Source organism: Clarias gariepinus, chromosome 25 (assembly GCF_024256425.1).
Source record: "Clarias gariepinus isolate MV-2021 ecotype Netherlands chromosome 25, CGAR_prim_01v2, whole genome shotgun sequence".
In the NCBI taxonomy this organism is placed as follows: domain Eukaryota; kingdom Metazoa; phylum Chordata; class Actinopteri; order Siluriformes; family Clariidae; genus Clarias; species Clarias gariepinus.
In genome coordinates, this window is record NC_071124.1 from 19,053,409 (window position 1) to 19,197,587 (window position 144,179).

The following is a 144,179-nucleotide window of genomic DNA, read 5'->3' on the forward strand; positions in this document are numbered from 1 at the left end:
ACATTCGGCTAATGGAGCGCCTGATCCTTGAAATGACAGATACCTAATGGACAGATACGCGTCTGTCTGTGGGAACTGTACATGCAATCATTCACCAACACCACTTGCATATTACAGGAACTCGGCTAGGAGTTAGTGCCACATCCCCTGTATAGTCCTGACCTCGGTCCAAGACATTATATATACTTATAGAGAAATAATAGGAGTTTTTAACTCTCATATCTGTGTTCTGTTATTCTGCACAATCAAAATCCTAGTTTGACTTTAACAGCTCTTGTTTTTTTTTTTTTTTTAACAAATTACAAACTGTATAGCCAGTGTTTAGAATTAACAAATGAATATGTCTGTGTGATTGTCTTTTGATTAATCGAATCATGTTAATTCATCTAGACATTACCTGTGGTGTTAATTCATGGATGTTGCTTTGTTCTAATGTAGATAAAGTTTACATCTACAAAGTAAAAACAGCACAAGTTTTCAAACCCAGGTTGGCAGAAAACCATTCAGAATATTATATACTTACACTAAACTTTTTTGACCTTATCATCAGAATGTTGCAACAGAAAGATAGTTATTGTCTGTTTGTTTTAAAATTAAATTTATGGGAATATCTTAGAATTGACTAGTGGTATTTTGGTATGTGGCTAATTTATTTCAGTCCCTAATTTGAAGTTTTGTGATACATACAAATTGGGTGAATTTTTTTTTTTTTTTTTTTTTGGGGTAATAGGTTTGGATTGATAGTATTGATGTATGAAAAGTCAATCTGATTTTTAGTCTTGATTTTGACCCAGGATACCTTTTGGCATGGGTTTCTGCCCTCTCCGACGTGGGCTTCCAGCCTCGTTTTAAAGGAAATTTGGGAAGAGCATGGAGTGTCTTCATTTCTGTGAACATTTTATCTGTTTTTCGTGAGGAGTCACTGACCACAACATCTCATTGGTACTGAGCCCCTGGTACTGAGCCCATTTGGCCCTGCAACAGTAAAAAAAAAAAAAAACCTGTTGTTTATTGGAGCTCTAGTTTTGTATATGTAGATGCCTGCATCAAAAAGGGGAAAGGTCCAAAGCTGTGCAGTAATGCAGCCGCAGTGGCACATTTATATGCACCTCATGGCTGCAGAGGCGCAGTGACAAAACCGCTGCTGCAGAGCACGTCGTCTCCAGGGGGTTCCAACAGACACATGCATGCACACATGCACACAGGGAGAGAAAGAGAGAGAGCAGTAAAGAGTCTGACATTTGAAGAGGGAAAAGCAGTCCATTTTTCTCTCTCTCCAGTGCAAAGGCATGGAGCTATTTGAGGAGCCAATCAGGCGTTTCACGGCTGTCACCTTCAGTATAGATGGGATTCTTTTCCAAATTGTAAAATTTTTCATCATATTCTTTGGCATGGTCAAATTGTATTGCTGCATATCAATAATTAGTTCCCAAAGTCTCCATTAGGAAATAATGAATGAGAGCTTTTTAGCAAATCATTTCTATTTTTAGTCTGTAATTTTTTTATGTCTCATGCATGAAAGGATTTTAATAGCTTTGGGTATTAGAAGGCAAAGGGTATTAATCAGAAAGCTCAACATGGGCCCTTATATCCAACATGTACAGGTATAAACCAGACATGAGTGCTTTGTGCATGAGAGTTATTAAGCATGGTGGAGCAATCAGTGTGACTCATACAGTACACACATGCTTTGCACCAGGTGTTGATTCATGAAGATTATATATTTATATTTATATATTTATATACTAATTCCATCCACTGGCAGCTAAACAGCCCTAAAAGCATAATGCTACCATTGTTACACCTAACAGCTGGTACAATGTACTTGGGGTTGAATGCATCACCTTTACTCCTTCAAACATAGCTTTGGTCAAAACCTTCCTCCAGAAGGCTTTTTCTTGTCAATATGGTCAACTATAAATGTTCTTCTTTCTTGGAAGGCAGGCTTTTGGTTCATGACGATGTTAAACTTGCTTGACTGTAGACAGTGACACTGGTGTTCCAGCAATGACTGTCTAACATTGACTTGGTCCCCTTTATGCAACAAAAACATGTATGCACTATGTGTTGTGACATATTTCTATTGAAACAGCATTAACCTTTCGAGCAATTTGAGCTACAGTAGCTCTTCGTTTGGATCGGACTACTCGGGCCAGCCTTCGCTCCCACATAGATCAATAAGCCTTGGCCGCCATGACCCTGTCACCGGATCACCAGTTTACCTTCCTTGGATCACTTTTGGTAGGTCATGACCAGTGTAAGGTGTAACACTGTGCTGTGGTGGTAAAGTACTTGGATTACTTTTTTGAAATCGAGTAATCTAACGCGTTAGGTCCGCCATTTAAGTACACAGTTATTTAGTTACTTTTTCAAAAATTTAATCCATTATTTAGACAATTTATGTAACCTGTGAGTCAGACAGCAGTGATTCCCAATCTGTTATTGTGTGTGTGAAAGTCGTCCAACAAGTTCTGCCCCCGATAACCCGCCCCCTCTGTTATTCCTGCTGTTATACCCCTTTCTCACCTATGCGGTTTGACTATGTGAGGGACGACCCGCAGGAAGATGGAAACCTAATCACGGCACCAAAATTTGTGATGAATCATGATGAACCGTATTTACCCCGCGTAGGTAAGATAGGGGTATTAGTAGTTAACATATTATGGGCCAAACATCGCGGAGTGATGATGGTAGAATAATTATAAAGGTCTTGACTAAAACAACATGCATGAGGAATCACAAAGGAGTTTTCATTTTTTTGCAAAGGAAAAGTACTCTAACTCGTTACTTTTATCAGAAAGTACTGCTGTAATATAACTGATTACTTTTTAAAAACAGTAATTTTGTAGTGTAATTAGTTACTTTAAAAAGTAAAATCCTCCAACACTGGTAACGACCACTGCAGACCAGAAACATCTCACAAGACCTGCAGTTTTGGACGTGCTCTAATCAAATTGTCTAGCCATCACAGTTTGGCCCTTGTCAAGGTTGATCAAATCCTTATCCTTGCCTATTTGTTCTGCTTCCAACACAACAACGTCAGGGACAAAATGTTCTCATGCTGCTTAATATATTGTATCCACTTCCAGGTGGCATTGTAACGAGATATTACAGATGACTGTACTGTATGTCGGTACTGTAACCAGGCCCAAATTGTGATGCTGCCCTGACACATATAATTATCTTTTACATTCCTATTTTTTCATAAAATATTGTTTATTGTTGGATTGGGAATGGCAGACAAATTATTTTGTGATAGCCATACAGTAGGTGATTTTAAAACCTTTTAGCAGTGTTTAATTAGCACAAAATTTTATATAAGTAGCCCTAGAAACAGGCGGCTCAGTGGTGTAGTGGTTAGCACTGTCCCCTTGCATTTCCAGGGTCCAGGTTCGATTCCGGCCAGGCTCGATTTCCGTCTCTGTGTGCATGGAGTTTGCATGTTCTTCTTGCTTGTGTCATGGCTACGTTGTAGGGAAGGTGGCAGGCTGGTTTGCAAGCTTTTTTTTTCAATACTGTTAACACGTCTAACACGGTCACACCTTTTTGTCTTTACACATGCATCTTAATATAACCTGACCCTAAAATCAATAGCTCATTAACATTACCCATCATCATTTAGTTTGATTCATGAAGAAAGTAATTTTTCAGATTTTTTATTTATTCAGTGACCTTTGCAAACTAAGTAATGGTTTTATATATCAGTATTAAATTATGCGTCTATTCACATAATTAAATAGTTTGTATAGACTGTAAGAGAATATGTGCAGTATTTATTAACAAATCTAAAATGGTCCACAGAGAGTAGAACAAACCTACATACAGTTATGTGCACAGTGGAAAACCTGGTTAAGATCAAGTTGCATGTCTCAGCACTAAGATTGTTGTAACTATTATTATTATTATTATTATTATTATTATTATTATTATACACAGCAGACAATTTCCAGACAGCATATTCTACTTTTCATTTCCTTTAAAAAAACAATTGTGGCATGAAAATTGTGTTAATGTTAATAAAAATAGATTTAAAAGATATTAAAATAATAAAATAATATTATTAATAAGTAGCAATGTATTACTAGCAAGACACTATACATGTTAAATTCTCATTAGGAGCTGAGCCCCCCTGAAGGTCTGATCTTAGAATCGCTCCTGGTAATAACAGTGCATTAAATGGCTTTCCAATAAATGTAGTAGTAAAAGCTTTTTTTCTCTTGAGAGTGTTTTACAGAAAGAAACACAATTTATTTTAATTCCCATAACATCTAAAGACTAGATGTTTCTTTAGATTATGGATAAAAATTTAATATAGATACATAAATAGGTTTAATTTTCTGAAAGCATTCGAATGCAAAGATCTGGCATATGTTGACTGTGAGGTTTATAATAATAAAAATAATAATAATAATAATAATAATAATAATAAAAGCTATTAACCTGCCTTTAAGGATGTTGTTTGTTAACACACATATTAATAATGTTCAATTTAACCAGCACTAATTGCAGTTTAGTCATCCTTCCCATCTTTCATTCGCATGCTCTCAGCGTCTATCTCACTTGAACATCCTTTTCCTTATGAACTCCACGCACGTCCTCTTTCACTACTGATAAGGGCATGTGTGTTAGGGATGGTGTTCATACTCTCTTCCCTCTTTTTTTTTCTCTTTCTCTCTCTTCCTGGTTAATGCTCAACCTAATGAAGCTGTCACACCTGATCTATCGTCCTATGCAACGCTGCCATATAGATTTTGAGCGAAAGAATGTTATTTGTTCAGGCCTGCAAGCAAACACGAGTAGGTAATTGCCCTATGTATCATTGAAGACTGGTCAGTGCTTGTGCAAATGAAGTAATATATCTGAATGTGCATGTATAAATGTGTGTTTCTGTGAAAAAACAGCGAGATTAATATCGCTCTCATTGTCAGGCAATTCGTTATAACCTGCTCAGACTGCACAGTGATTTTTCACAATCTAATATTACCTCATGCGTGCTATGATTAAAAATCAACAAGTTAAGTAAGTAAACAAACACAATCATTGAACACGTGGAAAGTTTTAATTGCATGATTAGCATTAAAGATCTGGGCGTTAATTTCAAGAAACATTACCATATTATTAGATTTCTGGTGCATTGCTAAATCAAGTGAAAACAATGATGGTAAATTTTAACTAGAGAAAGACAAACTTGTGTCGGTGATTGGATCAACCTTTGAGCTGAAGTGCTAATTAGGTTATTTATGTTTTAGGGAGAAAGCCGAAGTCCATAGCTTAATTTAATTGTAGCAAATATATTGGGATTTAAGTTTGAAAAGTGTTTCACCCTGTTTAAAAATTTAATACCTAAGCCAAGTGAACATTGAATTAGCACTGATTTATTACTAGCATAAGTACACGTCGTTGACGTCGGTTAAAAAGTTTATAGAAAATTTTTAAAAATTAAAGCTGATCAGCTTTAATGTAATCAGTGATATTATTATTTCAGGTTAAAGACCACGTACATGTCTGTCAGTCTTTCTGTGTTCTATACCTTCTGCATAACTTAGGCTATTCATACAAAAAAAATCACACTTTGCAAGGTTGAGTATGTTGTACTCTGTTTTTGTGAGCCAAACACACTCCCTGTTTAATAATCAGAGGTGAATCACAGATGAGGAATCGAAAATGTAGATCGGAGAAAGATTATGTTTTGTCCTAAAACAATTCACTTATACCACTTCAGCGCTGTTATTTTAGGGGTAAAATATGAAATATTCAGTTTAGCTTTTCTATTTAATATCTATTGGGGCAGCTGTTTGTTTACATTGAGCAAGTAGCTTAATAGTAACTTATTTTAAAGTAGATAATTAAATTCGGAACAGAACTGTTCATAACATCGCTTTTGATCAGTATGTTGATTTTACTTATTTTGCTGGTTAAACTTCTGGCAGATACCAAAGTACTACAAGAGTTATTATATTCCGTCCAGTGGTCGATTTAAGTCGCACCCACAGATTGACAAACATGCAGTACACTGCAGTTTATAATCTGGCATATAACTGCTTATATATGTTCGCATATAATTTCTTTTAATGCACAGGTTTAACTTCAGGCAAATATCTAAGTACTGCCAAAGATTCATTAAATTCTGCAGACAGACATACAGACAGAAACATTTTTGAGACTGGTTTCAGGTCCTCCAGATATTATGAGATTAAAGATACCATTGAAAGAGTGAGTTCTGACTAATGTACAGACAAAACCTTCCTTTTATTCATATAGATAATATACATAGGGAACTGGTTCTTGAGGATTGAACAACATTCGGTTGTTCTTTTAACTGCCTGGTGTAACATTTTGCATAGTTTACAGTAGTTTGGTTATTTGTTTCATTGTTGGGTTATTGTCCAGCATGTTTTATTTTAGATTTTCTGGTCTCATAACAGCATATTACCTGTCCAGATTTTATAGAACAAATAGAATTTGCTGTTTTAATATCCTTCCTGTTATTTTACAAAAAAAAAAAAAAAAAGACAGGTTAGTAATATGTCTTCCATGCTGTTATCTGTTTTTTAAATAATGAATGTTTGCTTCTTTAATATTCATAAATGAATGAACTCATCCCAGTTGGTTTCATAAAGTTAACAGATGTTATTTATTTATTTATTTATTTATTTGTTAGATCATTAAATCCATTAGTTTTGTGCATATTTAAAAAAAAACTTGCAGGTGTTGCCCATTATGATAAAATATCAAAGGGTGCATTTTATTTTCCCCAATAATACTTTGTCTATTTGCTCAGGTAAATTCAAATGTGACTGTATTAAATGAACTGGGCAAACCCTCCATAACCTCAGCTGTAGGTTTTCTAACGAGCGGTTTTAAACCTCAGCTTAAGCAGGGCTCAATTTGAGAGGAGATGTGGCAGGATGGCCCCCTGTTTAAAAAGTATCCCCTCTGTAAAACCACCATCCCCCTTACCATCCCCTTTAGAATAAAATTGCTGTGTATTTTGTAAAATTTGTAAAGAAAATGAAATATTAAAACTCTCTACGTATGATCATCTCCGGACTAATAACAGCGATTAGCCAATCAGAAATCAATATGGTAACGCGCTGCTCACAAGCTCACGCAAGTTTGCATCATTTGTGCTGTTCTCATTTTCGCAATAGCCAGGAGAACGGCTTTTGACACACTTCAAAAAGAAGAAAACTGATGCGCACAAATCCTCTCACCGGAGACGCAATGATAATGAAGAGTTCAGTTTAATATGGGAATTCTCTAAATGACTGACAAGTTTCATGATTATAAAAGACGAGTTCTTTACCCAATTTATGTAATTTCATTTTCGATTTAAAGAAGAGGTTTTGTTTTTTTCATTAGACTTTGTCGCTACATGCTTGGGTGCAAATAGGTCAAAAATAGATTTTTAAATGCTATAATAGTAATTTAATAATTTGTATGCATGTGTGTGTGTGTGTGTGTGTGTGTGTGTGTGTGAGAGAGAGAGAGAGAGAGAGAGAGAGAGACTGGTGCGTAGTCATACAAAACTACAATACTATAAACTAAATAATTTTATTACTAATGTTTATGTAGATTTTTATTTTATTTTTATAATCCTCCCCAGATGAAAGCAATTTAAAGGAACAAATGAGTTTCGACAATTGCATGTTTAAGTGAATGTGTTTTGTTTTGATAAAATGAATTAAGCTTACATTTTGTTAATAAAACTGTTCTTTAAAATTTGACATATTTTGCAATCATTTTGTATGGTTAGTTGTAGGTTGTTGTCGTCGTCCATCTATCCCCACCCCCAAAAAATAAACAACGCGCCAACTTACCTCAATTACTACAAGCTACCTAGCTTAGCTTTAGCTTTGCTAAATTGCAAAGGTGGGTTTCATTAATTTATATGCTAACTTTACTTTACATTCATTTTCACTTCTTCATTCACATCCTACAATTTCAACTCCACTTCTTTTGGTAGGTTAAATTACACTGATTCCAATTAGCTGGTTAGCTACAGACAGCTAACGATTTAAAACCTGCAATGCAGCTGTCACTCAAATTAGCCACAGCCTCTTTTTATGTATAAGTTCCACTGATGAGTTACATAAAAAAATTACCAAAATCAGTTTTTTGTACCAGGTTGTAAATGTTTATTTTTGTTATAAAGTTTGGCATTTTAACATAAAGGGCCTAAGGTCTGTGGGGATTGACTTACTTTTGGAGGCAGCTCCCAGTGGACATTTAAGGAATTGCACTTCAAGTTGCATGTTGAGTATGACATGGTGTTCATGTTTATGGGTAACATTTTGTGATCTGCAGTTCAATGCATATGCCATAAGTTGGGTTACTTCTTAGGCTATTTTTCAACCAACAATTTTAGTGTTTTCTAACAATGCTTATTAACAACTTTATTAACAACAAAGAATGTGCGTACACAGTCTAACCATCATGCATTTTGCATAACAAAAGTGCAGTACAAATTATAACTTCAAAAAATTGAAAAACAAATCATTTCCAATAAATCTTTCAAATTTTGAAACTATGGACAGTTGCGAAGATCTTGTGTATTATCCTGTTCCCTGGAAGTCTCCTTTCCCCCTTACATGTCTCGGTTGTCTCATTTAAGGTTGAGATTTTATTACTCTGAAATTAAATCTAATAAAAAATCTGTTACTTCGCTAATATTTGACAAGTACACTCAATTAAAAATACTTGACAATATAACTCTAAGAGTTCAGCAAAAAATATTCAAAAATAAATACTACAGAACTTACTTGTCACTGTATTAACAGTGAACTCACACAGATGATTTATTTTGCTCTTTCCTTTTAGCTGCTTTTCTGCAACTTTATTTTAAACTTTGCAGAGACAAACGCCCACTCTGGCCTGTGCCGTTCCACTCTCTCACCCTGCTTACCGCCTTCTGCACTGGGAGCACAAAGAAGCAGACATAAATCAACTTGTTGTAAAAGTCATTATCTTCTACCTACAGCTTCTATCTCATCCTTTCTTTCTACATTTGACACTTAACCACACCCCTGCTTCCATGTCCCGCCTCCAGTTCTGGCCATCCTGGAGATGACTACCACCAAAATCTGTGTCTTGAATCCCCAACGACTTTGAACGTAAAGAGCTAAACCCCCAGATACTAACAAGTGATCTGCACATCTTCCATGTGGTGGAGTAATTGGAGTAGGGTATGTGCAGAACATGGGGTGACAATGGGTGGTATCAGAGGGTGAGAACTGCCATCCTAATGGCTACAATAGTGAGTTTTGGCTCTGGGGGAAGTCACTTCTATATTTTTATCTTACCACATAGTAAACTTCTTCAACTCACCATGTGACCTCATACGGCCCTTGCCACTTATTGAGTAATCTGGAGTTCAAAATGAGCCCTTTATTTCTCAGAACAAATTACCATGGCCGAGGACTGCTGTTATAAAGCTGGGGTTCACATTCTTGCACTCTTGCATTCAGCAAATGTTCCTGTTATAGTCGACCCAATTTATGGAGTTTTGTTCAAAGGTCAAGAATGTTTTAATTTTAGGTTTTACCTTTACTAGTTCCTTTCTCTTATTTATTATTTTTTTATTACTTTTAAGATGCCATGGGGCTTATGCCCATACAATATCTTAATCAGAGATAACCCCGTGGAGACTTATTTGACCTTTTTTACTGCTAATAACAGCCACTTATTGTATGCATGTTGCGCACATCATTGTGAACAAACTCACAAATCTCATTTTAAAGCTCAATTAAGCATTTGAATATATTAATCGACCAGTCTGTGTGAATTGGTGTGAATTAACGGAATCTCTGAATACTGTTCGTATAGTGTTCATGACAGTACTCGCCCTGATCCAGTACTCAGGAAATAACATAAAAGAGAGGCTCTATCACAGTGCATGGTGAGATTTTGTGCAGAGAAACTGCTCCTGGGTATCACTTTGCATAATCCACTAAAGCTACCACCAAGCGACTGCAGTCCAATCTAATAGCCTGATGAGGTCCAGGTCAATACTTTTGAGGGTGATCTTGATTAATGATAATAGCCACAATGGCGTTTTTGGGGTGGCTGGTGAATTCACCAAATGGCATTCATGAAAACCACATTGCCACAAATGCCTAGCCAATAGAAACAGGCGAATTAATGATTTAGTGCTTTTTTTCTTGTCCTAAATGTCCAGCCATATGATTGTAATGAGCTGCATCAAGTAAATGTTCCCTAACAACCTTTAATCTTTACTAATTAAACAATGTGGCTAGGAAAGAAACACATTAGACTGAATTTGCTGACCACTGATCACTCTCACTTGGTTACAGGCATGCCTCAGGGTGTCATTGTGCAGTGTCTCCAAAATGGAAATTCCCACCAAAGCCCTGCCTTGCCAGTCAATGACACAGTTCCAACACCATGTTTCACTATTTTAGTCCCAAAATTTTATGTGAGGGTAATGTGAAGACTTACAGCAGGGTTTGATATCCTGACCTTCTGATCAGTAATGCTGAAGCTTAACCACTAAGCCACCACTACTAAAAAAGAGGCTGCCAACATAGTAGCAAATCTAATTCTTTATGGATACTTTTAGCATTGTGTTTAATTGTCCTTTGCCCACCTGTGCCAGTCAGATATCCTCAAGGTTGTCACAATAGACACTGACTGAGCTACTTTCTTGCATGCATAGTTTCATAGTGTTTCCAACCTACATCTTTAGTTTAATAGAAATGAGCCCCACTAAAATTTCCAATTTCAGTTTCTACTTAAGTGGAAACATACGGTGGAAACAAACATCAACTTTGTGTTGTGATTGAAACTTACAGGCTAAAATGGTATCTTAAGCCTACTACAGCTTCTTCTTAGATAAATCAGCATATGACCCCACAATCAACAGCCATAACATTAACACCACCACACCAGATCAAACAGCATTGATCTCTAACTATACATCAGACAACTTGTGACATGATCATTGGCACAAAAAGCTCACCCATGCCCACTGGCATCCATAATTTTAGCACAGTGAAATTATTTTTTCACATATCCCAGTAAGGAAGCTGGGGTCAGAGCACAGGGTCAGCCAGGATACAGGAGTAGATAGGGTTATGGGCCTTGCTTAATGGGACAATAGTGGCAACTTGGCAGTGCTGGGGCACGAACCCCCAACCTTCTGATCAGTAACCCACAGTCTTTTTTTTCTGGGATTTTCCCCTGTTTTTCACTAACACTTTGATTTTTTTAAAAAGAAAATGCTGGCCATGATAAAAAGCATAAGAACACCCAGTGCATCACAGTCCATTGTGCATGGAGCCAATGCACAGTGCTCAAGAGTGCCAAGAGCCCAAGGCAGCTGACCCGTCCTCCAAATATCCCAGATCTCAGTCTAATTGAGCACCCATGGTACGCACCAAACAATGTCTAAGGCACCCTAAGAACCCTCCTCCAGACACCACAGCCATCAGACCTGCCCCAGTGGCACAAGTGGAACCCAAAACCTAGGTGGCTTTTATGTTTATGATTTTAATTTGTAGTTGATCTGTGTATAACAATGTAGTATTTTTTATAGCGCAAATGTATTTGTTTACATACTGTATATATTTTTAAGGAAATAATTGTTTGATTCTAGTGGGGTGTTATCAGATATGCTGATTTTAGCCAGCTAGCAATGTATTAGGCTAACTAAATAATGCAAAACTTTTATGTTTGACAAAAACTCGAATTTGCACTTAACCCCAAGTAGCCACTGGAGGTAACACTAAATAAACACACCAGTATAATTGATACTGCATAAAAACATTACATAAATGTTTTGTGTTTAATATATTCTATATTTGTTGTGTTCAGTCCACAGTGCATCTTATGACCTTTTGTCTGTTTTTAAATGGCAAACAACGGTTGTAAAAACGTTAGATTATAGAAAAAGAGAAAAGACTGGACATACTGCAATGGCAGACTTCAATTATTCCAAACAAGAAAGAGGATTTAGTTTGTAATGCTTTTTCAAAGGTGGCCACTTCAGATGTGACCTCAATCCGTCAAATTGATGGATATATTTGTGTGGTTGAATCTGTAAGAGTAAGAGTGGTTTTTCACCAGCAACCACTCCCAGAAAATATAATTTCACTCCCTATTTATAATTTCCGTATGGTTATCCAACATCTATCTTCACTAAACAAAAAACACGTTTTTACTATACCTTTCTTGGCACCAAAAACCATTTTTTGAGAATCAAAGCATAGAATCCAAGATGCTTGAGTTCCAGTATGAAGTTTTAACATTTATTGATAATTTGGGGTGCCATGTCATTTGCCATTCGGGTGACCCCGAAGTCTATTTCAGGGACTTACTGTAGGGCATTAAGTGGGGTACACCTTGAGGGGGGCCAATTTATCACAGGGCACACACATAGAAACATACACACACTCACTCACTCACACACCTTTTCACACACTACAGCCAATTTGGGAACACCAAATTAGTCTAATCTGCATGTCTTTTGGACTGAGAGAGGAAATCGGAGCTACCCAGAGGAAATCCACTAAGCACAGGGAGAACATGCAAACTCCATACACACAGACCCCGAGGCGGGAATCGAACTGTGCAAGTCGACAGTAAGCTACAGTGCTGCCTAAGCCGAAATCATTAAAATAAAAAGCTTGAAATATTTCAGTTTATGTGTAATGTGTCTAGAATATATGAGTTATATGTACAGCAGTTACAGCAGCTGCATTATGGCTGTGGCAGTAATAGTGGGCAAAGCAAGGGAATTACATATGGCACATTAACACATTTCATTGATGCAACAGACATTCAAGAAAACTAAATGTGTGATTTAAGTAATGAGGGCCTGTACCCTAGTGCAGCTTGATGTCTTGCAATGCTTCTGCTATATATCTTTTATGACTCATTTTTGGACAGTGTGTGCATAAAACTTCAATCATTAGGATTATTGATTTCACTTAATATTTTGCTTCATTATATTTTATTACATACCAGTGCTAAGATGAAAAACAAGATTTACCAATTGGGATCATGCATTTTGTTTGAATGCTAACTAGATACATTGTGAGCTCAAGGATATCAAAGGACCCTGAAAAATACTGGACTTTTATTGCAGTAATAGAACAAAAATCTATTGCAGGAATAAAACAATATAACAGTTATTTTTATTTGCCTCTGTTTTCGTATGTATCCAAAAGCATTCATCATCTTTTAAATCTGACAAATACAGTGTATTCATATTTGGTTACATCCCTATAGTATATAATATTCTGTATACCATCCATCCATCTAGCAACCTCTGTAATCCAACTAGAGACCGTGGAGTCCAATGCAATACCATTGTATTTATTCCCATTTCACAAAAGTGGTGGGACCTCCGGTCAACATTCACACGCACATTAACACAATACAAGCAATTTGTGAAAACCAATTAGCCTAATATGCATATTCCTGGACTGTGGGAGGAAACTAGAGTACCTGGAGAAAACCCACCTAGCATGGGGAGAACATGCACATAGACCCCGAGGCGGGAATAACCGCTAAACATCCATACTGCCACACTGTATTAACCACACAGAATTTTTTAAAATGTCTTTTTTTTCCAACTGCTGAGTTACACACATAGGGAAAGTTTAGTCATTTGTATTATTAACGGGTTTAGTCTCAGTCTCAATTCTCAGTCCTCAGGTCTCCTTCCTAGAAGCACCACTTTTGGGGTTGGAGGGTATAAGAAAAAAGCGTACCTCTAACTTTGTGCTCGGTAACCAAATATACCACTGTTCATTCATAATACTGCAAATATATTATTTCATATGCATGTTGTGTTACATTGTTAAGAATGAAATCTCCACAGTCTGCAACACCCCCAAGGTAAATTTGTAAAGTGGAAAAGTCCTGATTCTGAGTTGACAGTATTGGCAGGATGGGTGGGTAATGTTTTGATGCTTAAAAAATAAAAAAGAATAAAGAAAAAGGTGTCAAAACTATCAGGTGACCAGTTTAGAAAAAAGATGAGAGAGGAGTATACTGAAGAAGAAGATAAGAAACAGGCAAACGATAAAGGTATGCATGTGGCTTTTTATGAGTATAATATTATGCTAGTATGATATTATAATATAGGCTTGTATTACACTTATAGGGTAGTATAATATTTATAGCATGTACAGTAGCCTGCAGCAAAACCATTACATCCTTACTAGCACATTACTGATTAACGCAACTTTCATTGAGGCGGCATCGTATTTTCTGTGATTTTATTGACTGGGTCCTGAACTCATTCAGGGAAATGATGTTATGGTGATATATTAAGTTCAGCAATGTTAGAGCAGAATCTTACTCCAATCATATACAGTCAGCCTAAAAATCATGTAACCCTAGGCAAAAAAAGAACACAGGGGAAACCCATTAACTAAGGGAGGAACATACAAACTTCATGCATACAGAGTGGAGGCTAGAATCAACCAACAACCCTGCAGGTTCAAGGCTAACCTCTGATCCATCAAGCTCACCAGGTAATTGATTAGAATATTAATTTAATTATTTCTAATCCAACAATTTTTTGTGCTACAAAAAAAATCTTCATTTCTTCTTCTGTTACGCTGTGTATAGGGTCATAGGGGCCTGAAGCCTATCCCAGGAGTCTTTAGGCATAAGGGCGGGTACAACCTGAGCACGCACTCTCATTCACACACTACAGCCAATTAGGGAATGCCATTTAACCTAACCTGCATGTGTTTGGACAGTGGGAAGAAACCGGAGTACACAGACGAACATACAAACTCCACACACAGACTTAAGGGGGGAATCAAACCCAGACCCTGGAGGTGCAAGGCCACAGTGCTAAACACTACACCGCTGTGCTGCCACTACAAAAACAATATAAGATTAAAAAAAAAGATTAATTAGGATGTGAGTCAGTGTAGCAGCACATATACGGTACATGTATAAATCAGTACATTTACATAAGGAATCTTATCCAAAGTGACTTACAAAAGTGCTTTGAAGTTTCCACCATTGGATGGACCCTTACACTGGGTTACAAGGTTATTTACTGTAAGGTAAGTACCAACACAGGGACTATCTGACCATTTTGATTCATATACATTTACATCCTATACAAACTTAAATAATTATTTTGATTGTGTAAAGCTGCTTTGCGACAATGACAATTGTTAAAAGCGTGATACAAATAAAATTGAATTGAATTGAATTGAACTATTAGGAAGCTATACCAACATCTAGAGTTCCTTCCACCACCTACTGTACGTGACCAAACAGAAAAAAAGGCTAGATGCATGTCTTCCTTAATCTCTGACAGATGGTAGAACCATCCAAGCAGTGCTGGAGGACCGGAAGTCTTGAGCCAACGCTTATTTCCAAAGAGCCAAACCTTCTTGTATTTTTGTATTACTCTTGTATTAGTTTTGAGGAATATTTCTCCAGGCTTCCTAAAATACTTTTTCGGCTCTTGTTTTCAGTATAGTCCATGTACCCGAGCAGTTTCAGAGGGATATTTTTTGTTTGTTTAGCCACACAGTGACCTATGAATCATTCAAGCATAAAAAATCTAACTTATACCATAAACCAGTAAAGTTAAAGAGGGCCAGAAAATCAGGCCAGTTTAGGCATTTGGCAGACACTCTTATCCAGAGCGACTTACATTTTAATCTCATTACACATCTGAGCAGTTGAGGGCCTTGCTCATAGGCCCAACAGTGGCAACTTGGTGATTGTGGGGTTTGAATCTGGGATCTTTCGAACCATAGTCCAATGCCTTAACCACTGAGCTACCCCTGGACTGGCCTGATTAGTATACTGATGATGAACAGACGAGAGGGGGCGTGGGTCGTTACATAAACAATCAATTCTTGTATGGTATCTTTAGGCACCTTGCTTCAATTTTTTGTTTTAATTTCTATCCTTTATTCTACATCATTTAATTTAATATGAGTGGTTTTGATCAGGCAGCACAGTGGTGTAGTGGTTAGCACTGTCGCTCTGCACCTCCCGAGTCCGGGTTTGATTCACGGCCAGGCTCGATTCCCGTCTCTGTGTGCATGAAGTTTGTATGTTCTCCCCATACAAGGGGAGGTACATGGGGTTCTCCCCATGGTGGGTTTCCTCTGGCTTCTCCGGTTTCCTCCCACAGTCCAAAGATATTCAGGTTAGGCTAATTGCCGTTCCCAAATTGCCTGTAATGTATGTGTGTGTGCCCTGCGATGGATTGGCACCCTGTTCAGGGTGTCTCGTGCCCTGGGCCTCCTGAGATAGGCTCCAGGTCCCTGTGACCCTGAATACAGGATAAAGTGGTATAGAAGATAAGTGAGTGATTTTAATCAGCACTCTAGGTGTAGCATCATATCTTTTTTCTTTGTTGTTGTTTTTGTTTTGTTTTTTATTCACATGCCCTAAACCAATTTACGCTTTTGAATCCCTGCTGCACTTGTGAGACGCTCCCTTACATGCGAGTCGGCAGAGCGAACAGAGAGAGAGAGAGAGAGAGGGAGAGAGAGACACTCACACAGCGACTCATTTTGTGGGAGGCTGGAAAAACAGAGGGACAGACACATTTCCCACTCCCGTTTTGTCATTTTAAATGTCCTTGCTATTTAATGTTGCGTATTACACATCTCACACACACACACACACACACACACATAGGCGCGCGGATAGACACACTCTCCAAGCTGTAGGAGGAGGGAGAGAGAGTGAGAGAGTGAGAGAGTGATTGGCATGTGGAGAAAACACACTCGCACCTACAGACACCTGGAGAAGACGAGAAACACACACGCCGTCGCCTGACTTATGGAAAGAGGGAAAGAGCTGACCGGGAGCGCGCGACATCACACACACGCACACGCGAATACCTATACATACACACACTTTCATCGGCATACAGATGTGGCGCGAGCAGAGGGGACGCTCCAGCTGTTGGTGAGTAAAGTTCTTCTCTCTCTCTCTCTCTCTCTCTCTCTCTCATCTGAAGATAATTAACAATGCCAAAAAGTTCAGTTAATCCTAAACACATCATTGACTGTAGAATGATTGACAGGTTGGACTTTCTTCCCAGGAATAAATGCTGTTTTTTTTTTTAATCACTTAATCATCTGTCCAGTCGTGCAACATCTGGATGAGCGGTTAAGAATTTTTTTTTTAATCACTTGATAATTTGACGAGTTTTGGAACATCTGGATGAGAAGTTCAGATTGTTTTTGTTGTTGTTGTTGTTTGTTTTGTTTACTTGATCATCTGTTCAGGTGTGCAACACCTGGATGCTGTGCATTGATCGAATGACCTGAGAGGTAGATTTGAATAACATAAGATAGGATAAAACTTTATTAATCCCAGAGGAAATTCTTGTGCCAGACACCGCTCCAAGAGCAAAGAGAGTAAAAAATATATACACACAATGAAGTGAGGCAATACATAAAGTATAATAAAAATAAAGGCAAATCCACAAACCTGAAATACGACAGACATGTCATGACATAAGTACTGTATAATGCAGCAACCGGTAGCAACAGAGTAGCAGAAACCAGATTCTGATGTACTGTAGAATTTACTTGGCAACAATGATAAGTAATATTGCACATAATATCGCTAAATGATGTTACATATGATGTTACTAAATTATATTGCACATGATTTTGGTAAAACCATATTCCACATGATATTAGGAGAGGTGTTGCTACAGTATACTGTACTGCAACTATACTAAATGCACCAGGTTATTATAATGGATTATGCTGAGATCTTTATTCGTTATGTGTGACCTTGGTTAGATATGACAATCTAATCTATAGTATAAGCACCACATTATTTTACACCGTTATGTACTTCTTTGACATCATGGGATTCCTCAGGTGACACTGTTCAAGGAGCAAGCAGATTCAATGTTAAAATCTATGTGTGTACTAATGTATTAATGTATTAATTATTTTCAGTTTGTTGAAATAAGTTATCATTTTAATGCTAGATGTTAACCATGTCTCTCCCAGCTTTTACCTCCATCACAAACACATAATAAATACAGTATGCAGTAAAAATCAACTGGCAGAATGGAATTAAGGTAAAGTGTTAAACAAATTCAAGTTCATGAAGCATTTTTTTTTATCAACAATGTACTACAAATGGACTGTTCGAAACAATTTTAAATGTCATAGCATATACAATTTTGGATGTACATCTAAAATGCTCCTTTTTTTTTAGCTACGCATAATTTTATAATGTTTTCTACACCCTAAGTTGGAAGACATTACTAATGTAAGGCATGTGGCACAGTTCCATAAAACCGGAATCAACTAAAAACTTCACGGACTTGTTCGGGATTGATCGATGGTCCTGTAAGGGCTTAAACACTCTGATCTTTTTTCTAATCACTTTGCTTCTCTACTCAGCATTATAAATTCTAGCAAAGGTTGTATTGCCTAATTTATGGTCTGCTGTTTGTATTTTATGTATAAGCGCTATTACACTTATGATGATTTGATATTTTTTATACAAACAAATAAATGCAATTTAAGGGGTCTCATCAAACCCTGAATAGATTTGTGTTCTGGAATCATGAACTGAGATCAATCAGCAACATAATTCACCATCTCATGTGCAATTATGGCATTGTAATGTGTGGCACTAAGATGCATGGCTAAAGCAGAAAGGCTTATGTGTATAAATGTGTATGTATGTGCATGTGAATGTCTATGCTCCGTATTATAATCAGTGTATGTAGACACACATATCTACAGCTGTACACACAGCAATATTGCATAACCATCATGATCACAGATATGTGCTTAGAATAACCCTGTATAGAGGCTTCTGTTTGGCTGTGTTTGTGCTTGATGTGTATACAATGAATGTGTGTGTGTGTGTGTGTGTGTGTGTGTGTGTGTGTGTTGCACGTTCTTGCTCTCCCCCCATCTCAGTCACTCATGCCATTATCAGCAGGAGTGTGTCTGACAGGTCCTTTACTGCATTGCCCAGGGCAATGAGGACCTTTAAACAGGGAACAAGAGTAGCTTCAAACGGCGACAGGTACATCACAAACAGCCCAAGAGAGTCAGACAGTAAGGGAGTCCTGAATGCATCAACATTCACTTTCTTGTCTTTATCTCTAATGCTAGGTTAAGAGACAAGTCTATTATTTTTGATTATTTCACTATTTATTTGTAACCTTAGCCACTGACTATTGTTTCCCCTCGAACCAACCATTATTGTTCAGACTGTCTAGCTTTGAGGAATAGAATTAAGTAAATATGTCAGGTTTGTACACATTGCGTTAAGATCATATACAGTATGACTGGAAAAAAATTAATCATTTTTTAATCATGAGCATAATCTTCACGAAGGAAGAAATAAGACATGACAGAGTATGCTGTTATAGAAAAAAATAATAATCAAATGCCACCGTGAATTTGATTATGCAGCATGTCGAAACGGTGGAGCATGCAGAAGTGTTTTGTTCATGCAATTTATATTTAATCAGTTTATACTAAGTTATAATGTCGTGAAGCATCCACGAAACAAGTGTGGTGTGTGGAGCGTGACAATATTAAACTCTGGCAGATCACTACCCTCCATATGTCCCCTTTTCATCAAATGTACACATACACATAGAATTTTGAGCACCACATTATCAAAAAATACGGTACAAAAGTTTTTTTTTTGCAACATCAGCAAAGAATGACCCAACAACATATGTGAGTCCTTTAGTCCAAATGCACAAATTGGAAATAAAATACTTTATTGTGGCTTCATTGTGGCCTCCGTTAGTCTGTGACAGTGAATTCCACTAGTAAACTTCATCATCTTAGCTTTCAAATGAAATACGCCATATGCATGAGGACTAAAGAAAATTACAATTCGTGGTGACACGGTGGCTTACTGGTTAGCACTGTGGCACCACACGTCCAGTATCAATGGTTTGATTCCCACACTGGGTGTGCCTGATGGGAACTTGCATGTTCTTTCCCATGCTTGGTGAGTTTCCTCCCAAAGACATGCAGATTAGGCTAATTGGCATTCCCAAAATTGCCCGTAGAGTGTGTGCCCTGCAAATGATTGGCACCCTGTCCATGGTGTACCCTGCCTATTGCCCTAAGTCTCCTGGTATAGGCTTCAGGCCCCTGCGACCCTGTACAGGATAAAGCGGTATAGAATAATTAAAATTTTAAATGTATCAATATTGGCGACTAAGTGGGCGGGCTCTAATAGTGTTCCGCTTCATGCGATTGCTTTGGACTGCCAGCTTTGTAACAGCAAGCTATAAGTAACAGCTATAATCTTTCAGCTAAGGTTCGGGAAAATCAACCACAATGGATAACATAAGCCAACAAAAACACATGAGCTATAGACACAGCATGGCTCTCTACAGGAATCTAGATGCAACTTGCAGTTAAATGAGTCAAATTACACATTAAAATTTATTACCCATTTAATATGGGCATCGAATTTAAATCGGCCAAATAAAATTTGACCTTAAAATGTAATATGTAAGACCGTTACAGCAGCCCATACATGACGTACACACATAAATAATGAGTGTGTCCTGTATGAAATAAGTTTTTTAAATTAAAGTCTAATTTGTAAGAGTATTGCCTATTTTAGCTGTGCTGTTATTAATTGACTCATTATGGTGGCTGTCCAGATTTCTGGTCCTGTTGGCGCCACTGTTTTGTACAAACCCAGCACATTACAATGAATTATAAAACATTGTTTATTGTTCTGATTATCCAGACTGGACATGTCAACAAATTGTGTATCCACTTCCCGGGGACAGGGTTTGCATCCTAAATGTAGGGGTAGGAAGGGAAAGCATGTATGTGATTTCTAGATATTGTGTGGTACATCCTGGCTTGCGCTAGTATATTTCCTGTGTGTGGGATTCATAATGACAGACAAAGTGTGTGTGTGTAGTGCAGCACACTTTGTCCATTTGGCCTTAGGCCTAATGAGGAAACTGTCATCATGTCTGGGCATACACGCCCGTTCGTCTTTTCCAGGAGTGCTTTTAAGCTTTTGCAGTTTAAACCTTTTTCTGTATATGCCTGAAATCTGAGTGATGACAGAACTCCTACGTGTGCCATGCAGTTACTGTTCCTGGTGTTATTAACGTTGGCTGCGTGGGTTTCTATTCAGTCTGTGTTATTGACTTGTGGGTGTGAGTGACTTGCCTGAAGGCAGTGTGTATGAGAAAATCTTCTGCCTGTTATTTTTCAATTCATTAATATTCTTTATTTTTCCTATTGATCTCTTTCTTTCTCTATCTATCTATCTATCTATCTATCTATCTATCTATCTATCTCTAGACATAAATCATGATAGATAGATAGATAGACAGATAGATAGATAGATAGATAGATAGATAGATAGATAGATAGATAGAAAAAGGATGTATCAGAACACTCAGTGCATCACAGTTTGCTGTGTAGCGCAAGAGTTCAAGGTCGTTCATCTGTCCTCCAGATTCCCCAGATCTCAAATCCATTGAGCATTCATGGAATGTGATGGACAATCGATTGCAATTCATGAAGGTTCCAAATTAACGGATCTACAGCTAGTATCTGGATGCCAGACCCCACAGCACACCTTCAGAGGACTTGTGGAGTCACGCCTCAGGTGCTTATTAGTGGCACACGGGTAACCTATACAGTACTGAAGATATTGTTTTAACATCAGTTTCCTTAATTTTGCTTCCAAGAGCAAGACTTTCTTGCATTGTTAATGTAGTCTTGAGGAAAAGATCTCCAAGCTTTCTGAAGGACTCTCTTTTTGGGCAGGTTTTTGTCTCTCATTTTTCGTCAAGTCCCTGAACCTGACCTGTTTCAAAGGAATGTGTTTTGTTTTTTTTAAGCCACATATTGACCTATGGATCATTCAAGAATAAAAAACATCTAACTTGAGGCATGATCCCATGAGAAACATATACGGTGATTAGTATACTAGTAATGGTGAAATCTGAGTTGGAACAGACGAAAGGGGAAATGAGGTTGCTGCTGCGGTTGTTACATTAACAGGCAATGAGTGGGAGAATGAAAGAGTGAAGGAAACATGTAAAGCTGCTTAGTAACAGAGAAATCAATTACATGGACAGCAATGGAGCTCTTTATCATTTGGCCAGGATGCTAATTAAAATTAAGTCAGTGGAAGTGCAGCAGGTAAACAATTAACCCTTTAAATTCCCAAGAGTTTAAGCATACGTCCATGAAAACGGCACATCTTTTAAATTTAACTTCGGTGACAGAATGATATGCTTTTATGCTTTATATAGATAAAGAAAGCTTACTGTTTAACATTCACTGCTGTTAACTGTAAGGATGTGTAGCATCCTTAACTCGGACTCCTCGCTATAGTGATACATGAGCCACCTGAAAGCTTTTCTACTTTTTAGCTAAAGAAGCAGTCACACCAAACGTGAATAAAATTCCTCCTGCAGAAATGGCTGTTCACTAAAGGGGAAAAGGAAGTGGGACATAAAACTCACATTTATTTCTGGTAGCTGTTACTTTTGCTTCACGCCAGCTTTATGTAGGTGAATTGATGGTTCTCTGTCTTGTGAGCCATTTGAAAGCAAGGATGGCACTGTGGTAGGTTTGGGCAGGAAAAATCATGATAGTCTGGGTTCAGTCTATGATCATGAAGTCATGATGCTCAAAACTAGCCGCATTTACTAAAGGGGCGACACTTTCCCATGTGACATTTCAGTCGCTTTTTTCTCCATTCCTTTGTCTCCTGGATTCTAAGATGGTGGCGACATTGAATGACATTGAAAGATATGCCTTGCTCACAGTTCTAACAGTTTCTAGTGACATGTGTCGCCTGGCATTTGTGACTCAGGTTGTAAAATCAGTGTAGACTTCCCACAGACTATGAACAAAATACGAGTATGCGTTATTGATTGGACATTCTAGTGAGGCTATTTCATCTTATAACTGGTATGTTCTACATGAGCAGTATTTTTTTGTGCAGAGCCCAAACCAGTTTTCCCTACTGTCCATCCTTGAGTAATTGGTTCTAGGATTAGACAGTATAAAAGGCCATGTCCGGACTACTCCTGATGCTTAACAAACCAGACGAGGATCTTTGTATGCATGAAATCAATTTCCAGTATATATTTGGGCAACATTAATTATGATGTTTCAACGCTTCTGCAGCCATCCTCATCACTAAGCTCCTTAACCCACATTTAAAAGCATCATTTAGAGGGGGGGGGAACAACATTGCGTCTTATTAGCATCATTTTGTTAATCATTTCCACATCCAGACATTCAAGGACAGAAAAAGTGTCCATGCTAATGTGTGAGCATACGTCCTGAATCTTCTTACTAATTGTCTAATTTTTCAGTTAAAAGCATGAAGCCAGCTAAACATGTGTGAATGACATGCATCAAGGTCAAGGCTTTATCTTGTCTTTGTTTTGGAGCAGCCAGGGCAGTAAGAGACCACTGTTTCCATGGAGTTTACCCCATTAACCCCCCTCCTCCCAAAGCAGCTTGGAAACCACATCTCTCCCTCCCGAATCAAAGTCAGATGGTTTATGGTCATGCTGTATGTGGATCAATCTGCATAACAGGGATAATTATTGAACAGATTTGATGATGTATGCCAAATCACAGTGCATCACGGGTGCAGCTGTTTTCACTTCGGGTTTGGATTTAGGTTTTTTTTTTTTTTTTTTTATGGATAGCCTTTACCAGATAGGTGGTATTTTTAGATACAGAAAAAAATCTAGATTTGCACCTGGGTCAAACATGATTCACAAGCTCTTATGCAGCCTTGATCAATAATGTATTTGATTAATCATTAACCTATCTAAGAGGCAGGTGTCCGGTGCAAGGCGCTCAAGGGAAATTACAACCCCCCACGGACATAATGCGAGTTAGAATCTGTGCTTTATGCTTGCAAGATTTATTCAATTGATTCAATTTTTAATGCCCTCTTGAAAATAGCACAGCCAGTCTGAGCCCCAGCGCGCTGAGCTTTGCCTTCTAACTGAATGGCAGCAATCAGAGAGGGCAGTGTAGAAGTGCTGAGTGTAATAGGACAAGGTTTAGTAGGTTGTGCTCCATTTATTCTTACAATATTCTTCAATTACACCATGCACCATGCAGAACTCGAACTGTTCTTATACAAAATTGTAAAATGCAGGAACGCTGTGCATATACAGTACTGAACTGCAAACACTCTCTGGTTATGTAGTTTCCTCTAAAGCTGCTGTCAATGTCACCTTCTGATTACCAAGGGATTTGTTTCTAAGCCCAGCAAATGGTGGTGCTTTTATCAGAAATTAATGCAGAGGATGGGACATAATGTGTAATACATACAGTACAATTTATGGAAAAAACTGTTTTATACATGATCTTCTGGGGAAATAAGTACAGTACTGTCAGATCAAATGATCTTGTATAGGTGACTACTGTATGATACTACTTTAACCACCAAAAGCTCAGAAGCAGCAAATGACCTTCCTCCTTCATCATTTTTTCACCAACCATTTGGCAAAGCAGCATAATTTCATTGAAAACCAGAATAAATTAAATGGATTCAAGCCAGATATAAAGCTAATTAGAATGCCTATGAGTTTTTGATTATCTACGGCACACTAGTTTAAAACAATAATTCATGTGGATGACAGTAGCGCTACTTACTGTAAATATACTAAAACATTTAAATCGTGCAAATATTTTAAAGAAGGTTATACGTCAGGGAATTACGCTTCTGGCTAAGATGGCTTGGAACCCTCTGCAGTCAACAGATAACTTATATATTGTATCTCACTTTGGCTTTCTACTGACAAAGAACAGTCACTAATAACTAATAAGTTTCGAATTGCTCCGGGATGTACGCACAACTTAGCCGGCTTTCAGTTCAGCTCGATTTGTTTGCTCATATGCCAAAAATGCTTCATATGCCGATTTGAATTTCCTGCAAAAAATATATATATATATATTTCTTAAGGTGAAAATCTGTGAGGTGGGGCGTTTGTATGGAGAGGCACCACTGTACTGTAAGGGTAGTTAGCTAGCTACTCAGGAAGGTGCTACAGTGAAATGGTTACATAAGTAAACAGATTTATTTGTTAGTATTTTATGTTTCAAATAATTTTTTAACTATTTTAGGGTTATTAAAGATGCATATTTGAAAAAAATATTTAAAATGTAAGTTAATTGCTAATGCTAATATAGTGCTATGCTAATATCTGGTGATTCAGAAACGTTTTTACTCTGTTATTCTGTAAAAAAAAAAAAAACACAACAACACAGTATTCCGTTATTGTAAGTAAGTTTTACAGTACAAATGGTGTAGATATAAATTACAGCAACTACATATGGTCTCTATATACTGTATGAGTCCTACATTTATAAATAATCAAATGTGTTCAGTACTGTATTTGAAGGTGTGTGGATGTCCTTAGGGCAGAGTGTATATGACTAAAGCATCACTAAGACTGACTAAACATCACTACAGCATGATAACTGACAGAGCCATACTGTTTCTGTCCTCGGTCACGCATTCCCCAATGCTACTTACCTTCTTCTGGTTAAGAAATGACAATGCCATCTTTACTTTCCCCAATCTTCTCCCTTTCTTTCTCCTCTCCCTCTTTGCTGTCACATGTGGTATAGCCCACAGTTCTCTCATGACACCAATAAAGTCATTTCTTTGCTGTCAGGTTTTTTTTGTGTGTGTGTGTGTGTTTGTGTGTGTGTGTTTTATACATAAAATCTATTCAGGATGCAAAGCATTTTGACAGGGTGTGTGTATGCGAGAATTAAATCATAAAGGCCTAGGGGAAGCTGGTTTACTACACAGACAAGCCGTTTGCGACGTCCTTCAGCAGTGACGGACTGTGTGTCCCAGCTTCCCGTCACTCCATCCTCTATCATGAAGGAGAATTCACTGTCTTGATAGTGATGTAATGACATCACCTCTGACTCACTGAGCTAGAAAAATATAGAATTTAGGAGAGAGGGAGATAGCTGAACCTTGTGTATTGTATTGTGAGGGGGCAGATCCTCAGGTATTAGTCCTACTGTACATCATCTCTCTCTCTCTCTCTCTCTCTCTCTCCCACTCCCACACGCATACACGCACACACCTTGAACCTACAGACACACATATTTATTCTCCACACTTCATATAAGAACTCATGGCCTGTTACAGTCACACATACTCTAATAGTCAGACTGCTGAAAAAAAAAAAAAAACTCACACTCACTCACACACAGGTGTGTTTGAACCCAGTCACCCTTTCAGTTCTGCGTCACTGCTGTTTAATAGGGAAGAGACATTGGGAATTAGCTATGACTAAGTGTAGAGAGATTCCAATTGAAATATGCTAATACATTATGTAAAAAACAGCTGGGTAGTAAATAAGCCTTTTTTTCTAAATTCTATTAAATTATATTTATCTGGACCATAAATGTGGAGCTTCTAATATATAGACAACAACAAAAAAAGAAAAATATTGGCATTTCATTGACTTACACAGCTCCTTAGTTTAATTTAGAGTTTATCACATGTACTGTAGACATTCCAGCATCATGCCCATGTTCCCGGAACAGACGGTCCACCCGGGAACTCCTGGTCCATCGCCACCCTGAAGAAGATAAAGTGATGAAAGTGAAATCGTTTTTGGGGTTTTTTTTGGTCTTTCGGCTGCTCCCATTGAGTCGTCGTCACAGCAGCCCATCTAATCCACACACAACTTGGCACAGGTTTTACACCAGATGCCCTTCCTAACGAAGCCCTCCCAGTCTATCTGGGTTTGGGACCTGCATTCAAGTGGTTCGGGTTTGGACACTGGGTGAGAATTGATCCAGAGAAACCTATCACCAAACAAACAGTTCTGATAATGGTGTAATACCTAAATCAAAACTACAAGGTCTGGGTATTCCTTCACATGTCTTTTTTTTTAAATCCTTTAAAATCTTTTTGCTTTTACCGCTGTTAACGTCTGCCATCTCTGTGCCGATCCGGAGACTCTCTCCATTAGAGCGAGGAGAAGAGCGGGAGAGGATGAAGAGAGAGAACAAGAAGTGAGAAACGACAACTCCGGTTTTAAAACAGCACAATTTGCGTCAAGCATGAATGTCATGATCATACTTTTAGTGCAGAAAGTGCTGAATTATTCATAGAAGACTGCTGGCATGTATGAGACAGGGAATCAGAGCTGGAATTTTGACCCTGTGAAATTGATAAAAGAGCGAGAGGGGTTCAGAAGAAGAGAAAGATGAAGCGAGGCAGCAGAACAGAAGCAAAGGCAAGAAATAGAGAACGATTCAGGGATGAACGCTTCCTGTAGGCGAACACTGTAACACTGAGATGAAGTACAAAAAAAATCCATAAACATAAAAGATAAAATAGTAAAAGAGGGAAAAGGTGATTGGAGAGAAGCTTAAGCTCTATAAGGACAAATAAATGTCACCCTTTATAATTCCTATTGTGGATGCACACGCTATAGTATATCTCACATACACACATTTGTGTTACTATCACTATTTGTGTTAGATAATTAATGCTTAATACTGGGGAGAAATATTGCATACTGCCATGACTTCTAGTTTTTTTTTATATACATGCATATATCTGGCAACCATACTGTAGAGCCACACTAGATTAGAATAATAAGTTACAGATATGCTGCACTCATAATCAAGTGCTAACTGGGAATTTGTCAAACTCTTAGTTGAACAAAATCGATTTTAGCAGCCCATTACTTCACAATTTTCACTTGGGATCTCAAAATTTCTCAGGAGCTCTGCCTTCTCTGAGCATGAATTCCTTTTTTATCCACAAAAGTTGCTGGCTTACTGACAGTACCTGTGTTTACATGCACAATATTCCTTAAAAAAAAAAAGGAAATAATTCCAATTAGAGATTCCTACATAACTGTTTACATGGACACTGAACCAAAAAAAAGGTGTTTACATGCTCAAAGCATTTAATCAGTAATGCAAATTAGTTCTACAAAGCCCAAAATGTGCCATAAGGGGGAAAAAATTAATGAACAGTTCATACTGTTTTTTAATTTTTTATTCTGCCCCATGTCACTTCTCAGGCTCTGTATGGTTCCGGCCCCTGTGAAGCATTTTATCTGCAAGAAGTATAACAGAAGAAGTTTTTTCACAAACTTAGATGTTAGGTTACAATAGGCTTCCCATCTTTTCTCAGAGCTCCCGCCTTCTGCATTATAATTGGTTACAAGAACTCAGTCTTATATGTGATTGGTTAGATGCTTTATTACATATACAGTCCAAGCCAATTAGTGACCCTTCCTTACCCAGAGGGACAGAGGATGAAAGTCAACATAGGTGAGAGTTTTATCTGTAAACTCTGTTGTTCTCACGAAAGCAAAATTTCCCTCCTGGAAACTTGTCAAACCACCTAATATTAGGGTGCTAAATACAGAACACTGTATTTTACAGTGAAACCATGGATTACGAGTAACTTGGTCTGCGAGCGTTTTGCAAGACGAGCAAAAATTTTTAATACATTTTAACTCATTTTACACCGTGAAATACGAGTTGTACACATGCGCTTTGTCTGCCGAGCGTCACATGATCACAAATGAGCCAAAGGTTCTTCTGTCTCTCATGCTGTGGGATTGTGAGTAATTGTCTCCCATGTTCAGCCTAAGTGTGTGTGTCACTCATATAGTCAACATCCGTGTACTGTTTACCATAACATTGTGGGAACGTGTGTGTGCACGCGCATAAAGCATTTTTTTTTTACTTTTGTGTCCAAGTGTAATGACTGTTTTTTTTAGTAACTTTACTGCAACAGCCCTTGTGATGAAAAATGTTAAAATGGCTGTAGCAGTGCGAGAGATGAACCTGTTTAACAACAATACAATGTAACATTTCCGCAAAAACCTTAAAAGCAGGCAAAGGCAAGTGTCAATAGAGAGGTTCCTTGTTAAAGATCCAGTTTGCCGACAGAAACTCTCTCTCTGGCAAAGAGCAGTGATTTCGTCAGTGTGTGTGTGTGTGTGTGTGTGTGTGTGTATGCTTTTTTATTCTGATTAGGCTGTTATTTTGATTATTAGTTGAATTCTAGGCTCCATGGAAATGTAGCTAGTGTCATTTTTTGCAGTTAAAAACTAAGACACAGTGACTGCTCTGAGGTGGGAAGTGGAAAGTTAGAAGTCAGAAAGTGCAGTTTCCAGTTGTCATGGCTGCATTAAGCTGCAAACGCTCTTCTAAAAATACTCTGGAAGAAGTGAAGGTACAGCTTCAATGTCTTAAGTTTGAGTGCAGAAGCATGATGAAAGGCAAAAATGCATATATACAGTAGAATAGAGTATAAGACCAAATCTCAAATTATTTTATTTTATTTATGACAGGAATTTGTTGGTCCTTTTTACAAAGAATCTTAGGGAATGAAAAAAAAAACATAGAGATAAAACTAGCAAATGGCATCTACAGTATATTGCTCATAATTTAAATAGTAGTGACAAAGTCCCCCCAAAGTCACCAGCGGGGCTCCGTAGCTAGATGCTTTCCCATATGTTAAATGTGGGCCCAAAGACGCGTGCAAGTCCAAAGTTACATTTACATTTCGTTACATTTACGCATTTGGCAGACGCTCTTATCTGGAGCGACTTACATTTTTATCTCATTACACATCTGAGCAGTTGAGGGTTAAGGGCCTTGCTCAAGGGCCCAACAGTGGCAACTTGGTGGTTGTGGGGTTTGAACCTGGGATCTTCGGAACTGTAGTCCAATGCCTTAACCACTGAGCTACCCCTGGCCCACGAAGTTGGGAGAGAGTTTTCTCGCAGACTTTCCTGATCAGGAACCGAAGCTCATCAAGTCATCCAGTGTTGGAAAAAAACATGCACAGAAGGAATATATTTATCCCAACAAGAGAGAAATAATCAGATCAAGTGTTTGTCCATGTAGAATAAACACACCTTATGATAACATACTAGCATGCATGCTAATACCTAGTTAGTGCAATGCAACGTACCTATATATATATATATATATATATATATATATATATATATATATATATATATATATATATATATATATTTAAAATACTGACAGTGTGGCTGCTTTCATAATCCTTAGGGCCAATTTATATTTGATGCATAAAACTGTATTTACACATGCATAAGCAGAGGTAGCCTGAATGTGATTGTTTAGATTCTTGCGTGCGTCCTTGATGCACTACAGGAGATTTAAAGTGACATTTAAAGGCCACAGGATGCACATCGCAGCCATCTTGTGCATGCATGTTTCGAGTTTAAAAATAAGTATAATCCAGCCGTTAGGGAAGGGCCACAGTGATTTGACCAGTTTACTACTTTTGTAGTATGTGAAGCAAAATCAACTAAACTAGTCAGACGTCTTAGAAATAAATGCAATATTATTTAATTTTAAATGCAAATTTACAAGTTGGTTTGTATTTCAATTTAATCTCATGAGTTGGTTTGTATTCATTTTGTATTGACAGCCTCCGATTCTGAAAAATGAAGCCAACCCAAAAGTACCAAAATGTGCAGTTCCTTAAATTTTCACTAGGGGGCTGGCTGCAAACACAAGTCAATCCCTATAGAAGAAGATTCAATTATTTGTCACATGTACTTTACAGCACAGTGAAATGTCTTCTTTGCATATTCCAATTAGGAAACTGGGGTCAGAGCACAGGGTCAGCCAGCTTACAGCGCCCCTGGAGCATATAGGGTCAAGGGCTCAACAGTGGCAACTTGGCGATGCTGGGGCTCGAACCCCCGACCTTCCAATCAGTAACCCAGTAACCCACAGCCTTAACCGACTGAGCCACCACCACTAGATCCCCATGTTGAAATGCACGTAACCCATCAGTTAAAATTCTATTAAGCCATAAAGTTAAGCAAAATTTGGGGTGTGGCCTATTGGAGGTACAGATGCATTGTAGGTGTCAAGCCGCTAGCTGTCTCCTCTGCATCGCTGTAGCTAACTGGGCTAACCAGCTGACTGAAGCTGGAGTTCAATCAAATCCAGCATCATATAGATTAATGTTATCCGCCATAGAATTTTATCTAAGCTAAATCTAAGATTGCTAGATTGTGGGTGGTACAGTAACTAGGCTCTTTTCGTTCCAACCATTTGCCCATTTATAGATTAACCAGGGATTGGGTGGAGTCAGCTTTTGACAAGATAGCGATAAACAGAGCTTCCACATTAGGGGTTCAAAACCGCTCTTTAGAAAACCTACGGGTGACACCATGGAGGGTTAGTCCACTTTTTTTTATACAGTCGATAGTACTGTATTTCGCAAATTCACAATTGAAATCTGGTAGTATAGCTGGCTCTTTGAAATACATAAAAATGAGGCCAGTTTTCCAAAAACTTGGCAAAGAAGAAGGAATTTAATTCCCAGTCAAGCCTATGATTCAACTGTAAATGAATAAAACATCTGAGATAAGGCACAGCCTGTTCCACCCACCCGTTTGTCGTGCTCACTGTCATGTAAGACTGCACCCTGTCCTCTTTTTGCCTTATATCATATGAACATATATAAATATTCTGATTGATGTTGTTTGCAGTCTTCTTGAACGGAAGTATATGTGTTTGTGTGTGAGTGAATATCCCAGGGTGTGTTTTTATCAACATTGTTACAGTCTGTTTAATGATTTGTTTGTCGCCTTGGATTTAAGACTTCTGTTCCCCGAAAGGGCAAGGAGAACACGTTATTTACTGAAGGTCCTACTTTATTTAACGTCTCACTGCACTAAATTATTCATGAATGTTATATAAAGTAAAGGCTTTGGGAGTCTCTGTGATTTCTGCTTGATTAGATTCATAAAGAATGAAGAATAAAGAAGAGGTAGGAAATTTGCAAAACAATTGCACACACATGCCCTAAACACAGAAGCAATATACTTTATAGGGAGCTATATTGTTATAAAGAGAGATGTTTGTTTCAGCCATTTCAGAGTATAGTTCCTAATTACTCTAAGATGAGAGAAATCATCTGTATACAGGTAAGATAACAATTGAAAGTAATCATATAAGTGATATATGTAACCAAGGAGTATAAAAATCCTGACTAATCATCATGAGAGTTTCTGTGATCAATATTGTAAAAATAAGATCTCATTCAATACATGCACAGGGATGGGGAAAGACTACTGACTCGACAGTTGTCCCACCCACAATTATCAACTGTCTCTACAAGTAGAATAAGCCACAGAAGGTCATCGCTGTTTGCAGAGTGCTGCATTGACAAAAAATTTACTGGACGGGAAAAAGTGCACATGCAACAGGGATGACCGTGGCCTTAGGAAAAGTGTCAAGCACAGCTATTTAAGAACTTAGAAGAAGTGGAGTGAGGCTGGAGTCAATGTATCAAGAGCCACCACACACAGGTATCTTCAAGAAATGGGCGACAACCATCACATTCCCAGTATCAAGCCTCTCAAAACAAAAGACAAAATCAGAAGCATCTTACTTGGGCTAAGGAGAGAACCATTGCTCAGTAGTCCTAAGTCCAGGTTAAAGATAAAAGTGTCATTTGGAGGAAATTCATTTGGAAATCTCGGGGGTCTCAGAATCTGGAAGAAGAGCAAATAGTCACAGAATCCAAGCTGCTTGAAGTCTAGTGTAAAGTGTCCACAACCGGTGATAATTTGGGGTGCCATGTTCTCTGCTGGTGTTGGTCCACTGTGTTTTATCAAGTCCAAAGTCAACACAACCATCTAACAGGAGATTTTAGAGCACTTCAAGCTTCCGTCCGCTGAGATGCTTTATAGTGAGGTCAATTTCCTTTATCAGCATGACATTGCACCTGCCCACAGTGCCAAAACCTACCCTTAACTGGTTTGCTGACCGTGGTATTATTGTGTTTGATTGGCCAGCCAACTCGCCTGACCTGAACCCCATTGGGAATCAATGTTGTATTGTGAAGAGGATGACACAATCAGAAGCATTCGACCGAACCCTACATACGAGCTTTATGTGTGATGAATCTAGAATATACGAGTTTCATGTTTTTATTAAATTACAACAAAAAAATTTTGATATATTTTATCTTATGTGCAGCAATGCAATCTTACTTTGCATAAAATGATTAAAACGTTTAGCCAATTTGCATGGAAAACTGAAGAACAGATATCATCTATCATAGGGTCTGTCTCATCTCCTTTATCACAGATCTCATCTGCAGCCTGTTGTGTGTATAATCGTATTCACTGTGCTCTCCACTAACACACAGTGTGATATGAAGAGTGATGTATGAAGATGATGCAAACCACACACTCACCAACAGCATGACAATTACAAGACATTTTTGTACCCATGAACGTCTTAAAATTTTTCATGTCACATAAACATTTACTGCATTTTCTATTTCTCATTAGTTCATATGTACAGCAGGTCACGTCTGACCCTCAGGTAACCCGACATCTGCAGCTGCCTCTCTTCAACAGTATATCTTGTCATTCGTCCCTAGTGTGTGAAGTTTATGCCGCTGTTGAGGCTGTGGGGTTGCATTCTGCTGAGACATGTGGGGTTGTCCTTCTTTCTCTCTAAACCTTCTTCTTCCTCTCTAAGTGCTTTGAAACCCTACAGACCTCCTGTGGAGAGAGCCAGATTCATGCAGCTTGAAGCAAAGATGAAATCTCGCTTTTCTCACTCTCTGTCTCTTTCTCTCTCTTTTTCTCCTGCATTTCATCCCCTATAAACTTTGAGACTGCCAAAATTTTGCTTTTAATTCTGCTATTTTTTTTCTCTCATCACTATGAGCTTGTGTAACCTTGGCATCATCCATTCTCTCTGTGCCTTCCTGTCTTGAGCCTGTTTTAGATTCAGCATGGAGGCAACAGTGTCGCCTGTGATTGGCTCCGGCTGGGTGTAGCAAAGGCTAATCATGTCTCCAGTTTCCACTCAGTGATACTGGCCATGCTGCCACAAACACACACACCCATTGTTAAACCCATTGAATTTAAGCCGGGTGACTTTGATCACATCCTGATTATTTAATTTCAGTCCTACTGTGATGGTCAACGGAGGCAAGAATATGAAAATTGTATCATTCTTCAAACACTTACGAACCTCACAGTAAATACACATACTCAAATTTAGTAGGAATATTATGTGGAGGACTTCTTGAAGTTTCCTTCCCTCCATTTTTCTCATCCTCCTTATGCATTTTACACTCTAACTCGCTTTTACACTCTATCAGGCTAAGCTTCTTATCTCTACTTCCTAACCACCCCCCTTCTGCCTCAGCATCCCTGCGTCTTTACATTTCCCTCACACCTTTTGGATTTATTGGTCATTTCTCCCATCATCTGCTCCTCATCTTTGAGAGGCTCATTTAGAGCCAGAGAGACGTAGAGAGAGAGAGAGGAGGGAGTCGCTTTATCTTTTTACAACTCAAGGACACTCCTGGCATTCCGCTCTTTATTTGTTCATCTGGCAGAGAGAGATACCATTCTGTATTTTTTATTGTCTTTCACTATATCTCTTGTCTATCACTCTCTCTCTCTCCTTTCCTTCCTCTCTCGCTATATATATATATATCTTTCTCTCACCCAGCAACAGCATGTTAGTTAGCGTGCCCTCAATTCTCCTCCAGCATACAGCAGGCATGGCAATTCTTCAAGGAGCATCTGTAATTATTTACTGAATAATTTGGTGCTGGCCTCCTTCAGTCATTAAAAGATGACAGAAAAGTGCTCATGGATGTTTTCTTTTTTAAAATAGTCCAGTGCATCTGTACTAATTCAATTTAATAAACATTCTATTAACATTCAAATTTGAGATCTTAAATTTTAATTATATCACATTTAGAGAGCTTGTTTATAAGTCCAATTTGTTCATAAGTCCAACAAACAATGTTTAGTTACTAGGATACTAGCACAATTGTTTATACACAGTATAAAACTTAATTTTGTCCTTGTTCTTTAGAATCGTGCCAATGGTTGAACAATTCATGTTAATAAAATGAGAAATATCTGCTATCTTTTTACCTTGCTCCATTCTCTTAATTATATTTACTTTTTGGCTTCATTCTTATTGCTTGGTATTTCTTAGCAGTACCAACTTTATTGCCGCTGCATTTATTCTTGCTTCTGGGCATCCTGGGATGCACAAACATGACAATGTACGCCGGACATGTGATCTAGCTTCCGAGATTAAACAAGCGTGAACACATGTCGGTATCTTTGAAAGTTTGTAACTTGAATGTTCATATGTAGGGGACTAACTGTATATCATAACGATAATAGGAACAATATACAATACAGTTACACTAAATATGTAGGTCTATGCATTATTATCTGAAGGGCGCTTCAGCTGGAAAATTAAAAAGACACTTCGAGACAAATATGGAACCTTTAAAGTAAAGTTTGTCTATTTTGGTTGGAGAAATGGTTTAAAGAATGTGATTGAGACGATTTGGCTCTTTTATGTGAATCGGTTAAAAGGTTTTTGTGTCAACCAATAACAACCACTGTTTACAATCACAAGGTTGTTCGGAAGTGTAATCAGTAACAGAGAACCTTGGGCCAAAGGTCAGTCATTTATTTTTCCAGTTTGTTGGAAATCCACCAAGCCCAAGGAGAACGAAGCAGACTCCATGCACACAGACCCCAAGGCAGGAATCAAACCCTGGACGTGCAAGACGACAGTGCTAACCACTTAGTCATCTTGCCGTTTTAATTAATGTTCTATTTAATAATCTGTTATATTTTTGACCCAATTAGATTAGACTACATATAACTTTTCTTGTTTATAAGAAAAGGGATTCTGCAGTAGAGCTCGGACACATTCTAAATCCCAATTAACTTTTTGGAAATAGTGTTGACACAACATGTTTTTTTTTTTTTTTTGCATTTACATTTTATATTGGGGGGGTTTATATGGAAAAACTGCTGACGGTCATAAGATCGCTTTGCTACTCATTTGCATAAAATAAAATGTTTTCTCTTCACCTGACGCAACAAACCCAGATTTGCCTTCTATTGCTCAAAATCTCAAACTCTCACCAAAAAAAGTGGTAAACAAAGAGCTAAGAAATAAGTTGCTAATGTTTTTTATGTAGGTGACATGATGGCCTCACACCTCTATAGGGTCGAAGGATCGACTCCTGTCTTGAGGATCCCATGCTTTTTGGGTTTCTTGGGTATTCCATTACAGACATGCAGATTTGGCATTTCCACATTGCCCATAGTATGGATGGTTGAGAGTGTGAGTGTGTGTTTGTGTGCCTTGCGATGGACTGGTACCCCGTCTAGGGTGTATCCTGGCCTCTGGGATAGACCCTGTACAGGATATCGGTGTTGAGAAACGTGAGGGAATGTCAAATGTGTCAAAATGAACAGACTTATGAAGACTGATGACTGACTATTAAATCTAATGGTCTGTTATGGAAAGTGTTACTCAAAAACCATTAAAGCAAAGAATCATTCTTCAGGAACAGCTGATGTTAATGCACGGGTGGCTGGTTTCCTTGTTATTTTGCTATTAATTAGTAACACATCATACCAGACATCAAAGCACATAAACCACACAATAAAATGATGAAAAGCCCGTCTTTGAAAACTCCTAATGAACTGTCATCCTTTTAAAAACGGATCAACCGACACAAGTTCACCAAACATAATAGTCTTTGTGCCCTGTGCCATAATTAATGCTCACTGTCATATAGTGACTGCAGCTTTTCATTCGACAAAATGTTATGCCAGTTACACTAATTATTTATGTTCTGGCATAAACATCCTAAAACCAGTGTGAATAAATTTGCATCATGTGCATAGTGTAGCCTAGATTTATTTTTTTTTAACTAAAGGTCTTTCTGTGACTTGTTATCCCAGCTGCAGCTAGAGTAAGCTGGATGTGGTCCAGTCGACAGTTCACTGTGTGTCTCCGGATTTCTTCGGCACGACTACACAAGAGGCAGAAACACAGAAATCTATAAGCACCATCTGCAGAATTCATGGCTACAGATCAGTGGCTGTTTGCAATTTGATCTGGTTTTCTAATGTCAATCATTAGTATGTAGACAGAAACTTGCAACGAATAGACCCAAGTGGCCGCTTGAGCCAATGCCCTTTTGGTCTGTCATCGCACATGTTTAATAATTGTATTTTATATGACCTGTGGGGTTTCATGGGGCAAAGAAATGTGAGTCTGCAGTACAGTCATGTTCGCTGTTCCATCCAAGATCTGACACTTGAGCCAAGGCGTAATTGGGAGTAAACTGTACACATGATGTTTGATTGGCTTGGATTCCAAGAGCTTTGGCACTGTTAAATGACCCCTCTCGTACAGTACTAGATATTTCTGGCTCAATCAGCTCCATCCTCTCATGAATGTGTCCAATGGGTAACCAAACAACAAGATTCATGAAAAATAAAAGTAAATCTGTGCACTGTTTTATTAAAGTCTGTGAGCTCTCGCAAGCAGAAGAAATAGAAAGCGCTGTCCTCCGCGTATGTTACGCCTCCCCTAATGGTGCGTGAACAAGCAGTTCAAAAAGATGCGGCTGGCAGGTGGCACATGGTTTGCAGGAAACATGTGAGAGTCTTCAGCCCTCCCTGACGCACCAATGACAGGTGGGAAATGGATACGACTAAATTGGGGGGGGGGGGGGGGTACTATTGTTAATTTATTATTACCCTTTGTAAGCATTTAAAACTGGTTATTTCAATTGGACACATTTGTTTTTTTAGAAACAACAAGATAAAAAAAGTAGTACTGTAGTTTTGACAGTAGTTTAAACAGTATAGTTTGTCTTTATTATTCCTATTCCTAGAATTCAGATAAGATTAAGATATACAACACTATGCAACTAATAATTATCTGAAAGCTTTTATCTCTGAGAATAAAAAAAAAACCTGTTCCAGTGTGAACTAAAGGCTTATACAGTAGTTAAGTTGTATGTAAATGAAGTGTAATTACTTCCGTTCAAGCTAATTCAACAATATAGTCTACAAAGAATTCTGTTTTTCAAGATGAGAAAAATAACGTCAGTTTTGCATATTAGCCATACAGGATAGATAATGCAGTGTGAAGAATACAAGTGGGAAAAAACAGGATAGTGTTGATGCAAATAGATTAATTTAGCACATGCATTATGAATGTTAAAGCCTGAAAGTCACCTTGGGAACGGGGAATTGTGTAAAGAAACTAATACTAACAAAGTGCAGGTATTAAATTGGTGGAAGTTTTAACTTCTCTTAAATTATATCATAATATTGCTGTGCCAAAGTTGGTTTCATATTGATATTCACCATGAATTCTGACTTCAGGGAGAGCCCCTGGAAGGGTTTTCATTTTCATACACAGATAAAAGTGAAATGAAAAAAATAAATAAAACAGGTAGTTGTGTTCTGCTGTAAATGTTTTTCTGATATGGGTCAGGTCAACTTGTTCTACAGTTGTTCTGGTAAAAGTGGTCTCCTCCAGGATAACCCCACCCCCACAAACAGACCATAGGATAAGACCCTGGCAGACACCAGATTTCAACTCGTTGTAACAACCGTGGGTGATTTGACAATTCTCTCTACAAAGGGAATATAAGGAGTTTGACAGCAAAATGAGATAACTCCATGTTTTTGCAGTTGCAATCGAAGCAAGAAGATTGCATTATAGAGAATTCAAAGAGAATATTTTGTGCATGTTTTCTTTGAGTCACAAGGGTGATTTAACAGCACAAATGCCTAAATATAAATATTCTATTAAGCTTTTTTGGCTTATATACAGTAAGTGTGGATTTTGCATGATTTTTCAAAATGCTATAACTTCATCTCCTACAGTTTTGGCGCAATGGATGAATCAGCCTGCACTTGTGTTTGTGGTTATTTAAATACTGCATGCAATTTTGTACCAGTAATATGTTGGTTGAGATTTAATAATAATAAAGCAAGTTCATTCTTTGATTGTGATTTTGTAGTGAGTCTAACCGAAGTAGCGGCAGCAAATTAGATCAAATTGTTCATACTGTATATTAAGAAATAGCTATGTTGATCACTTCAGTGGAGGATTTGTTGACGACACACTGAAGGTTCTGGTGTCCCAAGACCATTATAGTATGCTTTATCTATTTATGTATGTACTGTATGCATGGCATTCCCTTCGAGTTGATTCACTTATTAACTACACACTATTTATAAGACCGTCCTATTAAATTATTATTCTTAGTGAAAATGCTGTATCTGTGGGTGCGGGGCTTTTATAGTGATTGACGCCCTTTTTTATACCAATTGCAGTGCTGTATAAAGGAATCATGGATATACATTACTGCTTACATTCATCTGTGTGTTGTGGTGACTGATAATTACTTTTAATCTGGGACTATATTCAGACATTAACAACACTTTCATGGGGAAAGAGGCCTGAGTTAACACCTGACCTTGCAGCTCATGCGGTCTATGTAAGCAATCTTCACTTTGGACCCATCATGTTACCATCAAGTGTCGAACATCCCACTGACAGCCATTGAATCTGTCCTGAAATAGCATTTTGGATGCTGTCAGGCCAGACTCTGGCCATCAGTTGAGGAAGGAGATTGAAAAGTGGCCAATTCCAGCAATGCTCTTATAATTGGATGTAACTGTGCCGGCCATCTGTCATACACAGATCTTAAAGGAGGAACCAACACTACCCTTGTCTGTTTCCGTGGTAGTTTGTGATCTCATAAATAAGGGTATTTTTTGGAGCTACATGCACATGAAAGTAAGACTGAGTCAGATCTAGCTGGTACTTTATCTTTTTAAGCCTCTATTACTTCTTTACTATTTCACAGAACCCAATTATCTCCTTTTCACTTTGGCAGTATTAGACTTCGTGCCAGGAGCTACATTGACAAAGAAAGGGACATGTTCCGTCTCCTTCTCTATGCAATGACAGCCGTCCTTTTCTACTTGGTAACACCGTGAGCCTTATCAGCTCTCTTCGGTTTTATTCACTCAGCCTTCTGTGTGGAATTGGATTGGAGTACTAATTCAGGATCATCAAAAATTTGACAAATTATGCAGAACAACCAGAAAAGATAAGAGCTTTTATGATGAGGTTCAGGAGTGAATTTAGCAGTTGTGAAATCAAGAAATAACCAATTTGTGTGAAGTCTTTGCAATGCGTTTAATTTATTCAGGTTTCAATGATGTCTCACTAGAATCTAAAGTTAAACTTGACCTTCTCCTAGATGTGCTGATGAAGCTACCATGAGGAAATTCTCAGCACATGGGTATGATTCATTTGTGGACACCTTTACAGTTGATGTCCATACTGTATCTTCCCCTTGCGGGAGCACGGTGGTGTAGAGGTTAGCACTGTGGATGTGTTCCTCCAGGTCTGGGTTCAATTCCCACTTCAGGTCTGTAGTGTGTATGTAGGAGTGTACACTATATGTTCCCCCCGTGCTTGGTGGGTTTCCTCTGGGTACTCTAGTTTCCTTCCACATTTAAAAGACCTGCAGAGTAGTCCAACTAATGTTCCTAAATTGCCTGTAGTGTGTGAATGTGTGGTTAAATGTGTGCCCAGCGATGGATTGGCACCCTGTCCAGGGCCTTAAGTTTCCTGGGATGGATTCCAGGCATCCCATGACCCTGCTGTATAAAAAAATTGATGAATCTCACCCTTGCCTGAGTAGATAATCTCACCTGTTTATGCACAATATATTTGTAACTAAAAACTTGTATACTCATAAAAACTGCCCTGTGCTCAACCAAAATTTTTATTATGCACTTTAGCTCTACACTAATCTACATTAGACTCTAGATTTCTATTTCTAAGCAATCTAAAGGAATAGTGACTATTTGACTAAGATTTTACATTTAAATTTGTAGGCATTTGGCAGACGCCCTTATCCAGAGTGACTTACATTTTTATCTCTTTATACATCCGAGCAGTTGAGGGTTAAGGGCCTTGCTCAAGGTCCCAACAGGGGAAACTAAGAGTTCTGTCAATTTAGTTGAAGGATTTTCAATTTTTTTATTTATTCTTTATCTATGTGCTAGCTTATTATCCAGTCATGTGTTTAAGTAATCCCATAAAATGGGTTTCCTATGAAGAGACTTAGCATAAGTTAAATTGCATAAAAGACACAGAGATACAGAGTTGTCCAAAGATGTTTTATTTGAACTAAACAACAATTTAAAAAATACACTATTTGGACAAGAGTATTCGGCCCAAGCTGCAATGACATTGTATCCAAATACATTTCCTTTAATATGAAAGTTTTCATATTCAGTGGAATTTGTTATAGCCCCCTCTTTTGCAGCTATAACAACTTCCACTGTTCTTGGAAGGCTGTCTAATAGATTTTGCAGTGTTTCTTGCCCATTCATTCTGTAGAGCACTTGTGAGGTCAGGCAATGATGTTGGACAAGAAGGCCTGGCTCGTAATCTCCATTCTAGTTCATCCCAAAGGTTCTTGATGGGGTTGAGGTGACCGGGCTGTGTGCGGGCCAGTCAAGTTCTTCCACACTGAACTCATTTAACCATGTCTTTATAGTCCTTGCTTTGTGCACTGGGGGACAGTCATGTTGGAATAGAAAAGGACCTTCCCCAAGTTGTTGGCACCAAGTTTAAAGAATGGCATTGTCCAGGATTGTCTGGAGCATTAAGATTGCCATTTACTAGGGATGATTAAAACACATCATAATTAACAGGTTTGGCCAAATACATTTGTCTATATAGTATATATTTTACAGTTTTATAATTTCACAAGATGTTACAGCTACTTATCTTGCCATTCCCATGCTGGATATTAGCATTTAGCTTCTTTAATCGGATATTAGCACTGAATATAATGAATGCGGGAAAGTGCCATGGTGCTTTCTAGAGTACTTCATCCTGACATTTAAACGCTTCATAAAACATTTGAGCATTGAGCAACTAAAGTAATGTGAATTACAAAGTAAAACTCTGCATTACATTAGCTAATAAGCTAGCAATGATTTAAAGGGCTTACGGTATAACTCTTCGCGGGTAGAAATTTATAGCTACTGCATTTGCTTTAATGGTCATGCTTAAGCCATGATGTATACAGTACATTCTGCTTAAAGACAACCTAAGATCAATACTGACCTGTTTTACCTACCGGATTAGTTCGCGTCCTTGAGCATGATTCATCTCTATTACTCACGAAAAAGACACTTTTTCCCCATAATCCATCATAAGGCCTATTTCTCAGTGTCTTTTGCTTCTGTCACCATGTATGTGCATCAGGGAATAAAAATAAAATTAACCCTTAATGTCACATTCTTTCCTTCTCCACTAACAGTAAAATCAAAGAATTTTTTTTTCTTTTTAGAAACACCTCCAGTGTGTGTGTGTGTGTGTTATCTTTTTTATCATCTTTGCTGACTTTATCCAGCAAAGATGATAAATGACATTGAATGATTTTCTAGGTTGTTTTGCTGTCTCAGGCAAAAACTCACTTTATAAAAGAATCCTTTTGCTATGAGTTGAGATTGGACATCTTAGAGCGCACAATGTGACGTGCTCTCTGGCAGAAAATGTAGTTCACAGTCTGGAGTGTGCACCACTGCTTTGTAACCAATTGGAGGACACAAAAATTCTAATTCTGTTAGAAAGCAAAAATCTGTTTCTCATTATTGTTATTATTTCTCATTGTATAACCCTATTCTCAGTCCTGATTAATAATGTAAGCAAAACATATCAATTTTCTTTAACTGCAGATTGACAGTATTATAAAATAAAAAAAACACTTTATTGCGCAGTCCGTTATGCAGTCCAGCCAAGATTTTATTGAAATCGTCTAATGCAGTGTGACAGTAATAACCTAAAAAGGTTGCTAAAATCACACATTGTATAACAGTAACCATACTGTAAACTCCGTCGCAAATTATGGGGTTTTGATAAATTACATTATACAGTAAGGAAAAGGAAAATGGAAAATTTAGAAAAAGGAAAATACAATTTAGACTAGGATATTACACCTCCCTACCAGCAAGGGGCTCCATTCAGTGAGATCAAGTTGACTGCACCCACGTCATTTCCAATTTGGAGAGCAGATAAAGCTCAAGCTGCAGTCCATTCTGAAGTGTACTTCACAGGGTGCTCCCTACTCCCTGCTCCGGGTGCATGGGATATTGGTTAAGGGAACTTTCCTCGAAAAATTCCACCATTCGAAACACCATCACCACGGTGCACCGTCACCAACGCAGACATGACTTTCCACTTGGGTTACCATGGTAACATAAACACCTTGGATACCTGTCGCTGCTGCTGTGGAAATATCACACATTACATATTGAATATTTATTGAAATCAAAGCTGATACCATTATCAAACATATACTATTGAAATGTGTATAACTTGTAAATAAATATTTGATTAATTTGCAAGATGTACAGAAATTTATTAGTTTATTAGTACTTTTTATAGATTAATAGCCTGTGTAATGCTAGGGATTTCGTGATTAAATTAAAATGTACATTATTGTGTCCTGTTAATATGATGTTGTCTTTTATACTAATGAAAAAAATATATATAAGTCCTTTTTTGAGGCTCCATTTTTTTCATGGTCCAGCGAGTAGCAATGACTGATGGGAATTTTTTCCTTTTCCTGTGAAGTAAAGACCTGCTCCCTACTCCCTGCTTAGTTTGCAGGGAATTTCGGGGGAGGGAACTTCCCTCGACAAAATACCACCATTCGGAACACTCCGTGAAATCTCGAGCACAGATGTCTATTCCTCTGTGCGTTACCATGGTAACATAAGCACCTCGGATACCTGTCGCTGCTGCTATAAAAATTTTACATTACGGACAATAAATATTGAATATTTATTGAGACAAAAACTGATACCATTATAAAACATACTATTGTAACCTGTTTAACTTGTAAATAAATTATTGATTAATTATAATAGTAATAATTGATTAAAGATGTACAGAGATTTATCATTATTATTTATTTATTTATTTATTTTTTACAGATTACTAGCCTATATAATACTAAGGATTTTCTGATTAAATGAAAATGTACATTTTTGCGTCCTTTTAATAAGATATCTTCCTTGATAATAATGATGATAAATATATAAATCCTTTTTCGAGCTTTATTTTTTCATGCTTCAGCAAGACGCAAAGACTGATGGGAATTTTTTCATTTCCTTTTCCGGTGAAGTGAACACCTGTTGTTCACTTGTTCCCTATGACGTTTGCAGTTCCCTTTGAACTGAACATTTTAGCTCCCTGGGGTTTGAAATCACACTTAACATGGCTGAACCCCCTGTGTAGTATACTTTACTCCAGGAACGCACCACCGTTGTTCCCAACACCGATCGCAATCCCTTTTGAACTGAGGGTGTAGCTTGTAATCACACCTAACATGGCTGAAAACTGTAAGTGAGCTCCACCCCCTTGGCTGATCCCACAAATGAATGGTTTCAGGACAGATTACTGTTGGCAAGACACCTGACTGATGGTAGTAATTACACTTCAGTATAACAGTAACATCTGACAAAAAGATCTATAAGCACTGAAGCAGCAGTCTTTGTGAAAATGTTTATTTTTGTAAAACTTTTGGCCATGGCTATCATCATCATCATCATTAACTCTTATTATATTTTTTATTGTTTGTTATTGATCCTATATACACTTAAAGCTTTCTTGTGTTCCTGAGCTTTAGGATGCCCTTGAAAGTTGTGCAGCATTTCGTTTTGTTTTTTCACTTAAAGAAACCATCGATTTTGGCCTGCTGTTTTTTTGGACATGCTGCTATTCATGCTGGATCCTTTAGATGAACTGTTTATTTTCCTATATGTTATTTTATTTCTTTATGTTGCAGCAAAGACAATTGTATGAATGTGCCGTTCAAGCCTTTCACATCAGTGCAAACCTAGGTTAAGTAGCTGTAATAAAGAAAAATATTATTCCAGGTTCAGGTTTCTGTAAGTGATTGACAGATTTAAGACAAATGCTTATTCTCATTATTCGTGAATGTAAATGAGGTGCACGGCAAGAGTGGCAAGCGAAATAATGATTGAAAGTAATGAGATAATCTCCACCTAAAGCATTTAAATGGTTTTTATTAGCATTTATTTAGCATAGAGATGATAAGTTATTGCTACAGGTTTCAACAGGTCAAGGTAATTATAAATTACTATATATACACTGTCCTTCTGTCACTATTTTTAGCCAGCGTAATCATAGAAGAGCTAAATTGTTGGCCCGTTGCACCCTTTCGAAACATCAAAAGCCCTCTTGAAGGACATGACTAACGAACTTCACACAGGCTAATGGAGTATTGTAATGGCCTTCAAGATGGCGCACCAGATTCCCCTCAGGGAAATTAGGAAGGGCACGTCAATGAGAGTGTGTCAAATAATGACTAATGAAACAAGGCCCTGTTTCCTCCGCAGTGCACAAACTCTCATTGTCACTGCACACACACACACACACACGCGTGCATACCTTGCTAAAATGAGTTCAAAAGTTGCAAGCATGCTAAATCCTTATGCACAGCGAGAACACAGATTACACAAGCGTGCTCTCTCTGTGCTCTTAAAGTGCTTATTGGATTCTTAGCGATGTCTCTTCCCAAAACAATGTTTTAAACGTAAGTGCTTTTGAACAGCAAACATCCCTAAAGTGCTTAGAGCATTAAAATAACTAAAAGCCACAAGTGAATGCAGTTATGGTGCGCATTTTAGCATTTGTTCTGTGCATTCATCATGTTCATCTCTGCTGCATATTTGCAGTCTTTACACGGCTCACAAGAACAGAGGGTAAGCATTCAGGCCACGTACCAATTCAGTTCCCTATAGCAGCATCCTGTTATCCCGATACCCCATCACATTAATAACTCCTAGAGGCTCGGTTAATCATGCCATGGTTCTCGGTGCACGCTGTCTAATATCGGATCGGGCCGCATTAGTTCTGAGTCAGCCCACATTGACAGTTTTCTTCTTCAAACAGCCAACTGTTGCAATTTGTTTGGGCTTTTTTTTTTCTTGTTAGTTTGTTTATGCAGTATATGACCTAAAAGGCATTGTCGGATTATTTGTTTTGTTCAGATCTCCACATCCTGAGCATACTCCGAGCTGTGGCATTCTGTCACTAAGGAAGAAAATCACAGTGCTGTTCACAAAATAATCAAGGACATGGTGGTCAGATGCGTCCCAACAAGAAGCAGAGTTGTTGTGGCAACCTGAAAGAGTAGTTTCCAGTAGCAACGTAAATGCCCAATGTGTCCTATTCCTTTTTTATATACTACTACTACAGGAATTTTCCAAGGATTATAATTAATATTCATGAAAATATAAGAGCGGTTTATAGTTATGTTAGATGCAATCTCTTACTTTTTAAGCTGCTATAAATATTCACTTCCTCATCTGTCTCCTTTTGTTTATTTCCATTGTTAACAAGACAAAATGAGTCCCCTCTTCTGAAGATTCTATGAAGGGCAGAAATCTTACTGTAACTGATGTTACATATTTGTGTTACAAAAATGCTATGTTAAAAATTGTTACTCTGGACTCCTAAGTGGCCCTCAGTTCATCGTTGTGAAATTCAAATTTCATATATATGGGCAGTGTGTTAAGGCTCTGAGTTACTGATCAGAAGGTCGGCGGTTTGAGCCCAGCTCAGCTAGGTTGCCGCTGTCTGGCCCTTGAGTAAGGCCCTTAACCCGGTCTGCTCCAGGGGCGCCATATAATGGCTGACCCTGTTCTCTGACCCCATCCTACTAAGAAGAAGCTGTGATATGCGAAAAATAAAAAAAATTTCATTGTGAAATAATGTATACTGTATGTGACGAATAAAGGCTGAATAAACTACACCCTTGTTTTGCATGCTTGGTGGGTTTCCTCTGGGTACTCCGGTTTGAACAGGAAACAGGTAGAGTAAATTTGGAGAGGTGGAGGTATGCTCTGGGAAGCAGAGGAATGAAGGTTAGCCGCAGCAAGACAGAATACATGTGTGTGAATGAGAGGAACCCAAGAGGAACAGTGAGGATACAGGGAGCAGAGGTAAAGAAGGTGCAGGACTTTAAGTACTTTGGCTTAATGGTCCAGATCAACGAAGAGTGTTGAAAGGAGGTGAAGAGGCGGGTACAGGCAGGTTGGAATGGGTGGAGAAAAGTGCCGGGTTTGTTGTGCGATAAAGGAATATCAGCGAAAATGAAAGGAAAGGTGTACAGGACAGTGGTGAGACCAGCAATGCTCTACGGCTTAGAGACAGTGGCACTGAAGAAAAGACAGGAGGCAGAGTTGGAGGTAGCAGAGCTGGAGATGTTGAGGTTCTCTTTGGGAGTGACACGGATGGATAGGATCAAGAATGAGTTCATTAGAGGGACAACCCATGTTAGATGTTTTGGAGATAAAGTCAGAGAGGCCAGATTGAGGTGGTTTGGACATGTTCAGAGGAGAGATTGTGGATATATCGGTAGAAGGATGCTGAGGTTTGAAGTGCCAGGCAGGAGGTCTAGAGGAAGAGCAAAGAGGAGATTTATGGATGCAGTGAGAGAGGACATAAAGTTAGTTGATGTGAGAGAAGAGGATGCAGAAGATAGGGTTAGATGGAGGCAGATGACTCGCTGTGGCGACCCCTGAAAGGGAATAACCGAAAGAAAAAAAAGAAGACTCCGGTTTCATCCCACAATCATGAGAGATGGAGATTAGGGTAACTGGCATTCCCAAATTCCCTGTGATGTGTGTGTGTTTATGTGCTCTGCGATGGATTGGCCCCCTGCCCGGGGTGTATCACGCCTCATGCCCCACGTCACCTTGGAAAGGCTCCAGGCCTCCTGCGACTCTGTATACAGGACAAGCGGTATAGAAGATAAATAAATCATTTTCAATTTTGTTCTTATTTTCAAAATGCTCATAAAATATTTCAGATTAGGTATTTGCATTTAAAAGTTAACCAGAACTAATAAAAACAAACCCATGGCATTTAAAGAATGCGATATTCTTCATTTATTTTATTGTAATGAGTGAATCACAGTGGTGATTAAAGGTTTGGCGGATTTTTACGTTCGAACTGGGCTTAAGTTTGAATGTATGGAGTATGAAGAACTCTCTCTTCTCTGTCAATCATAGTGGCACTAGTCAATCGTCAGCATCAGTGAGCTCATGTATGTGGAAGGTGGAGGGTGAATAGTGATTTAGCAGTACATGTCTGCTGGCTGGATTGGCTGGTTTGAATATGTTCCCAGCACAATATATTTCTTTTAGGGTTTTTTTGTTGTTGTTGGTGTTGCTTGCTTGTTTTGTTGGGTGGGACCAAAAGTACCACACCCTTTACGAAAGCTTGTGAGATGCAAATTTAACAAGAAGAATTAATGCTTCGGCTGCACACACACAAACACACATAGTTTAACACCTGCTCAAACATATTCAGAACGCTTTTAATGAATAAAAGGTCCCAATCTCATATAAATACTAATTAATTTCAAGTAGTAATTAAATCGTCTGCACGGTCTACAAAAGAATGCCACAGAAATGTGCAATTATTCACGTCTTCTCACACATACATGCCCTGAATGCCTCAGAGACTGAGAATAAACAAGCTGTGGCATTATGGTGGGTTTTCAGACAGCTGCTCAGCCCCTTTGCTCTGCATCAGCCTGCTTTGGCTCCCACTTTGTGCTCATGCACTGCATTCGTCCGGCTCTTCTTTTAAGTATTACTGACAGGTCAAGTAAAACACATACACAGACACACACATATACTAGGTCAGAGGATTGCACGTCATTGCTGTTAGTCCTTCACAAAGACACCCGGGCAGCTTTGTGTCCATGCCTCGAAGGCATGTGTGAGTCCCGGTAGCCATGACAAACACAAAGGAAGGTATATCAGTCATTTTAGTTTAAAATGCATGAATATTGCATTGGATAATATTTTAACAAAAAAATTCCTATTTGGGTCATCTTAGCGTGATTATTGATGTTTATTGAAGTGAATGACATGCGATGGTAAACCCTGCGAGCTCCAACAAGGTTGAAATATCTTTTAAATGCAATCTTTTAACTGTATAATATGATTTGTTAATGTTTTGAAAAGTTTTTTGCGAGTTTATATTTTATTCTATATCCTAGTGTTCACATGTCATGTTTGTGCATTGTATTTCTGAAGAGCTCAGAAGTGCAAATTAGCAACTAATCATTTATATAACTGATTTTAAGTGCTTAAATAGTAGTTTCCAAGTAGTTTAAGTTTACAAGTGGAGGATAAGTTCCTGAGATGGCGAGACACTGTCATGAACTAACCCGAGGAGAGCAGAAGACGTAGCTTTAGCGGTTAGCCCTTTGTAGCGTGAATGGTAAACCCAAACGCGGAGTGACACGAATAGGCAGGATAATCACGCTATTTGATCTAAGGACTCTCACAAATGGGGAGCAAGGGAGAGACACAAATCTAACCCGCGTCCTATAAACACACACTCAATCTGGAAGTAAACCCAAGAGGGTGAGTACTCACGGTTCGGTGAAACGGTCCGAGGCGACATGGGCGAACTCAAATGACTGAGCAGAGTGTAGAGGTTTGTTTACCCTTTTTATACTTCCTGGTTCGCGACCGCCTTACTTCCGGGTCCTAGTGCCGGTCGCGCTCTGAGTGTGCATGACAGTACCCCCCTGTCCAGGACCGGCTCCAGACGGTCCTGAGGTGGAGGATACCCGACGACGGTAGTCCCGTATAAGTTCAGGATCGAGGATAAACCGAGCCGGAATCCACAACCGTTCCTCGGGCCGTAACCTTCCCAATCGACCAGGTACTGGATTCCTCTACCCCGAGGGCGCGAGTCGAGGATCCGGCGAACGGTGTAGGCGGGACCACCGTCAATGATCCGGGGAGGAGGAGCTGGGGGGGTGGGTGGAATCATGGGTGATGTGATGAAAGGTTTGAGTTGGGAGATGTGGAATACTGGGTGGATTCGGAGCGCCGCAGGCAGCTGGAGCCGGTAGGTGACTGGGTTTATCCGAAGGGAGATGCGGTAGGGACCGATGAATCTGGGTGAAAGTTTCTTGGATTCAGTGTGAAGGCGGAGGTTTCTTGTGGAGAGCCAAACTTTGTCACCTACGTGGTACAATCGTCCCGGGGGGTGTCGGCGGCGATGCTGGGTGGTGTAGCGGGCGTTGGCGTGGTGGATGGCCCGATTGGCGATGTTCCACAACCGCCGACACCTGCGGACCAACTGTTGGGCTGACGGTACGTCGACCTCCGGTTCTTGGTGGTTGAACACTGAAGGTTGGAAACCGTAGCATACCTCAAAGGGGCTGAGCTTTGTGGCCGATGAGACGTGGAGGTTGTGTGAAAGCTCTGCCCAGATGAGGTAGCGAGCCCAGGAGCGCTGTCGGTCTGCTATGAAGCATCTCAGATAGCGCTCCAGCTGTTGGTTGGCCCGCTCCGTCTGACCGTTAGTCTGAGGGTGGTATCCAGAAGATAGACTGCAGGTGGAGTCGATCAGACGGCAGAAAGCCTTCCAGAACCTGGCAGTGAACTGGGGGCCTCTGTCCGAGACGATGTCCTTTGGGAACCCATGCAGACGGACTACATGCTCTAATATCAGTTCCGCTGTCTTTTTGGCTGATGGGAGTCCGGCGAGGGCCACCAGGTGCACGGCCTTAGAGAACCGATCGATGATGGTCATGATGGTGTCTTTTCCTTCGGAGGCCGGCAGGCCCGTGATAAAATCGACGGCGATGTGGGTCCAGGGTCGGCGAGGGACGGGGAGAGGTTGGAGTTCGCCGGAGGTAGGTTGGTTGGTGTCCTTTGCCCTGGCGCACACCGGGCACGCCTGAACGAACTCCCGGACGTCCTTCACGATGGATGGCCACCAGAAGTCCCGTTGGAGGAACTGCAGAGTGCGTCGGATGCCCGGGTGTCCCGAGATGGGGGAGGAGTGGCCCCACTGGAGTACTTCGGACCTCATGTTGGTGGGCACATAGAGCCGTCCAGGCGGCACACCTGCCGGTTCGGTCTCTGTGGTCTGCGCCTGGCGAACCCTCGTTTCCAAATCCAATAGTAGGGGTGCGATGATCTTTAAGGGTGGTAGGACAGGCGCGGGGTCTACCCGGGGGCTGTCAGTTTCATGTTGACGAGAGAGCGCGTCTGCCTTGGTATTCTTAGACCCCGGGCGGTAAGAGAGATGGAAATTGTAGTGCTCAAAGAATAGAGCCCACCGCGCCTGTCTGGGGTTTAATTGCTTGAGGTTTCGGATGGTGATTAGATTTTGATGGTCCGTCCAGATGATGAATGGGTCCCTGGCGCCCTGGAGCCAGTGACGCCATTCCTCCAAAGCCCACTTTATGGCCAACAGCTCGCGGTCCCCTACCCCGTATCGCTGCTGAGTGGAATCGAATTTTTTGGAGAAGAAACTACATGGGTGTAGTTTCTGATCTGGACCTCGTTGAGAGAGAACAGCTCCAGCGCCCACATCTGAAGCGTCCACCTCTACAACGAAGGGTTTACTGGCGTCCGGGTGGAGGAGGATAGGAGCAGTGGTAAAAAGGGAGCAGAGTTTCTTAAAGGCAGAGACGGCGGTCTGGTTTAGTCGAAAAGGGGAAGATGATGGGCGAGTCAGGGCGGTCAGTGGCGCGGCAACTGTACTGTAGTCCCGGATAAAGCGACGATAGAAATTCGCAAACCCGAGAAACCGCTGAAGTTGCTTGAGGGTCTTGGGTAGGGGCCAATGACGCACAACTTCGAGTTTCTGCGGGTCCATGGCCACACCCTGGGGCGAGATGATAAAACCCAGGAACGTGGTGGAGCGCTCGTGAAAGGCGCACTTCTCCAACTTACAGTACAGCTGGTGGGCAAGTAATCTCTTTAGGACCGCCCTGACGTGCTGGATGTGTTCATCAACAGAACGGGAGTAGATGAGTATATCGTCCAGGTAAACGAATGCCCACCGGCCTAGCATGTCCCGGAGGACATCGTTTATGAAATGTTGGAAAGCGGCGGGGGCGTTACACAGTCCAAATGGGATCACTAGACTCTCATAGTGTCCTGTAGGGGTGATGAAAGCCGTCTTCCACTCATCGCCCTCTCTGATGCGTACCAAGTTGTAGGCGCTCCTGAGGTCCAACTTTGTGAAAATGGTAGCACCAGCGAGAACGTCCAGGGCTGAGTTGGTAAGAGGCAACGGATGTCGATTCTTGATGGTGATGTTATTGAGCCCCCGATAGTCAACACATGGGCGAAGTTCGCCTCCTTTCTTCTTCACAAAGAAGAACCCCGCGGCAGCAGGCGAAGAGGATGGCCGGATGGTACCATGGCGGAGAGCGTTGGTCACATATTCCTCCATAGCCTGCATCTCTGTGGATGACAATGAGTAGAGGTGGCCGCGGGGTGGGACAGTTCCCGGCTGAAGGTCTATTGCGAGGTCGTACGGTCTGTGAGGGGGAAGATGAGTGGCCCGTCTCTTGCAGAAGACCTCCGCCAGGTCCCGATAAGCGGCGGGGATGGCGTTGACATCGACATCGGGGGCCTCGGACTCCCTAGAGCACGTCCCAGCCGCAGCCCGTAGACACAGTTCGGTACAGGTCGCGCCCCACTGTAGAATCCGGTTCTGTCTCCAGGAGATGAGAGGGTCATGTTGGATGAGCCACGGAAAACCTAAGATGATTGGAGGAGAGGAGATGGGGGTGACATAAAAGTTGATCTGTTCCTGATGTTTATCGATGATAAGGGTGATGGGACGAGTCTGGGTGTTGATGGGACTGGTGGAGAGGGGCCGACCGTCGACGGCGGTAATCCGAACCGGCTGGGATAACGCCTCGAATTCTAACCCCAATTTTTTGGCATAAGAGAAGTCAATGAAGTTACCTGCGGCACCGGAATCGATGAACGCAGTACTCCTAACTTGTTTGTGGCCAAAATAGAGGTGTACTTGAACCGTGAGACGGGAGGAATCGGTCGAAGTGGAGGAGAGTTGGATATGACCCGGCGAGTGGTCCTCCTTCCTCACCGGGTCTGGCCGTTTCCCGGTCGAACTGGACAGATAGCTCGGTGGTGCGTTGCTGACCCACAATAGGCACAGAGTCCCTCCTTAAATCGTCGCTCCTGTTCTTCAGCGGTCAAGGAGGCGCGTCCTAATTGCATGGGTTCCCCGGCTCCTGTGTTAACCACGGCGGGAGGTGGAGATCCGGCAGGTCCGGTGGTTGTAGAAGTGACGGTAGATCGGGCGTCGAAAACCGGGGCCGGGGTGAAGAAGGTGGGCGAGGACATGGAGGGCGGCAGGGTCCGAGGAGCCGGCTTCGGGCGCGAGAGCATGCGTTGGTCAATCCGGAGGGCCAATTGGATGAGACCCTCCAGGGTCGCGGGCAACTCTCGTCCGGCTAGCTCATCCTTAATGCGAGACGCCAGTCCCTCGAAGTAGGTCGTGCGGAGGGCGGCATCTCCCCAGGTGGTCTGGATGGCGAGGGTTCGGAAATCCGCCGTGTAGCGACTCACGGACGACTCTCCCTGCCGTAAGTGATAAAGCTTGGTACCGATCTCCACCTCACCAGCAGGATGTTCAAAAGTGAGCTGTAGTTGACGTGAGAATTCATTGTAGGAGTGCGCTGTGTCTGAGTCGGAGCGCAGTACCGCCGTGGCCCACTCAGCTGCCTGCCCAGTTAGCAACGAGACGAGAAGAGCAATGCGTAGCCGATCGGTGGAGTATTTGGTGGAATTAAACTCAAACACCAGATCTAGCGCTGTCAAAAACACACTACATTTCCCGTCCGTGCCATTCCATTTATCTGGAAGCGCGAGAAAAACGTCAGAAGGAGGGGGGGGGGGTTGATGCGGCGCCGCGGCCTCCGCGGCGGGGGGCCGGCTAGCCGCGCCAGCAACAGCTGCGCGGAGATCCGCGTTCTCCCGCCGAAGCTCCGCCACCTCGCGGCGCAAGGCCGCGACGTCTCGGATGCTCCGGCGCAGAGCAGTAAGATCTCCGGTTAGCTTGTCGATTAGCTTGGCATGCCGATCCACCACATCGCAAAGACGCGCGTGCTCCGCTGGGTTTACCGCGGAAGGCTCAGTCATTCTGTCATGAACTAACCCGAGGAGAGCAGAAGACGTAGCTTTAGCGGTTAGCCCTTTGTAGCGTGAATGGTAAACCCAAACGCGGAGTGACACGAATAGGCAGGATAATCACGCTATTTGATCTAAGGACTCTCACAAATGGGGAGCAAGGGAGAGACACAAATCTAACCCGCGTCCTATAAACACACACTCAATCTGGAAGTAAACCCAAGAGGGTGAGTACTCACGGTTCGGTGAAACGGTCCGAGGCGACATGGGCGAACTCAAATGACTGAGCAGAGTGTAGAGGTTTGTTTACCCTTTTTATACTTCCTGGTTCGCGACCGCCTTACTTCCGGGTCCTAGTGCCGGTCGCGCTCTGAGTGTGCATGACAGACACCCAGGTAGAGAATCTTGAAAAGGACGATTAGAAGAGAATCCTGCGATTTATCAAGTGATTGGAGCTTTATCCATTATCACAGGTGGAATTTATCCATTTCTCGTGGTGTTCACAAAAACTACCCCATGCTGATCATTACACTGTTTGACCTTTGCACTATTGAACATTTCCACTACAAGAATTTGCACTACACAAAGAAACTCTTGTACTCATTGGATTCGTCATTTAGAGTAAGAGGACATTTTTCTTTTGTTTTGTCCTTTTTCCATGTTTACATTTATTTTATGGACCAAGAACTTTTTATATATTTTAACTGTTATTGAGTGTTTGCATTATTATGGTTAGTTGATTATTTCTCATTTCAGATTGGACTTTATTGTAACTTTGCTTTAATTCGTGGGTCAGAGGTTTAATTGAAACCAAACCAGTAACCAAAAAGCAAAACTCCAAAAAGAGTTATCATAAGATTAGAACAAAAAAAATTATGTAAATTAATAAGAAATAAACAGATATAGGAAAGGTAATTATTCTAAAATTGGAGCAAGTTAACTATTAAAGAAATAATACAGTATAGTGCAATAGAGGGTCATTCTCTTGGTCTGTCTGTTTTGTTACTGCGATTTACCAAATTACATAAATATACAGTATATATTGTTTTGGCTCCTGTGTAGCGATCCTAGAATCTTAACTTTTCTATTAATGTATCCCTTCATATAGAGCCGTATAAGGAAAAAAAACAGTAACCACGGTGCACTGCTAGTGGAGTGGGTTACAAAGGACATCACATCCGTTCTGAGTAAGAGAACTACAGTAGTTATGTATCCTTGAATCTACTAATATAGCCACTGTACCCACGTTAATCAGAATGTAAATACAGTACGAAACCGAACATATTGTATTTCTTCTATTTGTATACAGGGGCTTTAGACAGGTGTATTTGTTCCCAAAGGTGAAGCAAAAGGGCATACAAGCCTGTGCTAAGGAAATGCTGTCAAAAGTGGAAGTGAAAATTGGCCTCATTTCTGTCTCTTCTTATCCTTACTACACAGCTATGAAGCCCTACTTCAGAACACCGCTTCAGAACATTTTACCTCTTTTTCAACTCTGAGGTTCTTTCTGAGATTTTTTGTCACCCTGTATAATAAATGCAGATACAAAGAGCCCATGCTGCTTTAAGACAAGACAGCCCTGTATTCCCACTGTGCAGTCTGACTTTGAAATATTGTCACAGGAAGCCTGGGGATAGAATATGTTCACTGGGTCTAATCGTAGAGCTGTATGTTCTCGCATGGTTTCAGAAATATCAGGGCTATTTTTATTTTTTTCCCAATTATAAAAGCCCATTCGAGCAGCAATATCATTTAGCCCTGTATGTTAATTATACAGCAAATATCATTTTTGTGTACCATTAAAACCATGAGTATTTGCATTAACTGTGATGGCTGAACATGATATTGAATAGGAAAGCTAAATATGTACTACTCACTGTTAATATTAAACTGGCATGTCAATCTCCCCAAATTTCTAGGAGGCTCTCGCATATTGGTTGCAGCTCCTTGATGCCTGCAAATCATATACTATATCCTGGAAATATATATATATATTTTGTTTGTAAACAAGCCATTAAAACCATGATTATTTATTTACATTGAAAACTAAATATGTAGTATTTACTTTTATTATTGAGAGTAAACCAGCGAGAGAGAGAGAAAGAGAGCATACTGATTTGTCTCTCTTTATTCTAAGTGAACATACTGTATCACTTTTCATAGTGGGCGGGGCTTTATGTTGAACAGCTCCATGGCCAACAGTCCAGTTAAATGTCCTTAACAGTGCTTAAAGCAGTCAAAAAAGGCAAAAGTGCAAAAAACATTTCAAATCAAAGTACAGTAAAATGTATTCATGCTGTAGTAGCAGTGAAAAATAATGGCATTTTTTGCTTAATGCATTGCTTGCATGAGTTTTTTTTTTTTTATTGGCTGTGGTGGATTTAATAGTTGTAAAAGACAAGTTTAAGGTAAGTTAAATTTCCTAATTTGTTTATGAAATAGCTGGTTAGCTGCTGTTTGGGCCCCATGTAATAAGGGTCAAACTTCACGTATACTTGGAAGTTCTAAAAGAATATTAAAACCAACCCATACATTATATATATGATATGATATATGATATAATATGATATGATATTAGCACATTTTTCCTGTTACATTTTCTGCATGTACAGATGGTTAACAATTTAGAATCACAAAACGACATTTTTGTACAAGACAATAGAATAAGGATGATATGAAGATGCACTTTAAGCTGAATACTTTACATCTTTCAATGTCAAGCAGAGGTGTGTAAGCATTTCCAATTTTTGATGGGGGGTGTTAATAGTCTAGGGGATCTCCCTGAAATGAGTTCTTGCATGGTGGGAGGTCTTTATTATGAAGCCATTTTTATTGTGACTTGCAGCACAGGGGTCTCACACAAGCATAAAATTAGTATGCATACTCATAGGCGCATACTAACTTAAAGAGAGATCATTCAAATCCATTCAAGCTGCAAAATCTTTTTACTGTAAGTCAAAGGTTTTAGGTTTGTTATCATACCGTTGTCTCCCAGTAAGCATGGAAAACAAAAAAGCGTAAAACCCTATGGTTCTAGTGCTTGTCTCTTTGTAGATTTTTTTACTGTGATTGGACAATTTCTCTGTGTGTTTATTATTTTTTTTTTTTTCAAGTATGGACACTATAGAGAGAGTCGCTGTTAGTTACAGTAATAAAATATTATTACGCACCTGGACAATTTGTGCAAAATCTACCAACGCTCTTAGGCCATACCACTTTTCAAGTGCAATTTCTGATGTACACATATACAGTGGGGCGAGAGAAGTATTTAGTCAGCCACCAGTTGTGCAAGTTCTCTCACTTAAAAAGATGAGAGAGGTCTGTAATTTTCATCATAATAACTATATTATTATATATAACATAACTATGAAAGACAAAATAAAAAAAATCCAGAAAATCACATTGGGTCAAAATCCAGAAAATCACACTGGCCACCACACTCAAGGTAAGTTAGAATCTTAGAAATCAAGGAATCTTGTGTGAACCTAACTCTGTAGAAATAGAAGCTGAAATAGCCAAATAGAATTTGTTCTTAATTATGAGCCATGAAAAGGGGTGAATGCTAAAAGTGTCAGGTTGCATCTAATTCCTTGCTGTGTTCTTTATTAATCGTGTGGTGTGCAAATGCTGCAGATGATGATCAGAGAGAAAGAGCTTTGGTGCTTGTTCGACTGAAACAGCAGTGTACACACACAGCATGTGTCTTAGGCAGGGGGCTTTTATCCCATGGTTGCCTTCCTCTCTCCCTCTCTCTCTCTCTCTCTCTCTCCCTCCCCCTATTATTTACTGCATGGTGGGTGTTTGTAATCAGTGTGGGTTTGCATGAGGACAGAAATTAGTCACAGCAAATGCACATTAGCCCCTTGAGTAAAACAACTCATTGCAATGGCAACATTTAGGAAACCTATGCTGCTCTATATAGCTGTGTTAAAAAATCACTCTAAAACCACTGGTTATTTACCAACAGATATCTGGTGTATTATAAAACATTTCTGTAATCTACTTTAATGCCCAAGAAAGTTAATGCACAGGAATACAGTATGTGTAGACTTGCACTGATATGAAAATAGCTAGCCAAAATAGCACATATGTCACAGGAAGCGATTATTTTTACATTTTCAAAAAGTCTTCATTCGCATAATGAAATGCTTAGGTGTTTTAATAGCAGAGAAAGAGGTGAAAAGGCATAACATAATTTTAACAAACTAGTTGTTGGTTAGCAACCAAGTTACATGGTTAGCTTGTTAGCATCCACTTTTTTTTTGCATCTGCTGATTCAGATTTTTTTTCACAGCATAAATATAGTAGTAATAAAATATTAATAATATTATTATTCATAATTCAATTCAATTCAATTCAATTTTATTTGTATAGCGCTTTTAACGATTTACATCATCACAAAGCAGCTTTACACAATCAAAAGAACTAAGTTTGTAATAATGTTTTCCATGATATGCTCTTGTGCTGTTTTGAATCACTGACATAATTACTGATCTTTGTTTGCTCTGATGGCTAACCAAACAAGATATATGCATGCAAGCTATCTGACAATGCTAGAGTGCTAGCTAAAAACAAAGCTCAGTTGAAGGGAAAAGATCCCTCTGTGGATTAAGTTTATGTGCTGTCTGTGAAGCATGCAAGTTTTTAAAGGCCAATTATTGCAAGCTATTTAGCTCAAATACAATTAAAGGGGATAGTCTTTTCTGGTATATTGGCTAAGCTTCAAGCCATACTCGTTTTTGTTGAGCGTTGTGGTGGCATAGGGGTTAGTGCAGTGGCCTTGCCCCTCCAGGGTCAAGGGTTTCAGTCTCGCCTTGAGGTGTGCATGGTGTTTCTATGTTCTTTTCTATGTTCTTCACGTGCTTGTGGGTTTCCACCGGGTGCACTGGTTTCATTCCACTGTCCAACAACGTACAGCTTACACTCTAAAAAGAAATGTTTAGACTTAACAAAAAAAATTAACGCAACGTTTTGCATTAGTCTTTTTGAGTTATGACAACTTCATTTGAAATTATTTTGAACCAACAAGCTTCTTTGCGTTGGGGGAATTAGCTTTTCCTCTTCAGTCAAAGATTATTTTAATTACCCCTTACTTATTAACTGTTAGACAAAAGGCAAGTTTTTAAGTTGATAACTCGTATAAATTATGTTGCTCCAAATGGCTTTACCATATTGTTTTAAAGCTATTTTATATGTTGTTTAATTACTATAATAATTTATACAAAATTTCAAATAGCAACCATTTAAAAAATTAAGTGACTCCAAATAGATTTTTTTTTTTTCAGGTTTCTTTTTATGTAGGGTTTTTCGGTTTTTGTTAATGTAGTAGATTAAAAAAAAAAGACATTAGTTCAACCATTATTTTTGTGCAATTAGCTTTTATTTTCAACTGCAGCTGAGTATGTGAACAAATTATATTCAAATCTTGCACAAAATGCAAATAAAAAACTCAAAATTCAACTGGTCCTTATTAAGAATAACTAAGCATAATAAATTATGCTATCACAAAAAAAGTTAGGCAAATCTCTATAAATATAACAGTCAAAAGCCAAGTAGCATGTCATAGAACATTCCAGGAGCCTACCCTCTGAATGACATCAGTCATTTCCAATGAGAGAGATAAATGGTCAAATGGTCAAATTAGCTAAACTTGAATAATGTTTTTCCAAACAGCTCTCTTGCTGAGCAGATATCTCAATGAAACAAGTGCAAATTCATTACTTTAGTAGAACTATTAGATGTAAATTTAAGTGTTACTCACCATGAAATTTTGTTTATATTGAGTTTGGTTAGCCTATAAGTCTGCTAACACACAATCTTACCACTGGAACACGTCCAGGCATAGGGGGTAGGATATAACATAAAAAAATTAACTTATTATGCCACCTTTTTAAAGTTAAGACAACTTAAATTTTGTTTTCAACCCATTAACAATGAAATTTAAGTTTAAATTACATGCAAAATTAAGTTAATATAATTACCAGCATTATTATTTGATCACAACTTATAAAAATAAAGTTTGCAACTTAGAAAGTTCATCTAAATCAATTAATTAGAATGTTTAACTTGCATCCATGTATTAAATTAAGTAGTGGTAAAAGGTCCTCTGAGTTAGTTTTTAGAGTGTAGGCTAACTGGTGTTCCCAAATTGCCTGCAGTGTGCGAATGACAGTCAGGCATCAAGGTGGCAACCTGACCCCTTAAGTAATTGCTACAGAAATTACGAATATATCTCCGGTATCCATCGCCCGATGTGCCGGATGGCACCAAAATACCAAAAAAAAGTCTTTGTTGACTGTGTAACACTCATATGAGTTACCATTTACGGCCAACAGACAGTAATTCATGTTATTTTGCCATTTTTTTGCCTGATTCCATTTTTAACCAAAAAAAAAAAAAAAAAAAAACACTATAGGTTTAAAGTCTAGAACCCATGTTCTGTGGCTAAGCTTTCCTGTTTATCTTAACTTTCGTTAATAAATTATAAGTAACTCAATGATTTTTATAGTACAGACCTTTCAGGTTTAAATGAGACAATGTTAAATTCATGACATGATGGCTTGATTTGTCAAAATCAAGAGATTTAACAATTAAAAATCTTGTTTAAGACACATTAGAGACACATTTTTTTTAATCTCACCGTTAACACTTGAAGACAGAAATGTCTATATAAAATGGACATGCCGTTTGATTGCTGTCAGTTCGGTTTATTTAACAGAAGGTTACATAATATTTTAATTAATCCCCTGAAGTGTTTATCTGCAAATATCCACCTGTGACATGGTTTATTCTGTGGTAATCCCTAGCACACACTCCTTTCTTCATTTCAATCCTTCCTTGGCATCGCATGTTCCTTGCTCTATTTGTGCTGTGAGTGATGAAGTGATTCCCTGGCCTCTCTTTCGCTTGCTCATCCTTGTGGTTTAAGGAAGAGTGGGCATGCTGGCATGTAAGGTGATGACGGTTTGTTGGGCCGTGTGATGTTTTTGGACTCACAGAATAAATCACAGTGCAGGGAACTGATCTCAGTGCTGTGCACTTTCTTCATGCATGAGCACACATCGGTGCCTGCAGGACCTTTATCCTTCATGATCTTCAGGAAGATACAAGTGCGCGCTCACAAGCCTGATGCATATGACTTCCCTGGTTTTAATAATATTCTACTAAATGATCATGAAATAAGGGCTTAAATATGGTTGATTCATGTGGCTTACATAAGCATTCGTTCCTAAAACTACAATCTGCAACTGAAATCATAAATCGGGTATGCAATCAAGAGAGATTATATATTTAAATCTCTTAGTGAGACCCACTACTCATGAAGAAGAAGCTATTCACAGGGCCTGGCCATGCCACAAAGCTAGACTTTATAAAAGTGTGGTAAGCAATATGAGAACTTGTTTAGAGTTTGCCCAAGGACATGCTGAAGTATCAGTAAACAAATGGACTGATATTAACCAAAACATGCTTGTCCTTGGCACACAGCAAATATTTTTTTCCCAGAAACTCACCCCTGTTCAATTATATTATTCTTACAGTCATGCATGGTAGTGACGGCATCATAAGTAATTTCATCCGATGGGTTTTTGTGGACCACTACAGCTTATATGCTGTTTATATCTATACGTGATCGATCATATAAAATAGTGTGCACAACTAAAAGACAGTAATGATTAATCATTAATCAATTAATTGGCATCAACATTTATAACCAAAATGGTTGTGTTTGTTTTGCATCATAGTTCTTTGTGGAAATATATTTATTAACTTGTGCACCCCAAGATTTAAGCAGGGCACAATATTGGATGTATTTTTAGCGACCTTGTTTTTAAATAAAGACTAACCTACAAGTGCAGTATTTTTCACATTTTTTAGATTATTCTTACTCACTCACTCACTCATCGTCTATACCGAGAGGCCTGGAGCCTATCCCAGAAGGCTTAGAGCATGAGGCGGGTACACCCTGGACAGGGTGCCAATCCATTCCAGAGCACATACACTCACTTACACACTCTGGACGATTTGGGAACGCCAATTAGCCTAGTCTTCAGGTCTTTGGAATATGGGAGGAAACCAGAGTACCCAGAGAAAACCCACCAAAGCACGGGGAGTACGTGCTTACTCCAAGCACATGGACCCTAAAAAAGGCATGTTAACCACTACACCACCGTGCTGCTGGAGAAATGTTGTTGTGTCGGTCTTCCGGCTGTTCCCGGCAAAGGGGTCGCCACAGAATACCATCCGGTCTTCACATACAAGCTCGGCACAGGTTTTACGCTAGATGCCCTTCCCGACCCAACCCGCCAATTTTTATCTGGGCTTGGAACCGACACTGCATCCAGTGCACTGGCTGGGAATCGAACCAGGGCCTTTCGCATGGCGGGCAAGACACCTACCATTAAGCCACCAGTGCCCCTCACTGCGCCACCGGAGAAATAGTCCAGTACAGTATGTCCTAGTCATGTCTTACCCTGATCACATAATTCATAGTTTACTCACAACCTTTTTTTTATTGCTACAAGATGTTTTCAATATCCACTTAATGAAATGGTAGCAAATATTGCAAGTATACAACCTCATACAATACAAACTCAGTAAACTAACACGTGAATTTCTTAATGTAGAGCAGCAGGATAATTTTATGCATTCCAGTTTGTGTGGTTTTTTTTTATCCACCACAACCCTATACAGAGTAACTGGTATATAAGAAGCAGTCGTTTGGAGTTTGAACTACAAATTTTGCAGCTTTTTTTTTTATTATTATGATTAGAATTTTTTTATTCCAGTATATTTCTATATTTGTATATGTTAGGATATTGTGGTATCCTAACATATACAGCTTGCTTCTGGCGCTGATCCAGAGCTGTCAGTGAAGAGATGCTGACATACAGTAGACGTCCAAGCAGGACAGGAAAAAAAATACCTTTCAACCAGTCAGGTTGTGTCACTGTAAGTAACTGCTGAAATGTATAATACATTGAAGTATATTACTGTAGGGACTGTACGAGAACTTGCACAGACAGTATGATACCTGTCCTTCTTCTTCCCCAACTGCCACTAAAACAGTCACATGTTGGATGCTGAGACACCGGCTGTGTCCTCATTCTGCCACAAGAAATGTCTAAGCCAGCTCTTGGGTTTTGTTCTCGTGTTTGATGTGACACAATATTCCGGCATGGCGACCACACGGCTTTGTAATGGGTTTCTCTGTAGCTTTGATGTAAAAGCATTAATAGAAACAAATAGTTTATGAAATTTCTCACTGTTTAAATCAAGTGCACGCACAAACAAGAAAGGAGGGGGAACAAAGTCGGACTGTAGTGCATGAGTCTATTTTTAGCACAGAAACAGATTTCAGAAGGATTTTAAAATAGCGTTAACAAATTCCTCCTTTCGAATTTCAAGCCCTTTCAGACCATGCATGTATTGCAGGTATTTTCATGGCTGAATTATTTTTGGGTAAATATGACTCACAGGGTTTATGATGACAAATGGAACACATTTATACATATATACATTTTTTTAGATATCTTTTGCACAAAAGACCTGTTGATATGAGAAGAATATTAAATTGCACTCATAATAAAATTATCCCTTTTGCATTTAAATCTAAATGTGTGTGTGTGTGTGTGTTTGTGTGTGTGTGTGTGTGTGTGTGTGCATGTGCGTGTGCGCGCATCTCCCACAGTCTCCTGTCTGTTTTTGAGATAATATTATGGGCTGGAGATAGCCAGGAGTATCTGAACACTGCACAGCCTATGTGTCTGACAATCCAGACTATCTGACCAAAAAATCAATGTGTATTTATAACTGTCTGCTGCATTGGTGACAAAGTAAAGGCCGACTTCTCTGAGAGCCCGTGTTCTGATCCTTCAAAGGGAGAGTTCTTTGTCCCTGTCTCTCTCTCTCTCTCTCTCTCTCTGTCTCACTCTTTCTCTCCCTGGAGGAAGGAGAAATGTTAAATAATGGATCTTGAATAATGAGTGTCTAGAATACATGGCATGCCTGGCATTCACGGTCTCAGTTAATTTGTAAATGAGCGCAGTTTATTGGCTGTCTTTAGGCAGATTGCATTATTAAGTAGGGATTTTATGGTTTTGTCCATAAAATGTTTTAATCTACTTTTGGGGGGGCCAAAAATAACAGTATATGATATTTATAATAATTATTATAAAAAAATATTCTGCAATAACAATATCATCATCATGATATATTTTTTAGGCTTGCAAAGTTTACAAATTTTTATTATTTGAACATATAAAGACCCATAATCTCCCTTTTTTTATATATAATCTCCTTTTTTTTACCTTGAGCTTTGTCACATTTATTGCGCGGGTCACCACATCAGGTCATTTTGTCCGCAAACCATCTTGTGCAAGGTTTATGTCTGTTGCAACCCTCAGATTTGTATCCGGGATTCGGACTGGCACAGCAAGCAGTGACTGGATTGTACAGAGCGTACAGTAAGATTAAAAGTCTTGTTCAAGGACCCATCAACAGTGACCCAGCAGTGGTAGGGTTCAAACCCCTGACCCTCAGATCCGAAACCCAGAGTTTCAACCACCTGAGCCACCACTTAATCAATAATCGATTAATAATTAATTATTAATGAGAAGCAGATGCACATTCGCCCTTAGTTTAAGTTCTGTTTAGACAGATCTAATGGCACAAGTCAGCATTTCCAATATACAAATTCATTTGTGGAGGCCCGTTACAGTATCAACATTGACCAGTATTAACATTTTGTAGTCAATGTTTTCAAACAGAGCTCTTTATGAAAATAGAGATGGTGGAACGTAAAGGCGATCGTAAGCAATCCGATGTTCATGGAAGAAATCATAGAAACCCAACTCTTTAAATAAGTTATTAGCAATCATGTAAGGAGCCTGGCTAATAAGGATAGCTAAGCTCACGTTAGATTACAGCTGTATGCCGCTGCTCATGCAAGTGGATAAGGTTTATGTTAGTTCTTTTACTTCAATGCTGACATTATCAATTCATATTTTTTTATTGGGTAAATTCCTTGTGACGATTATTCGATTATGGATTAATCATTAACATAACACTAAGATATGTTTTCTGCTTATTTTCTTACTATTGCTGATACATACAGATTTACAGTATGACTCTTAATAAGAAATTAGCACCGAACCTTAAAATTTTATAATTTTAAGGTTTAATTAGTATTAAACCTTAAAATTATTAAAAAATAAAAAAGTGTCAAATTTATTCAACAATCTGTTGCTAAAATCTTTATTTATTTACTTATGATCCAATACTATTGTGCAAACATATGGATATATAAAGATTGACAAAATATTTTAGTGTCCAGTGACAAAAAGTCATTCAATCACAATATTAAAAAGGAAAATAATATTTAATACAAAAGACAAAACACATTCTGGCATTGATTTTTTCGGTTTCCGGTTCCATTTCCCCCCCAGCATGTGCTGTAATTAAATTCAGTTTCATTTTTAATTATGTGGATTCACTATTAATCAGTGAGTTAAAGATATGGCTTTATATCTCAATGTCTTCTAAGCCAGTGAGGGTATTCTCATTTTACTACTAATTTTCACAAGGCCACTGAGAAAAGACTGCTAATGCATACAGCAAAGCGCTAGAGTCTCACACCGTGAGTGTGCAGAGTGCAAAGATAACAGATAGCGGCAGTGCCATCTTAATGAGAGCGCAGCCGAATACATCAAGAGGAAAAGTGAAATGTGCAGTATTAACACTGAACAGAAAATTAGCACGGGGCATAATAAGGATATTGGTCTTTGACATTCTTTCACTCACCATAAAAGCATGAGATTTCATGAGAGTCCCCTGCAGTGGTGTTTGAGTAAGTGGCGATGACGTACGTTTGAGCAGGAGGCGTGTAAGATACCGATGTGTTAGTGTTAGTTTGAAATGACAAAGAGTGTCGTGTGAAAGCAGCAACCTACATCTCAGGCGTAACCCATCATACAGCTCACTGTTGAGTACAAAAGTCATTCCTGAACGAAAGACTACTGTGTGGATAGCATTTGCTCTAAACAACTTAATATACTTTTATGCAATCGTTTTTTGTTTTTGTTTTTTTTTTCAAAAACATTGTGACTTGCTTGTATAATCGGACATCTTAAAAAGGCATGTTCAAATAAAACTAGAGATTTTTTTCCCCAAATTTGATGACCTGCCAATTCCCGTATATCAGCCTGTTCTCTATTAGCACACAACAACTATCAAGTAGGGAGGGTAACACATGCCTACTTCAAGTCAGCCAACACAGGGAGTCAGCCAAATTGCTGCTCATGCTTCATCACAGGACGGCGTAAAAAACACCCAGAGGAAAGAACTAGCCTTCTATATACATCTCACAGACATCTACGATCGGCTGGTGTCACTGTGACTAACACAGTGTTCCTTCCTACACAGATAGCATGGCCAATTTTGCTCCTTTTTTCTCTCTTCAAGTCATGGTTGGTACATGAAGTACTCATACTGGTTCATGGTCATAGGAACCTTTGTGCACTTAAACTTTGAAATGTGAAATTAAAAGACCTTCAATTCATTATAACCAATTATGGCATAAGAAACCCACATTAATATTCATTCAGTCATTATACTTTACAGTTTGATTTGGCCCTTACGCACCCAGAGCCTTAAGTTTCCAGGGTAGTGTATTCCCTTTTATGTGTATGGCACATAATAATGGGAGCCTGACAAAGTGTTCCGTATTCGCCAAGATCCTAAGTTCCCAGGGTCCCATTTTACCAAGACCCTAAGTTCCCAGGGTCCATGTTACTAAGGTCATATGTTCTCTCGGCCTATGTAGCACAAACCTGAGAAATATGTTCCCCAGATCTCTTTTTGCTTACTGTATGAGGTCATATCAGAAGATTTCAAAACTAGTTTTGTAACACATCAACCGATAGCAGCACAATCACTGACCTTCATAAGTCAGTGTGCCAAAAGACATTGTCCTGTGTAAATCGGGGCTGTGCAAATGGGGCTATTCTAACCATGTGTGTCACCATGTTCGAGATTCTATCATGGACAGAAAGTTAGAACAAAGAGTGAATGTAAAATTCCTTATAAAACTGGGTAAATCTGCCTCAGAGATGTTTGACATGACTCGGCAAGTTTACAGCGATGCTGGAATGAGTCGTTTGGGGTGTTTTGAGTGGCACATGAATTTAAGCATTGTTTGTTCTTATGTTTATTTTTCAGTTCATTTTGCCCCTTGTTTGACTGTTTAAGAAGTTCTTTCTAGAGACCTTGTAAAATGGAACCATTAGTTGTGTGTAGTTTTGAAGCTTTGTTCCAATAAAATAAACTGAGCAATATTCAGGAAATATTTGATCTTGAAATTTGTCTAGAACAGAACACGAAGATTAAGGAATTGCAACAAAAAAATGATCTAGGGAACATAGGGAATCCCTGGGAACACAGGCCTTGGGGACATGGAGCTCTGGGAACATAGCCATACTCCCATTTGATTCTATGTTCTGCCACAACAACTTAATAGAAAACCCTTCTTAGCAACAGAGGACCAGAGCAGATTTTTTTTCTCCTAGCTCCAACGTGACTATTTTCACTCCTCGGCTAATTATTAAGCCTTTCATGCAGTGTTGAGCATATGCTAGGGGATGTAGAACTTTGTCGTTGAAAATTTCAAGTGACATTTTGAGACCTTTCTAATTCCATAGCTCCGAAAGGTGAACTTACTGTAATGTGGGTCTAATGTCCTGACCTGACTTGATGAGACTCGAAAGTCCTCAGAGATGCAGTGAGGGCTGCTGCGAGTGTTGAATTTGGCAATTACACGAAGCACTCGGCTGGCTGGAATCCCTATGAGGCTCAGTGCACGATGGAACTTTGCTGAATGATTAAAATTTTTAAGTGTGTGCCAAAGGCCACAAACAGCAGTGTTATCGTTTATTAGCTCTCACTCCTATTGAATCCAAATAACTAGATTTGATGGGCTCTGATGTACAGTATACACCCAGCACATTTATTATACAGAGGGCCCCCAAAAATGTATACACATTTTAGTATAAAAAATGTTCAGTCTTTTGTGTTTTGGTGCATGTGAAAAAAAAACATGATGAAGCTGTATTAAGGTCCTTAGGTATCAGATTTGGTTCCATGTCTACAATAAAATTGCAGTATTGATGTTACTAAAAATATTTTTATGTTCTTTTTCAAAGTAATTAAATCCCAGTTAAACCAGACAACGATAAAGCAACTGTGCATAAATGAACTTACAATGTTTATAAGAGCTTAGAGCAAAGAAATAGGAAAAGTGTGTTAATGAAGCAAAGGTTGGATAAATGCCAAGATATGCGATATGTCTTCAACTGATTTGTAGTCAACAAGCATCTTGAGGAACATATAAGATTAAATTAAAGTAAACACTCCTTATGTTCTGGCGCATATAGCACTGTGGCCTCTCGCCTCGCGCTTGGTGTGTTTCCTTTCGGTGCAAAGACATGCAGGTTATATTAATTGCCGTTTTTAAATTGCCCCTAGTGTGTGTGCCCTGCGATGGATTGGCACCGTGTCCAAGGTGTACCCCACCTCATACCCAAAGTCTCCTGAAATAGGCTCCAGGATCACACAACCCTGTACAGGATAAGCAGTGTAGAAGATGAATGATTGAACTCCACTTGTTCTATAAAATCATTTGACTTTTGGGTGAAACATAATATTTGTTTTTGATTTTTCTAGCCTTATAAGATTTCAAGTCTTACTGTAGATTAGAGTCAACAATTTAGGGCTTTACTGAGTGCATAGCAAATGCATATAAAATATTTCTTTCTTTAAGGATAAATAGGATATAAGTGCTATTGCTAAGAGAGAGAGCATAATAAGGTGCTATATAAGGTGTAATCCATCAGAAGGCCAGTTTCGTCTCCTTACCCCTACCGAGAGATGGGAGCCATATAAACAGGGTATTTAGTATAGAACAATGGCTCTTTTATGCTCCATTTTACTCCCAGTTGGCTGGTGCAGCAAATATATCCTCCTTTTAAGTAATCAGAAGGTCATAAATTATCTACCCAGGCGTAATTTATTCAAAGTGAAAAGACAGTCTGTGCAGGCAGGCATGGTACACAAAACAAAAAAACACATTATGCACAGGCTTTCTGCAGGTGTTTCAGAAATGTGTCCAAGCATTGTCATAGCTTGCTGGAATTTCTCATAAAGTTTCTTGTATAAGAACTCGCATGTTCTTATACAAAAAAAAGAAAACACTGCTTAATGTCATCCTATAGTAGTTCAGAAAAAAATTAATCCTAGACACTGATACTATTCTATTAACAGTCTATTTATCTGCTAATAACAATCATTTTTCGAGATGCACGTGTTGTAATTGGCCACCTCAGCCACTGTCTCGTCCTTCTTGTCTCATGTCTTATTCTCCTTTGCTCTCTTCAGGTGTGTGGTAGACTGATTACTCAAGAGTGAGGTGGTGGGGTGCTCATGGCTGCCATATGGGGCCTGGGCTGGCTGGGTGCAAGCCTCACCCTGTTGGCCCTCGCCCCGGTGTGCCAGAGCTGCCCGCCACGCTGTGATTGTGTGGCTCAGCTCCGCTCAGTGTCCTGTCAGCGAAAGCGTTTGTCTGGTGTACCTGAGGGCATCCCTACAGAGACCAGGCTGCTGGACCTCAGTCGGAACCGGCTACGTTGGGTGTCACCAGGAGACCTTGCACCATATCCACGGCTGGAAGAAGTGGACCTCAGTGAGAACCTCATCTCCACGTTGGAGCCCAATGCCTTTGCCAGTCTGCAGGCACTGCGAACGCTTCATCTTCGTGGAAATCAACTCAAGCTGGTGCCCATGGGCGCCTTCGCTCGCTTGTCAAACCTCTCTACCCTGGACCTGAGCGAAAACAAAATTGTCATCCTGTTGGATTATACGTTTCAGGACTTGCACAGTCTCAAACACCTTGAGGTAAGAAGTATAAATTTGATGGTTCGATTATAAAGTTGCAAATTCATTCAAAATATTCTTTATTTAATTCTGTACCTATTCTGCAGGGGGTTTTTTTTACCTGTTTTTCCTACATTGCAGATTGGTGACAATGACTTGGTCTACATCTCCCATAAAGCTTTTTCGGGATTGCTGGGCCTGGAAGACTTAACCATAGAAAGATGCAATCTGACTTCAATCTCTGGCCAGACTCTATCCTACCTGCGTAATCTGGTCACCCTCCGATTATGCCACCTCAGCATCTCTAGCATCGAGGACCAAAACTTCCGCAAAATGTTTGCTTTGCGAGGGCTAGAGATAGACAATTGGCCATACCTGGAATACATCTCCCCACTTAGTTTTCAAGGTTTAAATTTGACCTGGCTTTCTATTACTAACACCAATATTACTGCTGTCCCTTCTGCTTCCTTCCGCAACCTTGTGTACCTGACATCCCTTAACCTCTCCTACAACCCCATATCTGTGCTGGAACCCTGGGCATTCAAGGATCTTATAAGGCTGAAGGAGCTACACATGGTCAGTACTAATCTGCAAACTGTGGAGCATCATGCTTTGGCCGGTCTGAGGCAGATTCGGGTTCTGAACCTCTCCAACAATGAGCTGGTCACGCTGGAGGAGGGATCTTTTCATTCCGTCAACAGCCTTGAAACTTTACGAGTTGACGGGAATCCACTTTCCTGCGACTGCCGGCTTCTCTGGATTCTGCAACGGAGACGCACTCTAAATTTTGACGGGAAAATGCCAATATGCGCTGCTCCACCTGAGGTACAGGGTAATATTCTGAGCAGCTTTCCGGATTCTGCATTATTTGACTATTTCACTTGCCAGAAGCCGAAGATTCGCAATCGAAAACTTCAACAAGTGACAGTGCGTGAGGGTCAGTTGGTGTCCTTCCTGTGTCGTGCTGATGGTGAACCAGCACCTGCCATTATCTGGATCTCACCTCAGCGGCGTAAGATCACCTCGAAAAGTAGCAGCAGGATCACCGTCTTACCAGGTGGAACGTTGGAGATCCGATATGCCCAGGTGACCGACAGTGGCACTTACATCTGCATCGCCAGCAACGCAGGTGGCAATGACACCTACTTTGCTACACTGACTGTGAAAGGACAACCGGTGGACCCCGCTCTGTTCGCCAACCGTTCTCTGTACGCGGTGGACTTTAATGACACTGGTCTAAACAGCACACGTGTCTTCCTTAAGTTCACACTTGACCTCACCACAATCCTGGTGTCTACAGCCATGGGCTGCATCACCTTCCTGGGTGTAGTACTCTTCTGTTTCCTGCTGTTGTTCGTGTGGAGCCGCGGAAGGGGCCAGCGCAAGAACAACTTCACAGTAGAGTACTCATTCAGGAAGACAGAGGGGCCCACTACCAGTTCGACCTCTGGAGGGACCCGCAAGTTCAATATGAAAATGATATGAAACAACGCAGCCAGGGGCCCCCTGGGGGAGGCATAAACACCCAACATAAACACACAGCTCTGACTCGCAGTAATATCAGAAGACATTTTAGGGACTAATATGATTAAACTTAACTTGATTTTAATGCCTTTGAAAAAAGGTGTAAATATTTTAATTAATTCACTTGGATTTGATCTACTAATAAGTTTCCTTTATCTAAAACATATTTGCTTAGATGGTTGGTTGCTATTGAAACATCATATTACTATGGCTAATGATTTTGTCATGCACCTTAGAGATATATAACTACCAACCAATGTTACAAATAAAAATCCATTCATGAATTTAATATACAATATATTGGTTTTAAGGAATGACATGCAAATTGACATACTAATTTAGTGAATACGAAATGCATGAATAGCAATTGTCATCTTTTTAAATTAAACAACAGTCACGATAAGGTTGAAAAATCAACTGGCCACTTAAACAGGTAAAGCCGTTGAATCATCGAAGCTTGGCTTTCTGTCATGTCTGCGATTAGGTGCTGTGTAAGTTGGGACAAGCACACTGGCCGCAACACTGTGAGTGCACTGCTGCTACTACCATACTGGCAGCACTGTGCTATAGTGGGTATAAGCTAATGTGAATCCAGGACCTCAGGGTTTGGTTAGGAAGCCAAGCCTTGGGTACTGGCTGCACAATTAGTGGATGTATCGTGCATAAACCAGGCTGGTGTAGGGTCGATACGGGAGATTGTCTCGTATCCTCCACACCGCCGGGCCTATGCACGCACCGACGACCCATAAGCCTTCATGGGGGGAGGCTGCGGGCGTCAGGTCCGTTTGATGTCAGACACTTGCTGTATGTACATGTCTACAAATGTACACCTAAGCCATTACCAAGCAACACCTGCACAAAACAGTTATAGCTTTATTTGTTTACAATACATAGTACTATGCAAGGAAGGGGTAAGACATACACAAGCTTTCTTGAGTTTACTTGTATTCGCTTTTCAGGCAATGGTACAATAATAACGATAAAAAAGAGCTTCTTTTATTTTTTTCTATCGAGCTATGGACCTTTGTTTTTGGGTAAATGTCATTAATTAGTTAATATGTTAATTGAGAAGAATGCCATGTTCATGGCTATTGCCCTAGCTTTACCATGCACATTTGTTTAATTATGCTAATTACTGCTTGGTTCTTATTTCGCTGGGACTGGCAGTATTAGCATCAAGTGCAATAACAGGAAAATCTGGCTTTCATGCCATTCGCTTTTGGGACTTTTTTCTTAGATTAATAATGGAACATAGGCACGACTTATTTCACGGTTCTACTGAAGCAGTTCTTTTTCAAGTTGGCCCAATTTAAAATCACACATCAGATGCAGACAAGCAGTAAACATGCTTGACAGCGTAGAGAAGTTTCAGATCATGTTGTTTCCCATGATAACAGTAGAAAAACACACATAAGAAAGGGTGCTTGGTGATGCTGTAATCATCATCATCATCATCATCATCACAATCCCTCTCATTTCTGACTCATATTAATGGCGGCCAGTGTGCGAAAGTCTCTGCTTCTCCTGCCCAGTCTTCATCCCCCCCATTAATCCCCGTCCCCGCACCCCGACTGGGTCTCAATGAGAGAGGGGTCCCTGGCTGGTGACCATGAATGTAAATGAAAATCATGACACCCATCTAGCCTGTGTGTATTTGACTGTAGAAGGTATTTCTCCCTTTATGTGTTTAGTTCATATGTGCTTTGTACACTAATTTGTTTCATTATTAGTGATTTTTGTTTTGTTTCTAATTGCTGGTTGTTCTACAGATGTTGATGTTAACCATGTGAAGGATGGTCTTTTCTCAATACTACACTGGAGGTGGAATTTCGATATAAAGTCAAGCTCCGGGGTCCTGGGTTCAATCTTGAGCTCAGGTTGCTGTCTGTTTGGAGTTTTTATGTTCTCCTTGCCTCTTTGTGAGTTTCATCCCGGTTCTCTGATCTCCTTTCACCTCTGAAAAACAAGAACTGGAGGTGAATTGGCTATGCTAGAGAACTGTGCAAAAGTCTTCAGCCACCCCACATTTCTTCCATATTTTTTTTTCTTCCAAAGAGACAGACTTGCTTGTATTTTTTATGCAGTTTTGATTAATAGTTCTCCAGGCTTCCTTTTTTTGTCTCTCATTTTCAGTCTAGTCCCTATACCTGAGCAGTTTTTAAATATATTTTTTTGTTTGTTAACCCACACACAGTGACTCATGAATCATTTACACATAAAACGCATCTAATCTGAGCCATGACCAGGAAGAAACAGGTGCAGATGATGACAGATGATTAGACGATGGTGAATTTTAAGTTGTTGGAACAGACAAGAGGGGAAATGAGGTTGCTGCTGAGGTTGTTATGTAAACAACAAATTTTTTTTTTATTTAATCAACATTATTTCCTTTCATTTTAGGTAAAAAAAAAAGGGGTGGCTCAAGACTTTTGCAAAGTACTGTACATTGCCCGTGTGTGAATGAGCTATAGACCCAATATAGACCCATCGAATTCCAATAGATGAAGCCCAGTACTTCACTAATACCCCTATCTTACCTATTCGGTTTGACTCACGGTGAGATGTGGAGTTAGGCACCGTGAGTCGCCGCGATTGCCTGCCGACGTTCCGCTGGCGTTCCACAAAGTTCTGTAAGAACCGCAAGCTTCCGCGAGGACGGGCAAAAAAATTAAACATGTTTTATTTTTTCGTGTTAAAAAAAATTAAACGTTTAATTTTTTCGCGCGGAAAGATTGGTGAATCATGATAAACCGTACATATGGGTTCGCGCGAAACCGCGTAGGTGAGATAGTGGTATAAAAACAGCAATTCTTTTCTTGTGACTTTGAACATGATGTTACCAATGTGGTGTTGAGAACAGATTAACAAACCAAAGAGCCATGAGTAGGATGCTTCTCCTAGGTTATTCTAACTTATCACTCTTTCACTGCCCTGCTCTTCTTCCTTATTTCGCTCATCTGAATTTTAGCTCAATGTTCTCAGACCTCATCGACATCATCAGCAGTGCAGTAGGATGGAGTGTGTTCGTCATCAGTACAGTCGATGTTGTCCTTGTGGCCTGTGATTCGATGTTGTTCATTCAGTCGTTCGTGCGATCGGATTCGTTTCCTAGTTTATTAGCTTTTTGTTAGCGTTAGCTCCTAGCCGTGCAGTCAGTCACTGTGTATAGGTGTGGTGTGGTGGTAGACGGTGAGAAAGGAGGCTCAGCCGGGGGTTTGTATCTACATACCCTCCCGGCTTCTCGTGACCCCTTATGACCCCTCGACTCAGTTTTCCTGAAATAACGGAACCAGCGCGACTTGCGTAGCAGCTGGAACACACATGATGAATACACTGATTTACCGGTTACACTTCCGAATACAGAAAGGGAGTGTGAAAAAACACAGACAGATCAGGAGTGAATCGAATCTGTTAAATCATACAGTAAATGTAACAGAATTGAGGATATCAGTAAGTAATAAGAAACCTTACCATGTATAATCACATTTATTTAATCTCTAATGTCACGTGGTTAGGTATTACTTTGTTCAGTAACTACAAACTTAACTATAAAGCACTTAAAATGTAGGACAGGAGAAAAGCATGACGTTTCTGATGGAACATCTTCTGGGGAGTGTTTGACAGTTTTCAGATCTCATCAAATACATTCAGCGGAGCTGCTCTACTTTTGGCACTTCCTCTGTTCTGCCCCCCCGCACCCTCTGCTGAATGTATCAGCTGTATGATAGACAGACAGATATACTCATTTTTCTCTCTGTCTCTTTTTCTCTTTGTCTCTGAGGACTGAAGCTCTGACACCTGCCTCCCAGACACACACGTTGCAGCAATAGCATTTTAAAAAAAACGGATGAAGGAGTTTGAGATATTTCATCACAGTTACAAAGAAGTTGCTTAATAAAAGACTCATACTGTATAATTAGTAAAACTGTACTCTTTTAAGTATAACATTTCGATATTATTCTCTTTTAAAAAGTATTTGAATAACGCTGCATACCAACTTTGTGCACAGAATTGAGACTTTAATTATATATCATAATAATTATAATAATAATATAATTATATGGATGTTTACATAATATACAGATTCTAACATTATGTTATGGATTTGCAGTAGATACCAGACATTTCGTAATGCGCATATATACATTTACACAACAGAATTACACGCAGAATGAGATTTCTTTTTACGCTAAGCTTCAGAAAGTAGGTCTAATGCTCCTTCGCCCCCTCATCAGCCTGCACTTCTCTGAACTTTTCTTCCCGCATCGCATACACAAGCAACCCCAGGCCCTTTTTTTATTCATATACCCAAATGCATCATCACAAAAACATGTCAGCCTTAAATGTTCAATATATCTTAAATTGAAATGATTCACTGAAATTAACCTATTTTTAACATGACTGCTGTTTTTTGAACTAATTTAAAAAATGATGAGTAGGCTATCTAATCTATTCGAATTCTTTTTTTCCACCGGTGTGTCTGGGTAGCGGATGTCAGTTCAGTTTTTAAAGAGACTTATTGTACTTTAACAAATCAAGTATCTAAGCATAATATTTAGGATTTTTTTTTTCTGTTGTTGTCATTGTCCTTGTTGTTGAGCTCGACAAGTATGATCAGCTCGTGTAAGGTTGCGTCCCAAATCATATACAAAGATACGAACTAAATCAAGGACTATGTCAGAATACTAGTTTTGGCTTTGCCTACTATTTTGACTAGTTTCTTACTTTATAATGCATTCTGCAGCAGAGAGGTTGTAGCCAAAGTTACAGACCCTACCCTGCTAAGATGTTAAAAATGCGACTTTGCTGCCATCTACAGGCGAATAAATGTAAAAGCATGATTTATTTATTTATTTATTTTTATTTTTTTTGCATATGTGAATTTACAAAAAGCTTATTACCTGCCATATGCTCTAGACTATTTTACAAAGAGCAAATTGTGACTGTTAGCTTAAAAAATGAAATTAATAAAGAATATAATAATAATAATAATATTAATCACACTGATATTTGTATTTAGTTGAAGGTTTGAACTCATTCGGTTTAAATTTTGTGTAACAAAAGATACAAATTTAGGAACTCTCTTTTTCTTTTAAATAAACCAGTTGTAATATCTATTCATAACTGTGTTGGACCGACTGGAATTAGAGTAGGCCATACAAAGAATATTTAAAGTGCCATGGTTTTGGTGACCCACTTCTTGTTAACGATTTGTATTTATGACCAATAAATCTTGTCAGAAGATTAGGAATTATACTGTCAAAAAATGTTCTCTCTTGTGAACTAGAGGATCTGTGTGATCTATGCATGCCTCTCCTTAAAAACTTACCAAACACATTTGTTCTTGTGTTAATCTCTTCTCATGTCTTTAAAGCATAACGCGGGGTTGGATGAAGAAAAAAAAAGAAAGAAAGAAAAACATGATTGAGGATATTAATCCTTATGAATAAGAGCCATATATGTGTGTGCACGGTTTCCTGCTGGTGTGATGTGCTTTAATTAAAAAAGTACTGACTTCTGATTTTCAGAACTGTTATTTGTATCTGTCTTTTATCTTCCAGGGATCAACACGTTTGCTGTTTTGTTTTTTTTGCTTTATGCATTTTAACTCCAACACACAAATCCACTGGAGACTGGGGTTGTGTTTCATATGTCATTGCATATAATATCTTAATATCTTGATTTCTGGTCTCTGATATTTTTCACACTGATAAAAAAAAAAAGCCACACACAGTGTCACAGAGGGTATGTAGATTTTTTTTTTTTTTTATTGAAAGATGTCATACGCCATTGATATACAGTATATGTCTAATACATATGGAGAGACTTACTTATGTGTTATTTATTTATATGTTGTGTGTGTGTGTGTGTGTGTGTTCGAGCCTTCATCCAACCCCACAACAGCTCAGTCCAGTCTTGAATAATGTGTTTTCTAAGCATATGTGTGTTTTCTACTGTTTGTCTTACAAAGGAAAAAAAGCACATTATATTCATAAAAGCATGTTGTACATCGTTGACCGTGTCTTTGTTGTCTTTTGTCAATGTGTGTTTGTGTGAACGTGCACTCTCATGACCTCCTCGGGCCAACACACACACACACACACACACACACACACACATGGCACAGAGTTATTGTCACCAGTTTCAAATAATCATAATGAAACCTTTGATAAGTTTCTCTCCTTTTCATCACCCGAGGCCACTATACCCCTTTTTAGGAAAAAGGTACAGATCCGGCAATATTGGGAATCCCACAGTCTAAAGACATGCAGATTAGGCTAATTGGTGTTCCCAAAATTGTCCCGTATGTGTGTGCTCCGGCTAACCCCCCATCCCCCCCTCCCCTAAGCCCGCCCCCATGACCCTGTACTGGATAAAACAGTATAGACAGTGAGTGAGTGAGTGAGTGAGTGAGTGCACCTACCTAGAATCATTTCCAGCCATTTTATTTGCTTTTCTTTCTCACACAAACTATTAGTCTGATTGAAATCACGGTCCAGTACAACACCAGCCAGGCACTTACTAAGGATGAATGGATGAAGTCGTGAACGGTTCATGCAAAATTCATGCACGTTTTTGTTAATAAACAGAATCTTTCTCTGCTTTGTTCACATAAATAAAAACTTTTTTTGTTGTTGTGTCTAAATGGATCCCAAACCCGATGCACACATCTAGTTTCAATCAGACGCCCTTTGGAACTTTCTGGTAAGCTTTCATTAAAAAGGTCCTATCTGGACATATCTGACCCATTCTGTAAAAACCCAGCTAAATTTTTTTTTTTTAAATCATGATTCACTGTTTTCTACATAAAACCATTCTACAGATGATTTTATACAGAAAACAAGCAGACAATCACTTTCACCCGGTTTTCACAGACTGAGTCATATATTATATATTCATTGTGAATAATGTACAGTTTATACACACCTGGTCACATATATTATAGACACCATGGTCTTTCCTGATTTTTATTTCTTTGTACATTGTAAAACAATGCTAAAGCCATCCAAAACTTGCGATAATCTCCTTTGAACAGTTGATATGGAGATGTGTCTGCTACTGTACTTCTGCTCTGTATCGCCTTTATAACGGCTCTAATCTGTGGTGCTGTTTATTAATTGATGATTTCTGAGGCTGGTGACTCTAAATGAACTTCTCTGCATCAGAGGTAAGTTTTGGTTTTGCTTCCCTGGGATGGTCTCCATTAGAGCCAGGTTCATCGAGGTGCTGGATGGGTTTTGCAAATGCACTTCTTGCAGAAACTTCTCTAGAGCAGTTGACCTTCCTGTCTTAAATAACAATTGACTGTTTTGTTGTTACTTAATAACCTAATGTAATATGTGTTATTTCATGGTTTGAGATCTCCAGTAGTGTTCTAGACTGTAGGAAATAAATCACTAAACCAAGGACATTGAATCAGAAGGTGTGTCCTAACGTTTAACCAGTACTTTGTGTAGTTACATTGATGCAAGAAGTGCTGAGAAAGTGAAAGTCAGAGACGGCAGGTTTTGTTTTCCAATTGCTTCTTTATTTAATTAACCAAAAACACACAATCGATTTATGTATCAATACTAGTCGTTTTAGTTCGTTTATGTTCTGTAACAGTTATTACTCAGTTTTCGCCTTCTTTAAAGGACACAACACCTGAACATAAGGAACTGTACAGGCCCTCTGTACCGACGAGACTAAGACCAGGAGAACAGACTCAGAGAAGATGACATCGCTCTGTGTTTTGTGTGTGTGATTGATTCGTCACTGGGTCAATGCAAACATGCATAAATAAAGAGATGGAGGGTTTACTTTAGGTCAGTTTAGATTGTCAGTCCTACAATCTTTGGTTCCCACAGGCACTCTCAAAGTGCAGATCACGTGTGCAAAGATCATGTGTCTGACTGTCTTATTTGTCTCACCAGTCTCTCTACCAGTCTTTCTCTCTAACTTTCGACATTTTTGTCTCATGTTTTTTTTTTTATTATTATTTCTTTGTAATCCAGTTATTTCTGATGCCAATTCCAGAGCTGGAACTATCAGGACTCAAAAAACATGTTCGAATCAGATGAAATGTATGCGTATGTTCTGAGCTCTGCATTTGGATCAGAATTCCTTGCCCACAGTGCCACCTGGTGTGAAAAACAGAGAGAAGCCTGATTGGGTGAATGAGTATCGTGCATGTAGCATAGGCACTTCTTTGAAAAATAAAGCTGATATTCCATGAAAACAGCGTGACGGCCATGAGCGAATTCCCATGATAATACACTGTACTGTGATTGTTTCTCCAGGCATTTAATCCCAATACCCTGAGTGAGAGGTGATGTCGAGGAATACTGTGAAGGGACAAAGGAAGCAATGGGATGGATGGATGCAGGTTGTGAGCATGAGAGAGAAAGAGAAAAAGGGTGGGGGTGTTTGCATAGCTCTCTGTGCAAAAATGATTTTTCACTCCTCAGTCTCTTCTCCAGACACCACATACTTTATAGCTCACTTAATTCACGTTTTACATTTGAAAATGAATGGATTGGCTGGAAAAACAAAAAATTTAAAAATCACATATGGAAAGAAATTAATCATAATAAAATCACATGCGAGACTAAATTTAGCTATTTAGAATGGAAATACTGAAAGCAAATTATTTGTTAAAAATCACATGTGAAAATAAATTATGTAAAAAATTAATTGTGTAAAAATAATTACATTAAAGTTTAAGAATTGTGTGAAAATCACACATGGAAAGAATCTACAAGTGCAAAATAATACATTTTGTAAAAACCATAAAAATATAATTGTGTAAAAAAAACTCTAAAATGAAATAATTGTGTCAAAATCACATGGAAGAAAATAAACTTTTTTTAAATCACATGTGAAAGCAAATTGTTTTAAAAAACCATGTGAAAGCAAATCATTTTAATATATATATATAATATACATATGTATATATATTATATATATATATATATATATATATATATAAATGTCAAATGTGAAATAAATGAATTCTGTGAAAAAAATATATAGAAAGTGAATTGTTTTCAAGAAATCCAAATTTTAATTTGAAATAAATTGAAATAAAAAAATGTTTTGAAAAAAGCATGGAGAAATAAACTGTAAAAAAAAAACATGTAAAAATATAATTGTGTTTAAAAAACATAAAAAATGGTAGAATTATGTAAAAATGGAATGAAAGATAAAACAGAAATAAATAAATAATGTAAAAATCACATGCGTAAACACAACACATTCATCTCATGTGAAAAATCCATTATGTGAAAAAATGTATTGAACAAAAGATGTGGATGTTCTAAACAAAAATAAACAATCAAAATTTTTAAATCGAATGTGACATTGTAAGAACATGAAGTTTATGTGACTTTTCTCTAAAGATATTTTTCAGTGGATGTTGTGTAGCATAAATTTACAAACTTTGTTTAAAGGGCTGTTTTTCCTTTTTTTTGTAGTGTTAGTCATGTATTTTACATCTACCAAATATGTTTGTGTAAATCAGATCAATGTGGACCAAACTATAAACCTTTCATTTCCAGATGACAGTATAATCCTTTGATTAGGATCTTTGATTGGGAAAGTGAGAGGTCTTTATGGATATGAGTGTGAAGGGAAATGTCATGGCGAGAGTTGGGTGTTAATGGCTGATATTTATTAAAGGTCTCAGACTAAGCTTGCTGATCAGCGTAATCACACTCGCTGAAATTAAATGAGAACTCTCGGACCCTAGATCAGAACGTACTTCGAAATGTTTAATAAATGAACATTGTACATAGACCCAGTGTTTGTGAATCAGAGGCTACAGAGGTGATTCGGAGCAGTCTCTATAAAAACCGAATGCTGTTACTTTTATTGGATTTAAAGGTCAGTGTTCGGAGGAGAACTCTGTCATCTCTCTGAGGATCTCTTTCTCCCGGTCTTTAAATCTCGGCCGCTTGACAGCGGCTCTACCTTTTTCTTTTCCGAGCTTTCTTTCTTCTAATTTCTTTCTTTTTTGGTTCCTGTCTTTCTCTCTCCTCCTCATTGGAAATTGATTGTCTTCTACCATCACAAAGACACTTGTTTTCTGATTGATTTTTCGGGGACCAGAGGAGGGAGAGAAACATGGCCACCGGGGGCTTCAGAAAAAACGCCCTTCAACACTTCACTCTGACTCGGGAAGATGACTACGGCGGGTAGGAGGGGCCCGGCCGCCTGGCGCACGGACTATGGGGTCAGTGGACAACAGTGTAAATCATAAAAGCAGGAAAGCAGAGTGGGAAAAAAACAAACAGTGCGACGCTGTACAGAGAGCTGGGCGACCGAGACCCTCCGAGAACATTAGCGTTTCAATTCATATATACAGTTTAAATGCAACATAAGGAGAGGCGGAGAAGAGGAGAGGAGAGAATACAACGCATGCCTTTCAACAAGAGAAAAAAAGCAAAGCAACAACTAAAAAAAAAAAAAAAAAAAGCACAGGAAATAAAAACTCAGATGGCCTCAGATTTGAATCCATTTTGTCGGACATCTATCCCACCCCGTTTGATGTGACTTCATTCCTCCCCCGCTCCTTGGCCAAGACGGACGAATAATCCTGCAGTTTTTCTACACACTTAGTTTAATATCCATGCATAAAAGAATGGTCTGCATCTCCCTAACAACAGAGCTGCTGTTTTTGGATTTCTTTTTTTTTCTTTCTTTCTTTTTTTTTTTCTTTTTTTTGGTTTTAAATATCAGAATCACTGGAACAACACACAAGTAACATTATCTAAACAGAAATGCATTTGCGTATATGAATTCAAAAATAAAATAAAATAAAAATTACAACCCAAAAATCTAAAAACAGATTTGCTCATAACATCTCAGTGATGGTTTTGCTCCATGAATCCTTTCACATTTCACGCTTTATATACCTACGCTCCCTTCTTCCCCGTACCCTAAAACCTAAAACTGTTCTATTTCGTAGCATTTAAATGTATCCGTTTTTTTTTTTTTTTTAATCCAGGCTCTATCTGACATGAAAAGTCATAACTCAACTCTGCAACACGTTTACAGGTCTAACATTCAAGAAGTCTTGCCTTGAACTAAAAGGAAATAAAAAGTGGAAGTTCAGGGAGCATGCTACTGGTTTAAAAAAATCTTTAAAAAAAAAAATAGTATAAAACCAAATCAAAGATGGCAAAGCGAAAAAAGAGATTACAGAACAGTAGAAAGCTTCAAGTCACAATAGTTCCAAAACTATTATTTAGCAATATTCATCATCTTTAGGTATCAGTACTATCCTTGTTATTGTTTCATTACATAGCCTTTACATTAAAGCTTTTGAGGTATATCAGAATTTTTCATTGTCAACACATGCCTGCCAGGTTGTACCACCAGCCGAAGGACACGTGATTGGCGGAGAATTAATCAGTAATCGGATGGGATTTGGCCAGATGCTTATGATTGTGATTTTTAAAAAATAAAAGCCATGATTAAACTGACCACAGCACCACCAACACACTCTTACACACTCCCGGAATACTGTAAGACACACAAAAATAGCTCTGTTGGGAGTGTGTGTGTGTGTGTGTTTGTGTGAGTGATCCATTGGTGCATTAGGAGCAAAATCACACTGCACACTTAGCAAATCGCTCCTCGATGATCCAAAACACTATTCGAGTGGTAAGAAAAAGCACCCATTTAAATAAATACATACATACATACATACATACATATGTAAATACATAAATAAATTAATAAATAAATATATATGAAACAGCAAAAAAGTTAACATTTCCTACGAAAACAAAGTGCTTCTTTATCAGAATGGAATTAAGCCCCTAATAGGCCTAATAGGACACAAGAATTATGCGGTGTTTGTGTTTGTATGTATGTGTGTGTGTGTGTGTCTGTGTGTGTCTGTGTGTATGTGTGTGTTCAGAGCAATCCCACCCGTGGTTGAAGGAAAAAGGCACTCAACGTATACTGCATAGGAGCCACCTCCTTCACCGTGGCATAATGCAGTCTGACTGCTCTGTGTGTGTGTGTGTGGGTGTGTGTGTGTATGATTCAATTTGTGTGCTATTGTAATAACAAGGAAAAATTGTTTGTCGCTACATTAATATTATGTAGGAGTGTGTGTGTGTGTGTGTGTGTGTGTGTGTGTGTGTATGTGTGTGTGGAATGACACACAGAAATGGAGTACGGCAATAATGAGTGTGGTTTGGTAGAACTGGCAGGCTGAAATATCTTTGGTATCAGTGGCTGTGTCCCATGTGCCACTATTATTCTGTGAGGTAGCCGCACTGGTTCTCACTACAAACGATGTGTGTATGTTCAGATTTTTTTCTTTTTCACATTTTGACTTTGAAACAACATTGTTTAAGAACCTTGCTTTTTTTTAAAAAAAAAAAAAAAAAAGAAAAGAAAAAAGAAAAGTAAAGAAAACCTCTGAACCTCTCTGGCTCTAGCTGGCTCTAGACTTGGTCACTAATCACAAATGACTTGGTGTGTCTGTGTGAACTTTCTCGCTTTGCTGTTTGATGCTACAAATATATCTCTGGCCTTTTTAATACATTCACACAATCGAAATTTTGAGACATGAAATTCCAGGTATGTTGATGACAGCCAGTGGGAAAATTCAACGTAATCCAACATCCAGCCTGAAGGCGTGCAGTTTCAACAATCCTTCAGTGGCCGTTACACATCTGATCTCAGAGAGGTTGAAGTTCAGAGGTCGCTCCAGTTTCAGGAGTCCGTTATTTCACAAACATTGTCCTGTTCCGGTATACACAACAACCCTTTTTTCTGTCTCTGATTCCTCCAGTTTGTCCTTTACAGAGTTTGTTTGTTCCGCAACTTTGTTAACAAGGTGCTTCTTCACTTGTAGTTTATGCACAACAGAGCACAAAGAGTTACATTTAATAGAAACTTTGTGTCTATGGTACTAAATACCCGCATCATTATTATAGAGGAAAAGAAAGAACGAAGAAGAAGACAGGTGGGGTGAAAAAGGAGGTTGGAGTAGTGAGGTAAGGGGGACAAAAGAAGGAAGGAAGGAAGGAAGGAAGGAAAGAAAGACAGACAGAAAGAAAGAAGAGAAAATATTTACATTTCAGATTTTTGGTATGGTTTTAACCTTGTGACGTTATTTCAACACGTTTTCATGTTGAGAATGAGCGGCTTTGCATGATTTGTCGGTTCTCCTCTGTTACTTTAGTGACTGGAGGGAGGGACGAGAGGGTTTTTTTTTTTGTTTGTTTTTGTTTTTTCGAGGGAGGACGGGGCGGCTCGGAGCCACGTCGTCCTCCGTGATTATCATTAAGGCATCTGTCATTGGCACTCAATCATACAGTGACATTTTACCTTCACGTTTGGCCACTAGACACTGCCTTCCTCCATGCACAGGAGAAAGCAAGCAGCAGCTGAACTCTACCCTACTCCCTCTGATTTATGATTGTTTCTTCTTTGTTTTATCTTTGGTAAATCAAAGAGGAAAAAGAAATCCTTTGGATAGAAATATCAAAACTCATGCAAGATCAAACAGAAAGAAAAGAGATTATTTGGCTTTCCTTTTTTTGGGGGGGCGTTGTAAGACTTTGGTTGGCCCCCATAACACTGGTAAGACTAAACATAAGACTATAAGGGTTTGGGGGAAATCAACTAAAACTCGGAGGTGAAGTTTGGCTGTTGTCCAGGAGGTGGCGCCGTTGCTCTGTGCATGAGGAGCGCTCTGTCCGGCCCCTTGGCGTGAAAACGAAATGATTCTGTAGGCGCCGGCTCAGAGGACTGATTGATTCTTTCCCCATCCCTTTTGTCGTTGTGCTGAAGCAAGAGCACGGCGCCACGCTGGCAGTGAACAAAACCGAGACGCGATCGAGAAAATCGGGACAGGAAACGTGGCCAGAGAATTTAGACGAGTGGCGCGTCTGAGGCATGATTGTAACGCGCAAAACTCCATTTTCGTGTAAATTCTCGCAGCCAGTCACCACGACTCTGATTATCAAAGATCAAATTTGTACAAAAAACATAGACGATTAAAGATTTTGAGCAGGACTACTGATTGATCACATAGGGGCACGCGCCAGGACACTTATTGCCATCTCTCCCTTATTTGTTCCTACCTAGTTAAGAGAAAAAAAGAAAAAGAAAAAAAAAATCCTGGTTCACCTGGTGCAACTCTAAAAAATGAAGGGCAAAAAGAACTGAAGGCTTAAGGCTTAAATATCAAGCCTCCCCTCAGACCAGGCCTTAGGCCTTCTTGGGCAAATGGCATGAAATCAAGAAATGTCATCAAAAATAAAACTTCCATTCATTGCATCCTAAAGTGAATTTCAGATTCTAAAGTAAACACACACGCACTCACACACAGGCTAAAAGACAGCACCCGCCGACACTCCTATCATCATTCACGGGCGTCTGGTGTCCAACAACAAAGGTATCCAGTATCAGCCATGCCCAGCCGAGCAGGTTTCAGCGTATGACATTGGATGGATGTTCAAGCCTTGGAGAAAGTGGTGGCTGAAGTGCCAGGCTGCCCAGGGCTGGTGCTGGGTTCTTCGTGCCAGCGGTCCACACAGCGACGGCGGGCGTTCATGAAGAAGTTGCTCACGGTTGAGAGCTCCAGTCCGAGCTGTTGCGAAATGGTGATCTGCATCTCTTTGCTGGGTCGCTTGTTCTCCTTGAAGATGGCGATGAGTGTGCGCCGCTGCAGGTCGGTGAAGACCAGCCGCTGTTTCTTGGGCGCCAGGTTGCGGTCTTTGTGCTGCTCTTGCTCCTTCCTTTTGCAGGCTAACACACAGAACAAGAGAGTCACAGACACACTGAATAGAAATACCAATAAAGCAAGCCGCAAATCAAAATATAGATTGCCGTGCGGTCATGTGCATAGAGTTGATGAGAAATGAAACCATGATGCAGTGTAAAGGCATGTGGAATCACAGGGGGGTTTGACAAAGTAGGATTTAACATATTTAAAACAAGTCAACAGTATATAAATACTTTTAGATTCCAAGGTAGCAACCTGTAGCTTGACTTCATAGGTAGATCTTTGTTTCTTTATCTTTAGCATGTATCTGTAGACCAGAACCTCAAGGACTACATGACACTGAGATGGGATATAGACCACTTGCAGCTTTGAAAGTAAAAGATACATACACAAGATATCATTGATGTTACCAACCAGGAAAATGACAGCTTGCTAGACATATTTATAAAGAAATCTATAAAGAGTTAACCTTATATTTAATTGCATTATACATTTATAACAGTAATATATAATTGTGGATTGGAAATGTATTAGGGGTTATTTTAGATCTTTTTAGTAAATAAGTACTTTCTTATAATTATATATAAAAATTCATAGCTGCGAAATAGTCTAAGGGCTTACATGGCTGAATTTGGACTAACTGACCTTATTTTGTGTAAAATATTTTTGGTTGTTGTAATTTTCAATTCAATTTTCAATTTAAAGTTTTAATCACGTTAAGACAATTCTGGGTAGCTAACAAATTTAAAAAATACACAAAAACATACTTTAGGTAGTTAGCATTGCCTACAACATTATTAAATCATGATCATCTTGGTGACATCACAACCTGAACTCATCCGTCACACTTTTATTTATTTATTTGTTTATTTGTTTATTTTTGAAAAGCCTCTTAACACATTTTACCCACCCAAAATTTTAAAATCATATTTTTGAGTTCAATGCTTCGATTTTTTTTTTTCTGTCGGGGGTGCTTGCCTGAAGCACGAAGAGCAAAATATGAATATGTATCTGTGTGTGTCTGCGTGTGTGTGCGGGCGTGCGCGCGCGCGCGCGAGCGGTGTTTAATAGGAAGCTGTCATCCTCAGGGACTTATATCAGAGAACCCTCGAGCAAAATCCACTATCCCACTCCAAGCTGTTTGGACTCATTCAGAGGTATTACATTCATATGCTAGGGCTTCCTTTTAACCTTGCCGACTCAACAGATGAGGCCGACAATATGGCAAAAGGGACTCTCTCTCTCTCTCTCTCTCTAAACCAGGAGTAATGTGCGGAAGATGGCAATAAACGCTGATCATTTGCTTTTAAAACTGTTATTTGTCTACACAGCCAAATTACTTTATTTTATGCACGCTTCATAAAGTGGCAATTAAATGCACAAACGCAACATTTAATTCCCTAGCTTTTTATCTATGTTTTATGCTCTTCCATTTTATATATCTATTTATCTAAACGTGGCTTTGCGTGCGTCATTAGCCTATGTAAAACTGCGCATGCTCGTGGCCTAGTACTGACAGCATCTTCCAGTTTGGTGTACTTTCATTTCTTTCTCCCAAGCATCCATCACCCTCACCCGTGCACGCTCACTTCCTCTCCTTTTCTCTTCTTGTCTGTCTGCCTCGCGCCCTCTCTTTGCATCGTCTATTTCGGAGTGTGTGTTTGTGTGCGTGCATGCGTGTGTGTGTGTGTGTGTGTTGCAGCGAGGGTTCCCCCAGTGAGATTGTGCTGAGAGTGGAAAAGCCAGGCCCTAGCGCTGTATGTCTAATTACAGAGAGCCATGAGCCGATCGATCTCTCCTACACAGTCAAATCAGTTTACTGCTGCCATCTAAAGCAACAGCACACTCATCCATCATTTTCATATACCACTGCACATCACATTCACACACACGCGCTCATGCACTCACTCACTCACACACACACACGCACATAAGAATGTACACTTAAACCACCTGCATTATATGGGCAGAACAATTCATTAGTGCTTAAACACTGCATCGAGCATTAATTTACTAAACTACAAGATGTTAAACTCGTTCAGCTAACAGTATTTTATTCCTTGCATGTAGGCGGTATAATTCTACAGCATGCATGAAGGACACATTAAATCGCAAACTGCACTTAGAAATGTATTTGCATCCAAACACACCTTAATTCACAACATCTGTGCGCACGGACGCATATTTAATTTCTTTGTTTTATTTTTTCTTCACTTTTTTTTTTGCACACCTACAAAGCCTAGACGAATCTGTGTAATCTATCAAATGAACGACCTATTTTTCAGCCTGTTCCGTTTGCTATCGAGCGCAAGACTAGCACCTTCTCGCTCGTTCCCACGTTCTGCCTCTTGATGTCAGTCGTTCCGGTGCGGTTCTCGCGCCTCACCGTGAGCGGGCGCGCGCTGGGCTCGGGGGGATCAATACGGGTCGATCGCGCGGGAAGGGGGCCCTGATTGCTGGACCACGTGCGCAGGAGAAAACGGGGGAAAATCGATCAGTGCAGCTTTTAGGGCCACAGCCGCGCGCAGACTGAAAGAAGCAAAGACGCGCGTTTCTGCCTCGTGCATTAAAACTCGAGCTATAGCCGTGAATTCCATAAAGAAAGAAAGAGGGGGAAAAAATCCATCCGACGTGTTCAAAACACCGAGGACACATACTGCCGTAATCGGCAGCTCGAGTCTGCATCCAGATGTGCAGGCTTTCATTTCATATAGCCTTTCATTTCATTTTGCCTTTTTTTCTTTTGCAAAAAGCTCTCCACGAGGTCGTTTCATGGCTGAGTGTAGAATAAAGAGCAGTATGGATGGAGGCTATGATGTTCAGGCTGAGGCAAAATAACAGGCGTAGCTGTCAATAAATTTCTCCCCGTAGTCCAATTTCACGCATAACCTCGTCTATTCTCCAGAGTCCAACAGCTTTAAACGGATGTGATGCAGTTGCCTGCTTAATGTACACAATGCATAATTACCGCAAAACTCCGCAGGGCTATATGGTGCAATCAAAACGACCAAACAACTGCATTCTGTCTTGCGAAAACAGTGAACGGACGGGTTGAGTGGACTGACTGTCCCCCTATTGACAGCACACCTGTGGTGCTTCTGTTTAAACGGACACAGATGATCACTCCAGTTGTAGATTTAACACAGCACGCCTTAATTCAACGTTATGCTGTTATAGTTGTGTATAGGCTACACGTCAACACAAATTACAACCTGTGCAAATGCAAACGCTACAAACAAAATCTTCACACAAAGCACTTAAATTAAACTAAATTAAACTTAAACGTACAAATCATTATGAAATTAATCTCTACTTAATTATTGATATTAAATGCTTCTTTTGACACATAAGTGTGTGTGGGGGTTTTGCAACAATGAAAGTCTAAATGCTCAAGCTTGAAGTCAATATCAACCACATTTAAAAGCTCTCACTGGTTTCCTTGTATTTGTTCAATTAAAATCTAGAAATTACGTACACCCTAATATACTATATCTGTAATGTATTAAATGTTTGTAATGTGTAGGTTCCCAATTGAGATTAGTGTTTGGGAAAAAATATTTTAGGCGCTATTCAAAAATAATAATAATAAAACAAAAACAGTCAAGTCCTACAAATATTAGTAAATTGCTTTAAAAGTCTGTGACAAATAATTTTTCCAGAGGTACATGCAGATGATGCATGACGTCATTCTCTTTAAATATGCGTATTTAGACTATAAAACACTCCTAACAATTTCCAAACAAAGTGCTTTATTTGTGTCAGAGAGGAGGCTCTACGGTTTATTATGGCGAATAGTGCACTAGCCTGGGTGAGTTCAATCTGCGCAACATGGGCTAGTTTAAAAGCCAAATGGAACCCTGACATTGTTAGTATATGACGTCCTTTTAAATAGTTAATGCCACTAGTAAGGATGAAATTGCCAAATTTACCTGGTAAAACTCATGCCATGGCTTCTTGTGTTACATAACGAGGTCAGCGTCATAATCCTAGCCTACAAAATACGAACTGCATTATGGGTGCTCGGGTAGGTCATGTGGACACTGCTTATCCCAATGCATTGTGGAATTTCAGGTGTGCGTCATTACTATGTTTTCAGAAACAATGTATTAACCGGCAAAATGCACTATCTAGTGCACTAAAATGTGAATACGGTGTGATTAGGAATGTTTATCGTGTCTAGTTTGTCTTTTAATGAAGCTGGTAGTAGAGTAGTAAATTTAATAGTCGCAGAGCTAAATAAACAATCATAAGTAATTAAATAACCAATCAGAATCAAATTATCGATTATCAATAGGGGGACGGAGCTCAAAATGAAAGTTTATTTACTGCTCCAGGCGTGAACCGAGCACAAATTAGCTTTAATATCTTTAGGCTATTTTTATGCACCAGAATGTGTAAGACTGGTCCTGCATCTGGATTGCTATGCAGTGGTAGGCAAATGTAGGTGTGGCTTCGTGTGTGGCCCACGCGCAAACCCGTTCCGGTCCACGGTTCGAGTTTTCTTACAGAGCAATAGTCCGTTAATATCGATTGATCCGTGCTTTTGGACCATTTCATGGGGCATTTCTTTAATTCAGTCTTCACCCACCCGAGGCCATGCCAAGCTTTCTCTGGCTCCGACTCTACCGACTCAATACTCTATAACGTAATGAGTGAGTGTTGGCACTAATACACTGATAATTTAATACATAATGTCTGTTTTCCTTAACCAGTCATTTACTTTCAGGCGTTTTCCACACTGCAAACAAATTTGCTTCTTTGTGTTCCCTGAGGAGCAGCAGGCCATTTTTACATAAATAAATGGACGTTTACTAGGCCTATAGATTTACCTATAAACATGAGATTAAAAGGCAAATGCAATGGTACAAATACAAATTTGTGTGTGTGTGTGTGTGTGTGTGTGTGTGTGTGTGTACCGCGTGTGTATAAATAAGGGTCATTTTAAGAAAATAGAAATCACACCATGACAAAGTAATAATAATAATAATTATTATTATTATTATTATTATTATTATTATTAATATTATTATTATTATTATTATTTACCATTGGTACTGCTACATATAAATATTGTTATTTTGACTGCATCTGATAAAAAAAATTACCAGGGAAAAATATATTATATAATATGATATATTACAAAACAATATAATGATATAATAATACAATCATTTTATGAAAAATCTGACAATTCAAGAACAGACTGAACACCTGCTGTGATACTTATTTGAGAAGTTAATTATATTATATTATATTATATTATATTATATTATATTATATTATATTACATTATATTATAGGGCTCCCTCACCTGTGCGTGTGTGAGAGACTGTGTATGTTTGTGAAAAGCCAAGAATACTTTCCAGAGACATTTACAAATGAAAGCCTACTTTGTTCTTTGCCTGTTTGCAAACTACATTTTAATTGCCTGAGACTGTTTAGTTTCGTAATCCAGTGGTAATCACACTTATTGGTATGTTATCACTAAGATGGATGGAGTCCTCTATGGTTGTGGCCGAAAGCAATATTTTCTTCTGTTCTCTTGAATACTGTGCTGTACTTTTAGGCTATTTGATTGCTGTAAGAGCATTTTTCGTGTATTGAACATTATACGGTAAACACAGATAGCTCCTTTCCATGCCAGCATCCCAAATGATATGCCCCGAACAGTGCTTAGGCCAGCTCTGTATTGTTCAGAAGTGCTGTCATAAACTGGCAGTTATGAGAGGTGGAGATTGCAGTGGACAGTAAAAGACTAATATAATGTGTTTTTATTTGCTTCTTTATTGATACTTACCAATGTGATAAAATTCTATATTCTATCATATGGCTATTAAATTGGAGTGGGTGAAATGGTAATGACCCTAAAGTATGCTAAATTAGTGGAGGGAATGGCATATTGAAATCAGATGACACTTTATTGATGTTTCTGATTTTTTTGTTTTGTTTGTTTGTTTGTTTGTTTTTACATTCGGAAGGGGTCTCCAGTGAGACCACAGAGTGAGTCCGAGTGATGTGACAAAAAACCCAGAACAATTCAAAAGTATTTTACATATACATATATTTTATATATATTTTTATATATCTAAAATACTTTTGACATTTATATATATGTAATTTATTACTTTATGCATTTTCCTTTTATATATGTTGCAACATTTATAACTAGGTATTCACAAAAAATTCAGAAATAGTATAACACAAAAAAAAATTGGGCAGTTTAATTTTTATGAGTTTTTTAATTCATATCATATCTATAGTTCTTTTTTTCTTTCTTTATTTATTTTTATAATTCATTCTAGATGGTGTGTCTCAAGTCACACACTTGCAAATTCTTAAGAAATATCACTACCCATTTTGTACAAGCAGCTGTGACTGGGGGTCACCATCTTTCTTTTTTAGGACCTCACTGGAGGCAAAAATAGAACGAAATTCAGGCACATTGCTCATCCTATTTGTTTAAATGTGATGGTGTTCAAATTTGAGGTCAGAAAGCTCAAATGCGTTTTTATTGATTTATTTCAAATAGCACACTAATTATTCTCTAGATAAATTATTTTATAGTGCATGTAATTCTCCCCGAAGCCACACGCCTACATCCAGTTTCAGTCTGGTCTTTGGACTATAGAATCATTTTACCTTTATGGAATACATGGGGGTAAACTAAAAAATTAAACAAAAATAAAAATGTATGTATTTTATTTACAGAAAATGCATAAGTGTGGATTTAACACTGTGCAATCTTTGTATACGTCTATGGAACTCAAATAAACTCTCAAAGTGTTAACACTGGGGATTTCATTGTGTGGATATGCGAGTGTGTGCTCTAAAATGTAACTGCAGTCTAGATTAAGAGACGATGAGTACTGAGTGTATGCTTTACACTATGACTCTGTGTGGTTTTAATGCTGTATAAGTAAACCCACACTGAACAGCAGTTTATGGTCTGGGTTTGCAGATAAGTAAGTAGTAGCCTGTGTAGTTTTCGGTTTGGGACACATCCTGAGTGTTGGTTTGAGAGAGAGCCGAGGCCGCGATCAATAACTAACCGCAGCATGCAGCTATAAGCGCTGGGCTCAGGATCGATCCACAGACGCGAGCTTTTGTTTTTTGGGGTGCGGTGAAAAGAAGCTATCCAGAGAGTTAACTGCAGAGTAACTTCAGTAATAAATGCTTTTTCTTTTTAAAAATGGTTAAATTGGCGAATATAGCGGGAAGCTTCAGGAAGTTTCTTGTAGAATACAGCATTATTGTGTTAAGTCTTCACAAGTCTACTAAAAGGTCGGTGTAGCCCGGTGATAGATCTTACAGCCTAGTGTTTTGTTTATGTAAAATGTTACAAAATATCTGCTTTCTTTTTTTTTTTTTTTATTAATGTTTTACCACAAGTGCAGTGGTGATGATGGAAGTCAGTGAGACTTGAATATGATTCTTCATGGCCAAGCTCTGCATCCTGGCTCTTTATGGGTGATTTAAGCGTTAAGTCAATTTTCTCCGTCAATACATTGATGAGATCCTCTCAGATCCAACCCGTAGCAGGAATAAAGCCATTTCTATTCTATCCTCACATTTCCATCAAAAGATGAATTTTACACCGTGTCATCTCCATCTCCAGCCAGCAAAATGAACAAAATATCAGCAGTGGAATAGTACAAGAGAGGACACAAAATTAGAAATATTACAAACGTGTGGATGGTATACATAACACCAGCATGCGGCGTACTGCAGGTTAAACTGTCGCCATTCAGCCTATATACAAGCGTGCGTTTCAATAGGACTAGTGCACAGACTTAGCACAAGAAACTTTCTTTTTCGTTTTGTAAATGATAGTTTTACATTTATATATATATATATATATATGTATATATATATGTGTGTGTGTGTGTGTGTGTGTGTGTGTGTGTTGAAGCTAATAGTTCATAATTGTTGAACCAAATTTAATTGTTTTTAATTGTACAATACAAACGGAGGATGTTACTTGGTATATAAGGCAATGTCTATAGATATATCGTAGTTACTTTTAAGATTAGTAGGCAATATTTAAGACTATTGTAAAAAAAATAATAATAATAAAATACATCTGTGATTTCTTTAAGTTTTGTTTACTTACAAAGCACTGTATTTCAACGAATTAGTATATAAATAAATAAATAAATAAATAAAATCATTAATACGTATTGTATAAAAGACCCACGTTGAAATAAATATATAAATATATGCTTTTAAATGCAGCGCCATGATACAGTGAATGGGTGGGTAGTTTTTAAGGCGAACTGAAATAATAATAATAATAATAATAATAATAATAATAACTTAACATCAGGCTGCATTTTAAAGCTGTGAGTAATTTTTTTAACCTTATTTTATTTATAGTTTTGTTTATAGGATTTTATATTTTATGTATGGAATGTGATCAAATAAACGCCTCGTGATCGTCAGTCAAGTCAGGGTGTTAAGAAGCGACATATTAACACCGCAATAATAATAATAATAATAATAATAATAATAATGTCGCAATTTGTTTCAAACCCTGCGCTCGCGCACACACATACACGCACGCGCACATACACGAACTCGCACACACCATGATAAAACTTCACACACACACACACACACACACAAACAAACACATACACACATTTTTGGTGGAGTTTTATCCTACACGGGGCAACACAATGGATTTATTTCTCGGACTGAATTTATTTACTTACCAAACTGTAATTAGGAAACTGCTCCAGTCTAGTCAGGGTGTTGCTTGCACTGTGCATCACTCCAAACAACCCAGACACAGCAGGTGATGCAAGAACGCGTTGATAACCTTAAATGCAGGTTATTCTTGCCTTAAAGTTTTCTTTTTCCAAGCCTCTTTTCACAACACTCAGTTAAAGAGAGTCAGATGGAGAGTTTTGACACATTTGAATTTTTTTTTAGTATAGATTAAAATCAGGAATGCAATGTAAAGATAGGAAAATCAAACAAACAGCTGAATATTTAACCCTGAACTCATGCAACATTAAGGAATAAATGGTAAAAACAATGTTCTAAAACATAGGCACTGATTTAATCATTACAATCATGCTATTTGTGCTGTTTAACACCCGCTTGACTATAAGTAGACACACTACAGTATACTTCTCCTTTTCTGTAATAGGATCAACTTCTACATTTCCTCTTTCCTCAGATTTGTGGCATGGCACCCGTTAAGCGTATCTAAGGAGTGTGGCCTCTTCTTAACATCTCCACACTAATTGGATAAGAGTCGTGTGGGAACATTACACAGTAAGTTTGGCCTTTAGAGAGCAGTGTAATAGAAACCAAGCATTCCTATATTTCAGGTCAGGGGCAGTTCCTGTGTGTGCACACCGTTTCCTAACTGCTCACCAAAATCAATTGCTCAGTGGACAAACATCTGACGAGCCAGATCTATGGCGAGCAGCTCAATTAAATGCCATTCATAGACAGATGGATTGATCTGGAAGCCGAGAAGTGAAAGATCTATAACAGATCTTATATTAATCCCACATTATGCTGTTAGAGCCCTTTACTAGCATCTCTACGGAACAGACTGTGGTGCTAACTTCAGAATTCACTCTTAAACTCAGGCGTTTTGGATTTCTTGTGTAGTGTCATTAAATCTTATTTGCTCGGTTATTACTAGGTTATTACACGCAAGTCAATAAATCAATAAGGTTGTGTGCATTCATTAAAATTAAAGTGAGGAATTTAATTTATAAAGGCATTTTTTCTTTTGTTTAAATCATACTGTATATGTTTAATATAATTCACTATTTGCTCTTGAGAACATTGAACATTTGAAGCCGGTATATGTTTTAAACCTCAAAGCAATAAAATGATACAGGAGAAAATAAACAGTTAAACAAAAAGCAGGAATCTAAATTGGTACTGGTCCAAATATGCCACATGATTAAGTGTTAAACATAGACTACATTCACTTACCAAGGTTAAATAAATTTACAGAAGCTTTAAGACATATACCACATCAGTATACCAGTGAAGTGCAATCCTTCGAAGAACTGATTGCACATGATTGGAAGTGTTTGTCCGTGTGTGTGTGAGAGAGAGAGAGAGTAATTAATGCATGTGTGCTAACATGTGAGCTGTACCAGACATCAGCTTGATGTGAAGTTATTTCAGTATACAAGTTATGTACAATATTGATTAATGGTACAAATACTTCAACATGTAAAATTTCAAAATTCCAAAGAAGTGAAGCCAAGTGATAAACGAAATGGTTTTTCATTCATTCCCATTATATAAGACAATAAACACAGATTTGCTGCTCATTATGGTACTTTTAACGGTGTTAGTAGTAATATTTAATAATTGCACGATGTGATTTTTAAAAACACACAAAGGCATTGTATTGAGGAAAATAAAGAACAACACAAGTAATAAAGACTCAGTGAGCGCGTGCGTCTCGTATTGTTTATGTCTTCACAAACACATTTATACTCGACTGTTCAATGATTAATGGAAGCCTTTATTATATTTACCACGATGTCTGTGGCTGAATGTATTCAGCTGGGAGAATGCTTTCTGCCGTCAAATAGAATCTGTTCTTTTGTCTGTGTGTGTGTGTGTGTGTGTGTGTGTTTGCAGAAACCAAAAATCTGTTGGTGGGAAAGAATTGTGAGCAAAGGCCCTTGCTTGACTGGCTGCTGCTGCTGGCTGTTCCTTGTGTATATGTGTGTATGTGTGTGTGTGTGTGTGTGTGTCTGCTTGGCTAGCTGCTGCTGGTGGGAGCCCCAGAGATGGAGGGAGAGAGAGAGAGCAGGGGAAAGGAAATCAATACAGATTCAGAGTCAGAGATTCAAGTCAGATAAGCCTTAACAATATATAGCACAGGCACACTCTATAACCCAATCACATACACACTCATAAACACACACACATAACACACACATGCCCACACATGCACTTTCACACTAATATTGCAACACACTCAGGCACACTCAGACACACGCATACATACATAGACACAATGTCTCCCATGAGTGCTCTTGTCTTGCTTTAACACACACGGTACATGGGAGGATATACAGTAAACCCATGTGTACATACCTACACATCACACACATGCATCTACACGGATTTGATATCCAAACACACACACACACAAACCACCCACCCTGTGACCCTGAATACAATACATGCCTCTGTCCAACCTTCAAATTACAACCTTGGATTGCACTGTACTGTATTTGCTGACGAACACGAAATGATAATGAGCCGAGCATTCTCATCTTCTACACGCACTCACACACCCCCTAACCACACCCTCAAAATACTCCTACGCTTCACGAGTGCTTGGCCCGGATTCTCCGAGGTTTTTATTTTTTTGGGGGGCCCCGTCCCTGCCATGCATCTCCAGCAACGTTAACGTTGTCTCTAAACATTCACCGCACGTTCCACTTTGCTTACCGAGAACTGACTTGGTTACAGCAGCCACAACCCTCGCCTCCCTCCCTGCCTTCCCCTCACGCTTATCAATTATTAACGCCCGAATCGATCATTTCAGCAGCTCGCCTCGATCTGCTGCTTTTCACAAAGTCAAATCTCTCCCACCCTCAATCAATCGCAGTGCCCCGCCGTCTGCTTTTATCTCGCCGAGCACACATTTCTTCGCGTACGATTCGACGTTTTGGGGAGTTTGAAGCATATTTACATTCATTTCCACAGTTTGGAGGAGATGAGAGGAGATACTAAACAGATTTTTTTTCCCCCCCAAAAAGAAAAAAAAAAATCTTTTGAACTGCAAGAAACAGAAGCTGTGTGTGTATATGTGTGTGTGTCTTTGTATCTTATTCTGGCTCCTGACATGAAGCTATTTTAAAACTAGACCATCAGGGACTTGCTCTTTTTTGTGTTTAATGCATTTCTACTTATAAACACGGACATACAAACGGACGGTGTCTGTTTCTATTGAAGTCTTTAAAATGATAAGGATTATAATAGTATTCGGAGCACTTACTCGCTTGAGATCCAGACACACTCATTTCCTCCTAGTTTCAAGCTTGTTATGGAATAATTTGCAGTGATTAATAAATATTATGTTTTAGAGTACATTAATTAATGATGTGATGGAAGTTTAAATAGGTACATGTGTAATAATTTAAATCATAATATCAGAAACAGGTCTTTAGATTGGCTTTTTTTTAAAATAAAAGCAATCTATGTACAGTATATGCATGGGTGCATTTACATAATCTTGTAACTGATGTTATTTGATGCTTGTGTTGCAAATGCTCTCATTTCTGGAACACACGATGTGGCCTTGTCATAACCATTATCCACTATCATATATGTTTAATACGTGTCGCATGCATTCAAACATCACTTCAGCACAAATTTCGAGAAAAGCGAGCGAGAACTACATGTTAAATGCTAGATATTGATTGTAGAGTCTGTACTCAGTCACACGTCACTCGCTCATACCTAAGATAGCTCATACATTAAAACGCATGCATAATAATAACTCTCACACACTGCGGCCTACACGAATAGGATGAACATGCAAACATTTCAGCGCAAGGATTCTTGGCCTACTGGACCTCACTAGAAATCTCTTTAGCATCTTGCAAAATCAGCCATTGTTTTTTTTTTTGTTTGTTTTTTTTAAATCTACCCCATCGACAGATCTTATTCTGTACTACTGTGGCAGTCGTAATGGATGGCAGGCCATTTTTTGTGATGTGCTGCAGAGAAAGAAGCAGAAGAGAGAGAGAGAGGAGAGAAAGGGGGGGATGGGAAGCTATGTTATTGATCCCTCATACGTACAAAGCCAGGCAAACATATGAGAATGACAAAGCCGCAGGAGCAGCACAAGCTTAAATGGCGGTATGTGGCCCGGCAGAACGGGAGCGGTGGTGGAGTCTGGGATTCTGTCACTGCCAGCGATTCTCACCAACTGCTGACTTTCACTTTTGGATTCAACTTACATTTAATTATGATATTTCCTGAGATGAGCAATTTGATGTATTCGCTTCACTAAAGCTGTTCCCTTGCTGCTTGTTATTCATCGAGAAAAGGCACAGATATTGCATGTTAAAATTGAATTGACTTTAATTCGTCCCCAGGCTGCGTAACGAGACAGCGCACTCCGTGATCAAATAATATTATAAATTCATACGTCTGCATACACCAATGCAGTCGAAGCCTAATGCATGCAGTGCACACCGAGACAAAGGTCATTGTTTTCTTCTTGCATTAGGTGCAAGATTTTTTTTATTACAAAGTAATAAAGTATTTAGTTATAACTTATAAATGTGAATCATTGCATTGATCACAGACATAGATCACAGTATCTGTACAGATCATGAAATCATCCAGAATAAATGTTGATACTTCAAGTATCATATTACATTTTAATTTGGTCCACTGGTGATCGGTAGTGGCCATTTACCGATTATAGTAAAGCATCACAATAATCGGTCCAAATGACTCGAATCCTACTCCGTGTTTCATATCATGAGTTCTAATCCGAAGCAAAATTGTTTGTAAGACAAAAGGTACTACTGAGGCTTTCTTAATTAAATCCTACACACCACTTGATGTTGGCGTTCATTGGGAAGAGCCTGTTATGAGTATGTTGCTCAGTCTGGAGAGCTCTTGTAATATCTCTCTGAGCTATAGCCTACTCTACAGAAGTGCTGGACATCACCCAAGTATTCTTCTACCGAGCTCTTTTCTCGGCATTGACGTTCTGTAAAAGAATAGCTACCTCAGACAATAATGCCAACGATGCTTATAATGAAAGGATGCTAAGATGGGATGGTTAGCATGTGATATTAAGCTCACTGATCTATAATAATGCTTAGACATTGTCAGCTTGGACATAAGCATCCTTTTCCTTCTAACTAGGTCCAGAAAATGGCACAAGAAGGAGTTTAGCTTTGATGCATAGATCATTACTTTAAGCTTATAATACAAGATTTAGTATTCACACTAACTTATAGAGTACAAGTATTTAACTTATAGAGTACAAGTATTCGATACTTTAGACCAATTTGAGACAATATATTAGATAGATATATATTAGGGGGAAACTGTTTCAGTTATAAGCACTGACTCTATTATTATTATTATTATTATTAATATTGCATTTTTATTTATATCTGATTGAATTTGAGGTAGTAAAATGTTGCAGTTCCTCTATGATCCTACAGGTGGCACTCTAAACTATTCACACATTGGCAGGCAGCGGTTGGAGCATATTATTTGTTGAGTTTGTACCTAAAAAATAATCATCTTTAACCTGGATATTTATAAAAATCATGATATTCATAAAATCGCAATACAAATCGAATCAACATCTGGGTATCGTGATAAGATCTTATCGGGTGGTCCCTGGTGATTCCTATCCCTGTTAGATACTGTGGGAAAGTGAAATATCCTAACAACAGGTTCACAGTAAATTCTTAACTTGTTGTCTTCTAGGTGATTGAACCCTGTCATCCCCTTCACTGTGAAGCCACAGAGTGAGAACAACACTATAATCAACCCACTGAGCTCCTGCATGGGGTCTTCACAAACAGGCTTTTATTATTTCACACTGTCACACTTTAGCCTGTTCGTACTTGTGGCCTGGAGAGCATGCAGGAAGGAACAATTCAAGTAGAAGTTGGATTCAGCAAGAAGTCAGATGAGCTCGGTTTATTCTACAAAGGTACATAATTGTATCTATAACTAGGATACAAGAATATGTTCAGGAATATGTTGGATTTGAGATTAATTAAACTGTACCAGATCCAAATGAAAAGTGTAAAAAAATAAAAAATTTCACTTTCAATACCATACTTCAGCAATTATTCCTCCCTAGGTATTAAAACATCTGTTATTTCTGTTAATGAATAATTTAATCATTATGGATGAGAGGGAGAGAAAAAGAGAGAGTGTCTTGACTGTGCTGAGAAGCAATTAATCACGGCTATCCATTAGGCATTCAAACGCACCCAGATTGGACGTGTGTCCACGCGCAGGTCACTAATGCTGCCCTCCCTAACCGCGAGACCCTGTCTCAAGGGTCTAGGAACGGGCAATCCATACCGCCTCCACAAGACTAAGAGAAAGAGATTCCAATCTTGCATCGATTGGGATCATAATAAATTTGATATTATAACCCTAACTCTATAGAGTGAAGTATTTCACCACAGCATGCACTGTAGATTAATAACTCTTGACCTTATTTGAATGGAGAACATCAGATGAATATGCATCTGTGGATGAGATAGTGGGATGTAAAACAGATGGGATTTTAAGACGTACTGTCCACCATATTTACAGTTAATAGTCCGTGGAGGCATGCATTTTAAATCTATTACATCGCTTGCTAGCTTATTTTTGCTATTTTACAATCACTCTGAGAAATGTGACTTTTGGAAAACTAGATATAATTTAAAAGGTTTTTTGAAATGTTTTTTCAAACATTAATATTCGTCGTTTACATTGTTTTGGTTGCTTTAACAATCCAGCAGTTGCAGAATTCATTGTTTGACCGATAAATGGATGTAGAGATGTCTAAGTGGTCATTGAATTTCCCATAGCCCTATTGGAAAGCAATATTTCTGCATGGTTTCATGGCACAGCATCTCTATCAACCTTTTGTTTTGGGATTTACTCCTAACAAAACCTATGCTCGTGACTTCATCGTATTAACCTATATTGATTACTGCTTATCAAAGCTTTCCGAACTTATACGAAAATTATAAAGGTAAAAGGGTACTAAGCTACAGTATATTTTTCTTGTTTCTAGAGTGGTACTTTGATCATTTGTACCTTTATAATTCATCTCCTCTTACTGTACATTTAGTGTAAAATTCATTTTAGGGTAAAGGTGCACTATATATGTGCTTTATGGGTGAAAGATAGCTTTGAGAATACCACAAGGAAAGGTATTGAATTTAGTGTGAGAATGTACAATTTCACCTTTAATTTACTGGAGTGATTTGGCACTGGATATAAGGTGCAAATCTAGTTGTATAGTTGCATTATAATATTTATATTTACCATAATGGATTCCTTTTGAAAAGAATCCAAATGGCAACAGCTGAGCAAAGAAATCCAACTGCCTGCATTTCTCATAAAATACCCAACATAAATGAGTGTGTGACGGGTTTAATAGGAAAGCATTAAAACCATAGCGAGCTACATGAAATCCGGAGAGCAGCAGTGCACTTATATCTGCGCTTCCAGTTCCCAATCGAGTATCGATCCGTGCGCTTCATTTAAAGGGACGTGCCTCTGATCGGCTGGAGGTCACACTGGATCCCAACGAAAGGCGAACACTGGAAAGCCCTGGGGTTAGATGGGTATTGTGTCCATCCCTGTAGGATGCACTAATATTTGCGCCATATTTGTTCCAAAATGTTAATGCAAAAAGGGCGGGAGGGGGATTAATAAACCGGAAGATAGGTGGATGTTAATCTGTCCTGCGTGTAATCATCATTTAATCACAGCTCATTGGTGATTCGCGCATTAAAGTAAGTGTGTTTTACTCAAATACAAGAAGGGAAAGAGACCCAAACGACGCAAAATAAAGCCTAGACTCTTTTTTTTGGGGGGGGGGGGGGGATAGTGGGGGGGATAGGTATTAAGCTGAACTCTTGAGAAGGGGTTAATGGTTTAAACTGCGATTTGTTTGTTGTTTGTTTGTTTGTGTGTTTATTTATTCATTTATTACCTTCTTGGACGTCGCACTTTGGCGTTTAAACGCATTATAAGGGTAGACGAAAAACAAAAGATAACAGATGAGCATACAACTAATAATCTCATACCTAATAAGTAATTAGACACCGATTGATTGTGTGTTTTATGAATATTCACGAAGTTGAAGCTATATTTTAAAGAACCTCTCTCTTTTGAGAAAGCATTCACCGAGAGAGAGGGGATGTGTGATATACGTGCGGTTCATAAAATGAAGTAGGTTACTGTACACAGGACCTGGACCTCGAGAGGTTGGCTGAAGAGGGGTGCACTGGGGTTAACATGGCCCATATCGCAAAACGTGACCTTTTGCAGGAAAGCCCGTCGTGCACGGCCTCGGAGAGAGAGAAAGAGAGAGAGAGAGAGAGAGAGATCCCCCCCATCTGTTGTGGGATGTGGGAGAGAGCGGTCTGTACACACTCATCAAGCCGCTGACAGGAAATCGTTTCTTAAATGTCTGATGGCCATCCAGTTTAGCACTCATTCAGAGCCTCTCTTTTTCTGTGTTAAATCCTGGGAAAAAAAGCGCGAAGAGGCCTCAGCCATGTGAAACTGCTTAATTACACACTCAGCAAAATCTTAAGCACTAAATTAACACCTGAGTTTTAACTTAACTCGAACGCTAGCATGGAATTCTGATAGTTTTTAAAGAGTGTGTGTGTCCAGCGGAACTGAACAGAGTGGGCCTATATGTTCATTCAGCACTGGGGATTTTACTAAATTCACGACATGTCGGTTTTGTATGTAGTTTAGTTTTGTTTTTTTTTGACGTTTTAACAAATGTTGCTCTTTATTTATTTATTTATTTTATTTATTTTTATTTATTTGTTGTCGACATTAGAACATACTATGATATATGCATACTGAAAGTATAATAGAACTGGATAGTTTGCATTCTTGCATTTCCACAATTAACATGTTATTTGGTATAAGAATGTACAAAGCCATATTTGGTTTTGTTGTTGTTGATGTTTAAACGCTTCCTCTCTCGAGGATTGAGGTGTAAACAAAACCTACTCGCACTGATTCACTGACCAGATGATGAAAATAATATAAGCAGTGACATGGTGAGTAGTTCTGTAATGCTGCCAGATTTCGTAATTTATTTTTTCACTAAATTAAAAACTCATAGGATTTAATAAAAAAAAAATATTTGGAAAGTTTATTTTAAAATCAAAATGTAGAAAATTTGGAGATATCTATATATATATATCCAATCTGGCAACGCTGCAGATATTACTCTGGGATAATGGCATGCTATTGTGACATTCATTCTGTCACAGTCGGCGTTTAACAATGTGGTCATTAAACAATTGCAAAACTTACAAACGTGAGCGCGCACTCACCGGCCAACCTGAGCGCGGACATCCTCTGAAACTCGGGCTCCTGTAACCACTTCCACATCCTCCGGAAGGTCTCGCGACCGGACTTCAGTTTACTCCAGGGCTTCGGGTTGCGCAGAAGGTCCGACAGTGTGCCCTGCGAGCGGCACAAGATCCTCTGCGCGAAAATGGCCTGCGGGATGCTGTAGCGCTTCAACTCGGCCGTGATGCGCTGAGCCACTTCCTTCGTGTTGATTTCTTCCACCTGGCCCGAGCCACCACCGCTCCCGCCGACGCCATGCCCGCCCGCGGCCGCGTGCCTCTCGCGCTCGGTCAACATGGATCCGTTGGCCTGTGAGTGCAAATGTCCGTGAGGGTGCATGCCGTTTAGGTTAGAGATCATGCCGTGTCCGTGGCCCCCCAGGCTGCGAGCTATGTGCTCCTCACTGCGCGAAAGCATCGCCGCATGGGAGTCGAAGCCGCCGGAGAGCATTTTGTCGTTGGCGAGGTGCGCACTCGGCCCGTACGCAGACAGAGCCTGCTGAGAGTTGTGCAGAGAGCCGAGCCCGTTGGACAGCGGTGACAAGGGCGGCGGCATGGCGGACATGTCTTTAGGATAGTGTCCGTACAGGTTGCTGACAGAGGCGAGGCCGCGGTCATCCCGCATGAGCGTGAAGCTCCCGCTCACGTTACCCGTGGCGAGCCGCTGGTGCGCAGCGTGGTGGTGCGCGTGCGGGTGCGGGTGGTGAAACTTGTCTGACACAGTTGAGATCGGGGGCAGATGCTGGAGCGGAGTGAGCGTCGTGTATGTGTTAGACAGGCTCATGCCCGACTCACACATGCTCATTGCGGGGTGCAGGTGACCCGATAGAGAAGGTTCGGGCCGGTACTCGCCGGCTGTGCCCTCCAGAATAGAAGCCATGCTGGAGACCATCGCCGAGCGCCCGTGCGACACCAGGTTCCGATGGGACGCTGATGATGACGGTCTCCCGTGCGACGCGTTCATCAGTTCTCCCGCTTGCGAGTGCGAGACGCCATGCATGTTACCGATGTTCTCCATTGTAAGTTCCATATTGAAGGAACACTGTCTATCAGCCTCCCTCCCTCCCTCTCTACCTCTCTCTCTTTCTTTCTCTTTCTTTCCTGCTCTGTCACTCGCTCTCCGCACAGCGCGCGCTATCCACAAACCTCCCACAGAAGCAGATTTCTTCTTTTGTTTTCTTCTTCTACTACTAGTTCTTCTTTTCACGAAAACGATTTCAAAACCAATCCATTGATTTAGAAGCGTCGACGATCAGTCAGTCGAGCATGATGCTGTAAACACTCGCTCTCCTTCTTCGCCGCCTTCACGCTTTCAGCAGGGTCACTGTGTGTGTGTCTATGTGTCTGTGTCTGTGTGAGCGCGCGCGCGCGCGTGTGTGTGTGTGTGGAGTGGACGATGCACGCGTGCGGCTCATTCACTGTGCAACAGCGCTTCTACCGAGAGACCGGAGCTGAGCGCAGTGTCCGCGTCCGAGCGCGAGCGCGCGCTCCCGTGTGTAAATTTCTCGGTCACGCGCACGCTATCTATGGTCCTGAAGTCGCGCCTTTTCCACCAATCCGTTGAACGATTTCATTATTAGTGTAAGTACCCGTTCTGCATCAGCATCTGGTGAATTTTTTCACTTTTCTGTGGAAAAGTATAAGTTATAAAGTATATGGTTTAAATATAATGCATAAAATATGCATTTATTATAATTTCCAGTGCAAGTTAACAAATATAATTAGATTTGCTATCCAATGAGTATGAATGCTACATATAAAACAGCAAAATCATAAATGTCGAATAAACCAAATGTTGAGTTAACTCTTAGGATATGTAGCTTTATAGTTGAACATTAAGGGCGGATGCGTTAAATATAAAATTCACATGTAGCCAATGGGTTTATCATGTGCATCATAAATATGCACGACCAAATATATTATTTTCCTACGTAAGAACGGATTATTCCTTTTTTTTAATAGGTAATTAAAAATGGCCCTTTCTTTTACTTTGGAAATGTTGAAACAAATCTTATGCGGTATAACAGTGTGAAAGCTTGGCCTGTTTGATGCGGGGGTGCACCGTGCACGCTCTCGCTTTTCGTGGTCATCGATAAATCAGATCGATATATCGACTGACACTGATTAATGATGTTTTCTGACCCGGGGTGAGGAGCAATCGTGTAGGTCAGAAAGTTGGGAGCAGAGAAAGGAGTGAGAGCGAATTGCAAAAACGGACAGGATTTGGCCAAGCGGACAACCAAGGTAAACCTAACACCACGTACCCTATCACTTTGGCATTGTGTTTGTGCTTTTGTGCTTTTTAAATATTTTAATTTGCATTAATGTTAGATCAACTCGATTAACCTGGGAAATGATGAAATGCTCGCACATGCAAAATTATTTTAGGCACCATGCATCTAGGCCTAATTTAAATTAAGCTATATGTATAGCTCTAAGCAAATATATACTATGCTGATGCATGTGTGGGGTAAATATCAGAATTGTGCAAAACTAAACATTTTATCTTTTTCCAGTAAAATCTCCAGCGGTGAGCTTAAGTGCTCTAAGTTGGTGTAAGCGGCCTGGCGATGTAATGGCCGCACTTTAGAGCTGTCTCAGTGAGCGGTGCACACAAATGAGAGTCGTGTCTTCTCGCTTTAATGTCCCTCTATCGATGAGCGCCTTCTATCGGAAATAAATTACGGTTCCCGTTAACTCCGCGCGGCACAGCAAAGCGCGAGCCCCAGCATCGGCGCTCTGACTACACACGGTGATGGATGCTCGCAAGCGCTCGCCTTTAATTCACCTGCACTTATGCACACACAAGCTCTCTCATTGAGCTTTAAAAGGGAGGGTGGAGGAGGGAGTTTCGACTGTGCGTGAATTGTACAGGCTTTTATGGGTTATTTCGGTGCATTAAAAATAACCCATTAAAAGTTTTTAAAGTTTATGTAAATCCGTGACTGTGGATGAACTTTCAAAAATGTTTTAGAAACCTTTCTGTTTCTAGATGTATAGATCATTTTATAGCACACCTAAACTGACACTTCTGGTAAGTTAATAAAAGTTAATTACACACTGCGCTTGTTAATGAAACTTATTTTGCACAACTGTGTTTTAAAACAAAGTGGTTCATATTAAGCATGTTAATATTTTGTCTATTAAGGGTGAACAAACTGAAAAACATCTACAAACCATTTTCTACTGGGCCTGTTTGCTCAAAAACATGCCCTCAACATTTTATCGTCTTTAAAATATATATATTTTTTTACTCCTGCTTACCACAAAAGGTTTTTAATGTTAGTATTTAATATACATATAAATGTTATTTTTTAACAAAGTGCAAGTATTCAACAGTGCAGATGTTGATGCAACAGCGTGGCCGTTCTTATGCATCATGATATATGAATTATGACGTATTTTAAATAGGTTTAATAAACAGTTTCATTTAAGACGTTTTATTATATTTTACAATGTAAACAAGTTTATCATTATATAAAACGAAACAAACTTTTTTCTCAAGGCTGTTAATAAAATGTATTATTAAAAAAATTTATTTGATTCCGAAAATAAGTTCAATTCACAGCACACACAAACACACACACAGTGGCCTACAAAACTGCATTTAATAATAAATCAATAATACAGTTGTTATATATTAATAAAATAACTAAATTGTAGCAGATTGTGTTAATGATATGTGCGTATTTCTGGGACTGTTTTAACTACTAATATCTTAGTCGGTGTATGTTCAATACCAATTGTAAAAAGAAAAAGAAAATGTAATACTAATCATAGAGATTGCATAACCTGCATACGTTTGCATACTACATACATTTATAGCTATGCATATGGGACAAACAATCCTAATTAATACGTAATATTAGATTTTTATTACACAACCTATTTTTTAACTTTCACACTAACTCCATTTAAGCTTTAAAAGTTTGTGAAGTCCTTCTTAATCACTTTTTGATATTGGTCTATGATTTCGTTAGAGTCTGTATTTAGGCCAAGCTGCACAGCGGAAAGGAAAACAGCTATACCCGACAAAAAAAAGAGTTTATTACATGCATTATAATTGAGGGAATCTTGGCAATCCCGAAAGCATTTGCACTCCATAATTTCGTCCGCCTAGTTTCACGGCCGATAAATCTGAATCTGGCACAATCTTTTATTTGTCCGTGCTTTTTTTCGAATTGATGAAATGTGGAGCAGCTGTTGCATTGATGAACTATTGATTAGAGCCTATAGGAAGATCATCAGCTAAACTGATGCCCTGAGAAGAAAACCAAGACTGACGGCCTTCACATTTTTCATCTAATAATTTTTAATGCACTTATATTGTTTTAAAATGATTTACGTTTTTTAAATTATTATTATTATTATTATTATTATTATTATTAACTTTCTTTTCCTTTGATTGTTTTATAAAAATATGCAATTACCTGGAATGTATAAATTAGCTCAAGCAATATTTTAAAATCTCTCTCTTTTTTAATTATGTTGCAATAAGTTTTATTACTGAGATAATTAGCATATCTATGTGAGAAGTGACGTTTTAGCAGAAAATAATAATAATAATAATTATTATTATTATTATCATTATCATTATTATTATTATTGTTATTTATTAAATGGCTCGTGTTCATATTTTTCACGATTTTTTATTTATGTGTTTTCCTATAAACCAGCCGAATAAACAGTTGATGAAATGAAACAAATAAATGTTGTTTATTACTCAGCTTGAACATTGTTTTTTAATTTCCTTTCTTTAAGAATGTATAGGCCTAATAAACAAATTATTTTATACACGAAAAAAAGAAATTACTTTAAAAAATCGTAGATATTTGTTTAAACCACCTTTGATATATTTTCTGTTGATAAGTTGATAGGTGATGGATTTATTCGTGTAAAGAGTGTGTGAGTAAAGATTGTCGCGATAAAAATGGAGAAATGGAGAGGAAAACCATGGTGTGTGTGTGTGTGTGTCTTAAGATGAAGATGCGCTGCTCTCTCCTGCTTCGATGTGATCGAAAATCAATAGCCTTTAAGTCAATGGAATTGCGCGGATTTGAAGCTCTCTGTGCAGGAGGAATAAAAGACAAAGGTTGGAGTCATGAACTAGAGCTGGACAAATTGTCTGGTATTTTACTGGCAGTCTAAACATTGCGTCTTTATAAGGTACGTTAAATAAGTGCTTTTCAGTAATTAACAATAACAAAAACAGTTTAGGAAATCCAGATCATTTCATATTTTATTTGAGACATAAAAATACATTTTATTAAGTATGAAGAGCTGAAAATCCCAAATCCCATTTACTGTTTAATTAAAATATCCTACTAAGAGATATTTACTAATATCATAGGCTATTAAACTCATCTTTTACCCTTAATAATAAAATCACGTCCAGTTCAACACACGTGATCAAATGTTCCTTTTTTTTTTACTTTTATAACTGGATAATCCAAACGATTGCACGTCATCCTCTGACGATTGCACTTATGAACTACGTGCAGGAAGCACGTGACATCACATGTATGACAAATCAAAAGAAAAATAAATCATGCAATGGGTGAGTCTCTGAAATAGTGAAATGTTATGGATTTTTTTTTATTTGGGTTTAAAGCAAAAAAAAAAAAAAACTGCACAGTGCATGCATGAAACGTCCAAACATGACATGAAAACATTTTTTTAAAATCCTTTCCTATACTGAAAACGATTCGAGCTTTAGAGATGAAATGAAGTCTCCCAGTGAAATGGACTGAAATATCCATAAACAGGATAAATATCACTTAACCTGTGATAGTGAACTTAAATCAGTTCATATAAAGATGGTTATTGGGCCATGCTTGGGGATGTCATTGATCTTGAGCTTGATCAAGTCTATGTATTGTCAATATTATGTCTGAAGTCATGGATAACTGTCATTTTTATACCCCTTCAACTAACTATTAAAACTTTTCACTCAGCCCATAAATGTCCTCCAAGACTTTTATATTTCAAGCCATTCAATCTTTGTGTGTGTGTGTGTGTGTGTGTGTGTGTGTGTGTGTGTGTGTTCATTATGTATATTTTTTTAAGCCAGTGTTTATTGTATAAATATGAATGAAATGCTTTTCCTTGTTGCTTGGTTGCTACCATCAATGCTACATGTTTTTACACTAAGTATGTTTATATAGAAATGTCAGTTTAGTATCTTTCTAAAATAACTGAACAAACATAATAGGATTTTATAAATAGGGCACACTGATATACAGTAGCTTTACTCTAAAAGCTATTTAAAGGCACACCTAGATGCATACTTGAGGTGCAGCAATAAAAGTAAAATTACCCTTAATCTTAAGCCAGCAACTTGGAATAGTAACATGTTTTCTAACTTTCTTTATAGCATGCATGCAGATATCATTTAACAAATCTTTTTCATATACAGTTCTATGTATGGTGTACATTTACATAAAATTGACTGTTTATTGGTACTTTGCTTTATCTGCTGAAGACTTTAGAACGTCTTGGTAAGGAAAGCAGCCTTCCCTTAGTGTAACTGCATACACTTTATGCATTTGAGTTTATATTGTTTTGTTTGGCATTTACCAAAAATAAAATATTCTTTTACAAAGCTTTAGAAATTCTTTATAAATGGTCAAGGGCTGTCGAGAAAAGAAAAAAAAAGTACTTATTCAATTAGTTAAATATATGACATGGAATAAAATAAGGTATTAAGAAATAAAGCAGGGATTTGTTTACAACATACATGTATTATAAATGTGTAGAGCATGTGTATATGGTGGCCCTAACTTTATTAATTAATTTACTTCTTGCATCTGTCTCAAAAAATTCCATGATTGTCATTAAAATAAACTATTTTCAAAACTCAACTGAGGTCTAACAAAAGTAGACTTTCATATTTGTCCCAGACTAGTTTGATATTTTAGCAACATTGAAGCATAAATGCAAGAATTACTTTTAGCATATAAAACTATATTCATTTTACACTTTTTAGTTGTGTATTTGTACAAGTTCAGTGTTAACTAACATATGACTAGACAAGCATTCTCAAGGCGTTCTTTTGGAGCTCACTGCTTAATGTTTTATTCTTGTTCATTATAGTTATTGCATAAAAAAAACACAATTGACTTCCTTTAGATTGTACAGTAAGTAAGTCCTCTCTTGGGTTTAACCCTAAATGCGTTTGGAATTCTGCACTTTGCTCAGTGTCTCGTTCGGAATTTGCATTAATGTCCAAACTGTATTGGGCAGAAAACATGCCGGCAGGAGCATCTTAATGTAAAAAAGAAAAAAACAATAATAAAACAGCCCACCCTTTAAATTCACTGGAGCACTGGTTGCTAAGAAACAGAGGGAGAGATGGATTAAGAAGGAATAGTCGATCAATTCTTCAGGGAGGTGTGTGTGTGTGTGCATGTGTGTATGTTTATGTGATTCTATGTTTGCTAAAAAAAAATGCTCTAGTCTGTATGTTGTACAATAAGAAAAACATTTAATTTATGACATATTAGAGCCAGAAAGTTTTATCTTTCGCATGCATTATGTGGTGACACCATGTTTATATTGATACGTGATCATAAACTTGATATTGGCTTTTTTATTCACATAAACATGGTTATTCGAAACGTAGACACCAACAGACTTGCACAGACACACACACACACACACGTATAGATATAAACACAGATGCAGTCACAGACAGGCGCACACTCAGGCGCGCACACACGCACGCGCAGCGTTGTGCATGTGCATATCGAGAATGAGTATTGATCTCTACTGGGAGTCAGCTCCAGTCTTTCACAGCCTGCTGTATCTGATCTCTATTCTTCACACACAATAGTATTTTCTGGGCTACAGTAACAGTAAATGTCAAACTCTTAGAAAACCCTCCTTTTTTGGTCTTTTCCCCTCTTTTTTCCCCTTTTCTCTGTCTTGATTTTTTTTTCTGCGTATATCTGTTTCAAGGGGGGGGGGGTTAAGGGGTACAGTGCTGGATGGCTTTCTCTGAAAAAGGGAGCAAAAGAAAGATGCAGTGCAAAATTTATATTAGGACAGAAATAACCGCAATCTCTATGGAAACTGCGCGAGCGGAGAACCCCCCTTGTGTGTCCCACTTTGCACCCTAGTAAATATTTAGACAACGACGTCATCCTGTAAGCCACTGAATTTCCACAGGTTAAACCAATGACCTAAATGTCCATCAGGCTATACTTCTTGTTTACATTATGGGAATTTCTGACACACCAGTCCAATAGCTGGAGACGTGGGAGTGATAAAAAATGTGGAGCGTGGGTAGTGCTGGCCATCATTAACCTGCTTTATTGCATTTTATTCACATCCATCTCAAGTAAAAGTCATCAGTGCCCGGTGTGTATGTGTGTCCATATGTGTCCAAATGACCTCTGTGAGTTAACACTCAATGCTGGTGCCCTTAGGACATAGGCACCAGGTGAGGTCAAAGAATGTCCAGTGAGGTCTCGGGGAGTTATTTGATTTTGCCTGGCTGGTCATCATCGGGAACACGCATTCATTCTTATCGCAAAGGAACAAGCCGTATGCAATCAGACACACAGGGCCATCACTGCTGGCATTCACAATGGGGATTAATAGATCCGCTAATGCCAGCAGATAAAACATTATGGACCTGCCTGCTCAGCACCGCGGACCAATCAAGATTCAGCGCCCTGCGGTAAATGAATAACGCCGGCCTATTAGAGCTCAGGTAGGAGATGACAGACAGTATGGAGGGGGCGGGCTCTGTTAGATGTGGTGAGTCAATTAGAAATACATTGGTGCGGGAGTCATCAAAGACAATGGGAATTGGATTGAGCACGCTTGTCCGGCTTTATCGCCATGTAAACAAAATGTAGACTGCATCCCTTAAAACGTCCAGTGATCATATGCATCATCACGTAATATTAACATCACACCTGCGGCCAGTGTATTGGAAAGCAAGCTTTCATGCTTGCCACTGTGAATTAATTAAGCAATGAAATATTCATTTTTCTTGGATTTTAAAGATGGCCTGATTCTAACCCTCCGAGCATCTGGACCTCCTCAAATCTCCACTCATAACCGGAAGAGAAATATGGCTGCCTCTTTTTTTTTCCACAGGCATATTGATTTTGTGAGGGGGAACAAAGGAAGATGGAGAGGAGCAGAAACACTGGGTGAGGAAAGCATGCCATTTAGTCCAGGAAGGCTGCTTCACAATGCACAAAAAGGCAAATTGAACTTTTTCCTCCAAATCAAATATGTCATTTCATTGCCAAATTTCTGTGCAATTTTGTTTTGATATGCAGAAAAGAATCTAGTAATGAAGCAAGTCGAATCTCACTGAAGTCCTTCCAGCATGAGCTACAGAAAGAATTTGATCTACATGTTGTGATAATATGTATGTGTGTGTGTGTAAGATGTGTGCACATATGGGGTGTGTGTTATTTTCTTACAGTATGAGAGTGAGAGTGTTGAGCTTGTGTGTAGGTGATTAGTCTGGCTGGCCAGCGATAGAGAGAGTTGATCAATATGGTATTGATCGCAGCCGGGTAGTGTCAGGGGGATTGGGGGGTGGTGGTGAGAGGGAGGAGGAGAGGGAGGCAGTGGGCTGCAGGTTGACTTTTAAAAATCCTTTACTCTGCAGATGACAAATAATCTTTGGAATTAGAGGGAGCAGGAAAATACTCATACTTCTGGTTCACTCTGAAGGCGCTGAAATGGCGCAGCTGCAGCTCGCAGCTTTCTCTTCCTGACGAGGGTTTTACTGGCTCTGCACTGTATAAAATAAAATGGCAAACACCTCACAAACAATCCCTCATTCAGAGGCAAACATGTCATTTTCAAGATCTACAAAAGAAAGACGCGAGGCTGGCTCGTGTGCCAGGCTTGACTGCTTTGATATGGAAGGCCCGAGCCATCAATCACCTCTAATGTCTTTTTTAACTCGATAAAATGATGATCTATTACTCTCCAGCCATTTGAAATAGCATTTAAAAAGAGCTCGCCTTTTGGGTTGCCAAACAGGCGTTCACTTGTCTCTACGAATGAACTTTTGCCCTCGGCGCTCAGACTCATTGCCGAGTTCTTGAGCAAAACACTGTTAGTAATCAGTATCTGCAGTGGATGATGGTTTTCTAAACTGATTGAAGAGCTCTCATTCACCAGAGGAGGCCAGAATGCCAAGAGGAAGCTCGTCTAACAATGGTGGGAAGCCTCATGAGGACTGCAAAGGCATGGTTAATATTATTGATTTAAATCCTTGACTCTGGTGTGAAAACGTCTCCTGTTATAAGGGCAGCGTGGCTTGTTTCTTTGTGTGCAATCTCTTGTCCTTGATTAGACACACGCAACAGCTCACAACCAATCTCAGGTTGAATTTTCAGTGAGGAGAACCCACCGTGGCAGCGCATGGAAACATTTCAGGTCTTGTAAATATCTTAAAAGCTCAATAAGCAAAGTGCTTTATTAGCCAGACTTGACTGACCTCATACAAGGTATGAATCATTAAAGGAATGCTCAGATGTGTTTTGCCTCACCTGGAAATTTAACTGAATTGTATATTTAAAATGTACAATTGAAGCCTAGGGCAGTTGTTTTTATATGTATTATATGATTATGTAATTATCTGTCCATACATTTATTATTTATGTAGGGTCGTGGGGGCTGGAGCTTTGGTTGAACCCGGGATGGGGTGTCAACTCATCACAAGGCACAAGCACACACACTCACACACCCGATCACACAGTGTGAGCAATTTAGAAATGTTAGAAATGCAAACTCCATGCATACGAAGGTGCAGGGCGACAGTGCTGAGTACTGAGTCATCCTACGGCCAGTATGTGCGTAATTTGTTATGTACATTTTACATATATAATTGCATTGTACAAATCCTACGCAAAGTCCTGCCAAAGCTCTCAAACACTTGATAAGTACAGAAAAATAGAAGTTTTTATTACACATTCTCATAGCACCACTATTTATTATTATTATTTTGTATAAAAAACATTATGCTGATTTATACTTGAAAAAAAACTTTCTATAAAAGTATGCTTAAGTTTGTATAAACAGTTATACCACACTGCTGTAGATTTCTATATCCTGATTGGTCAGAAGCTGGTGTGTAATTTTCTATAACACCTATATAATTTCTATAATTTTCTATAACACCAGCTTTGCCACAAGGTAAATTACAGGTTTACATTAATGCGCTTGTCCAGTGTATGAACTGTATGTAAGTTTCCATAGTGACAAAATACATGTTAGAATGATAGAAAACAGGATAGAAAACATGTTATTTAACAAATTAGACAGTAGTTGTTGATATAATTACTGTAGGTTTTTTTTCGAAGAGGAGATTTTTGGAAGGAGTCTCCAGTGTAACAGAGGTAAAACTGTAACTTTGCAGATTATGTTGCATCGCCTGGTTTATATATAAAAATAATATACATGTATAGAATGAAGGCTGTTCTTTTTTTTTACATTTAAAGACTGGTTATTTCGAAATTGCTTTTATTTTAATTGCTAATTTGTCACAAGAACAGTCTACAACATTCACATTTTAATAATTTTTAAATATTTAGATCTGTGTCCAAATAAAAATCATGAGGAAAACACTTGTACTGCTTTTTGTCTTTTTTCCATTTTTGTATAACCTGGCCAACATTTAAGCCAATTAGATTGTCCTTCTCATGTGACCTCATATAAGAAGATAAGAAAGTGATTTACAGTAAGTAATTTTGAACATGGCGTGGGTGTTGGTGCCAGATGGGTTGGTCTAAGTATTTTCAAAACTGCTGATCTACTGGGATTTTCATGCACGCATTTTCATCTCTAGGATTTACAAAGAATGGTCTGAAAAAGAGAAAATATCCAGTGAGCGGCAGTCCTCTGGACAAAAATAGCCTTGTTCATGCCAGAGATCAGAGGAAAATGGCCAGACTGGTTCAAGCTGATAGAAAGGGAACAGTAACTCAAACAAAATCTCGGTACAACCGAGGTATGCTGAAAAGCATCTCCAAATGCACAACACATTGATCCTTGAAGCAGACGGGCTACAGCAACAGAAGACCACACCGGGTGTCACTCCGGTCAGCTAAGAACAGAAAACTGAGGCTACCATGTGCATTGGCTATACAAAATTGGACAGAAGAAGATGGAAAAAATGTTGCATAGTCTGATGAGTCTAGTTTCTGCTGTGACATTTGGATGGTAGGGTCAAACTTTAATGTAAACAAGATGAAAGCATGGATTCGTATATCAACAGCTCAGGCTGGTGGTGGTTTAATGGTATGGGAATATTTTAAGGCACACTTTGGGCCCCTTAGTACAAATTGAGCATGGTTTAAATGCCACAGTCTACCTGGGTATTGTTGCTGACAATGCCCATCCCTTTATGACCACAGGATAGCGCATCATGTCCCAAAGCTAAAATCACCAAAACTGGTTTCTTGAACATGACAATGAGTTTACTGTACTTTACTGTGTAATGGCCTTCACAGTCACCAGATCTTGTTGCAATAGAGCACCTCTGGGATGTTATGGAAGGGAAGGTTCCCATGATGGCTGCACAGTTGGCAAATCTGCAGTAACTGCGTGATGCTCTCATGTCAGTATATGTACCAAAATTTGGGTTGAATGTTTCCAGAACCTTGAAAAATCAGGGCAGTTCTGAAGGCACAAGGGAGTCCTATCCACTAATAGCAAGGTGTACCTAATAAAGTGGCTGGTGAGTATATGTTATCTTGTTAAAGAAATTGTGAAATATAGGACCTTTAATGCCACTAGAAACAGGTCAAATATACGATTTCATTCTTAAATTGTAATCCTTGACAAACTACTGTAAGACCAGGATAAGGAAACATTTTAAACCATGCCATGTTTTTTTTTTACATATTCCTATAACACCACATGCAATCTTGTTTTATTAATTACTTATTGCCTGCCCCAACATTTGCTCGTATTATTGCATTATAATTGATCCTTTTCTCTGTATGGGGAAATGTGTAAATAATTAATATAATCGGCTGCAGATGCCACAGATAGAGAATATATCGCAATTATTGGTGAATCCATTTAACTGTCTTCTAATCCTTTGTTTCTTTGAAATAATAAAAAAAGGCAAAATTATGCAAAAATGGCTGTTCATTTAGTGATCACTCTGGATTTCCTGGCGCTGGATTGCCTGCTAATAATTCTGTGCTTTTTGGACGATGTATCTGTGACAGTGTCTCCCTTCTGAGTTAGACATATTGCTTCAGAACGCTAGAGCCAATAGTAACTTGATGAATCGTTTTCCGACACTTTAGTCGTTTCGTTCACAGTCTGCTTATCTGTAAACACCTGAATCAAAAGCTTAAATGATATTAGTTTCTTAAGAAATTAAGAGGTTTCCATAGCTCTTAAGAGAAAGAGCACAATTCTCCATCAAAGAGCACTATTCCAGTGATACTGCGATCAAAAGGATAGCATGTTTAATGTTGTCAGAACACTGTGTCTGTATTTCAGCTCTTTATCTTTACTACAGAATTATTCTAGTTGCAGTTGTACACTGACAGCTGTACTCCTGATATGTCATTATAAATGGGTGGATTTCTTATCAGACAGATTATTTCTAAAAGGTCATGTGAGGTTTTGGGAAAGATCTTTTAAAGTATAGGCAATCACTGCTAGTCTGTATAAACCATTTTGTCATATATATATATACTTTCTGTCCTTCTGAATGTATGTGTGTGTATATATATATATATATATATATATATATATATATATATATATATATATATATATGTGTGTGTGTGTGTGTGTATTTTTTTTATATACATAAAATTCTACATACATACAATATAAGCTATGTGTTTGGTATTTCGTTGTCCAACATTGTCATATCCACTCTTACATTTTGCATTTATCATGAGTGTCCTGGCCATATGCCAGAGGTCACAGGTCATGTGGCTTCTTAGTCGCATCACTCTGATCATCTTTTTAACATTCTGATCCTAAGAGCACTTCCATTGTACCGGTCCTAAACAAAACAACTCCTATCTTTTACCTTTACAGTGGACATATTTTATTTGATTTTTAGTTACTTTATTTTAAGTCCTCTCACGAGCCTTCGACTTTAACGCAGTCAGTGTCTCTGTAAAATTAAATCAGAGCAATGGAAAGACATTTTTCATCCCTGCTGAAATGTATCGCTTTTTGACAGGAGAAAACATATGATCATAACTATGCTGCACTTCTCCGAGCAGTCCATCCATCCATCCATCCATCCATCGAGATTTCCCTCTTCTCTCTTTCTTTTCCAATAGCTTCTTCCTCTCACTATTCTTAACTCAAAACCCTGGGATGCTGCAGGAGTCTGTACAACAGTAAGGAAGCACTTTATGAAATCAATCACTATCACTGAAGAGCAGGATGACCCTCTCACTTTGGCCATCTCTCCCCAAATAGACCTGTGAACCCAAGGTTCGGAGGTCAAGGGTGAAAGAGAAAAGTGGTCAAAGGTATACAGCTTGTGTAAAAATGTCCAGAAGGAGGATTACGTAAGCGCTTGCTATCGAGCTGGATGGCTATGTTTATGATCTGTCACAAGTGGGAAATGGTTTATCAGCGCTTCAAAGAAAGTGTTTTAGCTCGGGGTCAAAAGGGTTCAAGGAGTATTAACCCTTATTTTAAATAACGGGGTACTTACCTATAAATCACACATGCTCGATACTCAGCCCTAAAATTTTACTGTCAAATCAGTATTTCTCAATTCTGTCACGTTATCAGGAAGTGCGCCATAAAAACAGTGCGAGTCCCCTCAAGTGCACGGGCCTGTTCATAACACAAGGACTGTATTGACATTAGCCTACTGACTATGTGAGAAAGATCAAGAATTCAATCATGAATTGCCATAATGAGCCCACAGGCACTCAGGGTGTAGTGTTGAGCTTACTAAGCATATAAACACTACAGTTTAGTCATGAGTGGCTGCTTGAAATTCTTAAAATCACCCCGCAGCCTTCGGTTGTTAAGTTATTGACCATCTCTTTGGTTAGCATTATTAATCTACTCTGTAATCACACCACGAAACACAAACCATTCAAATTTCATTTTCTTGTATTATTATTATTATTATCTTAAATGGCATTCTTTGTTTGTTCGTTCATTTTTTTCTCCATTTCTCTCCGTCTCCTTTCTTTGCCCTCGTCCTCCTCCATCTCCGAGCTCTAACACACGGCTCTCTCCAGAGCACGGTCCGCCTTTAAATTAATATATTGATATTGACAAGCCATCTGCCACAGGCATAAATTATTGGAAGGAAGAAGGCTTCGGTCACGTGACTTTTACCATCCATAATGATATACACACCCCCTCAGGGATGGACACTCCACTCACTGTAGGTGCCATTTTGAAATGCGCTTGGCAGGCTGTCTGTGTTTGCTTGATAGGAGGAAGACCATGTGTGCGAACATACTGTACGGTTATGAATAGTGTCTAATCCATATCAGAAATTAATGCCTTCGCAATCTGTGTCCTTGCCTAGATTTATTATTTTATATCTGCAGAATGTTGAGCATCTTTTTGTATCTGTCAAGTGACCTTTGGTGTAAGAAATATACTAAATTATTAATGCTTTCTTCTCTTATGAAACATATATATGCAGAAAAGGCGCCAAACACAACCTAGATATTTATGCATGCATAGAAACAGCATTACAGGTTTCTGCTTTTGTGATTTAGACAGGTTCTCTGCAGCTTGGCAAATTGCTTAGTGTTCCAATCATTTAGATGAGGCTTCAGCGAGTTAAAAGGATAGCCAATCATCCAAGTGCCCAGTGCCCTCTGGCCAGCGCTGACCCTCTGACCTCTTCCACTGACCCTTGGGCCAAGGGTCACCTTCTGAGGTCAACAATTGCTGGACAGTGCACTGGACAGAGCTGTCTCCATGGATACACAGCTGCCCCAGGAGACAGTGGGAGTCATGGCAACGACCCTTAGAAGCGCCATTTTTGTAGCGCTTTTACAGCACTTTAGCACAACCTGCTGGCGAAAGCATGCAATAGCCATTAGGTGTTAAAAGCCTGCACCACCAGAAAAAAAGCAATTGCCTTCAATGTGGCGTGTATCATTTAAATATTAAACAAATAAACAAACAAAAACATTTAAATACTTTTGGCACCTTTCAAGCGTAAAGCGATGGGACACAAATTGTTTAATGTTTTTTTTTTTTAGATAGCGCCTTTCTTACAGACTTTATTTGCCTTAAACGCCCACTTTTTAAACAGTAACAACGTCAAACTCAGCCACCTCAACAGGCTTTTATCATGAAATCTTGGTCAAATCCCAAACTCTGCTTTGTCCCTACATAAGTGCACTAATCAGCGTATGAAATAATAGACTCCTATACCTTACGTAGTGACCTAATTGTCGAATAAAGTGCCTTTTGGGATTTCACCCGCCACAGTTTGGTTTTCTTTAGCGTTATAGCTTTATTGATGAGTGTTGTGGGACCGGGTTTATTGCCGTTTAATCGCTTTATTGGAAGTCAAACGGATTTTTGGTGAAAGTAAGGTGAATAATTATGTCTGGCCAGCTGATGGAAGCCATGGTAGGTTACATATTTCTGGTTTGTACTTATATTACTACCAATATTCATTCTTTACTTGGTTTTCAAGGCTTTTGAGAGCGTTTTAAAGTCACTTCGAGTTTTTAAGAATTTGTCAACAATATGCTAAAAAAAAAGAAGAAGAAGCAGCCATCTTGAATCCGGGTCAAAGATTAGGGATTAATGAAATGGAGGGAAAACACACAGGAGTGATTGTCCAATCAGGATTTACATAACGTTTAAACATTCCCCCCAAAAGTTTATGCTGCTCGCAAAGGATTGTGGGAAGGAAATATCACTCATACCTGTGAAATCACCCAGACACGAAAAACTGCTTTTTTGTTTTAAGGCTAAAAGGATATAGAGAAATATTTATACCTAGCATTAGTCCCTGACAGGAAAAAAGTTTGTGAAAATAGTTAAAAGGTTAAAGCTAAAAATAAGCTAATTAATGTAATCAGTGATATTATTATTTCATGTTGAAGCCCATGTACATGTCTGACTGTCTTTCTGTACAACAGAACTCTCTGGTTAACGTATTAATAGAAAGAAAGTACATTTTGTGCGGTTGAGCATCTTACACCTTGTTTACGCTAAATCTTAATTCTTTTGTCATCTGTCAAATACACTCCCTGTTCGATAATCAGAGAGGGAATCACGGACGAGAAATCAAAAAAGTAAATCGGATAAAAATCAAGTTTTGTCTTAAAATGACTCCAGCGCGTTAAAATTCATATATACCACTTCAGCGTGGCTAATTAATATTTATTGGTGCAGGGTTTTGTTTACATTTGTTTCCATTGTTTGTTTGTTTTTGTTTTTTTTTCATTAGTAGCTTTTTTTATAGTGGGCTATTAAATGTGGCACATAACTGTTCATAACGCTTTTATTCAACAGAGCACTACAAAAGTTTTATAAAATTTTGTCCCGTGGTCGATTTTAGATGCGCCCCCAGTTTGACACATGCGCAGCAGGCTGTCAAAACTTGCGGTTTATAATCCGGCACATAACTGCTCATTTCTACTCAACCATTTGATTTAATTTATGGCACAGGTTTAACTTCCAGGAAATACCAAAGGACTGACAAAGATTCATTAAATTCTGTCCAGCCAATTTTGCGTGATGGACATGCAGACAGAATTTTTTCTAAAACTGGTTTTGGGTCCTTCTATGTATGAAACGTAAAGATATCATTTAAAGAGTGAGATCTGAAAATTGTACAGACAAAATCTTTTTTTATTTATATAGATGTATTTATGTTTGGCTGTTAAATTATTGCTTTGTGATGTTCTTGTAAGTAGTCTGTGTGTTGCACTGCTGTCACATAACATAATCAGTTAGGGTTGTGATATTTAACTGAAAATTGACAAAACTAATTTCCTCAAGACTGACTGTTAATTACAGACCAAATGTGGTATGTTGAAAATAATTGTTTAAAGCCAGTAGCCTGTGGAGCTTTGCTAGTCACTTGATCCATACTCAAAACATTCGCCATTTTGTCTGCTGATCAACCTGCCTTAGGTACGAGGTGGTATCAAAAGGTTTTAAGATTTGTGCACCATAAATCCGAATAGCTTTCGCCGTATGTCCTCCCTCAGGCACCTTAAAACCTGGCAGTAGAATTCGCTATTGACAGTCAGGCCTCTGGGGACGAATTTTTGATGCACAATGCCGCGATGTCAAAAAAGACAAGCTGCGGACCTGCCATGCCTTTTTCGGTCATGAAGATGATGGGCTCTTCCACTATAAATACTGTTGCTTCATCTCAGGGTCCAATACACCCAAGTTTTGTCACTGGTAATGAACCTTGACATGAAGTACAGACCATCCACGGCACACTGACGACATTCTTGGCAGACTTTGACATGATGTTCCTTCTGTGCCTGAGTCAGCAGCCTATGGACGAACTTGGCAGCAACATGGTGCATGTTCAAATCACATATGAGAATTGTTAGGCCTGTTTTGTATGACACACCGACAATGGCAGCAATGTTGTGGATTGTTCGCTGACGATCATCATGCACAATCAGGTTCTGAATGGTATCGACATTTTCAGAGGGTTGAGCTTGTTGAAGGACTTCCTGATTTTCAGTGATGTTCCTCTGATCTTGAAGGCCGTGTGCCAATGAAAACACCTCAAACAAGTCGCATCGCCGTAAATTAGCAGTATTTGCAGTATTGCAAACGTCTCTGTGGCAGATTTGCCCAGTTTCAGATAATGGTGTATGTTGGGAAACCTTGGTCCTTTAATATTACTGATTTTTAACAAGCTCCAGCTTGTACGCTAGATTACCGAATGTAACCCAAGTGCATCCTCCGTTGGTATGTTGGATATTTATTATGTTAAATTTAGTGCTTAATATTTAATAATTATGCTACCACAGATGTCCACTACCCAAGCACCAGTGATCAACAGGGACGTATCATTGACGAGGATTAGCTTTGTCTTCTCGCAGGATGGCTGATTAACTCAAATCTCTCTTTTTTTTGTCATTAGAAAACCTGCCTCTATCGAATTCTGTGGCATTCCTTTACAGAGCAACAGACCGGCACTGAAAAATTGTAGACAGTTTAGACAAATTTAAATTTTCTTTTGGTTTTACATTAGGTCTGATGTCATATGTAAGATGATCATAGTCTTTTATGTTTTACCTTTATAGGTGCGGTTGTGGTGCATCCTGTGGTATACAGGGATCAGTTTGGCTACTTGGTTATTTTGCATTTAAATCGAATTAGTCTTCAGTGTTTTTTTTTTTTTTTTTTTTTTTTTCTTTGCAACATGCTGTTAGCCAGATGCTACATGATGCTGAAGGTGTCTATCCCATGGTTTGCTCAAACCAGACGATATACTATGTGATAGTTATGTAATATAGTGTAAATGCTTAAAAAAAATACCACTGTGGTCTTGCACCTCGAGGGTCAAGGGTTCGATTGCCGCATCAGGTCTGTTTGTGTGGAGTTGGTATGTTCTCCCCATGCTTGGTGAGTTTTCTCCAACAGTCCAAAGACATGCAGGTTAGGATAACTGGTGTTCCCAAATTGCCCAGAGTGTGTGTGTGTGTGTGTGTGTGTGCCCTGCAAATGCGGTGTAGAGAATGAATGAAGATAATATTGTGATGTCTGCAGGAAAAAATAAAAAACTTAATTATTTTTCTCTATCAGCACACTGCCAATGATTTATTCTTTACTTTTGTCAGCACCAAGGGTGGTGTAACCATAAATTAATTAAATAAAATAACAGCATGAGCCATACAGTAAAAATGCAAAGTTTGACACACTCCGGCTTTATGGGTCGATGTTGAACAGCAGTAGGGCTTGTGATGGCGCAGATTTGCTATTTACTAGTTTAAAGCACGCACTAACATCATCCAATCTTGGCCTATTAAATATGCTCCTATAAAATATCCTTATCTTATAAAATCTGTTCTACTCATTAATTCTGATTGGTTAATCCTGTTTCACCCTGTAGTAGTTACTAGCGTCTAATAAAATGTGATTAAACAAACAAAGGGACACATTATATGACATAATGAGTTATATTACGTCATAATGATTAGTTTGTGGGACATCGATACTTTTTCATGAAAAGAAACCCCAAAAGGATTGAGTAATAGTTGTGAAGGTTGTATAAGGCAGTTTCGTTTTAACTCAAATAACCTCTTTACCCCTGCAGGTGATGGTGGAGAGCTTGCGGGTGGTCGAGCTTCGGTCTCTCCTTTCCACTATGGGAAAGAACAGGAAAGGCCTGAAGAAGGATCTAGTGCAGAGAGCCACCGAGCTCCTCCGTAACAACTTCCGCCCAGAGCTTTTCTCTGCTATCCAGGAGCTTTATAACCAGCGTCACGCTCCTATCAGTGCAAACAGCAGTCGATCGCAGGTCATCACTATGCCGAATGCTGTCGAGGTGGTGGCCGATTATCCAAAGAATTACTGCGAGCCGGTTCATAAACCTAAAGTGCACATGATCAAGCTTCCCTTCTATCAAACATTGGAGACTATTCTTGCTCCGGTATCACTAGGTATCCTTGTTGTCGCCTAATATCTGACCCATTGTATCTTTAATATTGCTTACTTAACTTTTGTCAGTTTGTTTGTACCATATATTCCATTTTAGATTGGATTATGGTCTCACTAAAGGCAGCAGGGTTTCTCTGTAGTGCTTAGGCATAATCCCTCCGCCCTGATGACTAGTTGGAAGGTGGAGATGTCTTTAGACAAGTGTTTACATGCTAGGTAGTTCTGTGCATCATACAGAATAGTGCCTTAAGCCAAGCAGTTCTTACTAATGACCTCACCTTGGCAATTTTCATGTTTCAATGAGACTTTTAGAGACTATTTTAGAAGCTCTGTAACTGTATTGTTACACATGACATGTCGCATTTAAAAACATCCTTTGATTGGTCCTAGAGGTTTCCAGTAATGAACCACTGCTAAGTCAGCATCTATCCATGCTTTGCCAAATCTTGCCTATCTATTTGTAACCCAGAATAATTAATAGGGCACATTGTTGTTTCTGTAACTTCACAAGCACGTTTAAATGAAGGCCACAAGTGCATCATTTGGACACTGACTCCTTGCTGGGCATGATGCTGACTATTCAGCACAAATAAACAAGGAAAGCAAGACAGCTTAGAAGCTATGTAGATTGCAGTGATTTCCTCATCTGTACTTAGGAATATCTCACATGCAGTATTTGAATAAGATCTAAATAATGAATTGATTAATTTCTTTCTGACTCTTACATAATTCTTTTACAGTGCCTGTGTTTACAGCCAAGCAACAGATCAGCTACATTACATTTTGTGTGACTTCAAGTCAGTTATCCCAGATAAAGAACAGTGGGTAAGTAACATGTTTCCTCAGACAGCGAAACATTATGGAAGAGTATCCAGAATTGTGGGATGTACATGTATTTGCTGGAAGGGTGAATTTTGCGGAATAATTGTTGTAATTTAAATATTAAGTATGTTTTTTAATTAAATCTATACTGATTGTTTCCGATGGACCTTCAATGCTAAACAGGACCAGAGATGGAGTGACGTCTGTTCAGGTTGTGCTCAGGTGAGTTTGCGCTCTGGTCCAGTCTTCATGAATCAGACTCTACCTGCTGGTGCACATGAGAAAGAATAGTTAGCAGTATAGTATGGCACTTTTGTGCACATCAAATTTTCTTACCTATTAAAAAAATAATCCAGCTAATGTGATTAAAGCACAGATAAAGCACATATAAATGACAAGTGTTGTCTTTATGTGAGATATTTTGTTGTGCATGTTTCAGGATTTGCTACACAGAGAGTATTGGTGTCGAAGATGATCAGTATCCACCATGTATTGCTGTTTTGGTCAACGGGTACAACTGTCCTGTACAGGTGACTCTTAAAAGCTGACACATTAGTGATGTATTAATGCTAGGATAAGTGCATTAGTATAACGGGGGATTACAGTGGAACCTTAGATTACGAGCATAATTTGTTCTGGAAGTGGGCTCGTATTCCAAAACACTCGTCAACCAAATCGAATGTCCCCATAAGAAATAATGGAAACTCAAATTATTCATTCCCCTGCCAAAAAAAAATACATAAAATAATTAACACAAAATATAAAGTAAAAATAAAAAAATTAACCTGCCCTTTACCTTAAAAAAAGTAAAAATAAATCCTGACAGATAAGTGTTTTTGTGCGCGCAGGCGCTGTGTATGTGTGTGTGAATCTAAAGTAAGCTCCCCTCTCCCTCCTCTCGTCTTACACAGTTACTCTTCCTCCACTCTTTTCACACACACGCGCACACACAATGGAAACACTGTTTTATCGAAAAATAAACAAGAAATCTCTCTAATGAGCGACACACTAACGGAATGTAACTAACTAACGGAACACTGCTGTAAAGTAAAAATAAAACAAATTAACCTGGACTTTACCTTTAAAAAGAATGGCAACAGAACAGTGTTCCTGTGTAAAGAAAAAGAGTGTGTGTGTCTGTGAAGGCGAAAGCAGGAGAAGTCTGTCTGTCTGTGTCTGTGTGTGTGGGGAGGGGCCCAGTGTCCAATGACGCGCGCGCACACAGACACAAAAAGCAGGCTGAGCCTTGAAAAGAGAGAGAAAATAGATTTTTTTACCCTCTCTAATGAGACTTGCTTTTTAGTTGTGATCATGTGACGTTCGGCGCCAAAACAAGAAGCGTATGCGTGCTACATGATACTCGGTACTCGTAAACCAAGGCTTGTTTGTTTTCCAAGTCAAAATTTATTTAAAATCTTTGCCCGTCTTGTGGAACACTCGCAAACCACGTTACTCGCAATCCGAGATTTCACTGTATATAGAGAAGTGAAGGTAGTTTTTATTTTCATAACTGTGTCCTGGTCCCAGTTTGGCTTGAACACCCTTGTATATTAATTAAAGGTCCAACAATAGACTTGGTGGCCTTCCACAAATGTGCCATTTTGGACATTCATATACATATTATTAAACATGACTGGCTTTAGCTTATAAACGTCCTGCATTCTACCTCAGGAATTCCTCATGATCAGACCCTACTTATCACTGCTTTTTTGTTTAATTATTATTATTAAGCTTTCTATGCCTTTTGTATAAAGCTTTATTAGAAAATTTAACATTATTTTCATAGTAACTACCATACATATACATTGTCACTTAATAGGATTTCTTACAAACAGGCTCACTACACTTCCAACAAAACACCACAGGAACCTTCTCGTCCCTGCCATCCGATCAATCTCACACGATTTGTAAAGCAGATCAGTGACAACCGTGTTGCTATCTCCTGGGAGAACATTGGCAAGGTACGCTTGTTCTTCTCATTGTGTTAGTTTGGTAATTGTTTAAAAAAAAGTAACTGGTATTTTTTGCTGCCAAACTCAAACAAAAAATCTCTCGTACTTGTTCCAATTTCAATTCAATTAAATTCTAATTTTATTCGTTACATACACAGTCATATGCAGTATGATATGAAGTGAAATGCTTATACGACTGCTGTCCTCAATATTAGAAAAGAAAGTTCAAAAGCAAGTTTTAGTGCGAATAAGAGGATTAAAAAAACTTTTAAATTTACATAATATACAAGCAATAGGATAATGAAAATAAAATTGTAGAATAAAATAGAAATATTCTATTCTCTATATAATGTGCTGTATAATGTTCTCTGCATGCTCGTTCTGTATAATGTTCTCTGCATGTTTGTGTGTGTGTGTTCAGTTATACTCAGTGGCTGTATATCTGGTGAAGGTGCTCTCACCAACAGATTTGCTGGCACAACTCCAGAAAAGTGGAGTAGAGAGTGTGGAGAGCTGCAAACAAAAAGGTGAGTGAGTCCTAATTCATATCGGACAGAATTTTCAATGAAATTGCTAGAGGGGCAAAACCCTTTAAGATGTGCTGCTATTAGAAGATGATCTGTTTCGCTTTGTTTGGGGCTGTTATACACCACCCTGTTATTTATTTATTTAATATAATAGCACACCTCGTTATCATGGCATCCATTATATATTATTTGTGTCATTTAAAAAAAATGATGTTTTTATTCCTTTGCGCAGTCTGCGAGAAGCTGTGCTGTAACCCAGAGAATGAGATCACAACCACAGGGCTGCAAGTGTGCCTTATGTGTCCTGTAAGTGTTCAGAATGCAGACCAAACATGCAGCTAAGTATCAGAAATGTGTGCTCAAACATTTTATTTTATGAAGGGTGTTCAAGTCAAACAGGGACAAATTTCTTGTGAATGAAAACGGTTGACATTTACAGAAGACTTCAACATAGTACAGTGACGAGACTTTTAGTCGCATTTGAATGCCGCAAGTGGTTTAAAGAACGCTGCATGTCATGTGGCATGTGAATGATGAGGTGGCACGAAGCCCAATGCAGTCGTTCCTGTGAACATTCAGTGAGTGGAACGCCTGATCCTTAAAACAATCGACAATTAACTTGTCGCTTACTTGTGGAAGACATCTGTCTGTGGGAACTGTACACTCCATCATTTACAAACACCAGTTACCCAGTACAGGAGTTATTGCCACAGCCCACGTACCTCACTCTAAGCCATTTCCAAGTTTTCTTGGGCCAAAAAAAAAACTTGCTACGTTGATCATTCCTAAGAATTAGTGAAACACTGGTGTAAGTGCATAGTGAAGCAATATCACACACGATGAATATCAGCAAGACCATGATATTGCTTTTATATGACAGTTCCACAAACACCATTTATTATCATCAGATTAAATTATTTCCTTATTTAGGCAGTTATTTTGCTCCACACACACATGGTGGACTACTGGTGGAACTGCCTAACTTCAACTGGCAAAAGTGATGAGCAACAGTTAGTCTGACAGTGTAATTAACAGGGGTGCAAATAGTTTTAGTTTTTGGATAGTTTTTGTAAGATAGTTATTCTATATTTTATTCTTATTCTATTCCATAATTTGTTTCTTATTGATAATCTTGATTTTAAGGTCACGAGCGGTCGTATAAGCATTTCACTGCATATCGTACCGCGTTTGACTGTTTGTGACAAACTAAATTTTTGTTTACTCTCATAATAGTGTTCTGTTATTCTAAAAAGTCCCTGTTTGACTGAAACCAACTCTGCCCCTTGTTGCATGCTTTTTTAAAGAAACCTCGATAAAGGCTCTCTTATTAGGTATGTCTTATAAAGAGCAGTTCTTTAACCAACATATTGCTTTAAAAATGTATTCGTAAATATGCATTATTCATCATTTTATGATTCATGATAACTGAAGCAACTGGAAATGTTCATTCTTTTACTATTTAGTGTATAACAGTTGTACATATTTATTAGTTTCTACAAAATAATAGAATTTACTGCTCATACATGTTCATACATGTGTTGTGTGTTGTTCTTAGTGCAGGTAAATTAAACAAAAATACTCCCATCTCATTATGGCACATGGTGTGACATTCACTGTTTCATTGTGATGTATTGATATTGACTAAACCATAAGACATTTTGAGAGTGTCTGTCTGTCTGTCTGTCTGTCTGTCTGTGTTAACAGCTGGCAAAAATGCGCATGTCGACCCCCTGTCGAGCGAAGACCTGTGCCCACCTGCAGTGTTTTGATGCTGGCTTCTTCCTGCAGATGAATGAGAAGAAGCCTACTTGGACTTGTCCTGTCTGCCATAAGCCTGCCCTCTTTGACTCTCTACAAATCGATGGGTAATGTCCTCCCCACAGACACATTTTGTTTTTTTGTTGCAGTGACAGTCCATTCAGGCAAGCACTGGAGGCATTTGTTACGGCTGACAACACTCGCTATTTAAAAAGGAAAAAAACAGACATTTTAGCCAATTCAAGGTGCCTTTTACCTCTCGTACATCTGAGGTAAGGAGTGTGTAGTGCTATCTGGTTTTCATTGTTAGGACATGCTCACACTAGGCACAGTTGGTTTGTAGTGTACCCGAGCAGCATGGTCACTCTTCACCACTTTATGGCCTGAGCATGCTTATGCCCTCCCAGTGAGAATTTTTGCATGGCACAGTGAAAGCCATGAATTTGTTTATCTTGCAGTTATTTAGAGTAACGCGCAACTTCTAAATATGGTTTATGCATTAATTAATTACAACACAGTGGGTTTTTTTGTGAATTGTGCTCTATGCATAAAATATTTTTTAACCTTAAACCTAGTCACTTAACTGATGTCATACTATTTGAGTTAGAGCATAGTTAGCAATCACACAAATCAAACAAACTGGGCGTTGTGCTTAGGGGGACGGAGGGATGTCAGAAGTGCTCAAGCGCAGTGCAGATCGCCTAGTGTGAGTAAACCCTTGAACCTTTAAAGGACCAACTCCTATGAGGGGGAAAAACTGAGATGTTGAACAGATGGCCCTCCCTTACACACAAATACACACACTACCAGAGAAAGTAAAAGTGTCGAAATTTGCTGACCACAGTGTTGATTGTTAGTGGCGGTGGCAGAGGATGATGAAGATGGATGTTGTTGTTGTGTAGTTTGCTGAGTGGCATACTCCAGTGCGCAGACGAAGCCGTGGAGGAGATCGAGTACCTGTCTAATGGCTCTTGGAGAGCAGTGGGAAAGGAAAAAGAGTGCAGTAGAACTACAGATCTCTCTTCGCTCAGCCAGAGTAAGACCTGTTTCAACTTAAAGGTGCAGTTAGTAATCTGTAAAAGTGTTTCTAGGGCTGTAATAAACATTAAATTCCACTCTGCTTTGCATTATTGACATGTTTTTGTTCCTTCACCAGAGATATATCATTTTCATCAGAGATTTCTGAGCTAGCAGACAGCTCTAAAAAAATTTAAGATTCTAATCTTAAAAAGAACATCTTTTAGCCCTGGACCAGAATTCTATTTTGAAATGACATTTTCAAGCACAACTGTTTATTTATTGCCTAGATTTTAGAAATTGAAGTTTGATTTATTTTTTCCGCAGAGAACAGCTCTGTGGCAGGAGAGGTCGTGGATCTAACTCAGTGCTCATCTGACAGCGATGACAGTGACGAGGCCATGGAGACAGAAGAGATTGTTTTGAAACATTTTAAAAAAGAAAGCGTGCGCTTCTCTAAAGGCAGCATGCATGTGAAGTGATGAGTGACATCTGGCAAATTAAATATTTTTGTAGTCCTTAAATTATTTTTATTTTAAGTTCCAGTTTAACAGGGTATACTCTAAATGTTAATTTTCTACTATACTGTTTGTTTCTCTTTTATGTACCTTAAGTGCCAGACAGGTCAAATAAAGTTGTTTTTATGTTTGTAGTGGTGGTCATTTTCCCCCTCCCATTCTGACAAATTATTTCACTTTGGCATAAAAAGTTTTTAGTCTGTAACAAAACATTTCATTAAAATTAAATCTCTGCTTTTTTTAAAAAAAGCTTTGAATTTCCATGTTTTAGGCAATAGCAATGACTGCGTTTTATAGCTAAACACAATGTGTCCCAAACAACCAATAGCATTGCTTCTTTAGTAAGGCAAAATTACCTTCTGGGTAATAGCAGCTGCTGTGAGTAAATTTAACGTGTTTAATGAAATTTTGGAGAATGTTAAAGCATATGATATGATATTTATTATTAGTTACTGCCATCGCGGTTACCCTGACACAACTGGTAGAGGCTGATAATGCTGTAAAGTTTTTGTACTGCTTATAATTTTGCAAACAAACTTTGTAATTACAAACGTCCTATATCAGTCTGTATCATGTTCTTCATTTCAGAAGTTCCTAAGTTAGCTCATTTTCCTATCAAGCTGTTCATATATTTTTGAAAGGTATATTATCACGTACTGCCTTACACCATTAAAGCAAAGCTAAGCTAGTGACTTGTGGAGCAGACAAATTTGAATGTCCTCAGTTCAACTCTCCAGATCATCACAGTCGCTGGTTATTCATGTTCAGAGAACAGGTTAGTTTGACTCGCAAGCAATGAATAAAGCTTGACTGAACTGCACCTATGTAAGTAAGTTAAGCAATACAAGAAATAATATACAACTGCTTCTTTGTTTTATTGTACATTATATGGGTATATAAATAGGTAAATAGCTTGTAATGTATGTTTTTAAAGCGACATCTATGCAACATTTTTAGAAGGGGTCAGCAAGTGTAAGTGCTATTTTAACAGTCATGGTGCTTTTTTTAATTGCGCAGCATGGGGAAAACTCCAGGAAAGAGAAATGTATGCTTTCTGGTTCCTCACTAAAATGACAAGCTGTGATTAACTGGTAGTTTTACTTCTCAGTGAGCAATTGCTCAACTTGTTTGAGGACCAAATTTGCCATGAACAGTTTTGCACCCAGGTGGCACGATGGCTTAGTGGTTAGCACTGTCGTCTTGCACCACCAGGGTCCGGGTTCGCTTTCCAGCCAGGTTCGATTACCACCTCTGTGTGCATGGCACAAGGCAGGGTACACTGTTAACAAGACTTGGACTGTAGGAAGAAACTGGAGTACCCTGAGGAAAGAACATGTAAACTCCTCACACAGACTGGAGCAGGAATCAAACCCTTGGCCCAGGAGGTGCGAGTGATAATATTTGTTAAAGCCTTGTTGCTGCTTCATATACAGATTTGGTGATTGTAAAGTGTTTTCTTTAATTTGTAAAGTAAATAACCAAAAAAACACCCTGATTTATCAAACTGACTTCAGCCATACACAGCAGTGAAACGAAATCTCGAATGTTGTTCAGAGACATCGCTGCGAAAATCTCGCGAGATTCTAGACGCTTCCTTAGCCCGCGCCCCTAGCTAGCAAATTAGCTAGCTAGTTAACCAAACCTAGCTGGTTTTCTTAACTTGTTTAGGCTACTGTACGTGCATAGTAATTATAAGTTTTGTCCTGCAGTGGAGACGAAAGATATTTAATTGTTATTTATTTCATTTAAAGTTGTTGTCAGCGCCTAAAAGAGATTACGTTTATATGTTTTTGAGAGCGACGGCTAGCTGTTTAGGTGCGCGCGCGATTCATTGAGATTCCAGAGATGCTGGTTAATTTGTTGATTTGTTATTAACAATTTATTTATTTGTGAGTGAATATTTGTCGACTTATTAGTGTTGGATTGCGGTTTGTTTAATGCCTGTGTGTAGCAGATTTGACAGCAGTGTTGAACACGGTCCTGTGTGTATGTTAGCCTCCTGACACCCATTCTGTAACGTTAGATATACCGATATATGTGCGTCAGTGTTTCGTCTGGGTTACTCCTCTTTGTGTACGCGGCTAGTTTTCAACCCGGAGATTTAGGGTGTTTTAAGTGTGAGGTGGTTTGGAAGTCGAGCACTTAGCGCGCTAGCACACGCCTAAAGCGGGGCGTCTTTCCTTCCTGGAGCACCTGTTAGCTCGACCTGCAGCTGAGCTCGTCTTCACTGTTTAAACCGTGTTTCTCAGATTTTTCCTTTTAAGACGAGGTGATTTTTTACGGAATAATGTGGTATTAGTGGTGATGCTTGTAAGGATTGAGAAAGATCATCAGGTTGAACATGGCTCCGAAAAAAAGACCAGTCCCTCTGATCATTGGAGGAAGTGGAGAAGCTCAGGGCACAGCTGCAAACCTGGGGGCTGCTTCAGAGTAAGTCGTCTTCTGCTTCGTAGTAACAGTACTAAGAGTTTGGGTGTATAACTGTATAATTCAATTATGTACTAGTGATATTTCTCTTTTTACCTTTATAATAGTATTATTGTTCTCAATCATCATATCAATAAATTCCTTGAGGTTTTCCTAGTTGTATGATTTCTTTTACTTTTTTCCATAGCTTTTGATCTATATTCTATTTTCCTGATTACTTGTCTTCATATTCATCTTATCTTTTATTCATCTTTTATTTATTTATAAATAAATAAAATAATTTGTCATTTTTAAAAGAGATTTTATTCACTTAAATTTTTTTCTTATTTGTTATTCTTTAATTTTTTTTCTTAGTAATTTTCCTTCTCTATGATTATTTTCATAATTCATAATTTTATTTGTCCCTTGTTTTTCTTATTCTGCTAGCTATTTTACTTTTTTTATTGTCTTTTAATTCATTTTTGATTTGTTTGTCATGTACTTAATACGAGAGGCGTTCAAGGTGTAAAAACCCTATTGCACAGTACAATGATGAGACTCTTAGCTGTAGTAAAACATTTGAACGGCGCAAACATTTTAAAGAAACCCCTACATCCATGAATGACGGCCGCGGTGGCTCGGAGCCCGCTGCAGTTGTTACCACGAACATTTGAACAGTAGAGGGTCTGATTCTTGAAAATCGATGGTTACCTTGTCGCTAACTTGAGAAAGAGATCTGTCTGTGGTAGCTGTACGAACACTTGGACATTACAGGAACTGGGCTGGGAGTCATTGCAACATCCACCTTACAGTCCTGACATCACTGAAAGCCATTTCCACATGTTTGGGCCATTAAAGAAGTTCGTGGGGGGCCTGCGTTTCAGACATACAACAGTCAGTCCAATCATGGCTCTGGCATACTAAGAACTTTCTACTTTGATGGTATTCAAGCACTAATGAAACACTGGAAAAAAAGCATTAGTGTAGCAGGGGATTATATACAAAAATAAAAGGAGTTTGTATTCTAATAACTCTTATTCTGCACAGAAGTCCCAGTTTGACATAAACTTCTGTAGAAGTAGTAATAATAATAATGAGTGAGTTTCTATTTCTTCTCCATATTATCACTAATCGTGTAATCCATATCATATAATCCTTTAATTATTAGCTCTTCTCAATGTTATTTTTTGTGTTCATTCTATTCAAAGTGATAATTTCTGCTTCTTTTTCGTCTTTATTCACTGTTATTATCATGTTCTTTCCTATTATCTGACTTGATTTCTGTGTTTACACTTTTGTCAGAGCCTATCTGGAGACCCTGCAGAAAAAACTTGGTGAGTTGGACTTGGACGAGCAGCAGAAGAAGCGTTTAGAGGCCTTCCTCACGCAGAAAGCTAAAGTGGGCGAGCTAAAGGACGATGACTTTCAGCATATCTGTGAGCTTGGAGCAGGAAATGGTGGTGTGGTTAATAAAGTCTGCCACAAGCCCTCTGGACTCATCATGGCCAGAAAGGTGAGGTGAATTTAAGAATAAGAACTATTCTGTATTTTTTCTGCTAAAAACATTAAAAAGACATTATTTTGATGCCGAAGGTTAACAAAGAAAGAATACAGAATAATCAACTACCCAGCGTTTTTTAGTACTCCCTTGCCATGAAAAATGTTGCATACTTCTAAGATTTAATTCAACTTTAGCTTTGATTACAGCACACAATGTTGTGGCCAGTTCATATTTGATAATTATTCCCAGCCCCAGATTGCTTTAGAGGTATAACACTGCCTGCAGAGGCTTGTACAGTGGCTAGTATGCATCATGGGTGCATCGCTTCATGCACTTCCTTTCTTGCCCTAATACGCCCAATATTCTGAGATAGGGTTAGCTCATCAGACCACATAACCTTTTCAGTTCTTCAGAGTTCAATCTTCATGCTCTGTAGAAAATTGAAGCATTTTTTCTGATTAGTTTCAGTAACAAGTTTCTTATGACCACAAAGCTATTTAGTCCCAATTCTTAGTTCTTATCCAGTTGTGCGTGTGTGTATTTGTGTATATATGAAAAGGCTCTTACATTCACTATTCTTCTACAAAGTTGACGGTTTAGAATTGTCTTTGCGGGTCATGATTCAAACTTTTTCCCCTTTTTTTTTCTATTTAGTTAATTCATCTTGAGATCAAACCAGCAATCAGGAACCAGATCATTAGAGAACTGCAAGTCTTGCATGAGTGCAACTCTCCCTATATAGTGGGCTTTTATGGTGCTTTCTACAGCGATGGAGAGATCAGTATCTGCATGGAGCACATGGTGAGTACGTTTGTGCAGTCATACATTATCAGAACTCCATGCTTTGACATTTCTTGATGTTTCTGTTTGCAAGACTTCAGGGTCAACCTGTTATTCTAAACAACTCTTTGTCTTTTTCTGGTTTAGCATCTTTATAACATGGATACCATTAGTGCTAGATTGAATCTGCAATGTTTGGGTTGAAATTTTAATTATGATTTCTTTCTACAGGATGGAGGTTCTTTGGATCAGGTGCTAAAAGAAGCTCGGAGAATTCCAGAAGAAATCCTGGGGAAAGTCAGTATATGTGTAAGTACCTGTTATGTAATGGGGTAAATATTTAGGTAGTTAATTGCACATTTCACATACCCTGTTTTTTGTTGTTGTTGTTTTCATCTTTTAGGTGTTAAGAGGTCTCGCTTACCTTCGAGAGAAACACCAGATCATGCACAGAGGTACAATATGAAGAAGTTTTCTTAAAAAGTCAGGATCATTGTACCTAAAACTATAATTCAAGTCTATGGAACAACAGAGTTTAAACTGTTTGTATATATATATATATATATATATATATATATATATATATATATATATATATATATATATATATTCAAAACCAAAGCTATAGTGACAAAAAAAATCTACAAGACCATTTGCTTAGCAAACTCTCGCTTCATTGGTTGAACGCAGTATGGCATCAGAGTCCATTTATTTTATAATGAGTTTCACCAAATATTTGCTGTTATAGTCCTTACACTTTATACACTTTTGTGTACTTTTGGTAGTTTCCTGTATTTAGTATTGGTAAGGTAAAATAAAATAAAAAACTGTTATTTTCCCTTTAAAGATGTCAAGCCATCAAACATTCTGGTGAATTCAAGAGGGGAGATCAAGTTGTGTGATTTTGGAGTGAGCGGTCAGCTCATCGACTCCATGGCCAACTCTTTCGTAGGCACAAGGTCGTATATGTCTGTGAGTGTGCACCAGAGTCATAATCATCAAGATGCTCATAACACTACTTTAAAAGCTTTTTGTTTATCGAAACCTGTACTAAGCCCCTCTTTGTTTCGTGTCTATGGTTAAGCCTGAAAGACTGCAGGGGACTCATTACTCAGTGCAGTCAGATGTATGGAGCATGGGACTGTCTCTGGTAGAGCTCTCCATCGGGCGCTACCCCATTCCTCCCCCTGATGCCAAGGAACTGGAGGCCATTTTTGGCCGTCCTGTAGCAGAGGGAGAAACACACGGCACCTCCCCACGTTCAAGACCTCCAGGAAGGCCAGTAAGCGGTACGCCACACAAAATAACAAAACAGACCACTGTTGTGATTACAATATTATCATTGTCACATCTTAACAGTTTTTTTACATTGTTTTTTTTTTGTTTGTTTGTTTTTTTCTTTTTCAAATGGCCAAATCAAATGGCTTTTCTATCCTTCAGGACACGGCCCTGTCATGGCTATATTTGAGCTGCTGGACTACATAGTCAATGAGGTGAGTAAAGCTGAGACATGTCTTTGTTTCTACTTTTTTTTTTTTTTTTTTGTGAATACCTCATTTAAAAGGAATGTTTCTGCACAGCCTCCACCTAAACTGCCTCATGGAGTCTTCACTGCAGATTTCCAGGACTTTGTGACCAAATGGTGAATATCTAGCTTTGCGTACATAGTAGTTTGGGAAAATATAGTATTTCTGTTTTGTGATTGCTAAAGTGTGCTAAGTGTGATTGCTAAGTGTGTTTTAAGATGTCCTGAGTGCCTTGTTGTCTTTTCTAGTCTAATCAAAAATCCTGCAGATAGGGCAGACCTGAAGATGCTGATGGTGAGTATGATGGATGTCTTTGCACAGATCTGTAATTTAGATCTGGACACTGGTGACCACCCATATTTTGCGTTTCATTTTCAGAGCAACACTAATTGCAGTTTGTGTCTCTTCGCAGAACCACATGTTTATTAAACGCTCGGAAGTGGAAGAAGTCGACTTTGCAGGGTGGCTGTGTAGAACGATGGGGCTTAACCAACCCAGCACACCCACCCGGACAGCTGATTAACTGAACAACTGAAATGCTATGTTTTTGCTTTGTTCTTTTTGCTTTACTTTTTTTTGTCTAAAGGAAATGTTCCAGCATGGTTTTTTAATCTAATATCTGTCTACCAGATCTGCAGCAGATGGCAGGAGAAATAAATTGAAACACATTTCACATTACAAATGAAAACGGTTTAAAAAAGAATCTAAAGTACTTGCATATTAAAATTTTATAATTCGCACAATATTCAGTTGCATCCAAGATTTTTTTTTTTTTTTTTTTTGTTTAGGCTTGGCTTCATCTCTAATGATGATGCAGTACTTTATTCCTCTTAGTCTGTCCAGCTGTTTCCATAGAGTGTTCATAGAGTTTGCTGAAAAAGTTTAGGTTCCAAAGCCCCATCTTTATTAATGATACCACCATTACAACCATCGCAGGCATCATCTTGGAGATTTTTAGCTAGCTGATTTAAGGTGTTCTCTGTAACTTCACCTCGTAGAGCTGCAACTGCATTTTAAAGCTTTCTGTCTGATGTCTGCTATCTCCACTATTTCTGCTTTGGATTTCTCATCAACCTTTCTCGTTAACAGCAGCCTGAATGTGTGTTTATTTTACCAACATGCTTGGTTTATTGTCAGAAAGTGGGTTGAAGCCACATAAGAATAGCTTTAATAAGACCTTTCTGTCTGTTTATTGCTATTGAACGTTTATAGTGTTAAATTTATATTGTACAGACACCATTTTTTCTCGAGTATAAATGAGTTTTTAGGTTTTAACAGTGCAGAAATTGTCCTCAAAGCATGGTAGTGGCGTGTACTGGACAGATACAGTGGATAGTGATTAGGTTATGATTGCTGGAGTTTTTCTTTAAACTTGCACATTCTTGCACACAAACTATTTCCAGAGCAGCCCGTGTACATGCCATCATTCTGAATGCTCCTGCTGCCTGGCTGAAAGTTGGCTGAGTTTATCCTGTATTTTAAATCAACCAAAAAATAAATAAATAAAAAAACAAAGTTTAATTATACGTTCACGTCTACATTTATGCATGCATGTAGGTTCACATCAGTTAATAGCGTCTCAGGTGACTCTTATATTACGTTAATAATTGTATAGATATATCTTATCTGGACCTAGATCACATGCTACAGTTAATATATAAAGTATATGGACAAAATGTTCATCTTAAGCACTGTTGTATCAAACAGTTATGATGATTTCAGATCGGTTGATGTGAAAGAAAAATAATGTATGTGGCTTAATGCCTTTGTCTCAATAAAACTCGAATGTATGTAGATACTGATCTTCGTCATTGTGAGAATGTCAGATTTTTTTTCTTAGCATGTGGACAGTGATAGAAGTTCTTGTTTAATTTATAATGACTTATTTTTCCTTAAACAAAATATGAAGGCTGAGAAATGTTTTTTCCTGTTATTTCTTATTCATCACATTAATAATTCATAATTAAGAACATAGACAGGTTGTGATGTCTTATTCTGACCACCAGGTGGCAGTTCTGAAATTTGGATTGGAACACATTATTTTTACCAGTCACATGGGCATGTGCTTTTGGTAGTCTTTTGAGCCCTGAAGTTTATCCTGTAGTGTGTAGTTTATTATTGAATATAAATGGTGGATATTACCATTTTTATACACATGGTGTCTGTCCTCATTAAACATTTTGATGAACCTGGTCAGTTTAATTACAATGTACATACATGGTGTAAAAGGGACTTCTTTTGGTTTAGGTGGCAACACGTCTAATAATCTAGAAACGTTACATAATTATGAATAAAGTAAGCTACTTAAGCTGAAACATGGTATGCTGAAAGTAAGAGAAAGTGTCCTGGTGGTGGTTAGTCCAATTCTTTCCATTCATATGACGGATCTAATTTTTTACTTTACTTTCTTAAGTAAAGATATATGTTGGGGTGTAGCTAATGTAAATAAACCTGGACATAAAGTCAATCCATGTCAAAAAATTATGTTAAGTATATGGGATTGTACAGACAGCACCACATTATTGTGTGCAATATTGAGAGTTTACACCTTTTTAATATTGCATTCGTGTGTACTGGTAATCAGATCTTACTGAAAACCATTAGCTAAGCAAGAATATGGTTACACTGGCTAATCGACTAGTATAAAACTAGCACCAGTATGTGGTGAGATACATAAGCTAGCATGCTTGGTAGCACTCTAAAGTGTTGACAAAGAAAGTAACACTTATATCAGGTTCTGGGTTCGATTTCCACCTCGAGTCTGTGTGCATGGAGTTTGCATGTTCTCCCCATGCTTGGTGGGTTTCCGTTCACGGTCCGAAGACATGCAGATTAGGCTAATTGCTGTCTCTAAATTTCCCACAGTGTGTGAATGAGCATGTGAGTTTGTGTATGTGTGTGTGTGTGTGCCCTGCGATAGATTGCCTTGGGAGGGTCTTGGGTGTACCCCGCCTCAAGCCCTAAGGCTCCTGGGATAGGTTCCAGGTCCCCCGTGACCCTGTATACAGGATAAAGATAGATGATGAGTGAGTGAGCGAGTGAGTGAGAGTATAATTTTTATTTTCAAATGAGTTGCACAACACTTACCACAGCACACACCTACTTACAGTGGATTTGTGACTTCATTGGGTTGTGGTTCTGCAGCTAGATAGTAATGTTCAATTACTTGGTTACTGATCAGAAGCTCAGTGGTTCGAGTCCCAGCTCCACCAGGTTGTCACTGTTAGGCCCTTGAGCAAGGCCATTAACCCTATCTGCTCCAGGGGCGCTGTATCATGGCTGACCCTGCGCTATTTATACTAGCTATTTGGTTTAATATCTTTAGCCTCCACTTTATATACTGTATATTAACTCATCGTTTATATTTTATTAGGATCTCTTGCTCATGTTTCAGCAGCGAAATAGGTAATGTTGTGCAGAAAACAGGTGCAGATAAGAGCTTCACTGGGTGTTCAAAATGGGTGAAAAAGTGTGATCTAAAGTAGTGACTTTGACCATGACATAGTTGTTATTGCCAGATGGGCTGGTTTGACTGTTTCAGAAACTGCTGTTCTCCTGGGATTTTCAGCCATGGTCTCTAGAGCTTACACATTATGGTGTGAAAAACAAGAAAACACCCAATGAGCAGCGTTTCAGTGGTGAAAACACCTTGTTGGTGAGAAAGGCCAGAGGAAAATGGGTCAACTGACTTGAGCAGACAAGAAGACTGTGGGAACTGGAATAACCACTCTTCAACCATGGCCAAGTATTTCAGAACTCTTACTGTAACATAGCAAACCTGAAAATGGATGCGATACAACAACATGGGGCTAGGATGGGTTCCACTGCTCTCAGCCAAGAACAGGAAGCTTGAGGCTTCAGTGGGCACAAGATCGCTTGAAATACTGGTTTTTAAGATTGAAAAAAGGGAACGTCATCTGATCTGATAAATTTTAACTCTTGATGTGACATTCTGATAGGTAGAGTTGGCATCGACAGCATGAATCAATAGACCCAAGGACCAACAGTTCAAGCTGCTCTGGTGGTTGTGGTGATGGGAATGTTTTCATGGCACACATATGGGGGCCTTAATTCCAATTGAGCATCATTCCAGTGCTATAGCATGTCTGAGTATTATGGTTGATCCCTTAATGACCCCAATTTATCAATTGTATAATTGCTACATCCATCATCCATCAAGTCTGGTTACATGTACATGTTCTTATTCCCCAACATGGGGCATCAATATGGACCAGCATCTGATTGGCAGTGAGCGGATCTCCACTCGAGTCATATCAGAACAGTTTATCAACCTCGTGGTACTACTTCCTGTTTGAAGATACTGGTTTGCATATGTTTCCAGAGCTAGTAAAAAGAAAAAGTAAGGGAAAAAACTGGCAGAAGATCATATCTGATTATTTCGAAAGATGTAAAGAGGAAATCTTAGAGGAAATGGAATCATTATTGTTGCCATGGAAACGTAGATACACTGTATTAGAAATGAAAAACCTTCTCGCTTTGTACTCTCTTCTGATGCAAGTGGCTACTCAGCGGACAGAACAAGATGAAGATGGTGAGCCGTATTAATAATGATGCATCAAAAAATACACAGAGTTGGTTCGGAGTGTTTAGGTTTTGAGGAGTCTACAGAATGAACATGATCAATAGTTGTGACTAACGGCAACATTCTCACTGGCATCATGTGTAAAATACACCATATGATTAGAAGCTGGAACCCGAATTTGGAACTTGTTTTAAATATTTACTGAGCGTGAGTAAGGGCGAGACACTACAGGTGAACAGGGTCCTTTTTTTATTTTACAGTAGATCGTATCGCAATCACCGTCTGCCAGCTGAGAGTTAATATGCTTACAAGTTTTTTTGTTTTTTTTGTGTACTGGAAATGTTTCAAAAAATTGACATTTATTTATGCAAATCAGGGCTCGTCTAATTAAATACGCATATATTTGCATACATGATGAAAAAAAACAGTCTTTTGATGTTTGATGTAGAATTTCAATAGTTATTTCACTGTGAAGACACTCAGAAGATATGTTAGTTGGAATTTACTATACAAATATATAGTCGGTGCAAAAAATGAATACACACTTATACACTTATACAATATACGGCTCTCTTCTGACGATCACATGATAGCACCAACGATGGAGCGACTACTGACTGCTCAAAAAAAGGTTTATATATATATATATATATATATATATATATATATATATATATATATATATATATACTGTATATATTTATTTATTTATTTATTTTCCCATAAATCTAATGCAAACTAAACCTACCTTTAATCAACAGTACAATTCTTTTAAATCGGTAAACCCTATTGTTTGAGTTTGAGAAGGTCTGTTATGTAATATGTTTCTTTCTTTTCTAAAAAAAAATATTTTGTAGCATTTTTTTTTTTTTGGAAAAAATCGGAACTGGAAAACCGAATCATATTTTTGCACACTACTGTGTATCATAATGACATAAATGATGTGTATCATAATGACATAAAAGAATAGTGTTTGCACGGGGTGGGCGGAGCTTCAGCCTTTTAAACCTTTCCTTTATAAGTTGAAGACGCTGTAACAGCCGTGATTATGGAGGCCATATATGAGTTTTACTACAGTTTTTAAAAAATCATGTTCTGATGCAAATTATGCAAAAATAAATAGACCTGCAGCAACAAAGAGATCGCTTGCTCCAGAGATGTTTTTAGGAATTTGAAATGGGTCATTTCTTCTTACATGACATTTTAGTGATGGATACTGCAGACTCATTAGTATGCTCGCTTTAACTGTTATCATGTGCATTTTATGTTTTTTTTTTTACCTTGTTATTTTCCTTTTTCTTTTTATAAAATAGATGTAATAGATTTATTAACTTTGCATTTATTACTCAAATATGATTTCATTATCGTATTATTATTATTATTATTATTAGCAATATTACACAATAATATAAAACACTTTGTGTTTCCTCGATGAAGCCGCCAGACTTAATGTCCCCCCCCCCCCCAAATTGCTTTAGTCTGATGTTCTCATGTGCATGGTTTCAAAAAACCTCACCATATCCACACTTTGGTTGCTTTAATGAAGGCTGGCTGCATTTCGGAGTGATTGTGTGGATTTTGCCCTGCGGCCGTCTTAAACACACACACACAAAACGAGGTGGCTTTAAGCCCTCTGCCTCACTGCGGCAAAGTCTGCAGTCATTAATATGCACAAATGCAAATGAGTGGGTAATTAAGAGCGGGAGTTCTACAGAGGCTCTTTGATTGCTAATGAATTCTAATCCGCAAGAAAGGGGGATGGGTTGATGAGAGAAAGAATGACGGGCGGAGAGAAAACGAGATGAACTTGACGTCCTGGCTCTCCCCTAAAAGAAAGATGGGATAAGGGGGGAACAAACATTTCACTGTGGCCGCTGATAAATAGTCGATTTGTCCTCTATAACAGAGAGAACATGCCTAAGCTTGTGTGCTAGAAGATATAGGACACACTGAATCATGCAGACTATAATTTAACGCCCAGAGCACGACGTCGCCTTTAGCTGCAAATTACGGTGACAGTTTCTGGGCTGTATGGAGAGGGTGTGGCCGAGAGACTCCATAAATATT

The 144,179-nt window shown here is 38.8% G+C and overlaps 4 protein-coding genes across 4 annotated transcripts; 3 read left to right on the top strand and 1 right to left on the bottom strand.

Moving 5' to 3' along the window:
- The first annotated feature begins 16,506 nt into the window (after nt 1-16,506).
- Nucleotides 16,507-77,227, top strand: LOC128513146 (leucine-rich repeat and immunoglobulin-like domain-containing nogo receptor-interacting protein 3). The gene is made up of 3 exons (XM_053486804.1): nt 16,507-16,923; nt 69,338-69,853; nt 69,974-77,227. Exons 2-3 carry the CDS (start codon nt 69,383-69,385, stop codon nt 71,315-71,317), a joined length of 1,815 nt encoding a protein of 604 aa, XP_053342779.1. The 5' UTR covers nt 16,507-16,923; nt 69,338-69,382; the 3' UTR covers nt 71,318-77,227.
- An 8,587-nt stretch (nt 77,228-85,814) lies between these two features.
- onecut3b (one cut homeobox 3b) lies at nt 85,815-105,200 on the bottom strand. The gene is made up of 2 exons (XM_053486954.1): nt 104,153-105,200; nt 85,815-86,107 (listed from the first exon to the last, which is right to left on the bottom strand). Exons 1-2 carry the CDS (start codon nt 105,198-105,200, stop codon nt 85,815-85,817), a joined length of 1,341 nt encoding a protein of 446 aa, XP_053342929.1.
- Nucleotides 105,201-120,605: 15,405 nt separating this feature from the next.
- pias4b (protein inhibitor of activated STAT, 4b) lies at nt 120,606-131,486 on the top strand. Its single transcript, XM_053486900.1, has 11 exons — nt 120,606-120,748; nt 124,419-124,764; nt 125,503-125,587; nt 125,768-125,806; nt 126,024-126,114; nt 127,420-127,545; nt 127,958-128,063; nt 128,296-128,369; nt 129,768-129,928; nt 130,724-130,857; nt 131,166-131,486. Exons 1-11 carry the CDS (start codon nt 120,722-120,724, stop codon nt 131,318-131,320), a joined length of 1,344 nt encoding a protein of 447 aa, XP_053342875.1. The 5' UTR covers nt 120,606-120,721; the 3' UTR covers nt 131,321-131,486.
- A 1,453-nt stretch (nt 131,487-132,939) lies between these two features.
- map2k2b (mitogen-activated protein kinase kinase 2b) lies at nt 132,940-139,367 on the top strand. Its single transcript, XM_053487061.1, has 11 exons — nt 132,940-133,786; nt 135,065-135,275; nt 135,918-136,064; nt 136,275-136,352; nt 136,447-136,498; nt 136,891-137,015; nt 137,128-137,332; nt 137,484-137,536; nt 137,624-137,685; nt 137,818-137,863; nt 137,982-139,367. The coding sequence occupies exons 1-11, from the start codon at nt 133,698-133,700 to the stop codon at nt 138,090-138,092; spliced, it is 1,179 nt and encodes a 392-aa protein (XP_053343036.1). The 5' UTR covers nt 132,940-133,697; the 3' UTR covers nt 138,093-139,367.
- Nucleotides 139,368-144,179: the final 4,812 nt, after the last annotated feature.

Coding starts and splice junctions, on each gene's coding strand:
- LOC128513146 (XM_053486804.1), top strand. CDS start 69,383: ATGGCTGCCATATGGGGCCTGGGCTGGCTGGGTGCAAGCCTCACCCTG. Junction 69,854..69,973: donor ACAGTCTCAAACACCTTGAG/GTAAGAAGTATA, acceptor CCTACATTGCAG/ATTGGTGACAATGACTTGGT.
- onecut3b (XM_053486954.1), bottom strand. CDS start 105,200: ATGGAACTTACAATGGAGAACATCGGTAACATGCATGGCGTCTCGCAC. Junction 86,108..104,152: donor GTCCGCGCTCAGGTTGGCCG/GTGAGTGCGCGC, acceptor TCTGTGTGTTAG/CCTGCAAAAGGAAGGAGCAA.
- pias4b (XM_053486900.1), top strand. CDS start 120,722: ATGTCTGGCCAGCTGATGGAAGCCATG. Junction 120,749..124,418: donor GCCAGCTGATGGAAGCCATG/GTAGGTTACATA, acceptor TTACCCCTGCAG/GTGATGGTGGAGAGCTTGCG. Junction 128,370..129,767: donor AAGTGTGCCTTATGTGTCCT/GTAAGTGTTCAG, acceptor CTGTGTTAACAG/CTGGCAAAAATGCGCATGTC.
- map2k2b (XM_053487061.1), top strand. CDS start 133,698: ATGGCTCCGAAAAAAAGACCAGTCCCTCTGATCATTGGAGGAAGTGGA. Junction 136,499..136,890: donor ACACCAGATCATGCACAGAG/GTACAATATGAA, acceptor TTCCCTTTAAAG/ATGTCAAGCCATCAAACATT. Junction 137,333..137,483: donor TCCAGGAAGGCCAGTAAGCG/GTACGCCACACA, acceptor TCTATCCTTCAG/GACACGGCCCTGTCATGGCT.